The sequence below is a fragment of the Peromyscus leucopus genome, chromosome 16_21 (assembly GCF_004664715.2).
Source record: "Peromyscus leucopus breed LL Stock chromosome 16_21, UCI_PerLeu_2.1, whole genome shotgun sequence".
Taxonomy (NCBI): domain Eukaryota; kingdom Metazoa; phylum Chordata; class Mammalia; order Rodentia; family Cricetidae; genus Peromyscus; species Peromyscus leucopus.
In genome coordinates, this window is record NC_051084.1 from 11927749 (window position 1) to 12070136 (window position 142388).

Sequence of the window (142388 nt, forward strand, 5' to 3'; positions counted from 1 at the left end):
GCTGCGGATTAAAAAATAGAGACAAGAGACAGCGAGTCATTTGCCATGGCTGAATGCCAAATGCCGTTTATTGAAAGGGGGAAGAAACCTTAAATACAGGCTTACAGCACAAATGGAGGATCCCCTGAGGGCAGAAGTTCGATACCAGTGGTCTACAATCTAGACCCAAAGTTCTGCATTCTTGCATCTAAGTTGTTTACACCAAATACAGGATGCACCTAAGTTGTTTACACCACAAGCAGGATGTAGGAACAAAGAACCTCCGGTAAGCTCTCCGATGATCCTAAGGTGAGAAGGACACCGGCAGGGAATCTGAATAGGGAGGACACCTGGTCAGCAAGCGAGGCTGCAGCCACTCACAGTCGGGGGTCAGGGCCCATGGCGCCCACACGATGGCATTCTGTGCTTTGGATGGAGCCCAGGGCTTCCTGCGTGCTAAGCCAGGGTTCAACCAACTGAGTCACAGCAGCCCCTGGCCTGATGACTGCAGAGGGAGTCACCTGCCCCTTCCATTGTGGTAGCGAATGTCCGCTTGTGGCATGCGCTGACCCAGACAAGCTTACTAAAGAAAGAGAATGAATTAATTTTGTTTTGTTTTGGTTTTTTGTTTTGTTTTGTTTTTTTGTTTTTTTTTGAGACGGGGTTTCTCTGTGTAGCTTTGCGCCTTTCCTGGATCTCGCTCTGTAGACCAGGCTGGCCTCGAACTCACAGAGATCCACCTGCCTCTGCCTCCCGAGTGCTGGGATTAAAGGCATGCGCCACCACCACCAGGCAAAAGAGAATGAATTAAAAGGGCTCTTCCTTTGTCTAGTGAGGCAGGGAGCGCTTTGTTTTCCAATGGTGCCGTGGTACACACATACCCACAGACTCTTGCTGTTTTGAAACAGGGTGTCAAACTGGCAGCAATCCCCCTGCCTCAGCCTCCCGAGTGCTGGGATTCCAGGGATGAGCCATCACACCCACCTCTTAAACTCTTGATCTGTGGATCAGAGCTGAAACTAGATCCTCATTCAAATGCCAGGCCTTTAACCTCAGCCAGGAAGAAACTGCAATTATTCCCTGGGTGACCTGACTCCTCCCAGTTAAACCTGGGCTTCGGGGCAGCAAACCCCCTGTCTCATCCCAGGCAAAGGGCGCCTCTCTCCTTCCGGGAACTTCTGGTCACAGGACTGACAGGGAGAAACGGCCTGGGAGGGGACTTGAAGGGCACCAAACAATAACGGGACTAAGCACGTTACTTGGCCCTCCCCATCCTGTAGGAGAGGAACGCCAGCTCCAGCCAGCTTACATGAGAAGATGCGTCAGCTGGAATTGCAGGAAGTGCCATGGGATTGGCTCACGGCCTGGAAAAGGAGACCAGACCCCATCAGTACACTCCCTCCTGTCCCTGCAGAAGACAGCCACCATCAGCTCCTCTTAGAAAAACCCCCCAGGACTGCGGCTGGGGGAGCCCTGGCAGTTCTGGAACTCGCTCTGTAGACCAGGCTGGCCTCAGCCTCAGAGATCCACCTGCCTCTGCCTCCTGAGTGCTGGGGTTAAAGTTGTGTGCCACCACCGCCGGGCTAAGAGACGGCTCAAGGTTTAAAGAGCTTGCTGTACTTGGGGAAATTTGGGGGAACTGGTTCATTGCCACCCATCAAAACACCATATTAGGCTAATTTATTACAGAGAAGTCTCAAAGGGCCGAGCCCAGGATGAAGACAGTTGGATGGGAAATTGAGAAATGTGTTATCAGGCTGCAGACTACAGATCAGCTCTTTCCTGGGCCTGAAGGAAGAAGTCTGCTTTTGAGCCTACAGACAGACAGAAATCTCAGGGAAGCAGAGACACTGTTTGCCTCTGAGTCAATTAGAGAGATCCCCAGTGTGCAGACTGATCATACCACACGTGGGACCCGGAAACAGCTGGAAACCATGGCTCAGATTCACACGAGCAACCCACGCAGAAAGACCAGTAAAGCAAAGGGCAGGTGGACAGTGACATCAACTGCCACCAGAGTCGATGGCCTCCGTGTGGCAGGGGCTGCTCAGGCCCGTCCTGAATTCCCGACCCCTCTGTGCGGGTCACGGCAGGAAAGGGGTGGCCCTTCATGTAGGCCGTTGAGAGACTCCACTAACAAATGCACGTACGAGGAGGTGGGTGTGGGTGTGCAGAAGTGGCCAGTGATGTTGCTGGCCCTTAGGGCTGCGACGGCGGGAGTTGTCACATCCCCTAAATGGTCCAGGACAGGAGAAACTTGGAAAGACTGTGTGGATGGGGCAGTGGGCAGGAGAAACTGAGTCTTAACCAGAGGAATGTGGCCAACCTATGGGAGCCATTGAGGAGAAACCGGGGGCAATGGACACTTTGGCCAGGGTAGTGCCTATCAGAACCCACCAGAAGCCAGAGGGCACTTAAGACATTCCTCCCCGGAAGACCACCAAACAGGATGAGGAATGGCAGAGGGTGGTGGTCTCCATAGAGGCAGCAAGTCCACTCAGAAGGAAGGTATGTGGCGTGTCGCGTGCCGAATTCTGGCCACAAACACAGGTAGAGATGACGGAGCCCCTCAAGCCTCCCCGTCCTCACAGGTTCTCCTCTCCACCTGCTGGCTCCTGGTGACCCTGAATGAGCTTTACGTGGCTGAGAAACAAGCAGGGTGCCTGACTCCCGCCAACATGATCATCAGGTGACAGGTGAAGTGTGGAAGCGGGGTTTTGGCGTGGGCGTGTCTCCCTGCCTGCAGAGTGGGATGGATGAATGGGGATGTCAGAGATACCTCCCTGCTCAAAAGAAAGGCACAGCAGCCCAGGCTAGCCTAAAACTTGCCTTGTAACTGAGGATGACCCTGACCTTCTGCCTCCAACTCTCGAGTGCTGGGCTGACAGATTTGTGCCTCAACACTTGGTTTATAAGGACTGAACCGAGGGCCTCCTGAGTGATGGATGAGATCTCTACCAACTGGGCCACATATCCAGCTCTGTTTCTCCATTTCGCTGGAGACCTTCTGCCCCTGGCTCAGGTCGGACTTGCTGCCAAAGTCCCTTTCTCTCCTTTGTGACTGATAAGGCCTGAGTTGGTGAGTCACCATCTGTCAAGAAAACACAGCCTTTACCGCCAATCATTCTCAAGTTCAACTAGGGTAAGGTGGGCTGTTCTGAAGTTTGCAAGCGTCCTGGGTGACGGCAGGATGATGGACCCTTGAGCTCCAGTGGTGTCTCTGATCTTTGTTCTCCCTGGAGAGTCCCTGATGCTGGGGGATCGATGAGTTAGTCAGGTGCCTCAGAGGCCCTCTGGTGATTCACATGCCTTGAGCATCTACAACCCTCCACCCCAGAGCTCTGATGGGCATCCCCATCCCAGCCTCGAGCTGGGAACCTGAACTTGGCCTTAGGGCACGTAACCCGTGACTGAGGGGAATGGCGTCTTGCTCAGAACTGCTGGGATTTCAAGGGTCACAACAGTAGTGGGGGACTTTCCAGGTTCTCCCTTCCCCAGGCTCTGTATTTCCTTAATCGGGATGTCAATCAACTTATGGAAACTGGCTTTGTTTACTCATCCACTCATCTGCTGTGCAGGAGACAGAGCGAGGCTCTGTAGCAAGAATCTTAAAAGGTCTTATTAATTAAATCAAACCTGAGGCCAGTTATTGAGGTGAACACTGGAAGATCAGAGAAGCAGAACAAGCCACAGCTAACCTCACCTGGCCAACGTCTCAGCTGGTCCTGTTTCCTCAGACTGGACGCCTCTGTGTCCTCATATCCGAATGGTTCTCAGCTGAACTGTGCTGCTAGAAAGCCTGAAGCTTAACCAGCCAAATGCTTCTAGTTTCTGCTCCTTTCTGCTTTCTACCACCACTCCCTGGGATTAAAGGCTGGCTTTCTGGGATTAAAGGCGTGAGTCTTAATGAGAGGAATGTGGACAACTTATGGGAGCCATTGAGGAGAAACCAGGGGCAATGGACACTTTGGCCAGGGTAGTGCAGGTGGTGCTTGGCTGTATCCTTGAACACAAGGATTTCTGTCTCTGGAATGCTAGGATTAAAGGCGGTGTGCTACCACTGCCTATCCTAAGTATCTAGTGACTTTTCTGTCCTCTGACCCCAGATAAGTTTATTAGGGTACACAATATTTTGGGGAACACAAACCACCACAAGGCTCTGTGAGCTGCACCCCCTGCCCATGGTTTTTTCGAAAGTGATTCTGTATGCAGCCCAGGCTGGCTTCAAACTTACAATCCACCTGCCTGAAGTGTGGGCCCACAGAAATCTATTTAATAATTTATTAAGGGTGCAGGGAAATACAGACTACTAATACAGAGCAAGGAGATGTCGGTGCTGATCCTGCTGGTCCAGCTCCCACTGTCCTATCCAAGGAAGATGGGGACCAACCACAAGCTGCTCCATGCCGCTTGAGCCCCCAAAGAGAGAGCATGACCCCTATGCCTCTGCTTTTAAGTGGTCACATGTGCAGGTAAGGCCATGCCCTAGGGCTTTCTACCTCAAAGCCATTGGCTGAATGGAATAAATTCCACAGCACTTCTCCTTTTCTGTCTAAATAAAAGGGCTCTAATACTAACACAAAACTATATACAATAGGAATAATTGCCAAGTATTGTCCAGAAGAAAAGGTAATAACATAAACAAAAATGGAACTACAACCAACAAGAACAAGCAAGAAACACATACTAAATACCCAGAGATTTTAATATTACAGAGATTACTCCAATAGCTGTCCTAGCCTGAAGAATCTGAATCTCATACCTGATGTGCTCTTGGCTAAGATATGAGAGGATTGAAACTATAACTATCTAGTCTTGAACTCCATCAAAGACCTGAGAAGGAAAATAATTTTTTGTTTGTTTGTTTGTTTGTTTGTTTGTTTTTCAAGACAGGGTTTCTCTATGTAGCTTTGGAGCCTATCCTAGAACTTGCTCTGTAGACCAGGCTGGCCTTGAACTTACAGAGATCCACCTGCCTCTGCCTCTGGAGTGTGGGATTAAAGGCGTGCGCCGCCGCCGCCGCCGCCGCCGCCGCCGCCGCCGCCGCCACCACCACCACCCCCCGGCTGAAGGAAAATAATATTACCTGAGTGAGCAGGAAGTGCAGGCAGGCAGCTGCTGAAACTGTAAGAGATGACAGAAACACCTGAAGAGTCACCCAAAGTTTCTCTGCAATGTTCAGGCATCCACTTTTGGCTACAGGCCTTGAATATCTGATAGACCATTTTCAGAAGCAGAAAATTTTAAAAGACTGTCCTACCCTGTCTTGGCAAGGTTCAGCAGTTGCTTTTCCTTCTGTCCTGCTCACCCAGACTGGACAGCGTGCTTACTGTCAGCAGTCAAGGCAAGGGCAGTTCTCTGCCCAACAGGCCACTTTTGCCAAGAAGATGAACTCCATATGGAATGTCTTCCAAGCCCAACATCTTCTCGGGAATAGATTGGTGCTACCAGGAGCAATTGTGTCTCATGTCAACAGAATTCTAAGTTATTAAAACATTTAAATGCCATATTCTCTGGGTCTTTGAAGTGTTTGAAGATTACCTATCCATCTAAAATATATCTTGGTTTACCTAGAAAACCTAACTAACATGACTATAAGTTTGACAAACATGGGTGACTATTGACCTGTAATACTTATCAACGTATAAAGCTTAAAGTCTAAAGCTTCACACTATAAATAAACAATCTCTAAACAGATGTACAGCTTAAGGACAATGACCTTGAAGTTGTGACAATATACAAAAATATCATAATCAGAGGTAGAAATGTATAGAGCAATATGACAAAAATATCCTTAATTTGCATCAATATACAAAATAACCTAAACAGAAGTAGAACATACATTCAGTATGGCAATAATAACTTTATGTCTATATCAATATACAAAAATATTTTAAACATAAGTAGGAACATATATACAATATGACAAATATAATTTTGAATTTGTATCAGTATATAAGAATCCATACCAGTGCAAATTATCTAAAACTGATAGCTTCTATTTTAGTTTACAAGTAGATACAATAACCTGCCTTACTATCCTATCTTATCCATGCCCCTTTTTTCTATTCCAAAAGAGATTCCTGAGTCTAGACTTCATTGTTCTATGCCCAGTCCTATAATAATTTATAACCAACCCCTACAGATGACAATTACCCGAAACCCTGAGAAAACAAAGACTTGTTGGGAGAGGGGGCATTGTTTTCTTAGAATCACTTCCTGCTGTCGAGGTGGTAACAGTATCTCTGTGGGATCCAGTAAAAACTAAAATAATGGTTAAGTCTCATGAGGACTAGTTGTGACATTTATAGCCAGTCTCAGAGTAATGGGTAAAGCACATCTGATGTTCTGGCTAGAGCAGTGTGAGTTGGTGGACTGCTGTGGGATGTTCTGGATACTGTGAATGTGTTGCTCTGATTGGTTGATAAATAAAAAGCTGATTGGCCAGTAGCCAGGCAGGAAGTATAGGTGGGATAAACAAACAAAGAGAATTCTGGGAAGTGGAAGGTTGAGTAAGCAGACGCCAGTCCACTGTCCAGGGAGCAGCATGTAATGGCACACAGGTAAATCCACAGAACACTTGGTGACATATAGATTAACAGAAATGGGCTGAGTTTAAGTGTAAGAGCTAGTCAGTAATAAGCCTGAGCTAATGGCCAAGCAGTTTTAATTAATATAAGCCTCTGTGTGATTACTTGGGTCTGAGCTGCTGATGAGCAGGTCAGACAGAGGAAAAATTCAGCTACAGTGGACCATCCCAGCTAGCCACCTTGGAATTGTCTTGAGCACTTTGTAGTCTAAAGCCGATCTTTGAGTGTTATGGATTCAACAGCTTTATTATGAATGTGGCAGGATCATTGTTGTGGGGCCCCATCATCCTTCTGGAGACTTTAGAGATTGCTGTTAGGAAAATTTATTGTTCATTGTAGGAAACTTAAACACTATTAATATCAAAACAGAAAGTTTAAATTTTAAGATAGTTATATAAATATAAAGAAAGGTTCTAAAGAATAAAAAATAAGTAAGAGGTGAAAGAAATTTATGACAACAGTTAGTCCCTGGATTTTGGTTTTCTTCTGTCCCATACCAGGTGGCTCTTCTGATAGGAGACAGAAACTCTGAATTTTTCTTTTAACAGCATGCTTGAATTTAGAGAAGGAGGGAGCCACACTCCAACTCCAAAGTCAGCTTTAATTTTCAATTGAGTTGGGACTTCAACTTTTTTGAGAAGTAAAGAAATATTGATGTTTAGGTAGTGAGATTTCACCCCAAATAGAATATTGGTACCATTAGGTCTGATTTTTCTTTGCTTGGTAATTTTTTTAGATAGTTTTCCTTTCTTTCTTTCTTTCTTTCTTTCTTTCTTTTTTTTTTTTTTTTAAAGATTTATTTATTTATTATGTATACAGTGTTCTGCCTGCAAGCCAGAAGAGGGCACCGGATCTCATTATTGATGGTTGTGAGCCACCATGTGGTTGCTGGGAATTGAACTCAGGACCTCTGGAAGAACAGTCAGTGCTCTTAACCTCTGAGCCATCTCTCCAGCCCTCCTTTCTTCTTTAGATGTCTAGATGTCCAAGGTCTTTTGCCTTCTTGAAGATGGGTATTGTTATTTTACTGTAAAGACAGAACTCTGCCCTGACACTCATTTGGTGAGTTTTCCTTTCGACTTGTAGAATTGTCACATCAGTGGATGAGCATCCTTTCTCCTTATTAAGAGGTTTCTCCTGTTCAAAATGAATCTTTATCAATTTTGATGGTATCCATAGCTTTTCTTCTCCTGTGGAAACAAAAGTGAAAGCCCTCCCCCAACGTAACACATATCCTGGTTTCCATTCTGAGGTCAACACAACTTTAAAGTACACAGGCTGATTTAATTCAGTTGTTTTATCTATTATCCAATGTCTCTCTGCAGTTGGTGTTCCTTTCTCATTAGCATTAAGAAAATTTAGGGTAAATAAGGCATTATGCAATCTATCCTTGGGGGGTCTTAGTTCCCTCGTTCTATTTATTAAGCATGTCTTTTAAAGTGTGACTGGATCTTTCTACAACTGCTTGTCCTGTAGGATTGTGCGGTATGCTTGTAATATGCTTTATATTATAATATGCAAAATACTGTTTCATTTTACTGGAGGCACATGCTGGAGCATTGTCAGTCTTTTTTTTTTTTTTTTTTCTTTTTTCTTTTCTTTTTTAGTTTTTTCAAGACAGGGTTTCTCTGTGTAGTTTTGGTGCCTTTCCTGGAAGTCGCTTTGGAGACCAGGCTGGCCTCGAACTCACAGAGATCCCCCTGCCTCTGCCTCTGCCTCCCGAGTGCTGGGATTAAAGGTGTGCACCACCACCGCCCAGCCTGCACTGTCAGTCTTAATTTATATAGGTATTCCCATGATGGCCATAACTCCTAACAGGTGTGTAATCACAGAGTAGACTTTTCAGAACTCAACACAGTTGCCCATTGGAATCCTGAAAATGTGCCTACTGTATGGTGTACATATTTTAATTTTCCAAATTTTGCAAAATGAAACATATTTGTTTGCCAAATTTAATTTCTTTGTATATCATTAGGGTTACTTCCTGCAGGTAATGGAGTTTGGTTATAGAAGGAACAAGTAGAGCATTTTTTTTATAATCTCCATGGCTTGTTGCCAAGTGATGGAAAAATCCTTTCCAAGCTTTTGCTTTTAACATGGTGCTTTTTATGAAATTTTGAGGCATCCAGCATATTTCCTATTGATAACTGATCAATTTCATCATTACCTTGTGCTAGAGGACCTGGCAGACCTGTATGAGATCTAATGTGATATATATATATATATATATATATATATATATATATATATATATATATATATACATATATATATATATGTATATATATATATGATGATTCCTATTCCTGACTATTTCCTGTAATTGTATAAATAATGAAGTTAATTCTGTTTCATTAGGAATAATTTCAATGGTTTCAATATGTAAAACAATTGTTTCTGCATATTTAAAGTCAATAACTATATTGAGAGGCTCTGTAAAGTCCATTAGTACCATGAGAATGGCATACAATTCTGACTTTTGCACAGAATCATAAGGGCTTCGAACCACTTTGCTTAAGTTTCCTGATTTATTTGCATCAGTATAGAACACAGGGACTCCAGAGATTGGTTCCCTGTATGATGTGAGAAAGAGCCCAACTGGTTCTTTTGCAAATTTAAGTCTGTTGCTTTTGGGATAATTGTTGTTAATCTCTCCCAAAAAGTTACTGCAAGCTCTTTGCCAATATTCATTTCTTCCCATAAAGAGGAAATTTCCTCATTAGTTAAAGGTACTACAATTTCTGCTGGGTCCATTCCTGTCAATTGACGAAGTCTTAATTTTCCTTTTAAAATCAAATCAGAAATCTCTTCCATATATGTTTTTAATTTCTTACTCTGTTTATGTGGTAGAAATATCCATTCCAGGGGCTGGAGAGATGGCTCGGAGGTTAAGAGCACTAGCTGCTTTTCCAGAGGTCCTGAGTTCAATTCCCAGCAACTACATGGTGGCTCACAACCACCTGTAATGAGATCTGGTGCCCTCTTCTGGCATGCAGGCATACATGTAGACAGAACACTGTATGTATAATAAATAAATACATAAATAAATAAATAAATAAATATCCATTCTAATATAATATCTTCCCTCTGTATTAAAATCCATGTAGGAGAATCCATAGAGGGTAATATAACCAGAATGCAGTTCAGCTCTGGATCCATATGATCCACATGTGCAACCTGTAATTTCTTTTCTACCAAAGCCAATTCTCTCTCAGCTTCAACTGATGGAATGAATTCCCACAACACCTGCCTCAGCCTCTCAACTGCCATTTTTATAGGTCCAGATCTGCAGGACTGCTCAAGAAGACACTTGTGATCTCTACGCCCTGACTTGTGATTTCACACTGGGAAGGGGAGGGGAGACGTGGCTGTGGACGACGGTCTCCCTGCTCCCCACCTCTCTGACCCCACTCAGTAGGACCACATTTGACTGCTTGCTATGGAGATGAACAGCGGCGTCCGTCACTTGTTGGGGAGCTACAGGCCACGTGGACGGAGACAGAGGCTGCAAGAAGAGTATGGTGCTGGCGGAAATTCACGACTGCTTTTACAAAGCTTCGTGCCTTTGAGGACCAAGTAAGCACCCTGGCATTTCCTTCTCAGCTCCCACTGTGGCTCACATTGCAATCTGAAGTTGACTGTTTGCTCTTTCTTGGTTGCTTCTATGGCCCACGCTTTCTCTTTTCTCTTTTTTTTTCTTTCTGTGCTATTGTTTGGTTGCTGATGTTGTTTTAGGGACTCCACGTGTAGCCCAGGCTGGCCTGAAACTTTTGATCCTCAGCCTCCCAGTTCTGGGATCACAGGTGTATCTTGCCATACCTACTGTGTCCTCATTGTCTAGAACCATGCCGAGTAGACAACAGGTGCACAAGAAACATTCATTAAACCAATCAACACATCGTCACATCGTTTCTCTTGAAGTTTCTCTTCCCCTTCACATGGCAGCAGGCCAGAGGGTACACTCACTCCCTACACCCGGACAGAAGGCAGGCTTCACCACAGCCACTAGGAAGTAAGGGAAGACTGGGTCTCCTGGTGCCTGCGGACAGAGGGCAGAGAAGTTTCTGACATGCACGTGTCTCTTTCACCTTATCCTCTGAGCTTCCCATCACCGAGAGGTCCCTCCAAGGTCTGGAAGTCGTACAGAGCACGCCTGGATTGAAGAGTTCTGCTCAGTCCGCAGAAGGGAACTGCAGGACGCCATACCAGCACAAAAGCGGCTTTGCGCCTCCTGGTGGAGATGGCTTTGAACTGCAGGTCTTTCCTTGAGACGCTTGGGACCTTGACCGTCCCCAGAATCCCATTTGCCGGCATCCTCCTGCCACCCCCACCCCCGATTGGAGTCCTATGACTCTCCTAATGCCACCTCCCTAATGACACTGCCCTTGTACCTCCTGCAGCACCTGGTCGTTCCCGTGTCAGTGAGCCCTGGACCCGTCCCTGGGCCCACGACAGCTGCACTGTTTTTCTGACTTTCGTGATGCCCTCCAAGCCAGGGTGCCGGCCATTGTACGCTAGCCATCGCTCCCATGCACCCCGGTGTATGCGCAATTAACTTGTACACTTAGGAAATTTAAAACACAAAGATCATGATTAAAGGGCTGGAGAGATGGCTCAGAGGTTAAGAGCACTGGCTGCTCTTCCAGAGGTCCTGAGTTCAATTCCCAGCAACTACATGGTGGCTCACAACCATCTGTAATGAGATCTGGCGCCCTCTTCTGGCCTGCAGACATACATGCAGGCAGAACACCGTATACACAATAAACAAATCTTTTTTAAAAAAAAAAGATCATGATTGAAACATTTCTTTTTATTTTATTTTACAATACCATTCAGTTCTACATATCAGCCACGGGTTCCCCTATTCTCCCCCCTCCCACCCCCTCCCCTTACCCCCAGCCTACCCCCCATTCCCACCTCCTCCAGGGCAAATCCTCCCTGAGGACTGCGATCAACCTGGTAGACTCAGTCCAGGCAGGTCCAGTAAAACATTTCTTAAGGCCTGGAGAGACCCCCGGCAGTTAAGAGCACTTGCAATTACTCTTGCAGTGCAGTTCAGTTCCCAGCATCCTCTGCCTCTAACTCTAGCTCCAGGGGATCCAAAGCTTTCTTTGGGATTCATGGGGCACCTGCATAAGTGAACACACATGCATGAGTACACACACACACACACACACACACACACACACACACACACACACATACACACACACACACGAATAAATAATTAAATCTAAACGATGTTTCTTAAATCGCCAATACTTTGATTTCAGGACACACTTTGAACCACCACCTCACCCCACATCTAAATTTGGGTCCCCTCCCCACTGCCCCCCAAGGTCCCACCGAGTGAGTGAGCCAGGAGAGAGGGAACCTGACACTTGTACTTGAGTGGAAAGTCCTCTCCCATTCCCCCCCAGAGGTTTGGTGTGTTTCTGCTTCTCTCCAGGCCGGGCGTTGCCGGGTTCCAGCATCTCATTCAAAGTCTCTCATCCAATCACACAAGACCGCAAGGCAGTAAGGAAACATTCGAAGTGACAGCACAACCCAGAAATAATGCTGCCAAGAGAGACAGCGGCCACAAGAGTCCAAGAGAAAGGACTGTTCGAGGCTCCCTTTTAGGGGGAGCGGGAGGCAGAGTCCGTTACTAGGGGAGGAGTTTGGGTGGCCCTCCGTTTTGATTGACAGGTCAGGTTACGTGATCGGTTCTCTATTGCTCACATCTCTCCCCGGTGCATGCCGTTTTCACACGCACACCCAGGGTCTTGGTGACGGTTTCTATTGCTGTGATCAAACACCGTGACCAAAGCAAACTGGGGAGGAAAGGGTTTATCTGGCTGACACTTCCACATTGTAGTCCATCATTGCATAGTCAGGACAGGAACTCAAACAAGATAGGATCCTGGAGGCAGGAGCTGGTGCGGAGGCCATGGAGGGCAGCTGCTTACTGGCTCGATCCTCATGACTTGCTCAGCCTGCTTTCTTATAGAACCCAGGACCAGCCCAGAGATGGCACCACCCACAGTGGGCTGGGCCCTCCCTATTGATCACTACTTGAGAAAATGCCCTACATCTGGATCTTATGGGGGCATTTTCTCAGTTGAGATTCCCTCCTTTCAGATGACTCTAGCTTGTGTCAAGTTGACATAAAACCAGCCAATACACTCTGTTATGCATAGGAATATGAAGGTAAACATGGGATTTCCCCCCAAAAGTTCAGTTTGAGGACCCAGTTTGTCATATTGTGCATGTATCTAAAAATGAGTTTAGGCTGCAGCAGCCTGAACCTTATGTAGCCGGTCACAAATGGGAGTATGTCATCTGTCTAACGTCAATGGCCGTTACTCGGAAGGAAGGAGAAATTTCTCCACTGCTCAGAGAGGGTGTACATGAAGCTCAGTTCAGGTGCAGGGGGGTCCTGGGTTGGTTGCTCAGGGGTTGCCAGGTGCAGTGTTGGAGTGGGAGGTTCTGGCCTGCTTTCTGTTGCTGTGATAAAGACCATGACCAGAAGTAACTTGCGGAGGAAAGGGTTTATTTGGTTTACATCTTCCAGGTCACCCAGGGACACACACATGCAGGCGGAACCCTATACATAATAAATAAATAAATCTTAAAAAAAAAATAAAAAATAAACCGGGTGGTGGTGGCGGCGGCAGTGGCCCGCACCTTTAATCCCAGCACTCAGGAGGCAGAGGCAGGCGGATCTCTGTGAGTTCGAGGCCAGCCTGGTCTACAGAGCAAGATCCAGGACAGGCTCCAAAGCTACACAGAGAAACCCTGTGTCGAAAAACCAAACCAAAAAATAAAAAATAAAAATAAAGTTGGTGATAGCTCTGTTGTGTTTGGAAGGCTAAGGCCATGGGAGAAAGTTTCTCTCTTCTACCCGGCTGGAAATCGCTGACAACTTGCGGGAGTTGGTACTCTCCCGTCTTGTGGGTCCTGAGGATGGAACTCAGGTCGCCGGGCTTGTGGGCAAGTGCCTTTGCTCTCCGAGCCAGCTTGCCGGCCCCCGCCCCCACCCCCCTTTTTTTTTTTTTTTTTACAGTAAGTTCTTGCTTTGTAATCCAGGCTAGCCTTGGGCTGCAATCCTCCTGCCTCAGTTTCCTGGATACTGGGATTACAGGCCTGAGGAGCCATCACCAGCTCCTCTTTTAGCCGCTGTTAAGCCATAGTTTGAGCTCAGGCCGGTGCGCAGCTCTATGTGTACATCTGTGGAGTCACCCCTCTGCAGGGACCACTGTGGAAATTTCCAGAATCCAGGAAGTTCTCGTGTCTTTTCCTGTGTCACTACACACACACACACACACACACACACACACACACACACACACACACACAAATTTTAAAAATGTAAAAAAAATACAAAACAAAAAGAAAAGTTAAAACATGAAACACAGTGGGTAGGAACGTTCCTGGTCAGCTGTCAGTGATATGAACTAATTGTCTCTCGATTGCCTCATCTGTAAAATGAGGATGATAACGACAACCATGTATCGAGGTCACACAGGGTTGTCACGAGCTGCGGTGACACCATCAATTTAAAGATCCGTGGCCGGCATCAAGGTACTTTCTGAGATTAACAGACTAGACAATGCTTGTAAATGCCTGGCATGGGCCCAGTGCAGGAAGGACGCAGCCAACCGTGGCCAGCACCATGGCAGGTGTCTACGCCCCAGAACCTCCCGACTTAGCCACGGCAGGAGCCAAACACGGGCTCCCCTGACCCGTAGTTAGAAACTCCCCAGGGTTCCCCCGACACTGGCCCGGTGACAGACCTCTTCCCCGCTGTATTTCCATCCCTTCACATGACTTTTTCACCTTTCTATTTCTAAAGATAATTTTTATGCCAGGTGGTGGCTCACACCTTTAATCCCAGGACTCGGGAAGCAGAGGCGAGGATGTCTGAGTTCGAGGCCAGCCTGGGCTACAGAGCGAGTTCCAGGACAGCCAGAGCCACACAGAGAAACCGTGTCTCAAAAAACAAAATATATATATATAAATTTTTACCATTTTAATTTATATGTGCATGTACATGTGTGTGAGTGCACATGAGTACAGGAGCCTTTGAAGGCAGAGACGAGGGACCCCCACAGCTGGAGTCATAGGCAGTTTGAGCCCCCCTGTGTGAGCACTCGAAACTCAGGTCCTCTAGAGTAACACATGCATTCCACTACTGAGCCATCTCTCCAGTCCCCTTTTTTCTTTCTTTTTTTTTTTTTTTTGATTTTTCGAGACAGGGTTTCTCTGTGTAGCTTTGCGCCTTTCCTGGGACTCACTTGGTAGCCCAGGCTGGCCTCGAACTCACAGAGATCCACCTGCCTCTGCCTCTTGAGTGCTGGGATTAAAGGCATGAGCCACTACTGCCCGGCCCCTTTTTTCTTTTTGAGGCTGGATCTCCTGTAGCCCAGGTTAGCCTTGAACTTGCTGCCAAGAGCATATGTCTGAAACACGGATGAGCAAACAACATTGTGTCTTTCACTCAGAATCGACTGGAAACAACAAATCCACAAGGTTAGCAGTCTGTCAGCATCTATTTGCCAGGTAATCCCTCTTTCCTCGATGGCCTGGGCCAAAACAAACACGGGTTCTTTCATTCTGACCTTAAAATTGCCTTTACAGTTGTTTAGGTGTGTGTGTGTGTGTATGTGTGTGTGTCAGTGTCTGGAGGTCAGAAGGAGATGTTATGTGAGTCCTCTCATTCCTCTGCCCTGTGGGTTCCTGGGATTGAACTCAGGTCTTCAGCCTTGAGGACGAGGACAAGCACCCTTACCCCAGAGCCCTTATTACTTCTTTTTTTTTTTAAGATAGTGCTAGAACTCACCATGTAATGTAGCCCTGACTGGCCTAGAACTACTATGTAGACCAGGTTGGCCTTGAACTATGTAGACCAGGCTGGCCTTGAGGTCACAAAGATCTAACTGCCTCTGCCTCCTAAGTTCATGTGCCACCACATCCAACCCTTACTCTGATCTCACCAACTAATATGAACTCTCAGACCACACATTACCACCTTACAGAACATATGGATGTGTATATGTGGGTTACCGACGGGCTACAAAGGCTTAAGAAGGCCGCAGCAGGGACACCATCTTTGAGAAGCAGAAGCTGACAGACTGACAGATGCAGAGGGATGGAGAGCTGCTGAGCAGTGTGGTACTTACTGCTCTTGCAGAGGACCTGAGTTCGGTTCCCAGCACTGTAGGGTGGCTCACACTCGCCAGCTCCGGGGCACCCAGTGATCTCTTCTAACCCCACAAACACCTGCACACACAAGGCGCACACTCACACAGACACAAACGCAGAAGGAAGTGTGCTCACTCTAAACAGAAGTGTCAGAGGAGGGAGGATCGGAGATGTGAGAGGCAAGGACCAGAACAAGCTTCCCAGGCCGGCAGTGGCTGGCAGCCGGGCCAGGCCACGGCGACAAGTGGGGAGCGAGATAACCAGCCCAAGCCCCTGGGACCCTGGGGAATTCTCTGTCTGTTGGGGTCCCCTGACCCACACACACCGGTGTACAGTGTTAGCTGCCCTCCCCCACGGCGTTCAGGGGCAGTCTCCAGACCTGGTTTCTCTGACATGACTGTGACACACCCATGTTTCTATAGACCTGATTTGCTTTGATAAATTTATAGGGTGGGACCCTTTCTATTTTTAGAATTAAGCTATCAGTCTGCTCCCGGTGGGTGGCACCAGCCAGGTGGTGGTGTTTACAGTCTGCCCAGGTGCTGAGTCATTCTGCCTCTGTTTACACTCCAAGTGGATCACATGCTGCTTGGGAGATGGACTCACCCCGGCCCTGGAGAACCCTGGGCATGCTCTGTAGCTCCGGGTGATCGTGAACTCACCCCGCCTCCAGACAAGCACTCTACCACCTGAGCTACATGCCCAGGCTTCCCCCGCTTTGCCATGTCCCAAGGATTCCCGGTGGCCTGCTAGCTGGGGATTTCCAGGTGGCCGGCTTCCAGCTCTTGAGAGGCATCTGGGCAGAGGCCAGACCCAGTGAAATCAGAAGAGCTGGGGAGCTCAGGGCTGTCCCCCAGGAATCCCCTTTGCCTAGCCCCCTGAGCAGCACTGGATGGGGGCTACCTCCCTCTTCTCTGCGATGTCCCTCAGCGGCTTCTCTGTCCCTGACTCCGGTGACCCTTGTTTCCAGTTACCACGATCCTTAGTGTCTTGTGTGTCTCTGTGACCTGAGACCCTGATGGCCGGTCCCTGGGGCTTCCGTGATGGTCCTCTGCCTGTCAGTCATATTTAGCCTACCGACATCCACAAACATGTCCCCTGTGTGGGAAGTGGGGTGTTCATGGTGCTTCTCTGAGGATGGTGCTCCAGGGAGAGGTTTGGAACACACACACACACACACACACACACACACACACACACACTAAACATATATATTCCATAAAATATTAGCTGTTATTAATATTACTTAGACACGGGCTGGAGAGGTGGCTCAGAGGTTAAGAGCACCGACTGCTCTTCCAGAGGTCCTGAGTTCAATTCCCAGCAACCACATGGTGGCTCACAACCATCTGTAATGAGATCTGGTGCCCTCTTCTGTATACATAATAAATAAATCAATCTAAAAAAAAAATATTACTTAGACACACTGCTTCAATGACAGACACTTCAATCCTTTGTCAGTCTGGAAGGATGGACTCTAGCGCCATATTTTACTATGATGAATATTTCTGTTCCCAAGATGCCAAGGACGACACACGAGTATAGGAATTCTTGGATCGGGCACCAGAGAGAGGGCTCAGCTTAGGAGCCCATACGGCTCTTGCAGAGGATCTGAGTTCAGTTCCCAGCACCCACCCTGGGCAGCTGCAGCTCCAGCTCCAGGGACCAGACGCCCTCTTCTGGCCCCTGCCTGCTCCTGCACCCACATTTACAAACCCACACAATGGGAGCTGGGGATGCAGGAGAGGATAGGGTGGCCAGAAGTGTGGGGAGTCAGCCGGGCGGGTGGTGGTGGCGGGGCACGCCTGTAATCCCAGCACTCGGGAGGCAGAGCCAGGCGGATCTTGTGAGTTTGAGACCAGCCCGGTCTACAGAGCGAGATCCAGGACAGCCAAGGCTACACAGAGAGCTGACGGTACTGCCCTAGCCATCCACAGAATGTCCAGCCTCTGTCGGGCCAGCCGTTTGCTTGTTTAGATGTGAATGAGAGTGAGTCAGTCAGTGTGACCCAGTTTCTAAAATGGTTACATGTTACTGAAGGGTCACAAGTGTGGCCTGAGTGTTCTCAGAAGTTTCAATAAACATGAGTCACAGACTCCGAGGCCAGGTTCAGCTTTAACTGAAGCCCCACCTACAGACTGGGCTCTAGCTACGGATGCTGCGAGGCTCAGTTTCAGCTACAGTAGCTCCTTCCACCCTGTGCACGAGGTGACAAGGACACACACACACACACACACACACACCCTTGGACACAACCGTGCAGGGATGGCCCATGAGTGCGTACAGCCCCAAGGAGTGTTGTCAGACCTGGGAAAACGGAGCCACTAAGTGAGGTGGACTAAAGTCTCCTGCAGGAGCCATGTTCAGAGCCTCAGACATTTCACACTCTGAGGGTTAAGAGGAGTCACAGGAATAAAGGTCACATGAGTTCACGCTGCATACAATCACAAGAACAAGCCACACACGGCAAACACCTGTCCTTCCATGGAGACGTATAAAGGATAGTTTAAACGATTAACCGAATAACAGCAGCACGCAGAAATGGGTAATCTGAAGTAGATTCCCTCCTACCCACTACACCTGGGGGTGGGGGACGACACAGAAACATTCCAAGAACAATTCCAGGTTTTAAAGAAACAAAAGTCACAAGGCTCTTTTCTCAGCATGTTCTCACAAGCCCTCGGAATTCTCTTCACGCTGCTCCATTCCTGGACCGTGCTCTGACAGAGCGTCGCCCAGGGTGTGCCCTCCACTGTCCACACAGAGTTTGAACATCAGTTGCCCAGTCCCTGATGGCCTGAGAACATTTTCCCGACTGCCCCCTGGGCTCCACCTTTCTTCTCCAGCCTCAGTGGTGATTCCAGGCCTGCTTCTAGGACATCCATCCCAGGCCACCCAAGAGAAGAAATCCATGTCTCCAGAGAGACGCAAGAGGCCTGGTGATCCTCTCTCAAGGGCTCGCTGCTTCTGGTGAACTCCAGGAAAGCCCAGGCTACACATCCATTTCTTCCAACCAAGACTATTGTGCCTCTAAGCCTGGGAAGTTTGGTCTTACAGAAACATGGTGTCCTGGGCTCCTGAGAGACATAAAGGTCTTAAACTTGAATTTGACTTGTTTTGTTTTTTTTCGAGACAGGGTTTCTCTGTGTAGCTTTGCGCCTTTCCTGGAACTCACTCTGTAGCCCAGGCTGGCCTCGAACTCACAGAGATCCACCTGGCTCTGCCTCCCGAGTGCTGGGGTTAAAGGCGTGCGCCACCACCGCCCGGCCGAATTCGACTATATTATTCTTAGATGTCATATTAAGTTTTCTATGGGGCTCAGTGTTATGAGCGCTTGCTGTTCTTGCAGAGGCCCCGGGTCAGCTCCCAGGACTCTGTCAGGTGGCTCACAGCTCCAGGACATCCAATGGGCACTGAAATCACACATGCACATGAACATACATACACAGACACACAATTAAAAATACAAATAGAATCTTTTTTAAAAAAAGATTTATCTATTTATTATTATGTATAGTGTTCTGTGCACACCAGAAGAGGGCGCCAGATCTCATTATGGATGGCTGTGAGCCACCATGTGGTTGCCAGAAATTGAAATCAGGACCTCTGGAAGAGCAGCCAGTGCTCTTAACCATTGAGCCATCTTTCTGGCCCAAACATAGAATCTTAAGAAAAAAAATTGGATCCTTATGTCTTTAGTTAATAATCAAGATTTGTAGCTGGGTGGTAGTTGTGTATGCCTTTAATTCCAGCACTGTGGAGGCAGAGGCAGGTGGATCTCTGAGCTCGAGGCCAGCCTGGTTAACAGAGTGAATTGCAGGACAGCCAGGGATACACAGAGAGATTCTGTCTCAAAAAAACAAAAAATAAAAATAAAATCATGATTTGTTGTTGTTATTGGATTTCTGTTGTTTTGACATACTACATGGCTCTGGCTGACCTGTAGCCCAGGCTGGCCTCGAACTCCCAGATATCCACCTGCCTTTGCCTCTCAAGTGCTAGGACTAAAGGTGTGTGCCACCATGCCCAGGGTGTTGTTTTAACCGAGGTTCAGAAAATTCGAGCATTTCAGAGGTCTTTACTGAGGGCATCTGAAAGGGGGATCTTGGTGGAGGGGCAGTTAGCAACTTCCACAATCTTCCCCAGCCCTGCCCCAGGTCTGCCTGGAAACAGACTACACTCACCTCCCACCCCCACCCCAATAGCACACAGCCGGTCCCAAGACAAGCTCTTGAACTTCAAAGCACCAGAAGGCTGTGTGTTTGCATTTACCAAGGCAACTAATCATTCATTTTACACCCTCACTCGGCCCTCTGTGCCGCCCTCTCTCCAGAAAGACCGGGACTGGAGTGAGTATGCCTTAGGCAGAAACTTGGATTTCTTTTTTGGAATACAAGAGTCACCAGAGATGACGTTCGGTGCCCCCACCAGTGCGGACCTCCTAGGACTTAGCCAATGGACCGGGCAAGCAACAGAGGGTGGCTGTGAAGTCCCTGTCCCCTGCGGCCACTGCAGCTTCCTTTCCTGCTGCATCTCTCCAGGCTAGCCTTCCCCCTGAGCCTGCTCCAAGCAAGGCTGCTGTGGAATATTACTAGAGCTATGTAAAGATGTGCTGCATTCATTTATGCTGCATTTGTTCAACTATGTAAAGATGTGTTGCTGTTTCCCCTGCCTGCCTAAGGCACCTGACTGGTCTAACAAACAGCTGAACGACCGATTAGCAAGGCAGGGCTGGCGGACAGAGAGAAGCGAGTGAGGGAGAAAGGGAGACGCCTGGGGCCTGTCAGCCACCAGCCGGCCAGACACGGAATAGGACATGCAGAATGACAGAAAGGTAAAAAGCCCCGATGCAAAACATGGATGAAGAGAAACACGTTAAACTAAGCTATAAGAGCGAGTGGGACAAGCCTAAGGTAAGGCCGAGCACTCATAACTAATAACAAGTCTCTGTCTCATGATTTGGGAGCTGGTTGGTGGTCCAAGAGAAAGCCTGTTACATAAGGCTGCTATAGCCACCCCGCCCCCCAACTGTGGAAAGATGCCTTTCTGTCCCTCGGTCAGCAGAGGCAAGCGGAACAGCTCAGGCCTGTGGGGGTGGCGGGGGCTCCCCAAGGCCTGTTAGTCACGCCTCTCACTCTTTTTGTTTGTTTTTGTTATTTTTGAGACAGGGTTTCTCTGTGTAGTTTTGGTGCCTGTCCTGGATCTCACTCTGTAGACCGGGCTGGCCTGGAACTCAGAGATCCGCCTGCCTCTGCCTCCCAGGTGCTGGGACTAAAGGCGTGCGCCACCGCCGCCGCCGCCGCCATCACCTCCAGGTCACACCTCACTTTCTTGTCAGCAGCTCAAAGAGCACACAGTGGTGAACCACACTGTCAGTTCATTGCCAAGCTGGGCTATATCAAACTTTGCCCAAAAAAAGGCAATTTAGGCTCAAGAGATGACTCGGAGGTAAGGAGCAGAGGCTGAGAAGGGAGACTCCATCCCACTGGAGCACGTGGCTCTGGCAGGCCTCGCCCTTCTCCCAGATACTCTCGGCCTTGGTGAAAACCGTTAGATTACAGTCCTAAAGCTAGTCACCAAGGTCTAGTCCCTTATTTGGCCACTTCCTCCTCCTGAGGCTGACTACCAAGGTCCAGCTGTCAAAGTATTGAAGTCCAGCATCAAAAGCCCCTAATTTAATTTGGCTCCCCTAATTAACATGCCCAATTAAAATGAAGCACTCATCCTAACATGGGTTTTTTCCCCTTGTACCTTCATAAACCGTCATTTGCCTATGGGCCATGTCTGTCTCCTCTCTATCCAGAGGCCGTCCTCTGTCCCTCCGGGACAAATACCCTGCCCTTTCCTCGCTCCCTTCCCTTCTCCCTCGTCCTCTATCTCCTGTCTTTGTCCCTTATTTCTGTCCTTTGTCCCTCTGTCCCTCTGTGAAAATAAATCCCCTTTATGGTGTGAACTTGGCTTTGGGGGTCCCGAGCCAATACTCTTTTGGGCTACTCTTCTAGAGGACCCAGGTTCAATTCCCAGCACCCACATGACAGCTCATAACTGTCTGTAACTCCAGTTCCAGGGGATCCAATGCCCTCGTCTGACCTCCATGACACCTGCACACACTCGATGCACAGATATACACTCAGGTACAAAATGAATGAAATGAATTTTAAAAACATGCTCTGCCCTGGGTGGTTTGCTTGGTCCGAATCGGAATGAGTGAAAAGGACAAGAGGCAAGACGCAGAGCAGAGACCTCTGGGCTCTCGACAGCCCTGGCTGCTTTCCGGTAGGAAAGGAACCATCACAGCGGTTGGTTCCAGCCAAGGCCAGGCTTTCACTCCCCGTCCGTCCGAGAGCAGCGTCTTGGGGGCCTGAGTCAGCAGAGCAAACTCCACAAGCCATGGCTGCTGTGCTGGGACTCAACACCTTGAGCTGGATCCCCCTGGGGTCGGGCTGCAGGTGGGTGCTATTCCAAGGCCACCAGACCTGAGGGAAGCTTGTCTTGTTGAAGAACGGCCTAAGGCCTGGGACCTGTGGCAGTCTAACTCCTCTACCCTTTGGTAAGCAAGAGGAGCCAACACACACACACACACACACACACACACACACACACACACACACAACTAAAAACCAAAAGGAACCGGGCGGTGGTGGCGCACGCCTTTAATCCCAGCACTCGGGAGGCAGAGGCAGGCGGATTTTTGTGAGTTTGAGGCCAGCCTGGGCTACCAAGTGAGTTCCAGGAAAGGCGCAAAGCTACACAGAGAAACCCTGTCTCGAAAAAACAAACAAACAAACAAAAAAAGGAAACTTCCGAAAAAGAAATTGCTTGTGTAGTGAATTGCCCTGCCATTATTCCCTAAACCACATAATATAACAGCTTAGTGGCACAGCATTTATGTTGTAATAGGTATTTAAGTAATCCAGAGTCTTTTAAAGTATACAGGAGGACCCAGACATTCTTTGTAACTAATTCCCCATTTTGTTTTGTTTTTTTAATACATATTTTTGTTTTGTTTTCAAGATAGGGTTTCTCTGTGTAGCTTTGGAGCCTATCCTGGAAATCACTCTATAGCCCAGGCTGGCCTCAAATTCACAGAAATCGGCCTGCTTCTTTTGCCTCCTGTGTGCTGGGATTAAAGGTGTGGGCCACCAGCACCTGGCTCTCTCTCTCTTTTTTTTTTTTTTTGAGAGGAGCATTATGAATTTGAGAAGGGCATTAAAACAGCCAATTCCTCTCAGCTACCACTGGAGGAATACATGGTGTACAGTATAGTGTATGTATATACATATATGTATATATAGTATGTATATATATTTCTTTGTATAATTAGGGGCCACACAAGGGCATAAAAAGGATTTTCATTTTAATTCTTTTCCTATTGCTTTGATTTTGAAATCACAGGAATATCTACTCAAAGGATTTCAAAATATGTTTATTAACTGTATTTTATTCTGTGTGCCTATGTGTGTGTGCAAATAGGACAACTTTCTGGAGTCAGGCCCCTGTTGCTGGAAGGCTTCTCTCCAGGTTCCACCAAACCCTGCAGTCCCATAATCTGCGTATAAAATAATCACTCAGACACTTATATCACTTATAAACTGTATGGCCATGGCAGGCTTCTTGCTAACTGTTCTTATATCTTAAATTAACCCATTTCTATAAATCTATACCTTGCCACGTGGCTGGTGGCTTACCAGCATCTTTACATGCTGCTTGTCCTGGCAGTGACTGCAGTGTCTCTCCTCCTTCTTCCTGTTTCCCCAATTCTCCTCTCTCTTTGTCCCACCTATACTTCCTGCCTGGTCACTGGCCATCAGTGTTTTATTTATATAGAGTGATATCCACAGCAGGCCCCTCCTTCTCATGTGGGTCCCTTGGATTGAACTTAGGCCATCAGACTTGTTGGCAAGCCCCTTTACTGGCTAAGCCATATAGTCAACCCCAAAGATTAACAAAGCTGGGAAACATTTCCCTTTGGAAGGACAGAGATGAGTATATGTGCGGCAAGCCGCAGAAACATGAAGTGGGAATTCAGCTGGCACTACAAGGCTGGAAACTTGGCACAGCCAAGGGATCTGCCAGAGGGAAACCAAAACTCAAGGAGTTTGGGTGATGTCGGCTTTTGAATGTATCAGCTGTCTCCTGCAGGGAATTTCCTGTGTGCTGTTGTAGATTTCCCATCCGATTCTTTTCCCAAGAACTTCTTTTTTTTTTTTTTAATATTTATTTAATTTATTTATTTTATGTATATGAGTGATCTGTCTTCATGCACACTGGAAGAGGGAATCAGATCCCATAACAGATGGTTGGGAGCCACCATGTGGATGCTGGGAATTGAACTCAGGTCCTCTCGAACAGCAGCCAGTGCTCTTAACCACTGAGCCATCTCTCCAGCCCTTTCCCAAAAACTTCTAACAGTGCGGTTGATCGCTTATTGAATGTAATTTCCCCTATAAGTTTGGGACCTATGGATGACATCCCTTTGACTATGTATGTGTGAAAACAGTCACACAAACACTCTTTTCTCACACTCAGGCCTTTGTTCCGTTTGCTTCAGTGTAGACTTAGAGTCTGCCTTTCTGTAATTATCTCCATTAGCAGACATCTGGCCAGGGCCCTCTCTGGACAAAAGTATTTCATCTGAGACACTTCTCAGATATCCGAGGACAGACCACAGATAGATAAGCATTAGCGTGCCCTGAGCTCATCTTGCCTACTGATAGAAGCCAACCTCACTAACCTTAAATCCTTAACTCTTCACCTTCGCCCTGGTTTACTAACACAAGACCCTAATGTAAGAGATTTACTGCTCACTATTACCAGGATGGTGGATGGCCATCTGCTAGTTACTGAGACAAGGTAAACATTCCCACTGACCCAATGAGACAACACCAGCCAGAGGAGGATGGGCGCCAAGCTTCGATTCTTGTGCAAATTAAGCTTAAGTCCTCCTCTTTCATCCATAGCCCAGGTGTTACCCTTAGTTCTAAAGAGTCCTCCCTTTAGCAATTAACTCAGAGCAAAAGTGCTTTTACGAACCTGATGCTACATGTTGTGGCACAGGTTGCCTAGCAACCGAGAACCCTTCCCCTGCCCCGCCAGAAAGTGGCGCTGCGGGGATAAGCTGAGCCAGAGGTGGCGCTGAAGGCAAAGCAGGCAGTTTTATTTTGCTCCTGACTTATAGCGACATACGGACTCCTAGCCTTTTACCTAGCCACTTCTAAGAGTATAGTCTGAGCACATAAATCCCTCTTTAAATCCCCTAATCGATTTTAGCCCTTAGTTGACCCGACCAGAGAACTTCCATTAGTCACCCCCCTTTGGGGTTGTAAATGAAGGCTGACAACCACTGCTCTTTGTGTGGATCTCATCACCTCTCTCCATGACCCTGAAAACTTCAAACCTCGAGCTGCATTGCCGAAGAATTACTGCTGGTAAGTACATATAACTAGCACCCCCACGCCACTTGTGGAACTGACTTAGAAGAATAAAGTGGCCAGGCAGTGGTGGCGCACGCCTGTAATCCCAGCACTCGGGAGGCAGAGGCAGGTGGAGCTCTGTGAGTTCAAGGCCAGCCTGGGCTACCAAGTGAGTTTCAGGAAAGGCGCAAAGCTACACAGAGAAACCCTGTCTCGAAAAACCAAAAAAAAAAAAAAGAATAAAGTGAATGGACTGAAAGAGCTCAGTGTGCATACATTCATTCGATATTCTTGAGATTAGATCCTCAGCTGGTTGTAGATTCTTGCCCGGACCCTAGGAAAGGGTTATCTGGGGCTGGACCCCAATAGCTCCTGATACAGATGTCTACCATTACAAGTGGAAACACATGGAATCCCTCCTCTGCAAAGCAGACACACAGAGGTTCTGTGCTCAATAAAATCATGTTTATTTCACTTTTTAAAAAAGATCTATTTATTTATTATGTACACAGAAGAGGGCGCCAGATCTCATTACAGATGGTTGTGAGCCACCACATGGGTGCTGGGAATTGAACTCAGGGCCTTTGGAAGAGCAGTCAGTGCTCTTAACCTCTGAGTCATCTCTCCAGCCCTCACTTTTTTTTTTTTTTTAAAAAGTAACACCTACTAAGAACTCAAAATGTGCACACCCAGAACTTGTAACTACTAACTAACTTTCTTAGGACTGGACGTTGTTTTAGGGGGTGGGAGGGGCCCTGAGACAGACTAAACCTCCAAAGAACAAAAGAGGATGAAAGAGACAAGAGAATGAGGAAAACAAATCCAACAGGCTGAGCCACGGGCAACAAGAAACAGCAGTAAGGTGGGGCCTCGGCCCTAACCGACTCGGCCCCCAGCTCCCTAGAAGGGGGGCTTGCTGGGCACACAGGAGGGGATGGGGCTGGAGAGATGTCTGTGGGAGGCAGGGCTGAGGGATGGGGGCAGGAAAGGCCTGGGGGAACCTCAGAGGCAAGAGGGGCTCCATATACCTGAGAAAGCAGGAGACCTGGCCGGGTCGGAGCAGGAGATAGGCCTCGAACAGGTGATGGGGTCTGGCATGGAGGAAAGGGTGGCTGGGCCAGAACTCAGTTCTGAGTACTAGAGACCCGAATCCTTCCTGCTTTGCACAGAACATCGGAGGGGGGGCCCAGGGGGTCCAGGGGGCCCAGGGGGGGTCGGTCCTGAAGCTCTCGATAAGGGTGACAATTGCAGGGTCAGAGGGTCAGAGGGCATGACCCAGGGAGAGGCCCCAGAGGTCTGTTGGAAGGTTCGCAGGGGGTCACTGGTGATGTTCTCTGTGTGGTCAGGCCTCCCAGGCTCCTGACTTCTCGGGCTTCAGCGGGAGGCCCGGGAGGCCGCCATCTGTCCACTCTGGACATCAACAGACCTGCCCTTGAGCAAAAGCATCACAGACGCCGACCCTCAGCAGTGGGGAAGGAGAGCTGGAGAGAGCTTGATACTGCAGCAGGACTCCTGCCCCTTGGGAAGCAGCCCGAGGGCGGGGCTTGTCTGTCTGTCTGTCCTTCACAGCAAATGGTTGTTCCAGAAAAATCGCAGCAGCGCCTGACCTCTCAGGAACATCAGCTCCACAAAAGGACCCAGCGCATCCGCGGCTTCCTGTGGAAGATGCTGTGTAAACAGACGGTTGTGTCGCGTTTAGCGTTGCTAGTTCCGGGCTGGCGAGATGTCTCGGCAGGTAAAGGCACTTGCCATCAGCCTAATGACCCCCTCCCAGCCCTCCACCCCCACCCCCACCCTCCCGCAGCATAACTCCAGGACGGCCAGTGCTACACACAGAAACCCTGTCTCGAAAGACCAAAAAGGAAAGAAAAAAGAAAGAAAGAAAAGAAAAGAAAAGAAAAGAAAAGAAAAGAAAAGAAAAGAAAAGAAAAGAAAAGAGCTAGGAATATAGCCTGGTCATAGAGCACCTGCCTGGCATTTGTGAGACCCTGGGTTCGATCCCCAGTGTGTATGGGGGAGGGGACAAGCCCTTCAGGTGACATCAAGGACCCTTATGATCTGCTGTCACTCACCTCTCTCTGGCCACATGCTTTTATTTGAGGTTGGCTTTTGAGACAGGGTCTCGCTATGTCTCCATGGCTACCCTGTAGCTCAATCTCCACTAGATCATGTGATCTCCCTGCCCCTGCTTCCCGAGGGCTGTGGCTGTCTGTGTACACCACCAGCTTCTACTGTTTTCTCGTCCCTCAAGGCCAGACTCACTGGCCTCCTGGCCGTTCTTCAGAGATGGACCACTCCTGCCTCAGGGGCTCAGTGGCCTGCACAGCCCCCACCCTAAACTCTTGGAAAGTCTTACAGCTTAGCAGTGAATCTGCCCTGCATTCTTCTCGAAGTCTTGCTCTTTCTTTTTAAGATTTATTTTTTAGCCAGGCGGTGGTGGCGCACGCCTTTGACCCCAGTACTTGGGAGGCAGAGGCAGGCGGATCTCTGTGAGTTCAAGGCCAGCCTGGTCTACAGAGCAAGTGTCAGCCATGATGGCCAGGTCTCAAAATAAATAAGTATATGTGTGTGTGTGTATACCCACCCATATATACACATATCTATCTATCTATCTATTTATTTATTGCTTATATGTGTATGCATGGTTTTATTTGTATGCATGGCTATATTTGTTATTGTTACTATGTCTATGTGTGAGGGGGTGTGCATGTGAGTGCAGGTACCACAGAGGCCAAAGGTTATTGAATGCCCCTGGAGCTGAAGTTACAGGTGGTTGTGAGCACCTCGTGTAGCTTCTGAGTATTGAATTCAGGTCCTCTGGAAGAGCAGTACGCTCTCTTAATCGCCCGCTCTCCAGAGCCTGTGTGAGTGTTTTGCCTGCTCTTGAGGGTATTCTGTCCACATGGACCTCTGCGCAGCACTTGCATGCAATTCCCACGGAGGCCAGAAGAGGGCGGCAGATCACCTGAAACTAACTGCACCGGTGAGCTGATCGTGGGTGATGGGAATGGAACCCCGGGTCCTCTGGAAGAGCAAGCAGTGTTAACCACTGAGCCATCCCTCCAGCCTCCAGCAGGTGTCACTCCTAAAGCTCTGTCTTTTGCTCCTCGACACTTTCTACTATCTAATTACACACTTCATTTACTCTTCGGCTCCTTCAGAAACTCGGTGAGGTCACACTTTTGTCCCTTTTGATCAAGGCTGTAACTCCGTGTTTAAGTAGCGCGTAGCACACCACAGGAGCGCCTGCATGATAGGAGACTGGATATTCGAGTGACCAGCTCAGTTAATGGACAGCCACGGGCCACAGGATAAGGAATGTGGACTCCGTTCTGTCAGTAACTGAAAAACAGGGAATTCTGACCTTTTCTGTAGCTGACATCACTTAGAAAAATTGAATGCCTGTCCCTCTGGTGTGGCCGCGAGGAAAACCATGGGGCACTGTAAACGGTCTATAAATCGCCGTTTCAGCACTCGTACGCAGCTGGCGGCCCTGGCCAGGCTGTGCCGTGTCTCTGGCACTGTCCTGCCTTGACAAGGACGCTGCGGTAACTCACCTGCTGCTGGGAAATCTCTCCGAGAGGAGCTCATGGAATTGAATAAACTCTAAATTCTCTGGTGCATTACTACATAACTCAGGTCCCAGGGAACAATGCAATGTCCCAATCGGGCTAATTTGGTTAAATAAAGAGCCTGTGTTCCCGGAGGGACAGTTTCCAGCACCCAGGAAGGACCTACAGAGGTCCAAAGATCCCCATTAAGTTAAGAAGCGGAAGTGTGCTGCTACTGGGTTGTTTTGTTTTGTTTGAGACAGGATCTCAAGTAGCCCAGGCTAGCCTCAAACTCCGTGTGTAGCTGAGGATGGCCTTAGATTTCCGATCTTCCTGCCTCTGCCTCCGAGTGCTGGGCTGGCAGGTCTGAGCCACCACTCCTGGCTTCCAAGTGTGGCATCTTTTTTTTTTTTTTTCATTCTTTTTGGTTTTTCGAGACAGGGTTTCTCTGTGTAGCTTTGTGTCTTTCCTGGAACTCATTCATAGAGAAACCCTGTCTTAAAACACAAGGGGGGCGGATTTAAAAAAAAAAGAAAATGATGTTCAAAAAGACGAGGCAGCTAGAGAACAGTGGAGTCCAACACTCTGCAGGAGCTTCTAGAAGAACACTACGCTTGGTCACCCCCAAGGTTCCAAACAGGCTGGCTCTGCCCAGGGTCATAGCTCGTAGGTATAGTGTTTGGTGACCTACACACCATTAATCCGTGAGTTCAGATCATTCCTGGGCACCCTGGCTGCCTGGCAGCCATTGTTCTGTCTCTCCCTCTCCCCCTCCACCCTGACAGCCCCCTACCCCCACCCACTGGGTAGACTGTGGTCTACCTCTTGAATCATCCTGCGATGGACACTGTCCCCAATTTGTCTCAGCTGCATGGTCACTGGCTGGATTTCTTCTGGCTGGTTCTGGTCAGTGTTGGTCTCCTCGGGCCGAGAAAGCCGACTGTGACCTGTGAGAACAGAAGGGAGCCATGGACTTTGTAAAGGCGCCTCCATGTCGTGTGTGTGTGTGTGTGTGTGTGTGTGTGTGTGTGTGTGTGTGTGTGATGCAACTGTTTTTTTCTCTTCCCTTCCTATGAAATAGGATATATATAGGTCAAGCCATGTAAGTGTCTAGATTGGTTTTAAGCAACACAGCATGTCAACCATTCATGGGTACTTTGGGGACCTTGTAAAGAATCAATGTCGATAAAGAACTCCCAAACGCTTCAGGAATAGGGAAAAGGGATATAAATTGTGGCTGTAGAGGCTGGAGGGATGTCTCAGCGGTTAAGAGAACCGACTGCTCTTTCAGAAGATCCAGGTTCAATTCCCAGCCCCCAGATGCAGCTCACAGCCATCTATAACTCCAGTTCCAGGGGATCAGACATCATCTTCTGGCCTCCACAGACACCAGGCACACATAGTAGGTGCACAGACAGACAGACATGCGGCAAAGTTTTGTTTTAAAAATGGCTACTGGCTGGAGGGGGCCTCGGCCCCAGGCTCCCAAGGCCAGAGCTCCTCTGAGAAGCAACTTGGGATTTTACACCGCTCAGCGGGGCTCTCAACGCCTCCTCACCTTGGCCTTGGCTCGGCTGCAGCCCGGGGCTCCAGCCCTAACTGCTCAGAAGCATGAGCTCCAACAAGCTGTTGGCAGAGGTCATGTGCCCTCCCCCAACCAATGGGAAGCGCCGAGGTGGAGTTCCGGGATAACAGGCAGTTCCTCCCCTCCCCATCCCTCCCATCCTCTCCCCTCCCCATCCTTCCTCCCCTTCTCTCCCCTCCCCATCCTCCCTCCCATCCTTTTATTCTTAATTTTTCAGTCTTCCACTTTTTCTTCTCATTTTTTAACTTTCTCTTCTCTCTCTCTCTCTCTCTCTCTCTCTCTCTCTCTCTCTCTAAGATTTATTTATTATGTATACAATATTCTGCCTACGTGCCAGAAGTGGGGACCAGATCGAATTATAGATGGTTATTGCTGGGAATTGAACTCAGGACCTCTGGAAGAGCAGCCAGTGCTCTTAACCACTGAGCTATCCTTCCAGGCCCCCTCTTTCTTTTTTTAAAGATTTATTTTCTTTGCAAGATATGCGTGTGAGTTACAGGTGGTTGTGAGTCACCCGGTTGGATGCTGGGCACCATCTCCAGTCCTAACCACTGAGCCATCTCTCAGGTCTCCTTGAAGTCGAAGTTTTAAGGAGAGATGAATGTGGCCTGTCATCTTATGCACACCTTTAATCCCAGCACTTGGGAGGCAGAGACAGGTGGATTTTTGTGAGTTCCAGGCCAGCCTGGTTTACAGAGCGAGTTCCAGGACAGGCACCAAAACTACACAGAGAAACCCTGTCTCGAAAAACAAAAACAAAAAACAAAAAAAAAAAAAGGAATTTGTGTTTTATATATGGGGGGGAGGGGGGTGGGAGTGCCCTTGGAGGTCAGATGAAAGGGTGCCTGGAGCACAGACAACTGAGAGCCCCCATGTGGGTGCGGGGATCAAACCCAGATCCTCTGCCAGGGCAGAGGTGTTCTCCCCCCTCCCCCAGCCACCACGCCAGAGCCTGAATTTTTAAACAATACACTGAATGTCCAAGCTTATGTTCCCAACAGGAGAAACAGCACCACTAAGTGAACTATTTCTCTTAGCCTGAGGCTAACCGCTTACCTGTGTTCCTCGGCATAGCTGAACTGGCGGCCGCCGCCGAGCTGGGTCATGTACTTCTCAGGAGGAGTGTGTTTTCCCATTGGTGATTGGTAACAATTGGTTACTTTGACAGTGGATTCAGAAGTTCTTTAGGTTGGTAAACAATGCTATGGGGTTTGTTGCTGTTTTCCTGTTGAAAAATACATCCTTGAGCCGGCAGTGGTGGTGAGATAGATGCCTTTAATCCCCGCAGGCAGATCTCTATGAGTTCGAGGCCAGCCTTGTCTACAGAGTAAGATCCAGGACAGCCAGGGCTACACAGAGAAGCCCTGTCTCGAAGGAAAAAAAAAAAAATCCTCAGACAGTGTTCCCAGTATTTTGGTGTGTTAAATGAACAGTAATGTTTTAATATAAATAACTTTTCCACAAACATAGGGGTCCTGTTCGTGGGTGGGAAGTGGGAGAGATGTTATTCTTTTCTCTTAAATTGTATTTTCTCTTAAATTTTGTACATATGGATGCTTTGCCCACGTGTGTATGAGGCGAACCACACACATTCAGTGACCTCCCCTAGGATTGGAATTACAGACCTTTGTGAGCTGCCCTGTAGGTGCTGGGATCCAAACCCGGGTCCTCTGTGAGAGCGGCCAGTGTTCTTAACTGCTGAGCGGTCTCTCCAGCCCCTTAAAGTGGTTTTTGTTTGTTTTCTGTGGGGTTTGTTGTTGTTGTTTTGCTTTGGTTTTGTTTTTTGAGACAGGGCTCTCTGTGTGTGTAGCCTTGGCTGTCCTGGAACTCACTCTGTACACCAGGCTGTTCTCGAACTCACAGCGATCCGCCTGTCTCTGCCTCCCAAGTGCTGGAATTGAAGGGATGCGCCACCACTGCTCGGCTCCTTTTTTTAAAAAAAATAATTTATTCTTATTTTATGTGCATTGGTGTTTTGCCTACATAGATGCCTGTGTGAGGATGTCAGGTCTCCTGGAACTGGAGTTACAGACAGTTGTGAACCTCCATGTGGGTGCTGGGAATTGAACCAGGGTCCTCTGGAAGAGCAGTCAGTGCTCTTAACTGCTGAGCCATCTCTCCAGCCCCTCCTTTTTTTCTTAAAGGGAATTTATTTTGATTTGTGACTTCAGAGGGCACAGAGGACCTGGTGGAGTCCATAGCAGAAAGAGCACACGGTGGGACTTTCGCAGCTCTCGGCGTCCAGAGGCAGGGGGTAAAGAAAAAAATAAAAACAAAACCAAACAAAATAAGAATGCTGGAACTAGCAGGGTGGTGGTGGCACATGCCTTTAATCTCAGCACCTGGGAGGCAGAGCCAGGCAGGCACCAAAACTGCACAGAAAAACCCTGTCTTGAAAAACCATACACACACACACACACACACACACACACACACACATACAAAGAAGGAAAGAAGGAATACTGGAACGCTTCAGGCTTCTCGCCCTAATTCAGCCTGGGTCCCCCATTCTATGGACGGTTCCACCCAATTCAAGGCAGGTCTTCCTTCCCACTTGGTGGGAAGCCCTTACAGACACAGGCAGGCTCCAGGGAGAGTCCAGCGTGGTAACATAGCTTTAACCCTCAGGATTATATAGCCGGGCCTGGGAGGTCACATGAGAGACTCCGTCTTCCTCTTGCTCATCATGACAGTAGTCACAGCTCCAGCGACTCAAACTCCAAAGAGAACCAGGCCAACAGTGATGCCCAGGGTGGGGATGGGAGCCGAAGCGTGGGCTTCCACCTCAGGCTGAGGAGCTCAGACAGACCCTGTGCTTCAAATGACATGTCTATCTCTGCTGTTCTCCAGAAGGCATCGCCACAGCTGCCCGCTTCTGGAAGGCTCCACCCCCGGCAGGCTTGGTCTCCACAAGCTCCCACGTCCTGAGTTCGGTCCTCCCCATCCCTCAGGTCACAGTGATCTCCGAGGGGTAGAAACCCAGGGCCTAGCCCCTCAGGATGACTTCTGCTCCCGGTCTGGGGTGTGGGGTCACACTTTGGGGCGATCTGCACACAGCAGCGTCTCCTCTTGAAAAGCCACTTCCCTGCGAGAAGGCCCTGCACGCCTTGGCATTGCCAGCCCCCTCCCACTTGGGCAGGGTGAGCCCATGCACCTTGCCGGCAGTGGCCCAGGAGCGCAGGTCCTGGGTCGGGGAGGTATAATCTCGGTCCCCGGAGGTGGAATGCTTGTAAACAGGGAGGAGGCGCCGTCCGTAGGGCGACATCGCAGCGGATCAGCCCCTGCTGGCTGTGAGCCACCCAGGGCATCCGCAGCTCCACGCCTCGCGGTCACCGCTCATGATCTGTGCGCGGCCCAGGTCTATGAAGCGGGCCTTCCTTCGGGTGGCCCTGCAGGTAAGTGGTGGCGCCCGGACACCAGGACACCGCAGGATGTAGGGCCGGGACAAGGGCTTGGTCAAGGCCAAGGCGGCTGAGAGCAGCTGGGCAGACCTTAGAATGGCAGTGTCTGTTTCTCTCCGGGGACTTTCTAGCGCTGTGGGTGTGCAGCAAAGAACACCGTGGCCCTGGGTGGCTTTCTGCAGAACTGAGTGGGAGTGAGCACGTTGTTGGGAATTCTTAGGTTTTCCTTTTGTGAATTCTTAGGTCTCCAGAAAGTGGCTCCAGGACCGTCTTGTTAGCGTTGGAGAGAAAAATAACAGGGCGGGCAATCTATGACTCTTAATAACTGCGGGGAAGGAAATCACTGTGGCTTTGGAGTTAGGGTCAGCAATGGAGGTCTAGAGGCAGCTGTGGAAAGGAAGGGAGCAGGGTTCTTCACCAAACCAGTGAGGTAGCCCGGAGTGTCAGGGCCGGAAATGGGAGAGGAAAGTTACCCTCCTCCTCCTCCCTTCCCCTCCTCTCCCTCCTCCTCCCTTCCCCTTCCTACATCCTCATCTCCATCCTCCTCTCCATCCTCCTCTCCATCCTCCTCCTCCCTCTCCCCTCCTCCATCCTCCTCTCCATCCTCCTCTCCCTCTCCCCTCCTCCATCCTCCTCCTCCATCACCCTCTCCATCCTCCTCCTCCATCCTCCTCTCCATCCTCCTCTCCATCCTTCTCCTCCCTCTCCCCTCCTCCATCCTCCTCTCCATCCTCCTCTCCATCATTCTCTCCATCATCCTCCTCCATCATCCTCTCCATCATCCTCCATCCTCCTCTCCTCCCCGCTCCCCTTCCACAAGGTCTCACCATGCTGCTCTGGCTGTCCTGGAACTCACTCTGTAGACCAGGATGGCTTGGAACTCACAGAGATCCACCTGCCTTCACCTTCCAAATGCTGGGATTAAAGGGTGGCCTGGGAAAGTTACTCTTCTGAGTTAAAAAACAAAACAAAACAAAACAGGCAGGCTTAGCAATGGAAAAATTGTGTTTGGTGTTGGTGGATTTTTTTTTTTTTTTTTTTTGAGACAGGGTCTCAAGTAGCCTAGACTGGTTTTGAACTTGCTGTGTTTTAGGATCTGGTCTTGAACTCCTGATTCACCTGCCCTCTACCTCCTCAGTCCTGGGATTACAGGTGTAGCCACCTCCACCTCCCAAGTGCTGGGATTATAGGCATGGACCATCACACCTAGTGTATGCAGTTTCCAGGGATCAAACCCAGGATTCCTGTGTGCTAGCTAGTATTCGATTGGTGAGTCCAGCTTGCCCCTGCACAAGCTGGGAAACCCCATCTGCCCTCCTTCCCCCAGCCCCGCCTGCACTAAAAGTCTCTGAACAGGAATGGCACCCGAAGCCCAGTTCCTCGTTTCTGGCAGCCAGTGCAACCCACCTTCCTGACATGACCAGCCCACCCAAGTGCCTGCCCTGGGCTTAGCCTTCGGCCATAGCTGGGGACAGTCCCAGCTCCTGGCTGGCATGTCATCACCCCTCACCCGAGATCTATAAAACCTCCCTGCCTTAGCTCCAGGGCATGACTTCTCTGGCCTGTTTTCTGAGTTCAGTGAACCCACCGGGGAGTTGCTTTGTTTTCAATAAGCAACTGTAGTTTGACTTGATCCAGCTTCCTGCACCAGTGGGAAACATCTGGAGAAAAAAAAAGTGTCAGCTGACTCGCTACCAACTGAGCGCATCCTCAGCCCCTCTAGTCCTTTTGTGCCTATATTCTCAACTTCAAAAGCATTAAGATTTATATTATTTTTAACTGTGTGTGTGAGGGTAAGTGTGGGTGCTTGAGGAAGCCAGAGGCATCGAACCCCTTGGTACTGCTGTTATGGTATGGGCCTACATGCCTAGCTTTTGAAATATCTAACATTTAGTAAACGTCTCTTCTGTGTCATGGTAGACCAGATCTTTTGAGTATTTTTTCCATGATCCTCTAGAGCAGCAAGGGGAGGGCTTTAAAGCCACAATGTAAATGAACCACAGGGAAGCCAAGGTCTCTTAGGATGCCGATCCTTCCTATAGTGCATGTGTGGGGAAAATGTCTTGGCACCTGAGTTTTTGACAGAGTGAAGCAGATGACCTACAGCCTCAAGGATGCTTAACTGCAGAGCGGCACATTGCCAAGACTGAGCTGCAGCCTCCTTGGGCTCATTTCTAGCTTCTTTTTGAGACTGCCCAAGTCCCCATGACTGTCTGATGGTCATTTTGTTATTCCAGTCCTGAGGCTTATTTATTTAGGGACAGGGTCTTGTGTATCCCGTGGTGACCTCAAGCTCAGTCTGTAACCAAGAATTTTACGGCTTCCTACAGCAGTTTCGAAATCACAGAGAGCCTGAAGTTCCCTGCTTCTAATCCTAGTTTGACAAATGATAAATCCTAGCTTAAGGCTCGCAAATTCGTTTTTCTTTTCAAATGAAGTCTGTTTAAAACTCATGTGAGGCAGGAGCTGGAGAGATGGCTCAGCAGTTAAGAGCACGTGCTGCTCTTCCAGAGAACCTGAGTCCAATGCACAGCATCCACTTGATTCACAACTGTCTGTAACGCCAGTTCCAGGGGATCCAACGCCCTCTTCTGGCCTCTACAGGCACTGCAGGTAGTAGGCAAAACACCCATACACATAAAATAAAAAAAAATTAAATCTTTTAAAAGTCAAAATAAATTTTAAATAAATAAATCTTTTAAAAATCATATAAAAATACAATTGACTGGGCTACATTTAAAAAAAGCCCTTATATAAACAAAAACCTTCCCAGTATCCAATATTGGGTTTGAGAATAAAAACTGTTTATTCACAAACATGAGCCATCATGGCTGGCTCGTGGCCTGGGACGCAAGTGTGTTTGTGAACTAGTAACCAGAGTAAGGTGAGATAAACACTTACCATCTTACAGCAGACACTGAAGCCTGGGGTAACCCATTCCACATGTCCTAGTTCCTCTTTCAACGCCCCGAAGGACTTCGGCTTGCAGAGTTGAGCTTGCTTCTGGATGCTCCAACTGAGCACTCTGTGGGTTTCCAACAGTCAACTCTCTGAGATGAGCGCCTGCCCTCTTCTGAGGTTTAACTTGCAGTGTTTATAGATTGCGCTCTGGGCTACTGTTCATCACTGGTGACTCATCTTTTACTATTTATATGTTTATATTCATTTGTTTAATTTTACGTGTGTCTTTGGCCTGTGTCTATTCAGGATCCCATGAGACCCCCTGGAACTAGAGCAACAAGTGAGCTGCCATGTGGATGCTAGGACTTGAACCTGGGTCTTTTGCAAGAGCAGCCAGTGCTCATAACTACTGAACCATCTCTCCAGCACCATTTTTTTGGTGGGGGAGGGAGGTTTTACTGTGTAGCCATGAACTTGCCATATAGACCAGGCTGGCCTTGAATTCATAGAGATCCGCCTGCCTCTGATCCCTGAGTGATGGGATTAAAGGTGTGCGCCGCCACAGCTGGCTTTACCTTTTCAGACAGAATTTCGCTATGTAGGCTGGCCCCGGCCTGGTGATCATTCCTGCCTCAGCCTGTTGCATGCCGGGACTACAGGTGACACCAATCTGACTATACCTGGCCATTCCATCCTCCCTGCCATCTAATACGCAAAGTAAACCTAAGTGTCCATGCACTTTTCTAAAAGGACAGAATATCCAAATAAAATAACAAAGTTCGCAGCCAGGGCCAGTGGGATGGTTCAGTGGTTAAAAGCGCTTCCTGAGCAAGCCCGATGATGTGAGTTGGTCCTTGCAGCCCGCGGAGGAAGGAAAGAACCAACTACTGCAAGTTGTCACCTGACACCCACAGCCAAGCCGTGACTCGTATCGTCCCCATCATACGCAATACACCCGCACGTGGCAATAATGAATAAAGTATTAAGGTTTTTTTAAAGCACTTTCTTTTCTTCTTCTTTTTTTTTTTTTTTTTTAAGATTTATTTATTTATTATGTATCAGTGTTCTGCCTGCATGTGTGCCTGCAGGCCAGAAGAGGGCACCAGATCTCATTACAGATGGTTGTGAGCCACCATGTGGTTGCTGGGAATTGAACTCAGGACCTCTTGGAAAAGCAACCAGTGCTCTTAACCACGGAGCCATCTCTCCAGCCCTAAGGTTTTTTTACACTTTTTTTTTTTTTTAAGTTTCTCCAGACAAGGTTTCTCTTTGCACCTGCTGTGGCTGTCCTGGAACTTGCTCTGTAGACCAGGCTGTCCTTGAACTCAGAGATCCTCCTGCCTCTGCCTCCCAAGTGCTGGGATTACAAGCTTACGCCACCACCATCCGGCAAGTATTAAGTTTTTAAAATTTGTACGGCATTATGTAGTATCTTTTGAATAAAGTATTTTTCTTTCAATTTTTAAAGTTACATTTCCTAGTAGGAAGTACTCTTGAACGCACTGGCACCAGAGATCACTTCCTAAATACAACACCAGCAGCACAGACACTGAGCACAACAATTAATAAATGGGACCTCTTGAAACTGAGAAGCTTTTGTAGGGCAAAAGACATGGTCAATAAGACAAAAAGACAGCCTACAGAATGGGAAACGACCTTCACCAACCCCACATCTGACAGAGGATTGATCTCCAAAGTATATAAAGAACTCAAGAAACTAGACATCAAAATGCTGAACAATCCAGTTAAAAAATGGGCTAAAGAACTAAACAGAATTCTCAAAAGAAGAATCACAAATGGCGGAAAGACTTTTAAAGAAATGCTCAACATCCTTAATCATCAGAGAAATGCAAATCAAAACGACTCTGAGATACCACCTTACACCTGTCAGAATGGCTACGATCAAAAACACCAATGACAGTCAATGTTGGAGAGGATGTGGAGCAAGGGGAACACTCCTCCACTGTTGGTGGGAATGCAAGCTTGTACAACCACTGTGGAAATCAGTATGGCGGTTTCTCAGAAAATTGGGAATCGATCTACCTCAAGACCCAGCCATACCACTCTTGGGCATATACCCAAGGAATACTCAATCATACCACAAAGATACATGCTCAACTATGTTCATAACAGCATTATTCGTAATAGCCAGAACCTGGAAACAACCTAGATGCCCATCAACTGAAGAATGGATTAAGAAAATGTAGTACATATACACAATGGAGTACTACTCAGCAGAGAAAAACAATGACAGCATGAAATTTGCAGGCAAATGGATGGAACTAGAAAATATCATCCTGAGTGATGTGACCCAAATCCAGAAGGACAAACATGGTATGTACTCACTCGTAAGTGGATACTAGATATAAAGCAAAGGACTATCAGACTGCAACCCACAGAACCAGGGAGGCTACCTAGCAGGGGGACCCTAGGATGACTGTGGCTTATAATAAGTTTTAGTTTTTTTACTCAATTACTGGGCAAGCTTCAGTGAAACATTTTACTATTAGGATAAGAATTTATACTGTTTCAGGCTGACAATAGAAAAATAAATAAATAAATAAATAAATAAATAAATAAATAAATAAATAAAATGGGGGAAGAAGTTACATTTCTTTTTTTTTTTTTTTTAACTTTATTTATTATGTATACAGTGTTCTGCCTGCATACCAGAAGAGGGCACCAGATCTCATTACAGACAGCTGTGAGCCACCATGTGGTTTCTGGGAATTGAACTCAGGTCCTCTGGAAGAGCAGTCAGTGCTCTTAACCTCTGAGCCATCTCTCCAGCTCCTACATTTCTTTATTATTTACTTTGTTTATTGTGTGTGAGTGTGTTTATTGTGTGGAGGCCAAGAACAGCTCTCCATTGTGCAGAAGGCAGGGTTCTCCAGCCCTGAGTCTCTCCTTCCATCGTGTGGGTTCCGAGGATTGAACTCTGGGTCTCAGGCTCAGTAGCAAGTGCCTTTGCCAGCTGAGGCATCTCACTGGCCTTAACTTGTTTTTTGCTTTTTCAAGACAGGGTTTCTCTTTGTAGCCCCAGCTGCCTTGGCACTCACTCTGTGACCAGGCTGGCCTCGAACTCAAAAATCTGCCTGCCTCTGACTCTGAGTGTTGGGATTAAATAGATGGCAGCCAGGGAGCAGTTCGTCTATAAATGGTTTAGTACCAGGTTCCACAGCCAGGTTCCACGTGAAGGGCAAGGGGGCGGCCCCTTTCTGGCCGCACCCCAGCTTGTTTTTTCTTAATGCATTTATTTTTCTCTTTAAGTAACCTACTAGACGGTCTGGCCCACAAGCCCCAGGGATCTTCTTTCTGTCTCTAGAGCTGGGATACAAGCACAGGCTGCCGCTGTATGCTGGACCTGGCTTTTTCCAGATCCACCCTCAGGTCCTCATGCTGGCACAGACAGCTCTTCCCAGCTGAGGATGGTGGCAAATATCTGTAATTTTAGTAGGCAGAGAGGTTTGAGGCAGGAGGATTGCCACAAGTATGAGCCCAGCCCGTGCTACAAAGTGAGTTCCAGGCTAGCCTGGGTTATAGTGTGAGACTCTGCCTCTACATACATAAATAAATAACAAGAAAAGTAAAGTATCTTCAGGAGTGTGGAGGAGTGCTTCCTGGGGACAGGAAGCAACGAGGTGGAACTGTCTCCTTGTATGGCGATGGAGGAGTGAGGTCCGCTGACCTGGGTTATCATCCTATAAACACTCCGCAGTTAATAACCTTGAACACTACTTGTTGATGTCTTATTTTTCTTATGAAAATCTGGATGATAAAACTTCCCTCCCTTGGTTGTTTAGGACTCTTTGGATGTTTGTTTGTTTTGTTGTTTTTTTTTTCAAGACAGGGTTTTTGTGTAGTTTTTGGTTCCTGTCCTGGAACTCACTCTGTAGACCAGGCTGGCCTCGAACTCACAAAGATCCGCCCGCCTCTGCCTCCCAAGTGCTGGGGTTAAAGGCAGGCGTCACCACTGCCCGGCTGTTTAGAAGTTTAAGGGTTGTAAAACATCATGAAGAATGTTCTATAGGATTTACTGGCAGCAGATGCAATATATTTAGGAAATGTAATAAACTCATTAGTTGAATGAACCTATATTACCTTTGGAATCAGCCATTATGAACAATGAAAGTTCCAGCCCTGCCAATTTGGCTTTCTGAGAGTTACAGTTTCGGGCGATAAATATAGCTCAGAGGCTTGATATTTGGGGATACACTAAATTAAAGTCATAAAAACCAACATATGCGTTTCTAACATGCCGCTTATAATTTGATGTCTATCAGTGCCATGTCCAATATGCTGAATTTAATATTTAATAAAGAAGGAACCCTTTTGATCTTAACTATTAATTAAAATGTATGTTATCGAATGTCCCCTCTAGGTAACAGGTATTAAGTGTTAGCTCAGGACTGATTCGGAAATAAGAGAAAGATGAAGCCAACTGTCTTTGAACAAGGAAGGCAGCAGTCTCTCCATGTGGAGACTGCCCTGGGGCTCAGGGGAGAAGAGGGAACTTTGGGAGGAAAGTTTTATCTGTGGGTTGTTCCCGTAGTTCCCCGGCCCAGTGACACCGACGGATGTTCACATCACTATGGCAGATTTCTTGGTAGGCAAGTGGCTTTTTTGTTTGTGTTTGTGTTTTGGAGACAGGGTCTCTCTGTGTAGCCCTGGCTGTCCTGGAACTTGCTCTGTAGCCCAGGCTAGCCTGGAACTCAGATCCACCTGCCTCTGCCTACAGAGTGCTGGGATTAAAGAGGTGCGCCCCCACCACCCAGCAGGTGTTTTTATCAGAATGCTGAGGTGGGAGTTTTTTTTCTTTTCTTTTTTTTAAATTTATTTATTTATTTATTTATTTTGTATGCAGTGTTCTGCCTGCGGGTATCCCTGCAAGCCAGAAGAGGGCACCAGCTCTTATTACAGATGGTTGTGAGCCACCATGTGGTTGCTGGGAATTGAACTCAGGACCTCTGGAAGAGCAGCCAGTGCTCCTAACTGCTGAGCCATTCTCCAGCCCCGAGGTGGGAGTTTTTCAGCTCATTTGAAGTTCATTTTTTTGGGTCATGAATCTGTCATTACGTCTTCTGTTGTGTGAGCTAGGGTCTCAAGTAGCCCAAGCTGGCCTCAGACTTCTTCTATAGCTGTGCTGGTTGTTTTTTGTCAACTGGACACAAACCAGAGTCACCTTGGAAGAGGTCCCTCAGTTGAGGCATTGCCTCCATCAGAGTGGCTGTGTGTACAACTGGGGGGTATTTTGTTGTTCTTCTTTTGGCTCCCCCTCCCCACCCCCAACCCCAGCTGAGGGCAGAACCCAGGGCCTTGGGCTTAGGCAAGCGCTCTACCATTGAGCTAAATCCCCAACCCCTATTTTTTTTTAAATGAACTTTGTGCAATCCTTGTGATTGCGTAATCAGCCGGTCTGATAACTTTCTGAAGTACAAACGCCACCAGATCCCGTGACAGTGAGAGACGAGGCCACTTTCAGGTTTTCCCCAGGGCTGACGTGTTTGACTCAGAACCAACTTTCTAATACTTCGCTCCGGGTACCGTGAGACCTACAGAACTTGGCTTGCTAGGGCAACACCCAAGGGTTGAGCAAAAAAATTGGTCTTCCTTCTCATGCATCTTTTGTTTTGTTCTCTCCGTTGTTTTCCTTCCCTGGGTCTGCAAGTCATCTCCATCCGCCGCACCGACGTTCGGGGAGGCGAGGCTCATCATCTCCCTGAAATGAGCATCAGCCGTCCGTCCGGGGGAGGGGGGTCAGCCCAGCTTCTCTCACCGCCTGGGGCGCCTCGCTTTTCCGTCTTAGCCCTTCAATAAAGGCACGCCCGCGTCGCTGGCGCGCACTCCGGGGCGGCCGGGGCAGAGGGCCGGGGCACGGGGCAGACGCAGCAGGCGAGGCCGGGGCTTACGGCCTGGGACGCGGCGGCGGCGGCGGGGGCGGGGCGGGGCGTCCCGCGGCCTTCCCGGCGTGCCCCGCGCGGAGGGAGGGGGGACTCTTATCTTGAAGGGCCGGGTGACTCAGCCGCGTGGCCGGGGCGGGGGGCGGGACGCGCGGTGGCCGGAGCTCAGCGGGTCCCGGCAGCGGCGGCGGCGGCGGCGGCGGCGGTTCGCTCGCTCGCTCGCATCCCGGCGGCTTCGGGGCTCCGGGGCCGAGAGCTCGGCGGCGGCGGCGGCCGGTGAGTGACGGGCCGGGCCGGGCGGGCGGGCGGCGCGGGCTGATGATGGCGGCGGGCGCGGAGCGGCGGCCTCGGGGCCCTGCGCGGGCTCCTCCCCGGCCTGGGAGAAAGAACCCGGGCGGGCGGGCGAGCGGGCGAGCGGGCGAGCGATCGGGGAAGGTTGGCCGCGCTCCCCACGAGACCCTGGAACCCTCCGTCCGGGCCTGCCGCCCCTCCGTCGTCCTCCCGGGGCTGGGGCAGAACCGGCCGTTCCCCTGCAAAGGAGAACTTTTTCTAGCTGACCGCGTCTCGGGCTGGCGCCGTCCGAAGAGCTCCCCTCCGTGGGGATTTGTCATTCTCCTGAGCATTCCTCGCCTGGGCCGATTTCCTGTTTTGAAGTGAATTTTTTGAACTTTCAGATGAGAATTCAGCCAACGAACAAGGCACTCGTTTAGAAAACGAAGATGCGTTTCTAAAAAGCACCCTTTTCTACGGTGTCCGTTTGCTGATAAGCCATTATTTACTTGGAAGTTTGATACATGTTTTTATTTTTCCAGTGGTCTCCCCCAAGTGTTGGAGTAATATTAGCGGTGAATCTTGAATTAGAACGTCAACCCCACTCCTAAAGAACAAAAACAAAGTCCTAACCAGCAGTTCTCAAACGTGCCTGCCTCTTTAATAGGTTGCGGGACCCTAGCACGGCTCCCAGAAATCGATTGTAGACATTTGGGCTGGGGTGGGCCCCTGAGTGGGCAGTGTGAGCAGGCACCCACCCCGTCACTCGGGCCGCAGTCAGCCGGGGACCAGACCTTGGGAAACCCGCATTAGCTTGGCTTGAGAATAGTAAAAAAAACTGTCCAATGCCTTTCTCTTTTTGTTGACTTATTCCTCTCCGTTCATAACCAGACAGGAATCAAGAAGTCCCGACTCCGGAAGGCAGTGTGAGCAAGGATAGTGTTTTCTGGAACCCTGACATCAGTGTAGGAAATGGCTTTCGTACATATCCTGTTATTGCCTTGGTAGAAGAAAGATCGCTTGTGTCTGGCTGGCTGACTTACCCTTCTTTCCGGAGCCTGCTGCTGGGAGCATCAGAGCTCAAGCTGGGCCATTAGGTGAAACCTTCCTCCCCAGCTCGCTGTCTTCCTCCCCAAAGCTCAGCCAGTGCCCTAAAATTCCCATAGCCTGGAGGTCTCGGGTTCCCTGGGATGGACCAGCATCAGTATTATTTATCTGGGCTTTTCGTTCTGGGCATCGTCACTAACCGAGTATCTGAGTCATGCCTATCTTATGCAGCGCACTGAAGTCATTTTATAAGCAGTATCCCAAATATGGCCCAGAACTCCCTTGCTCTCTAGCAGAAATGAGGGTCGGATGACCTCCACATCCGCCGAAGGTGTTTTCTACTTCGGTCTCTTCAAATAGACTCCACAGGTGACCTTAGAGTTACCCATTTGTTTTTGACAGTTCTCTTGGCTTTGGTGTCTTTTTAGATGTCTGGCTTCGCTGGTTTGTTGTTGATGATTTACAAAACGTTGTGTCTTTCTTTCTGTAGTCTTGAGGTTCTTGATTTTTTGTTTTGTTTTTTGTTTTTTGTGCCTTCCACCTGCCCCACATCTGACCTCCCCAAGCTTCCACAGCTAATTGGAGTGAGAAATTGAAGGGAACTGTTGGATGGGAAACTCAGTCATTGAAATATGAAACTTAAAGGAGTGAGGGACCCTATTATAAATTTACCTAGTACAGGCATCTCATCTTTCAGGTGAAGAATCCGAGATGGGCTACGGATGTAGCTCAGAGGCAGAGTGCCTACTTGGCGCGCGTAAGAAACTTGCCTGTGACCACAAAGCCAGTGCTATCTGGAACATTGGAGGAAAATGTGTTCTAAACATAAATCATGAAGAATGAAAGTACTAGACTAAGTCTCAGTCAGGAGCTTGGTGTAAGGAGGAAAAGGATAAGTGAGCAAGAGGGCTGTCTTACAAAACCCAAGAGTGGTTGGTTATAAGCTCACTCTTTAAAAGATTCACTTTAGAAAAGATTCCATGAAGACTGGTTTTTAGCAGTTACATGTATGTGCAGTGTCTAGACATTTGCATCGATCTTGAGCAACTCTTGTCCTGACCAGGTTTATTAGGTACTAGGTTGGGGTTTGGGGGAGGTGTTGATGTTTTGCCGGCATGTATGTCTACCAGGTGTGGCACTAAAGGTCTTTACCACACGCATGCTATGGCCTTGAGATTAGGTTGTCAGATCCTTTAGGACTGGAGCTGCCATGGCTGTGAGCTGCCATGTGGGTGCTGGGAACGGAACCCAGGTCTGCAAGAGCCTCTTGGCCACTGGGACAACTATCTCTTCAGCCCTTTTTGTTTTCTGAGATACTCTTAGGTAGCTCACACTAGCTTTAAAAAAAGGATGGAGACTGGAGACTGGCGGTGGTGGCGCACGCTTTTAATCACAGCTCTTGGGAGGCAGAGACAGGTGCATCTCCGTGAGTTCGAGGCCAGCCTGGTCTACAGATCGAGATTCAGGACAGCCACAGCAGTTACACAGAGAAACAAAAAAAAGGAAGGAGAATTCTGCCAATCATACATTCGTTGGGATTTTCTTTGTGATAGTCGTGATTAAGTTACTAGGACCCAAGCCGAGCATGGTACCTTTAATCCTAAGCATTTGGGAGGCAGAGGCAGGGTCACACAGAGAAACCCTGTCTCAAAAAAACAACAAAAAAAAAAAGTCCCTAGGACTTATAAGACTATTTTTTGTTTTTATTTTGAATTGTAGGTTCATCCAAAAACTTAATTTTTTTTTTTTTAAAGATTTACTTATTTATTTATTATGTATACAGTGTTCTGCCTGTATGTATGCCTACAGGCCAGAAGAGGGCACCGGATCTCATTACAGATGGTTGTGAGCCACCATGCGATTGCTAGGAATTGAACTCAGGACCTCTGGAAGAGCAGCCAGTGCTCTTAACTGCTGAGCTATCTCTCCCAAAAACTTAATTTTTGCCATAACCACTCATCTTCAGGCTTTGTGATGCTAGTCATATTCACGTTCCCGACACAGGCTCAGTACCGTGCCTGCTGTACAAGCCTGAGGACCTGAGTTCGACCCCTGGCACCACATGCCAGCCTGTAGTCCAGCACGGAGAGGTGGAGACGGCAAGACCGGGGCACATTAACCAGCCAGGCTAGTCAGTGGGTGATCTCCGGTTAGCGAGAGGCAGTCTCCAGTGTAAGGTGACACCAGATGCCAACCTCTGGCCCCACAAACACACGTGGACGTGTACACCCCTGCACACACAACACACTCAACATGCCGTGCAGTAGAGTTCAGAGGTCTTTGGATTTGGAAGTATTTGCATATTGGGGGTAGGACTTAAGTCATGAAATTCATTTGTGTTTATAGACACATGGTCTGAAGGTACTGTATGTGATATTTTAAATACTTCTGTGTGTGAAACAAAATTTCATAGTGTGGGATTTTCGCTTTGGCCTCATATCTAAAATGAAAATTTGGGGATTTTGAAGCATTTCAGATTTCAGAGTTTTAGAATTTACCAATTTCAGACATGTAATTTTATTATGTACTTTCATTTTTATCTGTGTGTGTGTCTGTGTATGTGCAGGCACAGGTGTGTGTTCATGTGTACACATGCATGGGGAGGCCCTGTGACAGCCTTGGGTGTTGACTAAGTGACTCGCCTTGTTCTGTTCTGTGTTGTTGTTGTTGTTGTTGTTGTTGTGTGTGTGTGTGTGTGTGTGTAGAATGGCTGTCCATTGAGCCCCAGTGGTCTGCCCTGCCACCGCACTGGGGTTACAGGCACACGCTGACAGGCCCCCCCCCCTTTCTTCTTTTGTTTTTGTTTTTGGAGACAAGGTTGATGGCTGTCCCAGAACTCATTATGTAGACCAGGCTGGCCTTGAACTCAGGGATCTGCCTGCCTCTGCCTAGTACGGGGATTAAGGGAGTGCAGCATCACTGCCCAGCATGTGCCCGCTTTCTTAGCGTGGGGTCTGGGAATCAAACTCAAACCCTCATGCTTGAAAGACTAGCGCTTTTCTGATGAGCCTTTAGGAAATTTTTCGCTGAGGTAATTTCCATGTTGTCCCTCATCCTTATGAAGTACAGTTTTGTGGTTGCTACTGAGTAATCACAGATTGTGTAACCATTGCCACTGTTTTTCTTGAGGAGTTTTAGAGAGCTTATAGATGTTCATCTTCTGTTAAAAGCTAACTTCTGGTTTCACTATCTTGTTCTTTTTTTTTTTTTTTAATCTTTTTTTTTTTTAAGATTTATTTATTTATTATGTGTACAGAAGAGGGCGCCAGATCTCATTACAGATGGTTGTGAGCCATCATGTGGGTGCTGGGAATTGAACTCAGGACCTCTGGAAGAGCAGTCGGTGCTCTTAACCTCTGAGCCATCCCTCCAGCCCCTCACTCTCTTGTTCTTAGTGAAGTTGTTTATTCCATTACTGTGTGGGACGTGTGCATGCCTGTGCCGTAGTCTGCATGTGGTCAGGGCCGTGTGCATGCCGGTGCCGTAGTCTGCATGCGGTCAGGGACAACTTGCAGGGTCAGTCTTTCCCTTCCTCCCTGGTTCTGGGGTCAAACTCAGCTGTTAGCTGGGAGGTGCCTTCACCTGCTGCGTGTGCCCCATGATTTAGTCATTTACCAGTTGGCACAGGAAGCGCTCTAGGCCTCCGATGTTAAGTCCGCTCTTACCACCACAGCACGGCCCCATCCCACCTGCCTGGTTTTGTTCTCGCTGTGTCCCAGGCTTGCCTGGAGCACGCACGGGCTGCTCCTGCTCCACAGTGCTGGGGTTGCTGGGGTGGGATAGCACCCCGGCACGTTTTCTTTTTCTCTAATGTCTAGCCTTACTTCTTTTCTTATATATTTTGGGGGGTTGAGAAGGTATTTGTTGAGAAGGAGATTTTGGCTTTTTTCCCGTGTGTATGTTAAAGCTGTCGATCTTATCCTGACTTAAGCGCGTCTGTGTTGTGTCTGTGTTGCCCACATCCTCTGCAGGAGTGGAATGCGTTCTTAACTGTATTTTGTCATTCAGTTGAAAATAGTTCCTCTTTTTTTTTGTTGTTTTTCAGGACAGGGTTTCTCTGTGTGGCCCTGGCTGTCCTGTAGCTCCCTCTGTAGACCAGGTTGACCTGGAACTCAGAGATCCATCCACCTGCCTCTGCCTCCCAAACGCTGGGATTAAAGGAGTGCACCACCACTCTGAGAAAATTTCCTGCATCTTACTGTGATTTCCTTTTTTTTTTTTTTACCCAGATTATCTGAAGGATGCTGCTTGATTTTTCAACACTTGCAGACATTTGTTTTTGTCGCTGGTCACTGTCACACTGGCCCCAGCACAGCTACAGAGTGTCGGTCTGTTGAAATGTAGGAGGCTGTGTTGCCTGGCTATGTTCAGCTCTAACCAAGTGTCCAAGAATGCGTGAAAACGGTGCTCTGCAGTCTTGGGGTCAGTTAGGTCAGATCCGTGGATCACGTTATTCAGATCTTCTCGATCCAGAGCTCACGTGTGTCCATGTTTATAAGCAGCTTTCTGGAACACAGCCGTGTTTACTCATTTGTGAATTGCTGGTCGCTGCTTTTGCACTGTAGTAGTGTGGCCTGCGACACCTCGAATGTTTACTGTCTGCTCCTTACCAGACGAGCTTACCATTCCTGTTGGAATTCTTACCCTGCTCAAAATGGACCCTATAAAATACTTGTCTCTAGAGTGTCTGCCTGCTCTCTGGGAGAGGAAAGTGGTGGGAATCAGGCTGGCTTTAGTTTTCCTCATCAGTCTAGAGCTTATGGGGAGAAGTGACATGGAGCCAGTGTGATTGATTTAAGGGTGGGCATAAAAATTAGAAGGTGGAGGGGCTGGAGAGATGACTCAGAGGTTAAGAGCACTGGCTGCTGCTCTTCCAGAGGACCCAGGTTCAATTCCCAGCACCCACATGGCAGCTCACACCTGTCTGTAACCCCAGTTCCAGAGGATAAGACACCCTCACACAAAGTGTATACAGGCAAGACACCAGTGCAGTTAAGTAAATAATAAATCAATAAATCTGAAAAAAAGAAGGTAAAAGGGAGACCTTAAGCAGCACAAGTCAAAATGTGGTTGTTTTATTAACTTATGTGTCCTTGTTGTGTGTGTGTGGCTATGTGCATGTAAGTGCAGGAGCTCTGAAGAGGGCATTGGATCCGCGGAGCTGGAGTTAACAAGTGAGCCGCTCAGTGTGGGTGCCGCAGACCACACTCAGGTCCTCTGCAGGGGTTGTATGCATTCCTGACTGTGCACCTATCTGTCCGGCTCCTTGTGTGATGTTATTTTTATATGGTCTTTGAAACATTCAGCTGTGTGGACAATGTATCTTGGTCTTAATCGCTCAGTTCTTTCCCTCCAACTCCCCCCAGCTCCTCCCCAACACATCTCCCTCCCAACTTCATGCCTTTGAGCTTAGAGTGCTGACCCATGGTGCATGGTGGGCATATAGGATCATCCACTGGGGGCATGGGCCACCTCCTGCTCCATGCTGGAATTTGTAACTGGCTTGATCTTATGCAGGTAACCACAGCTGCTGTGAGTTCAGGTGTACCGCAGTCATGTCTGCTGAGGACATGTGTGTCTCACAATGACCCTCAGCTCCAGCTCTTACATTCTCTCCACTCTTCCTTAGATGTTCCCGGAGCCTTAGGGTGGAGGTTGATGTAGAGGTGTCTCTACAGTCCAGCACTTGACCTTGCTTCTTCTTAGTGCTTTGAGCAGTTCCGAGCATCTGTGCTAGCCACCACTCACTTCAGTATGGCTTTATGGTTGTGATTTTTGGATGCTCACTAGCTGGAGACATGCATATGCCATTTTTAAAAAAACATTGGCGGAGCCGGGCAGTGGTGACAAATGCCTTTAATCCCAGCACTTGGGAGGCAGAGGCAGGCAGGTCTTGGGGTTTGAAGCCAGGTAAGTTTCAGGATAGCCAGGGGTAGGATACACAGAAACCCCATCCACAAACAGAAGCCATAGGTAGACTGAGCTCTTGAACAACCCCCCACCCCTTGATCTGTGGCCTGAGTGACACCAGATTATGTCCCCCCACGTAATAAGTAGAAATCATAGTGCGTAGCACGGCATGGTGGCACAGGATTTTAATCTCAGCACTCAGGAGGCAGATCTCTGAGTTCGAGGACAGCCTGGGCTAGAAAGAGAGACCTTGTCTCAAAACAGAACCAAAAGTGTGCCCTGTAATAACTGCACCAATTCGTAGTATTGGTAAAAGCCATCTAGATCCTCTGATGTTGCAGATCTTTTACCAACCATTACAAACCGTGGAAGTCCTTGGGAACCAGTTTTCAGATTTCTAAATCATACACATTCCTTGTCTTCCAGGCTTCCTCTCTGACTAAGAATGAATGTTCACCAGGGCAGTGATGGCGACAGGTTATTGCAGCCAGAGCTCAGCTGCCTAGGAGATGAGACCTTAGCTGCCACTCCCGAGAAAGAAAGCATCAGCGTGGTGTCCTCTGGACCTCACATTCTCACTTACCCCCTAGCTACCAGGAATGAAGGTACAGCAGTTTGGGGGGGGGCTGTCTCACACCCAGACATCTTCTGCCCCCTTCCTGAGGAAGGCAGATTCCTAAGCTGAGCATATAGTCAGTTAATTGCCTTAGCAAACATACGTTCACCGTGTATGCAGCCGACCTCCATAGAAAACCTCCATTCAGCCTGGCCCATCCACCTGGTGGAAGAGTGCAAGACAAACAGCTACAGCTTGGAGTCAGGAGACAGCTTGACCTTGCTGTGGTCTCTGTCAACTGTAATGTGGTGAGACGCTCACTCCCTGAGTTTTCTGCTTGTAAATAGAGTGAAGAGAATTGTTCATGGCCGCCCTTCCTCCGAGGGCGGCTGGACCCGTGTGAATGGTGGGGCAGTTCCTGATGAGCTCTGGGGCAGGCTTACATGGAGTCCTAACTGTGGCTAGCTAGCCTGTGTTCACTGCCGACCAGGCTCGGCTTGCCTCTGCCTCCTGAGGACTTCAGTGACAGGCATGAGCTGTCATACCTCACTCTCAGTAACCTCAGTTAACTTTTTGTCTTTTAAACTGAAACTCAGTTTATTTGTTTTGTTGGTTGTTTTGTTTGTTTGTTTGTTTGGATGTGAAAGGGTTTTGGTTTGTTTTTGTTTGTTTTTTTTTTCTAGACAGGATTTTTTTTTCTGTGTAGCCCTGGCTATCCTGGAACTCGAAATGTGGACCAGGCTGGCCTTGAACTCACACAGAGATCCGCCTGTCTCTGCATCCTGAATGCTGGGATTAAAGGCCTGCACCACCACCGCGCCCGGCTCACTTGGCTAATTCTTAACTGGCTGGACTTTTTATCATATTTTTTAGTCTATAACTTTAAAAAGGTATCCACCATTTATTGAATGCAGATGTGTAAAAATTTTTACATATATTTTAATTTTTTGTATGTATGAGTGCTTTTGCTTGGATGCATGTCTGGTGCCCATGGAGGCCAGAAAAGGGCATGAGGTCCCTTAGAACTGAAGTTTCAGATAGTTGGGAACCACCACGTGGGTGCTGGGAATTGAACCTAGGTCCTCTGGAAGAGGAGGCAGTGGTCTTAACCTCTGAGTCATCTCTACAGCCCGTTTTTGTTAGGATTTCAGGGTTCTGTTTTTGTTGGGGGGGGGTGCTGTTGTGCTTTTGTTTTTTGAGACAGGGTCTCAGGTAGCCCAGGCTGGCCTCACTCACTAGGTCGCTGACCTTGAACTTCAGATTCTCCTGCCTCCAGTTCCCATGCTGAAGTGGGGCTGGGGTCACACACAGGGCTTTAGGCCTGCTGAGCAAATACTCGGCTGAGTGAGCAACAGATCCTTGTTAATAAAGTTTTATGTGTGTTGTGGCCTGCACAGGCCATCAGAGGGCAACTTTATGGAGTTAGTTCCCTCCTCCCACCTTACGGGGTTCTGGGACTGAGACTGAGGTGGTCAGGTGTGTGTGAGGAGCACTTTACTCACTGGCACCTCGGTGGCTTCCCATACATGCACTTCCTAAAAAATTTAAGGGGTTGGGGACTTAGCTCAGTGGTAGAGCACTTGCCTAGCAAGCACAAGGCCCTGGGTTCGGTCCTCAGCTGGGGGGGGGGGATATTAAATAAATTTATTTTAAAGCAAGTCTTTAGTCTACATTTATTAAAGATAGAAAGCAAATGTACACACTGAGGAGGTGGATGCCCTGTCTGTCTAACAGTGATGTATCGTTAGGGCCCACAGAGATGACCTGTCCTGCTCTGTCACCATGCTCTTGATATTTGACATGCTGGTCCTCGGTGCCGTGAAAACCTCATGCCGAGTCACCTGCTGTAATCCCAGCCCTGGGAAGGGGAGACAAGGACCAGAAGTTCAATGTCATCTTCAGCTTACAGCTTTAGTTCAAGGGCAGCCCAGGCTACACGAGATCCTGTCTAAGCGGTGAAGGGTTTTTAAATACATATTTAAAGAAGATAGCCTTTTGGTAATAAGACAAAAAATGAGATCCCAAGAGGACATCCTAAGGCCTTTTGCACTGGGACTTTGCTGCTGAACCAGGCCTGGGAGCTCAGAAGCTGATGTGGGTGGGCACCGTCGGGGCTCCAGCACGAAGTGAGGGAGTGTTCTGGGAATTTCTGGGAAGAGTAATGGGTTTGAGGTAAAGACTTCCATTCTTTCTGGCAAATTAAAAAACAAAAACAAAAAGCAGCTTTGAAGACTGAACATTGAGTTTTAGCCCACAGTAGTAGTAAGTTCCTAAGATAGAGGCAGCATGTTGCCTAGCAGGCAGGAGATCCTGTGTGACCGAGTGAGGGCACTCAGCGGGTGCGGAGGAAGACTAGAAATCAGGCTACCCTCGGCTACACAGAGTTTAAGGCTAACTCAGACGGAGATCCTGTTTCAGAAACAGTGAAGTATGGGGCTAGAGAGAATTCTCAGCTAAGAAAGCCTCCTGCTCTTCCCGAGGCTGGAGTTGAGTTCCCAGCTCTCTCGCTGATGTCTCCAGTGGAGGATCTGACTTCCTCTTCTGGCCTCTTGGGCCCTTGCACACATTCACATTCACGGTCCACAAACATAAAAAGGGGATGGAAGTGTTACTTAGATGTGGAAACGACATGGAAATACGCACCAGGCCTTGGGGGCCACCAACCAGCTTCCCAGTCAAGACGCCGAGACTTAATGTTAGTTATGAATGCTCGAGGCCTTGTTTTAGCTCGAACTTTAATGTGTTTATCTGTGTGTAAAACCTTTCCCTCTGTGAATCCTTCACTGCTTCTCAGATCTGGCTGCCGGCAGCTGCCTGCCTTCTGGCCCTGGGCATGTCCTGTTTTTCCCTGGTTCTCTTCTCTGCTCTCTGCTGCCAGCCCCGCCTGTCCCTCTCCTGCCTAGCTACTGGCTCTTCAGCTTTTGATCAGACCGATCAGGTGCCTTAGGCAGGCCAGGCGAAACAGCAACACATCTTTACATAGTTGAACAAATGCAGCCCGAACAGTTGAAACACATCTTTGCCTCGTTAAAGTAATCCTCCACAACACAAGTAGGAATTGATTGCTCTGAACACCAGCTTTGGGGACCGGCAGGACACTGCCAGGCCACCACACACGCGAGCCCTGCTCTTTGGTCGGGTCTCACACTCACCGCACTTTGCTGACTCTAGAATTGCAATCACTTCAGAGTGTGGGCGCTTCAGCCTTTAATCCCTGCCAGCCCCATATCACACGGGAAGGAGTTTCCCAGAGCCAGTGTGAGGCTCCAGTTTCCTGAGGGGTTGGTTTTGGTTTTGGTTTTTCAAGAGAGGGTTTCTCTGTAGCCCTGGCTGTCCTGGAACTCACTCTGTAGACCAGGCTGGCCTTGAACTCAGAGATCTGCCTGGGTCTGACTTTAGAGTGTCTAGTTTTGTTTTTAATTTTCCCTAGGCTAGCACGTTAGCTGTGAACACCTGTGGCTTTCGGGTTTTGTTTATTGTATTAGAACAGACATGGCTTCAGTTCTCTCCAGACGTTCGCTCCTCAGTTACTTGGTTGTTTATCTGGTCTTTCAGACTTTGCATTTGACTATGCCCTTCAGCCAGCAAGCCTCCAGTGTCCTCACATAATGCCACTCCCTGAAGACAGCAAGGGCTCCTGCTTCCAGAGTGGAAGCAAGCGGATCCACGAGCCCTTCACCGTGTCAGAGAGATTTGGAAACAGCGGCCTAGGCTTTGGAGGTGGCTCTCACCCCCAGGCCCCAGAGAAGGTGACTCTTCTTGTAGATGGCACACGTTTTGTGGTGAATCCTCAGATTTTCACTGCTCATCCGGACACCATGCTGGGAAGGTAAGGAGAGTTTTCTTTGTGTGCTCTTTTCTCTGAGCGGAAGGGGGTGGCCTTGCAGGGGATGCGAAGCTGCACTGAACTCAGTCCGTGGCTGGCCTTCCTCCCTTCACGCTCCTGTGGGGAAGGCGAGGAGAGTGGGTGGGAGCCTTGGTGCTGGGAGGGTTGCATTTGTACAGCCAGATGAGGAGGATCCACTCGGGAGCCGGAAGAGCTGCTGCAGGTCGGCCCCCCCCCCCAACACACTGCCTCACACTCAGGTGCACAGTCAGAGATGCTGAGTTCAAAGCCATGTTGTTTTCCTTCTGCAAGAAACAGTCTTAGAAATGACCCACATGGCACAAGAAAGGGATGCCATTCTAGAAAAACAGTGGCCTGTCACCCATTTCCAGCTGGGGTCTGGTTTTTCTTTTCGGCTAGCAGTACTGGAGATTGAACTGGGAACCTAGGCTGTCAGGCATGGGAGATGAGCACTTTCCTGAGCTAAAGCCCTGGCTATTGCCAGTTTATTATCTCTTAACACGTGGGGGTTTTGCCTGCTGGTATGTTTGTGCTGGGATATTCAGTGCCTGCAAGGGCCAGGAGAGGTGTCGGTCCCTGGGACAGAGGTACAGATGGTTGTGAGCTGCTGTGTGGGTGCTGGGAATCAAACCTGAATCCTGAGTTCATCGTGTGAGCAGGCCTCCTCACGGAAACACGTCAAGGTACAGGAGCGCCTCAAAGCTGTGAAATCCACGGCTGGAGTCAAGGTACAGGAGCGCCTCACAGCTGTCTGGAATCCACGGCGGGAGCCGTCTGTTGGAGAGGGTCATTCCAGAAGTGAAGACGAGCCAGGAGGGAGTGTACCCAGAGCTGCTCCTCCCTCTGCAAATCACCTCGCAGATGAATGGGGAAGGAGGAGGGAGAGGCCCAGGCAGCCGGCAGAGCGGTTTACACGGGCAGTTCTTGGGCAGTAGGGAGGGCATGCAGGGCACCGCTGCACACCGCAGAGACCCCTGCAGTTGCCACTGGACTGTGCCTGCTGCCACGGACCGATGCTTCCTTCCCTCCCTTCTTTTGTCTGAGGAGTTCCCTGAGGCATGCGTTCACCTGAGGGGCATCAGGTGCCAGGGCTGGGCTGTTAATTATGCTGCAGGAGAGTCAGTAATATTCAGGGAGGGGTGGGGGGAAGCGGCCTCTGCGGGTCCTGCTGGAGAAGGTGATGCTGTTGCTGCTGTCTTTCAGAATGTTTGGACCGGGAAGAGAGTACAACTTCACAAGGCCCAATGAGAAGGGCGAGTATGAGATTGCAGAGGGCATCAGTGCCACCGTGTTCCGCACAGTGCTGGTACGTAGTTTTCTGCCCACCGCCCTGGCAGGCGTGCCTACATGCTGCACCCTCGGGTGCTCCACAGCTATAGGACTGACTCTCGGGTCGCAGGTGTCCGGCTGGTGCGGTTCCTTCTTTATTTTTCCTGCCTGTAACTTCTCCGTCCTTCCTTACGTGAGCTCCGTCAGTTGTCAGGCTCTGGTTAAACATGGTAGACGGGAGCCACTTGGTTGTCTAATGCACCGAGCAGCTGACTCCAAGGCCCCTCCACCTCAGGAGTCAGGAGCGCCTCGGGTTAGAGGAGTCAGCTCCATGCATTTCTTTCCTACATTTCTCCTTCGCGATCTGTTCACAGGACTATTACAAAACTGGCATCATCAACTGTCCCGACGGCATCTCTATCCCAGACCTGAGGGACACGTGCGACTACCTCTGCATTAACTTTGACTTCAACACTGTCCGCTGTCAAGACCTGAGTGAGTATGGAGCCGCTGCCGGCCACACTCAGCCTGTGCACTTTGACCGTGCTGGGAAGGGAAGGAGTGTGGGGTGGAGGTTGAGGACCACCACAGAGGTAGACGTCCTCTAACTGTCTATCCCCTGCTTCTCCTGCATGAAGGAATTGTGGGAAGTGGAGGAGAGGAAAGGAAGCCGCTGGGGGGTGTGGCTCACAGCCATCATTCCAGCACTCAGAAGCCTGAGGCAAGACGATGACCATAAGGCCAGGGCCAACACAGGCTACAGAGTGACTCTGTCTCAAAAGAGCAGGCTGGAGATGTCGCTCAGTTGATGGAATGCTCCCCTAGCACTATGAGACCAGGGCTCCATTCTCAGCACCACGTAAACCAGGCATGGTGAGACGTGCCTGTGATTCCACTGTTCGGGAAGTGGAGGCTGGAAATCAAAGGAATCTAATTTGGCCAACTAGTCACTGGGATACTGCTTCCCTCTCGGGTAGGACCATGGCGTCAGCTCTGACAAGCAGGAGTACTGAGTGTCATGGTAAAGCCAAACAGTGTAAGAATAAAGCTACTTATCACCTTGTAATGCCTCTCTCTGTCCTCTGTGATGGCGGCAGGCTTAGTCTCCCCTCAGCAGCATGTGTGTGGACAGGAAACGGATTCTTCCGCCTTTCTCTCCTCAGGTGCTTTACTTCACGAGCTGTCCAATGATGGTGCCCACAAGCAGTTTGATCACTACCTCGAGGAACTGATTCTGCCCATCATGGTGGGCTGTGCCAAGAAAGGGGAGCGAGAGTGCCACATTGTTGTGCTGACGGATGAGGATTCTGTGGACTGGGACGAAGACCACCCCCCACCCATGGGAGAAGAGTATTCCCAAAGTAGGAACCCCTGCAGGGTGTGGATGTTCTCAGCTAGAGAAACAGACCCTAGAGCCCATTCAGGTCCCACCGATAGCAGTGACGGGGTCCAGCCTAACCTCTGCTGGGGTCTCCCCTGAGGATGGCATTGTCAGATACTGAAGTTGGGGGTTCACTTCTCCTTTCATTTAAATCTCGTGGACTTGGTAATCATTCACAAGGTAAAAAGTGGGATGAGAATTGACTTAATGAGAAATGCACTTGGTGTGCAATTGTGAGGACCCAAGTTCAGATCCCAAGAGCCACAGAAAAGCTGGATGTGGTAGCATCTGTCTGCGGTCCCAGAGCTCCTCTAGTGAGATGCGGGGAGAGACAGAATCCCTGGAGTGCGCAGCAGTGAACAGCAAAGCAGAGACCCTGCCTCAAACAAGGTGGCGGGCAAAGGCTGACGGCCCAGGGGATCCTCTGGCCTCCACACACGTGCAGACGCAGATGCACTGACCCCTGCATCATGCACGCACACACCCTTTATGGAAGGATGTGCAGTTAGAGCTTTTTTAACCCTGCTCCACCTCAGTGTCCTTTTGCTTGTATTCTCTTTATGTAAAAAGCTTTACATTCTTCTTAGGGCTACTTAATAGTCCAGTCATGAATGACCTTGTAGGACATTGACGCTATCTATATACATAAATGATGCATGATCACTTTTTTTTTTTCCCCAAGACAGGGTCTCTCTGTGTAGTTTTGGAGCCTGTCCTGGATCTCACTCTGTAGCCCAGGCTGGCCTTGAACTCACAGAGATCCACCTGTCTCTGCCTCCAGTACTGGGACTAAAGGCGTGCGCCACCACCGCCCGGCTGCATGGTCACTTTGAAGCAGTATTTTTGCACATGCATCACTGTAGGATATTCCTAAACATGGAATGTCAAAAGCTTGGTGCTTTTATAATTTTGACATGTTGCCAAATTATCCTTTCTAAAGGTTACACCAACTTGCACTCATAAAACAGTATGGTAGAGCCTAGTATGGTAGACAGACCTGTAGTCTCAACATTTAGGGAGTGGAACAGAAGGATCAACCTTGGCTATCATGGTGTGTTTCAGACCAGCTTGGCTACATGAGACCCTGCCCCCCGTGCCCCCCCCCCAAAAAAAAAAAAATAGGGCATGTTTTTAGCCCGGTGGTGGTGGTGGTGCTTGCCTTTAACCCCAGCACTTGGGAGGCAGAGGCAAGCAGATCTCTGTGAGTTTGAGGCCAGCCTGGTCTATGAAGTGCGTTCCAGGACAGTCAGGGATCCATGGTGAAACTCCGTCTGGAAAAACAAAACAGAAGGCCGTGTGTGAGCAGGCAGCTGCTCCCCGCCTCTCAGAAGCAGGGCGCTAAAGCTCACCAGCAGGTTTCCTGCAAGCGGGGATCCTGTGTTAGGGATGCAGGGGCTGGGGAGGGTGTGACAGGTCGACGTCATCATGGTTGTCACCTCACTCCTCCGCCTCTGTGACTAACTCCAGGTTTGGGGGGCTTTGTTTTGTTCCAGTTCTTTACAGCTCCAAGCTCTACAGGTTCTTCAAGTACATCGAGAACCGAGATGTCGCTAAAGCAGTGTTAAAGGGGCGGGGCCTGAAGAACATCCGCATCGGCATTGAAGGTATCACAGAGTGGGGGGGGGCAGAGCCAGGTGGGGCTCACCTACACACTTTGTACATGGAGAAAACCAAAGTCTCAGCCAGGGATGGGGTGGGTCCTTGGGCGATGCTTGTGCCTTTGACTTGGCGCGCAGGAGCTTGGAACATGTACATCCACTCCACGCACTGAAGGGTCCTGCTTCATTGCTGTTCGTCCTGAGGCTTGCACTTGCCTTTCCTCCAGTTGAAGCAATGGGGTCTAATCCTGAGTGCCCCTAGGACACTAGGACCCTGGGGTGAAGTCAGAAGGTCCTGGCGCACCTGAGCAAGATTGTGTTTCTGGGATCTACAATTATCCTTTTGAAAAACAGCTTAAGAACTTCAGACTTGCCAGCTGTGGTGGTACAATCCTAGCACTCAGGAGGCAGAGGCAGGAGGATTTCCGTGAGCTTTAGGCCAGCCTGGTCTGCATAGCCATTTTCAAGCCAGCCAAGGCTATACAGTAAGACTTGATCTTTTCTTAAATAAGATAAAAATTGAGCCGGGCGGTGGTGGCGCACGCCTTTAATCCCAGTACTCAGGAGGCAGAGGCAGGCGGATCTCTGTGAGTTCAAGGCCAGCCTGGGCTACAGAGTGAGATCCAGGACAGGCACCAAAACAACACGGAGAAACCCTGTCTCGAAAAACCAAAAAAAAAAAAAAAAAAAAACGAGAAACAACCAGATAGAAATTGAGGTTCTGTTTTCCCTCGCGGGATGTGTAGGCGGCTGCCATGTCTTGAGCTGGTGTGGCTGCGGCCTGGCCCCTGTACCCTGTTAATCTCCCTGTCTTACTCTGCCCCCAGAGATCCTCACCGCATTCATTCGTCTCCTCAGGATTTTAGAGTTCATTAGCCTCTCCTTTCATTGTCTGCCTGGCGTCTGAGAAGACTGGGGACAGGGGGACAGGGGGACAGGAACTTCCCTTCTCCCCGGGTGTCTGCCAAGCCATTGTAGTAGACGCACTCCAAACTGGTGCCCCCCCCCCCTCCTGCTAGGTGGAGCCCCTGGGTCTCCAGAGCCCCTGGGTACCCGCCAGCGTTGTTTTCTCTCCGGTGAACATCCGCACTTCTTACTTCCCCTTACCCGTGCTTTCTGCACAAGAGCATTCATAAGACGGCGGGGTGCCCTGGTGGGGGCTGTCCTGTGGGATTGCTTCCCACAGCTGAAGGCGCTTGAAGTTAGTAAGTGCTTTCTTTTCCTTCCCTTTCAACCCCCACAGACTGCTCCCTTCTAGGAGCAGAGGGGCCTTGGGAAGGCGCTCACCACCTGCCACAGAGCTTTTCTTGCTGCCTGTGGATTTGGAAGTAGATGCCAGAGCGAGCAGTCTGCCAGGATTGTGAGCGGTGTTTTCCCGTTGCAGGCTACCCCACCTGTAAAGAAAAGATCAAGAGGAGACCTGGCGGGAGGTCTGAAGTGATCTACAATTACGTGCAGCGCCCCTTTATCCAGATGTCATGGGAAAAAGAGGAAGGGAAGAGTCGCCATGTGGATTTCCAGTGTGTTCGCAGCAAATCCCTCACTAACTTGGTGGCTGCTGGAGAGGATGTCTTAGAAGACCAGGAGATAATAATGCACCACCCACCGCAAGTGGACGAACTTGACCGCTTAAACGCTCCACTCTCTCAGATGGCTCCTAATGACTTCCAAGATTAGGGACAAAAGGGATCTGCCCTTCGTCAGAGCTCTTCTCTCTGTGGGTACCCCCAACCTGGCTTCCCTGTCCTCTTGTGGGTCCTCACCCCACGGAGATGCTTCCTCCTATTTCCATCCCTCTCAGTTATTACCCTGCCCTTTTCTGAGTCTGCCTCTGGCCGGGTGGAGAAGCTCTCTGGTAAATAGGTGACCAGCTTAGCCAGCCCTGGTAATCAACCATTTGGAGTCTGGTGCTGTTGGTGGAGTCTTATACAACTGCAGGAGAGGAAGTGGATTCCTGTCGCCTCACGGTTGGCACAGTGGCCCACACCCTTTACGGCTGGCGGGTGGGTTTTGCATCAGACAAATTGCTTAATGATAGCAAAAGGACCAAATGTCAAAGCAAACAGTCTGTGTGCTGGGGCAGGTGTGCCCCGCTGAGGAGGTGTGCCGGGTGGATGAAAGGCAGTTCCTGGGTGCTGCACCCAGATGTCATCTGGATAGAATGGCTTTAAGGAACCCCGAGAGCTGAGGTTCCTCAGCTCTCTTTTCATTAGCACGGGAACAATCCGACACATGAGACAGGCTGCAGCGAGAAGAGAGAGCAGTGACCCTGGCCTCAGGATTCAGAGCCCAAACTGACGCTTCATGTGGAAGAAAACTTGGAAATGAGGTGGCAGAAAGACTCCAGATCAGGCCAGCGGGACCTGTACCCTGGGACAGCGAGGTGCTGTGGGTGTGGTGGGAAACCCGGTACCTTCCTGTGAGCTCCAGGGAGGAGGGTTGTGGTGAGCTGGACGGGAATCTTTACCTGGGCAGGTGCTGCCCCAGAGTTCTCACCGACACATTCACATTTTTGCTTTTTTTTTAAGGTAGCACATGAGCTGCTCGAACATGGTAAGAAAATGATACTACTGTTCTCCCCAGGGTCAGGTCTAGGCCTTGTTATTTGGTTTGATCTGTTCACTCTTACATGTGTGGTAGATGGCAATCCAGATCAGTCCTCAGCCCCTTCCTCTGACATTTCCATGGCTGTTTGCAGAGTCAAGAGCCAGACAGCAGTGTCTGGGATTATCTTACTTCCTGGTAGAAGTTGACCTTTGAGTCTGTCCTTGCCCTGGACATTTTCCCATCATAGGTGGTGCATGTAGCTGTCTCCTTCAAGTTCCTTAAAGAACACGGTTGGTTGTTGAAGTCGGCTCCCATTAGGAACCGTAGACTAGACTACTCGATGTCAGTAAAGTCAGGCGCGGGAGGCCTCTCCAGGACGGACAGCAAGAATGTTCTTGAAAGGTCTTTTCTGTGTCGTGTAGCACCACAGTGGGAGGTGGTGAGAGATCTTCCTTGCTCAGAAAGGAACTGAAGGGTAACTAAGCAGCCCCGGTCTTTGGGGATCCTTGGTGTCTCGGGGAGGCTGAAGGCAGCATCCAGAATATGGGTTAAGGATGTCTGCGTCCAGAAGTTACTTCTGGGAAGTTGATTGCCTCGTGTTGGAGGTCAGGTTCGGCCTTGACTCTGTTGGTGCTACATGGTTGCCCGCTAGCAGCTGACTGGCCCAGGCACTGGTTCCGTGGTGCTTCCTCTGTGCTAATCAGTGGCCACTGGAGTGTGATTGTGTGTGTGTGTGATGTGTGCAGTGTTGAGGTGTGAGCACAGTCCTTGTCCTTTGGAGTTGGTCACTGCCTTCGGCCTTTGATGGACTAGGTCTTACCCTGCACCCCAAATAAGTTAATGTGCTGTGGCTCCAGCCACAGGGGGGTTTGAGTAGGAGGCAGGTCTAGGCTGATGGGGACTGGGTGACAGTGACTAGAGGCTGGGACTCAGGCTTGTGGACAGGAGACTTCTTTACATCCTCAGCCCCCCACCCACCCCCTTACCTGAATTCCACTGTCACTGTAGTTGGGTGCCTCCCCCAGTGTCCCCCGCTCTTCCCAGAGGGGACATTCTTGAGTGGTCCTTGCAGGATCAAGGGCTGGGGCGCAGTCGTCATTGTCTCTGGAGTTGGTTACTGGCTGTATGAGTGAGAGGACTTCTCTAAGAAAAGGATGGATTGGGGGCTCATGTGTCTTTTCTAAGTGCCTGAGTAAGTAAGCTGGGCTGTGCACAGAAAGTCACATGAGAAAGTGACTTTAGCGGAGACTCCGAGCATCTTAGCAAGATAAAAGATAACCTGAACTTGAGGCTTGACTGTTCAGCGTGTCCTTGTAGCCTGTGTAGTTGTCGAGAAACACCTGCCAGTGAGGAGTTGGAGAAGAGGGACAGACACAGTGTTAGAATGTCAAAAGTGACATGGCTCTCCCTGGTGGGAAAAGTGACGCAGAAGTCAAAGAAGACAAGGGACTGGGTGCAGTCGCCAGAGTCACTTTACCCGCCCCTCAGGAGAGGGCAGGGGGGGCATGTGTCAGGATGTGTCTTAGGGAGAAGAGTCTAGAGCACAGGCTTCAACCCAAACTGTGCTTCAGGGTGGTTTCTGAGTTTAGTGCCGTATTCGCTGCCACCGATGGCTTCCGAGGCGGGTGCAGGGGGCACAGCAGGACGTGCCACCTTCCCAGGAGGCAGAGCCCCATTTGTGTCTGGATGGGATCAGTTCTGGAAACTTACATTTTCTCCTAACGGCAAACTGCCTGAGGTTTTGCCTCTCACTCTGTATTGACTTGGATGTTGCACTTGTCCACCCACCAGTGTTTACGGATCCTGTGTATGGGATGCTTTTTCTATAATAAAGTATTTGTATTTGTGTCCGTTGGTGTTTATTAGAACAGACAGTCACAGAACGCACTTTCCGCCAAGCCTGACCCCTGGATTCGGTTCTCTGGCTCCACAGTCCTCTGACCTCCACACAGTGCTGAGGCGTGTTTGCGCCCACTGCCCAGGATAAAATCACTCTTATTCCATTTATTATTTGTGTACGTGTATGAGCACTTTAACCCATAGGACCATCTTGATGGGCCTTTTGTTGTTGTTGAAAGAGTCTTGGTAGCCTGAAAGTCACTATGTAGATAAGGCTATCTTCAAATTCAGAGAGATCAGAAGCAGGGACGCCTTTAATCCCAGTACTGGGGGAAGGATCTGTCTCTGTGGGACGCGACCAGAACGGACCGAACATTCTGCCTGAGGCCAGCCTGGGGCCCATCTGCCAATCCTGCGAAGCCCAACAGCTTGGAGGAGTTGGTAAGATTGCCCTACTGATCAACCTGCTCAGCTGAGACCCATTCGGGAGAGGTTTCAGAAGCTACAGCCTGCAGTCTGAGGAAACAAGATCAGCTGAGGAGTTGACAAGTGAGCAAAACAGGACCTGAGGACGCAAGCGAAGGAGCTGTCCAGCCACCGAACCAGATCACCAGAATTATAAACCTACCCTACACCAACTGGGAACAAGTTAGGCACCATTTCCGGAGAAAATGGTCCCGGCAGACCAGGTCTCTAGGCCCCAGCCATCGGAGCCCCAGGGACCAGACAGTTTTCCCTGCTGTCTCACCAAAAAAACAAAAAACAAAAAAGCCATCCCCTGCGAACCCAACAACCACTGGAGCCAAAGCCCACCCTGCACCAGTTGGGAACAGCTGCTCCCTGCGACAGAACCCACTAACACTGATTGGACTAAGCTGCTCCCGGAGAAACAGAGCCCAACAGCACCGATTCGACCAAGAACTCCTAGTGGATCAAGACTTATTAGAACAAGAGAGGCACCTCCAGACACAGACACCACCTGCACTGAGCAGAGGAAGAGATGAGTAGACGCCAGTGCAAAAATACAGGCAACAACATAAAGACCTATATGACAACATCAGAACCTAGCGATTCTACACCTGCAAGACCTGAACATACCAAGACAGAAGAAACAGAAGAAATCAACCCTAAAAACAACTTTAAGAAGATGATAGAGGCCCTTAAAGAGGAAATGAAAAACTCCCTTAAAGAGGAAATAAAAAATTCCCTTAAAGAAATGGAAGAAAAAAACAAAAAAATTGGAAGAAATCAAAGGAAGCCAAGAAAAAGAAATTAAACAGAAGAAGGAAACAGGTTCAAGATTTGAAAAATGAAACCGAGACAATAAAGAAGTCACAAACTGAGGAAATGCTGGAAATAGAAATCCTGACTAAACTACAGAAACAAGCATAACCAACAGAATGCAAGAGATGGAACAGAGAAACTCTGACACTGAAAACACAATAGAGAAAATAGATTCATCAGTCAAAGAAAACGCTAAAGCCAAAAAAGTCGTAACAGAAAAGAAAATCACAAAACAAACCTCTGACAGATTTAAAGGGTGGTGCCTACTGGCCAGGCCAGTAGTTCCTACTGTGGGATGGTCTGTATGTTAAATTGCTCTGATTGGTCAATAAATAAAACACTGATTGGCCAGTGACCAGGCAGGAAGTATAGGCGGGGATAACAGGAGAATTGGAACAGGAAGGCAGGGAGAGACACTGCCAGCTGCCGCCATGACAAGCAGCATGTGAAGATGCTGGTAAGGCACGAGCCACGTGGCAAGGTATAGATTTATGGAAATGGATTAATTTAAGCTATAAGAACAGTTAGCAAGAAGCCTGCCACAGCCATACAGTTTGTAAGCAATATAAGTGTCTGTGTTTACTTGGTTGAGTCTGAGCGGCTGTGGGACTGGTGGGTGACAGAGATTTGTCCTGACTGTGGGCCAGGCAGGAAAACTAGCTACAAGTTCCTTTCCGTAGGACACAGGTTTGCCTGTTCTCTTCCTCTCTGCTGTCCTAGGTCGTCTTCTTGAGTTCACAGTTAGTTACCACTGGAGACCCTACACTCCAATCCAACTAACCCTGACCCTCAACCAAATGTAAGCTCAAAAGCTTAGATCACAGACCTGTGTTAGTGTTAGTTCAGATCAGGTGAGAAACAATGGCAGGGTCTGCAGGGCTCTGGCTCTCACTCCTGTCTTGGCCCCGTTCCAATCAAGTTTCTCCTTGGCTTCTTGTTAGTAACTTCTCTGTTAGTAATAAGGACCCCATAGGTGTCCAGGGCTGACACCCTGAGGACAGATGGCCTGGTGGGTGGTATTTTTTCCCAGGCATTGCTTGCCCTCAGCTAATGCTCCTTAGGACTGGTCCTTCCCTCCAAAAGCTTTTATAAGTCCCATGGAGCCGGGCGTTGGTGGCGCACGCCTTTAATAATCCCAGCACTGGGGAGGCAGAGTCAGGCGGATCTCTGTGAGTTCCAGGCCAGCCTGGTCTACAGAGCGAGATACAGGACACAGAGAAACCCTGTCTCAAAAAAACAAAACAAAACAAAAAGTCCTGTAGAGCCAGTCAGGAACGACTTCATGCAAGGAGGAGCTGTTCCTAGTAAACTCCAATCTATGGGCCACAGTAAAAGTGACTGTCAGCAGGGAAGAGGAGGCGATGGATGGGGCAGGGGTTAGGACTTAAGAGTTCCAGGGTGTCTGGACTGTATTACTGGATCTTATGCAAAACAGTGGAGCAGACTTGGAATTTGGCAGCAAGGGAGACAAGCTCAAAAAGGGAAGGACAAGACACAGTAAGGTTGTCCAAAATCCCTACAGTGGCCTGAGGAATTAAGAGGCAGGCACTGGTAGAATCGTAGTCCGCTTCCGTCAGCACTGATGAAGCCCTTCCAGATTTCCAGCAGCACAGGCTGGCTCTGAGTTCTAGCTTCACTTGAGTCAAGGGACCTTGAACTTTGATGCAGAAGTGATAGCTGAAGCCTCGGCAAGGGAAAGACAGGTGTTACACCAATAGTTAGATTGGGGCCAGAGGATGAGCCGAGAAGGGAGGCAAAGCTCAGCAGTGCCAAGGGAGGCTGACCAAATGGACACAAATGGTGGTGACACCGAGAATGACCATAAAATTTAATATTGATAGCTAGGCACAGCAGAATGTCCTTACAATCTCAGCAGAGGCAGGAAGGTTACAAGTTCTTGTCTAATATTAGAGGGACCAGCCTTAATATTATACATCCCAGGGACTAGGAGAGAGAACTACTAACGGCAAGGACTATTTTCAGGAAATAGAATCTCAGCACACCGAGTTCTATAGTCCACTTGCTTTAATTCCTCTGTCATAACATCCTTTATACACAGCTTCAGTTCTGTTCTCATGTCTAGCTCCTTTCTTGCCTGATTTCTCTCTATACTTATCTATTGCTCGCTCTAAGTTCTATCTTAATTCTCTCATCTAAATCCTGCCTCATCTAGATCCTTTTCAGCTTGTTCTTACCCAGCTAGTACTTCCCCATCTGGCTCTTCCTCATCTTCCATCTCATTCCTCTAGTACTCTCTTCTAGCCCTTCAATCTAGTTCTTCCCCACCTCAGTTTGTTCCTCTCAAGTTCTTGTCCATCTAGTTCTTCCATTCTCTTTTCTCTTATCTGACTCTCCATGCCCTGGAAGTCCTGGTATATAAAGCCAGGCTTCCAGGGTCAAACGAAGGGGTGATAAGAATCACATTGAGAGGCAATAACTGTTAATTATCATTTGCAACCCCAAAGGGAAGTGACCAATGTAGATGTAACCAATCGTCTTATTAAAATAAGAAACACAGAGCCAATGTAAAAGAGAAAGCTGAGAGGTCAGAGCTCAGAGCTAAAAATCTTACCTCCTGCAGTGCTCCTAGCTTCCCCAAGAGAGAGCTACTTCCTGTTTGTCTTTAAATAGTCTTTCTGTTCTGCCTTCTCATTGGTTGTAAACCCAAACACATGACTGCCTCGTCACTGCCTGTAAGTACCGCCCTCCAGGTCTTAAAGGCGTGTGTCTCCAATACTGGCTGTATCCCTGAACACACAGAAATCTACCTAGCTCTTCTAACCACCACGCTCTTGCTATGGCTCTAATAGCTCTGACCCCAGGGCAACTTTATTTATTTATTAACGTACAATTAAAATCATTTCAGGGGGCTGGAGAGATGGCATGAATCTGAGAGATGGGCGACTTCACTGATGTGGGGGGAGTCAGGGTTAGGGTACGGTATTGAGTAACAAGCCACAAGCAGGATGCAGACTGATGTAAATAGGGTAAGTTTTTTAAAAAGCTAGCTGGGAACAAGCCTAAGCTAAGCCCAAGCTTTCATAATAAGAAGTTTCTGTGTCATTATTTGGGAGCTGAAGGTACAAAGAAAACCCTTTATAGAGCTCCTGCAGGCAGGCTACTGGCCTGTGGCTTGGCCTGCTCTATGTGCGCTGGCATGACTATATCCTAGCCTGCAATGATCTAGGCTCTTGAGCATGCAGCACTGACCTCTGTAGGAGGGATGCTTCAATGCTGTGGGCAAGTGTTCTCTGAAATCGAGTGAAAAAGCACCGGGGAGCCTGCTTTCAGCTGGCATTAGTTTTCATAGTTGGACATTTTAGGGAAACAGCCACCAGCAGAATTGAGCTCAACTGAAACTACCACATAGGTTACACGTAAGTCCATGGGAGGGACATGGACAAGGGGATCTGGAAGATGTGCTTTCCAGGGAGGTGATTCTGAGAAGAACCCTTGGTGACGAAAGGCAGAGGTCACCTAATGTATCACACAGGTGCAGCTAAAACTAGTAACCTGAGGCTGGAGAGGGCTCAGCACTGAGCACTGGCTGCTTTTGCAGAGGGCCTGGGTTCAGGTCTCAGCACCCAACACCGCAGGACATAACTGTGTGAACTCCAGTTTCAGGGATCTGGTGTCCTTCCAGGCTCCTTGAGCATTGCGTGCACATGGTGCACACATACATGCAAACAAAACTGATAAACATGAAAATCTTTTTTTTTAAAGTAGAGTTTTGATGAGATGCACAGCCAGGAGCAAGTCTGAGGACCTGAGTTGATCCCCTGGGCCCTTAGAGCTGACAGAACTGACCGCTCCAAGTTGTCCTGTGACCACCACACACACAAGATGTGACACACAATACATAAAATGTAATGAATTTACATATACATATACACGTATATGAGAATGACTGGGACGTCCCACACTGTAAACCCTTAGGCTCCTGTATGACCCAGTGACAACACCTGTCTAGCAAGAGTTTTGTCCCCACTGAGACAGAGTAGGAGGGGCCTCAATAGTCTCTATGAATACCAATTCAGAAGACCAGCTCCGAGACAGCATTTTGTATCAAGAGAACAGTGCAGTGATCCAGTATCTCTGGACAAAGACTGAAAGGGGCCACTTGATTGTAGTTCAAACTACAGATACTTTAAATACATCACATTAAATGAAACCACCAGGGGCTGGAGAGATAGCTCAGAGGTTAAGAGCACTGGCTGCTCTTCCAGAGGTCCTGAGTTCAATTCCCAGCAACCACATGGTGGCTCACAACCATCTGTAATGAGATCTGGTGCCCTCTTCAGGCCTGCAGACATAATGCAGGCAAAATACTGTCTACATAATAAATAAATCCTAAATAAATAAATAAATGAATGAATAAAACCACCAAGTCCCATTACTGTTTTCACAGTTTATTCAAAGGTTGAGTAGTTAAAATGTGGGCATTTCCCCAGAACGAAGCATTCCCCACCACACAGGCTCCACACTACTCTATATCACCTCTTCACCCATGCTCACACACTCCTGCAACACACAGGGATCAGGACCCCAACTGTTTGGTAGTGGAGAGCTCAGAGCCGCACAGGCCCTTCTGTCTCCTTTGTCCCGGCAGGCTCTGCATGAAAGATGAAGGAGCTAAGACATCCAGCACCCTTCCCCAGAGTGAAGACTTCCCTAACATTCCTTTTTCTTCATCTAAGACATGGAAACAAAGCAGTTTTGCTTACAACTTTAAGTCTTCTATTCTACTCTCTGAATAGCTGAGCTAGGACAGAGCTGACCTTCACAACGTCAAGCCTGGCAGAGAGCGCATCCCAGCTGTAGCCTGGCCAGGACACTGCAAGTCACCACACAGGAGCAACTAATGCCTTAACAGTTGTCAGCACTTGAAACCAAACTAATAATGCATTCATTCATATGGACCTCCACATTTTTCTGACGCAGCAAAGTCTTCCAAGGTGGCAGCAGCTGTGACAGAGAAGGCACTTTGTGCTAAATTCAGTGTTTCTCATGAGAGAACGCCACAGCGGAGAGGCCAGGTCAGCCCAAGCTGCAGGCAACCCTTTTGGGTGCAGGGGCAAGTATCCCCCAGGAAGGCATCTGCAAAGGAAAAATTTGTAATCATGATTCCAAGGCAAAATGGCTACTTGAAGCTGGGATAGGGAAACACCAAGACAAACACAGTTGCACCATGAGTTGAGGAATGAGCCCGAGGACTCCTCTGGGCTGCGTCGGCCTTGGCTTCCAAGGAGGCTGTGAGATCTTGCATGGCAGCACCGGAGCCTCCCTCCACCGGGTCCTCTGCTGTGTTCTCAGGAACAAGCCGTCCTGGGAGCACTTCCAGGTATTGCTCGTAGGCAGCACGTGTCTCCAGATCTTCTCAAATAGCCGTGAAGAGAAAGTGAGGGTTGAACATGGTCCAGAACTCCTTGGCAGTGTCCAGTGGCTTGTGGGCCAGCAGCCACAAAGGATCACACTAGTGCCTCCCCATCAACACTCAGAAGAGCAGCACGAGTCTTTTGGATGGGAGATAGGTCAGTGGATCCGGGTCTTTGCCCTAGTACCATAAGTAAAGTGCACCATGAATGAAGGCTAGGGAAAGCTCCTCGCCCAGGCCGAGGTATGGGGAGAAAACACCCACACCCACAGGACGGAGATCGTTCCTTCAGCCACACTGTTGGCTGTTCACACAGATTTTCATTATTGCGTCATTTCTTTAACTGTAGGATTTTCAGCTATAAAGAGAAAAATACTTGGTGGGCTTGGCAGGTGGCATATCACCACAACACAGGCATTGGCTGGTACTCAGTGTCTATAATCTCAGTAATGGTGGATGATGGCTCTTTTTCCCCTTCATTCTGATGAACTTCGGGAATTCAAATTCTCTTTGAAACACCTAGCAAACTGGCTCACAGAGCTTCTAGAGAAGCAAGACAGCTGCTTGTGGCTGCTGGAGAAATGCTTGTCTTCGTCCTATCCGTTCCCTGGGGCACTGTGGGGGAACAGCCACTTACAATCACATTTCAGAGACTTGACTATGACGTGTTAATGGGGTCTACAAACTTCTTGGAAGTTCTTTCAAGAGCGTGAGAGGCAAACCACAATGTTGTACGGAGAACTCTGGCCAGTCTAGGGTTCCCAGCACAGGCCTTACTTGGGTGCCTTCATGTAGGAAGGTATGGCCCCCCTGGCTGTCAGGCCCTCAAAGCGCTTGTATGTGTAGTTGATGAAGACCCAGTCTTTGTTCTTGTAGTCAGTCTCGGGGTGATTACTTGTGGTCACTGTGATCAAAGACATGGAAAAGACTGAGTCACTGCCCTACCCCACGGACAGCTCAGTCCAAGAGACATGACACCCTCAAGAACACAGCACAGCTCCCATTTGGAAAGCATTATTTTTCACTGTGCAAATTTTCTATTTTGCTCACCTACGTTCCCTGAACTTCCCATTTCTGCATAAATATTTAAAAGTTTTATTTTGGATAAATTATATTTGGATTTTATTTTATTTTGGGCTGGAGAGATGGCTCAGTGGTTAAGAGCACTAGCTGCTCTTCCAGAGGTCCTGAGTTCAATTCCCACCACCCACATGGTGATTCACAACCATCTCTAGTGGGATCTGATGCCCTCTTCTGGCGTGCAGGCATGCATGCAGACAGAGCAGCCATATGCATAAATAAATCTTGAACACCAAAGCTTTATTTTCCTGCTCCAGTCACTTCCGTTCCCCTAACCTTTAACCCAGTGAGTAACATAAGACAGAGTGCTGTGACCAGCTCGGTCAGCGCCGAGTCGACACAGGTACGTACTCACATCCCATTCAGTGGTCTCACCGCTACCCAACAGTACTAACTACTTACACGGGGTCAGAAGTTCCCCTCCACATTCTGAGGAGAATCTGTAAACATCACCCCAAAACCACAGGGGATGATGCAACTCTGAGGCCTCAATGTCAGCCAGTGGGATTACCTGTGGGTTTAAGAATATCAGACTCTGGAAATTCATCGAAGTTTGAGGTATCATCGATGCTCTTGATTTCAATAGATATGGCAGCTGGTCTCTCCCTGCCAAGAACAGACACACCAGATCACCAGTCAGTATTCACATGGAGGACGCTGACCAAGTCTTTCTCAGGAGAACTCTGTCTGACACGGAAGGACTATTCACTGGTAGGCAGCATTTTTTCTCTAAATGCTAAAGAAGCCAACTGACGGCATCTGAACAAAATTATCATTAAAAACTGGTAATTCAGCCAGGCGTGATAGTGCACGCCTTTAATCACAACACTCAGAAAGCAAAGGCAGGTGGATCTCTTGTGAGTTCAAGGCCAGCCTACTATACCTAGTGAGTTTCAGGACAACCAGGGCTACATAGAGACCTCGTCTCTTTGTTGTTGTTGGTGGTGGTGTTTGGTTGGTTGGTTTTTTGAGACAGAGTTTCTCTGTGTAGCCCTGGCTGTCCTGGAATTTGATCTGTAGACCAGGCTGGTATCAAATTCAGAGATCCGCATGCCTCTGCCTCCCAAGTGCTGGGTTTAAAGGGGTGTTGCCACCACCGCCTGGCTGAGATGCTGTCTCAAAAAAACAGCAAAACCAAGCAAACAAAAAAACATTCCATTAGAAAGACAGGAGAATAGAGCCTCTAAGCGGCCTGCATTGGGCTTTTCCCTGATTCCACTGGAAAGATAAAATCACAGGGATGCTGGCCACAGTGGAGCCAAGAAAAGCAGACTGTGAGTCCCAAGCTAGCTTCACAAATCCACTCATCCACTGTTGGTGGGAATGCAAACTTGTACAACCACTATGGAAATCAGTCTGGTGGTTTCTCAGAAAACTGGGAATCGATCTACCTCAAGACCCAGCGATACCACTCTTGGGCATATACCCAAGGAATGCTCAATCATACTACAAAGATACATGCTCAACTATGTTCATAGCAGCACTATTTGTAATAGCCAAAACCTGGAAAAAACCTAGATGCCCGTCAACTGAAGAATGGATTAAGAAAATGTAGTACATATACACAATGGAGTACTACTCAGCAGAGAAAAACAATGACAGCATGAAATTTGCAGGCAAATGGATGGAACTAGAAAAAATCATCCTGAGTGAGGTAACCCAAACCCAGAAGGACAAACATAGTATGTACTCACTCATAAGTGGATACGAGATATAAAGCAAAGGACAATTAGACTGCAACCCACAGAACCAGGGAGGCTATATGGTGGGGGGATCCTAGGATGACTGTGGCTCATAAGTTTTGGTTTTACTCAATTACTGGGCAAGCCTCAATGAAACATTTCACTATCACTATTAGGATAAGAATTTATACTGTATCAAGCTGATAATAGAAAAATAAATAAATAAGTAGACAGATAGATAAATAAATAAATACAAATGGGGGAATAATGGAGTTCTAGGACAGCCAGAGCTGTTAAACAGAAAAACCCTGTCTCAAAAACCAACCAACCAACAAAATTCGAGGATCTAAATCAAAACACAATTATAATATAATATATGGCAGACCCTTTCTGCTTAGTAATCCTTGAGTGCTAAGGACAGCAGGTGCTTGCTTCAGCGGGTAGTCCAGGAGTCCAGGACACACCTCTCAAAAGGCGCTTTCCTCCCCTCTTTCCTGCCCTCTATACTGACCCCCTCACCTTCTTCTCACTGGTCTTCTATCTCCCAGAAACAGCCTCTACGTGGTGTGCATGAACAGCCTCTGCTGAAGGCCCTCAACCATGGAGGATGGGTATGAGAAAGACAGCATGCTTCCTAGACACCCTTCACTTTATTCTGTCAGTCACTGCTGGGTCTCCTGCATCCTGTGGCACATAGCGGACAAGCCTGACTCCATTTTCACCGCAAACGAAAGACTCTAAATGTCTAAAGGCTCTCTTCCTTTATGGAGCTTGCCAATCATGATTCTCCCAAACTAGACTAAGGAAACACAATCTGTGGATGGCGGCACATTCCTGTATCCAAGCACTTGGGAGGAAGAGAGGCAGGAGAATCAAGAGTTCACAATCATCTTCTGTAACATACCTACGGTGCTTGCTCCGCAAACCTGCTGACCTATTTGATCCCAGAGCCAATGCCAAGGTTAAAGGGTAGAGTGAACTTCACTCAAGCACTGGGGGATGAACACCTCCCCCTCCAATACGAAGTTATGTTAAATCCTGGATAATGTAATATGGTGCATACCTGATATGTTCCCAGTCAACACCTTCAAAAAAAGGATTACTTTTTATTTCCTCAACTCCAGAGGCTCCGATTCTATGTTCCCATTCACAGCAGAACCTGGAAAAAACAGGCTTTTCAACACACTCCAACAGTTTCTTCAGAAAAATGAATAGCCAGGCTCCTGCATGCTCTTCCCCCAAACCCCACCCCTGGAGGAAGCAGGAGCACCCAGGATTCATTCCTGTCACAAGGCTGAGCATGGGACATGTTCTGCTACCTCAGAATCAGGCCCTTGGCTTTCTCGGAGACAGGAACTTCTGGGGGAAAGGTCAAAGTTTCCTTCCAGTTCATCACCTTCTTATATGTCTCTTGTGGGGTCTCGGAGCAGAAGGGTGGGTAGCCTGTAATGAGCAGAAGTGTGGAGCTTCACTGCCCAGGACCCGGACTCCGCACGTTCATTTCTCCACCACACTGGCAGGATTTTCATTCTCCCCAGAAAATATCTAAAGCCTCTTTTTTTTTGTTTTGTTTTTGAGACAGGGTTCCCCTGTGTAGCTCTGGCTGTCCTAGAACTCACTCTGTAGACCAGGCTGGACTCGAACTCACAGAGATCCGCCTGCCTCTGCCTCCCGAGTGCTGGGATTAAAGGTGTGGCCACCACCGCCCGGCTATCTACCACCATTTTTCATTTCTGCCAACTCAAAGTGAAGAGTTGTACCTCTGATACCCTAGGAAGCCAACTGGAAAGCCAGCTAACAGCTGATGCTGAGAAAGGAAAGGACAAGCAGAGTCGCAGTGTGGGCATCGGCATGCCAGCAGAAGACAGACAGACACCGTAAATGACCCTTTCCCGGGAACTTGTCACATGGCACAGTGTCAAGCAATGGAGAAGGGAAAGTGCAGGTTCCAAAAAGACCATCATGGCCTCTTGGTTGTTGTTTTCTGGAAGTCCAAGCAAGAGGATAGACTTGCACTCCCTATGGCCAGCCTGTCCTCCACATGGAGTTCATCCATATCCAGTGTTCCCACCCTGTTATCCAGACTCATCCGTCAGTGCTCCACGGCACATAGACATGCCGTCAATGTGACACTCCATCCAATCAAGGGAGAACCAAGGTTCCATGCTGTCAAGGCTTCGAGAGAAGAAGCAAGTCACAACTGACAAACCAAGAGAGAGGCACAGCCGTGGTGAAGCTCTGTCCACAATGGTGCTTGGTAAGTGAGAGTGGCTAGGGGCCAGATGGGGAGAGGGAAGGACAGAGGACATGTAAGTAATGCAGGACCAGCACAGGCGACCCGAGGTCAGGGAACCTGTGACGACAGTGGGACTCGTCTGAAAGAGCTGGCCGTCAAGGAAACCTCACTCTGAAGGCCAGTAAACACAGCACCTAGCTGGCCTCCACGTGACCCAGAGTAAGAGTGGAAGTCTTTCCTGGGCGCACAGAAACCCCTCAGGAAGCATGCCGCAACTTACCGATGAGCATCTCGTACATGATCACCCCAAGGGACCACCAATCACAGAGCTTGTTGTAGCCGGTCTGCATGAACACCTCAGGAGCGATGTAATCAGGAGTGCCCACCGTAGAGAAGGCCTACAATACGGACACACATTAGGCAGGCCTGGCCAGGAGGGTATACCTAAGCTCCGAATGTCATTCCAGAGACCAAAGGCCTTGAGCTCCACCAGGGGCACCCCAAACTACGTAAGTAGGACAGCCCAAGCCTACTACAGACTCATCAGCTACAGCACTTTCCAAAATAAACTATAGAGCTTTGTTAATAAGACAAAAGACCCCTCCTAAACATACCCAGAGCCCACACCATAAACCACCTATTAAGAACCAGGCTCTATACCTCAATGAGCCTTCCTAATTCTGCCAAGATGTCTGCAAGGAAGAACTAGCTAGCCCAATGATGCAGATAAAACCTGACATCCAAAATCATTACTCAAGGCCTAAGAACTAGTGAAGGAAGGGACAGCCCAGTGTGGAGATGAAATGCCTTGCTCCAAATCATCCCACTTCCAACTCGCACTACGTGGCCTGAGAGCATCCCCAAAGGGAAGCCCCGCTAGTGAGAACGAAAGCCTAGTGGCCAACGCCTGCAGATGGTCTCTACATCGCAGGCTTTCTGTGATGAACAACAACAGTCTCCAAACGCCGGTGCTTTACTCTCGTGTATCCCCGAGGCTACAAACCCTAGGAGGCCGTGCAGCCAAAGCTGGCCATTGGGGGATTGTTACGTGTAAGGCACCTCTGAGATCAGCTCTGCTCTCATCTGCTAACCTTAATAACCTGTCCTGTTTGGGTGGGAGGCGGCTCAGCAGGCAGCTGATTTCCACAGTGGCTGTATGATCTTCACCACACCGACGAGTACAGGCACCTCCTCTCCACACCCTCTCCAAGACTCCTTGTCAGATCTGCTGATGGTCGCCATTAGGACTGGGCTGAGGTGTTACCTCAAAGTATTTGCATTCCCCTGATGGCGAGGTCTACTGGACATTTGTTTTGGGGTCTCACAATACAGCCCTGCCTAGCCCAGGTCTCACAATGTAGATCAGGCTAGCTTCGAACTCAAAGATTCTCTTTCTCTGTCCCCCAAGGGCTGGGATTAAAAGGGTGCACTAGCAAGCCCAGCTGAACACTTCTAAAAAGAGTTATTGACCACCTGTGTTTCTTTTCTGAAAACTATTCTGGTCACTTGCTCATTTGTTGACTGACAGTTTTACTCCCTTGGTATTTAATTTCTGCACTTCTTTGCAAGTTCTACATTTAGTCACTTGTCTGAAAAGTATCTGGTAAAGCTCTTCTCCACTCTGGGCTGTCTGCACTGATGACTTTCCTTTGCTGTAGAGACTTTTTATTGTCAAGTGGTCCCATCTGTTGACTGACATGTGGATTAGTCCCTGTGCTACCGAAGCTCTATTCAAAAAGGTCCAGCCTACCCCAATATCTTAAAGGGCATGTCCTGTATTTTCTTCTAGAAGTTTCAAGGGGTTTTTGTTGTTGTTTGAGAAAGATTTCTCCATGTATCCCTGGCTATCCCAGAACTTGCTTTGTAGAGCACCTAGCCTTGAACTCAGAGATCTACCTGCCTCTGCCTCCTGAGTGCTGGAATTAAAGGCATTTTGAAACATACCCACCCTTGTTTCAGGTTTTAAATAAAGGCCTTTGATCCATTTTGAATTGATTTTTGTACAAGGCAAAAGGTAAGAATCTAATATCATTTCAAAGTACAGTACAGTACTGCAGGTAAAAATCCTACATCACCTGTTGAACAGACTTTAAATAAATACTTATTTTTATGTGCATTGGTATTTTGTCTGTGTGTATGCCTATGTAAGGATATCAGGTCCCCTGGAATTGTAGTTACAGACAGTTGTGAGCCACCATGTGGGTGCTGGGAATGGAACCCGTGTCCTCTGGAAGAGTAGCAGTGCTCTTAACCACTGAGCCGTCTCTCCAGCCCCAGGCTACTTTCCCCAATGCATGTTTTTCCTCCTTTGTCCAAAGTTCAGTGAGTGCAGCTCTGTCCCTTTGAGCGCGCTGTCCCACTGGCGACCTGTCACCTGCTTCCTCTTGAGGCAAGTCAGTAAAAGCACAGCAAGAAAGTCTAAGCCAGCACTTCAGAGGTCTGCCAAGTTATCACTGCACGTGGGCACCATCACAGCGCCACCCTTTCTACACATGCACATGTAACCACTGCTGCTGCAAAGTACAGCACCTGTTTAGTTTTCAGACATGAACAAATCAAGAAATCATCCACCAGGAATAAATGTTGGGGGACAAGTGATGGTGTCACGTGTCTTTAATTCTAGCACTTAGGAGGCAGAGATGGATCTCTGTGAGTTCTAGGCCACCCTGGTCTACAGAGTGAGTTCCAGGCCAGCCAAAGGTACACAGAAAAACCCTGTCTTGAAAAACAAAAAAAGGCTAGGCAGTGGTGCACCACGCCTTTAATCCCAGCACTCAAGAGGCAGAGGCAGGTGGATCTCTGTGAGTTCGAGGCCAGCCTGGTCTACAGAGCGAGTTCCAGGAAAGATGCAAAGCTACACAGAGAAACCCTGTCTTGAAAAACCAAAAAAAAAAGAAAGAAAGAAAAAGAAAAAAGAAAGAAAAAACAACAACAAAAAGAATAAATGTTGGTGCGACTGGAGGATGGCCCAGTGGTTAAGGGTACTGCTGCTCTTGCAAAGGAGCTGGTTTTAAATTCTAAAACCCACACAGTGGAATCACAACCATCTGTAACTCCTTCAAGGGGATCCTATGATCTCTTCAGGCCTCTGAGGATACCAGGCACACACATGGTATGCAGACATACATACAGGCAAAACAACCACACACATAAAATAAAAATGAAAGGTTAAAACACACACACACACACACACACACAAAGTTTTGGTTAGCAAGATGGCTCAATTGGTAAAAGCACTTGCCACCAAGACTGATGAACTGAGTTTGAGTCCCAGGACCCACACAGTGGAATAAGATCCCTACAAGTTGTCCTCTGACCTACATACACAGAAGCATTCATGCACACACAAATGAAATAAGTAAGACTGAAGTTTTCCTAGACAGTAATATTTCAGTGGTGAATGCATATTATTTAAATTGCCTTCAACATACTATCAAGGTAAATGCAGTAAAATGACTTATTTACTTTGAAGCTTATGGGGCACAATTTTATTTATGTATGTATTTAGGGCTTTGTTTGTATGCATGTCTGCACACCAGAAGAAGGCATCAGATCCCATTATAAATGTTTGTGCACAGCCTTGTGGATACTGGGAATTGAACTTAGAACCTCTGAAAGAACAGCCAGTGCTCTTAACCACTGAGCCATTTCTCAGCTCCAATGGGGCACAATTTTAAATGTGGACCTAGTCAAACACTTATAAAATTAAAAACTCTCTAATTCTGATTACCACAATGTAAGAAAAGGTAAGGCAGATGAACAGGAGTGCTCACTTGCCTAACGGGATCAGCATCTTAACAAGTTTGAGAGATACTTCCTGAAAATACATCCATAATCCTACTATGTTGGTGGAATCAAGACGACTGGGGGGGGGGGGGGGTCCAAGGTCAGCCTTAGCTAAATAATGAATCCTAAGCCAGCCTAGACTATAGGAGACTTTATATCAAAATAAATTAATAATGCCGGGTGGCGGCGGCGGCGGCGGCGGCGGCGGCGGCGGCGGCGGCGCACGCCTTTAATCCCAGCACTCAGGAAGCAGAGCCAGGCGGATCTCTGTGAGTTCGAGGCCAGCCTGGGCTACCAAGTGAGTTCCAGGAAAGGCGCAAAGCTACACAGAGAAACCCTGTCTCGAAAAACCAAAAAATAAATAAATAAAAAAATAAATAAATTAATTAGTAAATAGACAATGCCTTAAATACTCAAAGCAGAGGTTTACACTTGCCTTACCTTGAGGTCCCCAGCTTAACTGAACCCTTTCTACCTTAGAAGGGAGGACAGGAAGAAAGGAACTGTACCTATTGGAAGGCCGGGATGAAGTCCCCTCCCGAAAACTCACTAACTGCAGCCTAATGTTACCTGCCCCTCACAGAACTCCTTTGGAGGCCACCAGGCCAGTGACAGTGCCGCTGCTGAAGGATTACACTCAAGGGAGATGCTCAGACGTTTATTAACTGGACATAGACGTGCCTTCTGGTTTTTGTTTTTGTTCACTTGGTGATAGCTGGTACTGGGGACAGGACCCAGGGCCTTGTGCACGCCAGGCAAGCACTGTTACTGAGCTACATCTCCAGCCCATTTGTATTCATTGTCAAAATTAGTCAGACTGGTTTGTCATATTTTTAGAAGCCTCCAATATTACTTACTAGCTGGCGTCTGTTTCTTTTCCAGGTCTCCGCTTTCCTTTTGGAATTCATGTTCTGGAAAGCTAAAAGTAGAAAAATCAAGTCCTAATCAAAATTCAGAAAAGAATGCTTAGTACTTTGGGAGCCTGGTACTAGTCATACCACACACTCACTAAACTCCCTGAGTGAAGTCAGGCGCGGCAATGGGAGGCAGAGGAAGGGAGATCTCTGTGAGTTCCAGGCCAGCCTGGGATACATAGAGACCCCCATCTCAAAGCACCAAAATAAGGGAAACAAACAAAGCCAATTCAACTCTGGTGACTCATTTTCCATTCATTTCTACACCCCAAACACAAAGCTCTAGACACAGCACTCCCAGAGTCACAGTGGGAGTTGTCAACCGTTTCATGTGACTCATGTGGCCAGAGAGAAGAGCCAGGCCTTCACAGAACTGCAGAGAAAGAAACTCGAGTGTGTACCCACTGTGATGTATGCGCTTTTTTGTCTGTCTGGGGTTTTGGTGGTGGTACTGTTGAAGGAATGCAGGCTGTCTGCAGGCCAGGCAAGCAGTGTACTACTGAGTCACAACAACGCTCTCTCTGCTCACTTTGTTTTGTGGTCCCCTCCCATATACACGTAGTACACTCAGATGATTCTCCTCATCTCTCACAGCTCTATATGTTATGTTCAGTTTTCACACTTATTCAGATCCAGTTTGTAGCATTCCAGAAAATCCACATCAACTCACTCTGAATCTGCAGATGGGTTTGACCCACGCATGCTGACCTCCAACACTCACAATTTCTAAAACTTACAATCAAAGTTGCAAGAGCAGCAAGTAGACTCCTGGGGTTAGGGTGCACTCTGTGTTTTCTAGGATGAACTAGGATTTGTGTGTTTGAGTCTGTGCATGTGCAGGTGTGTCCCGTACCCATCTATGTTTGAGGCCCGAGGAACACAGGTATCATTCCTTAGATGCCATCCATCTTTCTTTTCTTCTTTTACTTTTTTTTCTCTTACTTCTGTTTCTGAGGCAGGGTCTCTCACTGGCCCCAGGGAGTCCTCCTGTCCTCACCCCTCAGTGCTGAGTTACAGCCAGGTACCTTTGCGCTTAGCTTTTTCTATGCATTTTAGGAGTCAAACTTGGGTCTTCCTGGACGCAGGGCAAGCACTACACCCCCAGAGCCGTCTCCCCAGGCCTCAACTGTGATTTTACTACACACTCTTCCTTCCATGCCCTGCTGCTGCTCAGGTGGAAAAGAACACCTGGTGTGGGGGTTGGAAAGAAAATGGCCCCCCAAAAGGAATGGCACTATTAGGAGGTGTGGCTTTGTTGGAGTGGGTGTGGGCTTGTTGGAGGAAGTGTGTCACTGTGGGGAGGGCTTTGAGGTCTCCTATATGCTCAAGCCATGTCCACTGAGGCAGTCAACTTCCTGTTGCCTGCATATCAACACGCAGCAGCTCCTTCTCCAGCACCATGTCTGCCTGCATGGCTCCATGCTCCCCACCGTGATGACTGTTGTAGGATATTATTTTAAGGTGTGTTGCTTTTGTGTATGTTGTATTTGTTTAACTCTGTGAAGCTGTGGTACTGTGCCTGTCTAAAACACCTAATGCTCTAATAAAGAGCTGAACAGCCAAGGCAGGAGAAAGGATAGGCGAGGCTGGCAGGCAGAGAGGATATATAGAAGGAGAAATCTGGGAGGAGAGATCGAAGATCTAGGAGCCAGAGGAGGAGGATTCCAGGGGCCAGCTACCTAGCTACATAGCAAGCCACAAAGAGTGAGATTTACAGAAGTCAGAGAACGGGAAAAGCCCAGAGGTAAAAGGTAGTCGGGATAATTTAAGATAAGGAAAGCTGGCTAGAAACTAAACCAAGCTAAGGCTGGGCATTCATAAATAATAAGCCTCTGTGTGTGATTTATTTGGGAGCTGGGTGACGGCCCCCCAAAAGAGTAAAGAAGAGCAAATCCCTCCAACAATAATGATAATGGACTACACCTGTGCACTGTAAGCCACCCCTCAGTGAATGTTTTCCTATACAAGAGTTGCCGTGGCCCTGGTGTCTCCTCACTAGACTCCTGCAATAATCCCAGTCTGCAGCTGTCCTGAGAGCTCTCATGCCATCACTCCTGGCTGTGCCGAGGTCACACCAGCACCTTCCTAGCAGAGTTCTCCAGAAGTCCTTCCAACATCTGCCGTAGCACAACTGGAAGCGCTCATCTCGCCTAGTCAGGCAGCACAGAAAATATAGGAAGGTCTACATTTCTTCTCTAGAACTCATGGTGCTCTAGAGGATCTTCCATGTTCCCTGCACAGTTTAGTTACCAGGGCAATCACTCTTACACACTGGGTTAAGGAACAGGGCACTTACTGAAGTCACTGGGCAGGCTGTGGTTCAGGTTCCTATAAAATTCTGTCCTATGTGCTTTCTTCAGGCCTGTGCAAAGGCCAAAGTCAGAAAGTTTCACATGGCCCTGTGAGGAAAGAAGAAACACGGTGATGGATGGGCAAATACTCTTGGATAGGGAGAAAATTATCTTCTGGTCCTTCCTGCATCCATTACACCTCTAGTCAACATACTGCTCCCCACCCATCTTACTACAATGAAAAACACAGAACAACAAACTACTCAAACAGCTGGGTATGGTGGCGCATGTCTTTAATCCCAGCATTTGGGAGGCAGAGCGGGTGGATCTCTAAGTCTGAGGCCAGCCTGGTCAACAGAGCAAATTCCAATATGGCCAGGGCTACACGGAGAAACTCTGTCTCACCCCCCCACCCACCCCCCACCCCCGCGTCCTATAAAAAGGAGAAAACCACACAAGGTGGATCGATCGCTGTCCCCTATCAGCACTGCATGTACACAGACACTGCAGCCAGGCTGCCGAGCTCAGCAGACACACTGGTCAGGGTGCTACGCCCCCACATACCTTGCTGTCCAAGAGAAGGTTGTCTGGTTTGATGTCTCTATGGATGAATCCCAGCTGGTGAATGGAGTCTATGGCTAATACTGTTTCTGCTATGTAAAACTGAGTCTCCTCTTCTGTCAGAGTATCCTTTTTCATCAATAAGGTCATCATGTCGCCTGGAAGCAGAAAGATACAAAGCCACCAGCATACACACACAATGCATGTACACACACACACACACACACACACACACACACACACACACAACATAAAATGTGAGTAAGAACCAATTTCAGATACAAGACAACTAAACCCAACTGTGCTGTGTCCCAGAGACTGACCCGCAGTGCTGACATGGGAAGAAACAGCAAGAGGTTTCTAATACTTAAGGGTAAAAATCACAGTCACAGAGAAAAATACCATCTTGTACCTAAGCTAGGTAATGATGACTACTATGCTATGATTTAATTTTCCTCTTCAGAGAAGTGAGAATTTCTCCCATGATTAACAGTGTATTTGCTTACAACAGTATTTTGGACTTGAGGGAAAATCCTACTTTACTGTTTCTTTTTTTTGTTTTTTTGTTTTTTTTTTTTCCGAGACAGGGTTTCTCTGTGTGTAGCCCTGGCTGTCCTAGAACTCACTCTGTAGCCCAGGCTGGCCTTGAACTCACAGAGATCCACCTGCCTCTGCCTCCTGAGTGCTAGGACTAAAGACGTGCCCACCACTGCCCAGTGAGTGACCTACTTTACTTTTATGTTTGCTCCAGTATCTGTAAAGTTGTCTGTATCTAGAGGCAATGGCAATTCCATACAGGCTGAATTGCTGTCATTAAATTGAAATGCCAAATAAAATATAAATCTTTAGGGAGACTGAAAACAAGGTTTTCCACTAACACAGAGAGGCAAACTAAGAGGAAGGGGCCTGTGAGGCAGCTGAGCATCAGTCAGCAAATGCTGAACCCACTACTCTCCACTGGAGACTAACTGCCTGACAGGCGAGCACACTGGCCATTCTCAAGACCACCAGGGCCTTCTCCTAACATCTTATTAGAGTACTTAAATGGACGCCACTATCCATTGCAGAACTGTTAATCTAATGATAAGCTCCTTAGTTTCCTGCAAGGTAAAAGCAAGAGAAAAAAGATTCATACCCTAAAATCCAGCAATTAAACAAAAGCAAAGAAAGTATGTCAAGTAGCTAAAAAGCTAAGAGAGACAGGAAGGTTCAGTGTCTACCTCATGTAGAGCTACTTACAGCAGGGAACAAGGAAAAGAGACCTCCAACCTCGGAGTCTCATGCTGCCTTCTGAGGGGCATTTCATTCATAATTCTTTTTTTTTCTTCTTGTATTCTTGGCAAGAATTTTTCCCTTGGACAAAAATTAAACAAAGGCCCAAGACTTGAAAACTGTGAGTCCTCAGCATTCCTGGGAACACTATGAGACCAGGAACAGTGGCTGAATCCACCCTAAGGTCACCATGCACTGTCACTCACTACCAAGCAGAGCAGGAAGCAGATGACCTGACTCGTGTGAGTTTGCCCAGATGGTGGGAGAGCTCAGGCCAGCTCAGGCTGTGCAGGCCAGCATCACCAAGTTCAAAGGGCAGGGTCCAAGGGACATGAAAAGCTAAGGAATTAGTGCAGTAGTAGCTAGGGAGACACATGGTAAGGAGCTGGTGGCCAGGCTGTTTCTTACTACCTAAGAGCTGGCACATAAATGCTTAAGACAAAGGGGGAGGGGCATTCTACCAGCCAACTCTATTGTAATCTTGATCTGTTGTCAGGAAAAATTACTGGTGACCCTGGGAATAAACTAAGGGGTGTCACAAGATCAATACACTTTGTCCCAATAAATTACATTTGCTTTGTTAAAAAACAAAACAGAGGTACAGGGACTGGAAGGAGAGGAGGGAGGGGAAACTGAGGTTGGGATGTAAAAACAAACAAACACATAAATAAATAAACAAATGCAAAGAAAAGAGAGAGAAAAAAAAAACAACACTTGTCTTCTGTTTGTTTAGAGTTCACTGGTTCGCCAGGAGAGACTGTCTCCAAAATAGATGGTATGCTCTGCTCTGGCTTACTCTGTAGCTGTCTAAGCTTGAAATCTCAGGAAGGAGAAGTGGACTCTAGATATTAATATAGGTGAAGAGAACATCACTCTTTACTAATAAATCACAGAGAAAGAAAGCAAACGGTTGAAGCAAGAGTCTCTGGCCTCATTGTGATCGGCTAACAGCACTCAGGGTGCCCGTCAGCAGGAAAGCAGACAGCGCCCTACTTTGTCTGCACATGTTTAGAGGAAAAAGAAACAGGAAGACTTATCCATCTGAAATGGGGAGTGAAGGAAGGCTAAGACCTCAGAGTCACCAGCACAGGCGGGCACTGACCTCCTTCACAGATCTAGACTAGACACAGACTCTGTGAGCAGTTACAAGTAGAGAAAGGGTTAATTGTTGATGGGAGAGAAAAACCACAGAACAAAAGGGAAATCGACCTTTCATTGTGAAGTAATTACCTCCAGGCAGGAACTCCATGATTAGGTAGAGGTTTAGCTTATCCTGAAAACTATAGAACATTTTCACAACCCACAAACTGTCTGCCTCCACTAGAATGTCACGCTCCGCACGAATGTGGCCAACCTGGAGGTATACGCATTTGATTAATGACAAGCCTTGCTCTGCTGTAAACTGTATATCTGTTTAAACAATTTAAATACTGTTCTGAGTATTTAGCTGTGATGAGCAAAAGTTCTGCTATCACAAACTGACCAACTTGAAACTGACATTTGACTTGAAGGAATTCAATAATAGAAACCTGGTAAGAAACATTTTTAAAACTGCCAACATGAATGAACGGTTTCAATGCAAAGCAATTGTAGCAATGTCAGGAAGTAAACCTCTGATTAGTTAAAATTATCATTCATATATGTAATATATATTATATATATAGCTATATATTATATATATGTGTGTATATATATATATATATATATAATTTTTCCTAATAATCTTTTTTTTTTTTTTAAGACAGAGTCTCACATCTTCCATGTTGGCTTTGAACTCACTATGCAGCCAAGGTTTACCTTGGACTCAGATCCTCCTGCCTTCATCTCCACAACTGAAGATTATAGGCATGTACTGCCACATTGATTTGTGTAGTGAGAACACTGAACAAGCCCTCTCCCAGCATCCCCAGCCCCCAGTTCTAATAATCCCATAGGATAAATAGCCCCACCTCAGTCGACATTACCCAGGTGAACTTGTTTTTGTCTGGGTCTGGTTTCATTCTGCCTGAGATGGAACCCAGGACCTTGCCCATGCTACAAAAGCACTCTACACAAGTGTTCAAGTTCCCTAAGTACTCCGCTACGTGCCCCTCACAGTGATATCAAAGTAACAGAGCCCTGAGTGACAATTCGAGGATACCATGGTGCCACAGCACTTAAGCCCACTCTGTGCACTACACCGCAACATGAAAAAAAATAAAGTTTTTACTGGGTTATAGATTCAAAATCATGGCATTTCTAGTTTCCTACATTTGCTGCACATCTAGCTAAAAAGAGACTGAGCTACAGGCAGTTTCGGGAAACTGGTAACATCATTCTGTTCAAATGCAATGCTTTCTGAGCAGGGGTGTGGCTCAGCTGGTAAATGGCTTGTCTAGCATGCATGAAGCCCTGGGTTTGATCCCAGCACCATGTGAAGCTGGAGAGGAGGTGTATGTGCTATAAATCCAGCACTTGAGAGACAGAGGAGGAGGATCAGGAGTTCAAGTGACCATCCTCCTCCACTACATAACAAATTTGAGGCCAGCCACGACTACATGAAACCCTCCAAAATGATGATGACTATATCAAATTTATATTATTTATATTATTTAAAATATGTAAGAGTAACAAAAACCATTATTACATATTCTCAAATTCATCCCTCCTTTCTCTTTTAAGTGTCACAAGATCCAAAGATGGGCTGAATCAAATCTAAGTTCATCACAGTCAGTCCAAGCCTGTGATAAAAGTTTGATCTTAAGTTTTTACAATATGTTCCAAAGTCAAAGATGCCTGAAGATTCACAAACTGGCAGTTCTGTGGTTCTATCTAATACAATGCTTACACACTGCTCGTTTTGGTAGGATATCTTCAGTAGGACCACATGCTCTTCCATTTCTCACTGGGAGACACATCCTATCATCTCCTGACTTTTCTCTAACCTGCCTATTCTCCCAAGCCCCGTGGGGCTTGAGGGCATAATAATTGGCATATCTGAATTTCCAGTCTACAGGAACATGGCTCTTTGGGGAACTCTAGCTTCAATGTGTGAAAATCCTTAGGTTTGTGTTAAGTGTTGTTTCTGGCACATGGAAGTAAGAACAGTGCTATGAAACCACAAAACCAGCCCAACCTCTACCTTGCCTTGCTGAAACAGGAAAAGCTTGTGAAAGTTTACTGCTGCTTGCTGACCTTCGATCTACCAATAATGGCCTTGTCACTATGAGGCCAGCAGAGCATGACCTCTGCTCTCTTGGGTCCCTACCTACTACAAAGATTCAAGGAAAACAGAAGGCATTAGTATTAGCACTTGTCGCTCATCTTGGGGGACAGAATGATGACTGTGACGTTTCCTGTTTGTTAAGAGGAAAGCTAACCACTAGGAGTCCCCCTTATCCCTCTTTCCTGAGGCTGACATGAACCGGAAGCCACGAGCTCTAGAAATGGAGTCAGCTGAACACAGAGGCAGAGGTGCAGCTCACACTCGAAGGTTCTCTCCTGGCCGTAACAGCTGAGGCACTAAAGAAGCTGACATGCCAGCCAGCCTTGTCCTTCCACAGCAGTGCAACCGCATCGACCCCACTGAAGGGACCTGACGAGCCTAGCTAATGCTCCTGTCTTCTCTTTCTAAATGTTTCCAGGTAACAGAAGCATCCCCTGTGTGGGGCAGAATAATAACCTGAGCTCAACAGGTAGTGATCAACCCTGCTCAGTTCAGAAATGGAAACCAACAGTACCTACAACATGACAACTTAGATTCTCAGTCGAAAACAGTATCAGCGCTACCCAAAATTGAGGACAGAGCTGTGCTGGCCTACCTCTCACACTTACCTAGCATAAGCACTGAGTGCTTTCAGGACTTAGCTGGCCACACACTGAGATCAAAGGACAGAACTGAGTCCATCAACTAAGGTGACCTGAATAATTAAGTTAATGTTCCAATTAATGCATTATTTTAAAATTCTAATTAATATTTACTTTCATTAAGAAAATTATAGATATTAACCTTGAAGAAAAGGTAATATTTGAGAAAAGATTTTATAACTTCTGTTTACATCACCTGCTATGTGGAGCTTCCAGTCATGATGTACGTACTTAGTAACGTTCCCTTTTTCTAACTGGTTTTTTTTTTTTGAAGACAAGATCTCTCTACATAGCTCTGGCTGTCCTAGAACCCACTATGTAGCCCAGGCTGGCCTCGAACTCATAGAGATCCTCCTGCCTCTGCCTCCCGAGTGCTGGAACTAAAGGGGTGTGCCACCATGCTCCTTTTCCTAATTGTTAATCAAGTATTTTGTTTTGTATCCATGTGTGTCTTGTGTATGAGTGGAGGTCAGAGGACAGTGTCCAGGAATCAGTTCTCGTCCCCACTCTGGACCCACCTGACAACTGTCGGGTCCCCAGACTTAGTTATCAGCAAGCACCCCCACTCCGCACCTCTCCCCAGCCCCACTGTGACTCTCTGACTGCTGACCAACTGACACAAGCTTTGAGTGCTGGCTACGGTTCCAGGAAATACACACTGTAGAACTTACTCATGGTTACAGAGGTCCTGACTAATTAACAGTTAACTGTTTCCGTCACTGAGATTAACTGGTGCTCCCTCCCGTCAGTACCTGCACTGTCCTCTAGGTAACATGGAAACAGGGCTCTAACGGACTTTCATGAAGTTGGTGTTTGTTTAAACTGCAATAATATCTGAAGAGCCGCTAACGACCTGCTTTCAACTGGAATCAAGATTCCACGGCTTCCGAGGAGAATGTGAAAAATAAAATAAGATGACTAACTAATCATTATGTGTATGGCTGTTTGGTCTACATGGATAGTCTGAGTACCATGTGCATGCAGTGCCCCAAAAGGCCAGTAGAGGGTGTCCGACTCCCCGAGACTAGAATTATAGACTTGTGAGCAACCCATGAGGGTATTAGGAATTGAATCCAGATCCTCGGAAAAGCAGCCAGCGCTTTTAACCACTGAACCATCTCTCCAGCCCCCAAACTCCTCAATTTTGAGGTGGCACTCAAAATATAGGCAGGAAAGACTCTATGATTCTACTCCTTCAGTGGCAGACAGACTAGATGAGGGCCAGTCTCTGTCCTTGCTGCTGGGCTCCAAACGGAGAGTTTGGCCTGGCACAAGACCTCTGACCTTACACTGGAATTCTACAGCATCACCCACTGCTACCTGTTTCTGGGCAGCCAGCTAAGCTATACCAGAGCCACAGAAGGTCTACACTCCTACTTTTAAAAGGATAAGCTATCAAATATTTAAATCTTATGGAATATTCAACCTTACTTATTTGCATTAAGTATGTATCTCACATCTATTTTATTTTCAATGTGAGCTCCAGTCCTTATTTGGTAGGGTGGTGTGTTAGTAGGGAGGGAACCCAGGGCTGTGCACACCACAGGCAAGCACTCACCACTAAGCTTCACTACAGGGTCCAAGAGAGTGTTCCTAACCATTAAAGGAAACTTTCCATTGCTCTGCCATTTATATTTCCCAAGTTAATTCAGAAACTGGCAAGGTGGCCTCTCTTAGCACAGGGGAGCCACACAGAAGGCCCATCTTCAGTTTAGGTATAAAGAGCACAGCAAATTCTGACAATCTGAGTTCTACCTCTCCACCCAATGAGTACAAAAATCTTGTTCTTTCTCAGGATTCGTAAGAAACGCCCATCATACGAAGTGTGACCTCAAAAGAGTGCAGCTGTGACAGCTGGGAGCGCCAAAGCTTCCTCTACAGCCTCCACTGTAGAGTATTATTCACTGCTCACGGGCATTATTTGTATTTTTAAACGTGTAAGTGCATCTTTTGGGGAGAAAAAGTAGGATCACATGTCTAATATACATAAGAGAACTAACTAGAGAAAACTATAATAAAGTAAACAGAACTAAGCAAAAAGAATAACTTGGGCAACAAATCCGCAAGCTGAAAGACGGCAGCTCCCGCTGAACATTACCTGCTCCTTCTCGAGCATGTCTGCTTTGCGCAGGATTTTCATCGCATACACATGCCCCGTGTCTTTCTTCTGAACGAGCCGCACCTGGAAGGTCACAAAAGTACTGCTAGGTCGAGTTCACACTACCAAGCTGAGGATTTGTATTTCCAGCACTGGGGATCTGACCCGGGACTTCACAACTACTATTTACACTAGAAAAACATTATAATTTGAATTTAAGCAATGTTCAATAACTAGCAAAAAAACAGACAATACTTTTAATGTTATAAATGATGCAAATGCTGGAAAGACCTTCAACTACCTCTGCAACTGAATGCTTTGGCTCCTAGTTGACCAAACTAATTTCAAAGCCTTCAGTTGTAAATTGAAGGCCTAGTTATACCCATGACAAAAATCAGCCGGTCGTCTTGGAAAGTCTAAGTAATAATCATAACATTTAAAATGAAAACAACACATCAGGTCTACTTGTACTTGAGTACAGTAATCTTAGTGCTCAAGAGGCCGAGACAGAGCTGCCATCAGTTTGCAGGTAGTCTGGACGATGGTGTGACCCTTTGTCAAAAAACAAAACAACAAACCATGAAAGTAAAAGCTTATTTATGGAGAAAATGTCTAAAAGTTAAAAAACAAACAAGAACAATAGCCAGGTGGTGGTAGCACACGTCTTTAACATCAGCACTCAGGAGGCAGAGGCAGGAGGATCTCTGTGAGTTCGAGGCCAGCCTGGTCTACAAAGTGAGCTCCAGGACAGCCAGGGCTACACAAAAAAAAACCCTGTCTCAGGGAAAAAAAAAGAGAGAGAGAGAGAAACAGGGTCTCTCTGCAGCAGCACTGTGGTACTGGGAAAGCAACAGCTTTAAAGCAGCAGGCTCTGCTCAGTCTGTCTCGGTGCTCAGCAGCCACGTGACAGTGAGCTTCTTCAGGGTCTTCATTTACAGACACCATCTATAAAATGGCTACTGTCATGATTACAGGAGAACTGTTGATATACTGATATCCTTCAAAGGATCCTAACATCATGATCTAACTAAGCACAGTGGTACATGCCTGTAACCCCAACACTCTGGGGCCCAAGGCAGGGGGATCATATAGTTGATGCTAACTTTGGCTACATACTGTGACTCAGTTCAAAAAAAGAAAATAAAGTACCAGCTAGGTGTTGGTGGCACATGCCTTCTCAAGAAGCAAAGCCAGGCAGAGCTCTGTGAGTTCCAGGCCAGCCTGGTCTACAGAGTGAGTTCCAGGACAGAAACCCTGCCTCAAAAAAAATCTAAAAATAAAAAACCAAAGAGCCAATGTCACCTCTGACAAGACAGAGAAGTGGTCTGAGACAATGAATGGGGTGTGTGTGTGTGTGTGTGTGTGTGTGTGTGTGTGCGCGCGCGCGCGCGTGTGCCCTGCACGCCTGCACACTGAACCCCACATATTTGTGTATTTCAAGCTGTGTCCACAAGTGGGAGCTCCTACGAAGTCGGCAGCTGTGATGCTCTGGGATTTTTTTACCTCACCAAATGCTCCTCGGCCTATGACTTTTAAAGACTCAAAATCTTCCAATCCAAGCCTTGTTCTCTTTAATCGAAGAAACTCTGTTTCCTTCCGAGCATGTGCTGATCTCCTGAGTCGTTTCTAATGTTTAAACAAAGGAAAGGAAGGAAATTGAAATTCTGGAACTCTGAAACCAAGTCCTATCTGACTTCTGCAGCTGGGAGCAGGGCCACACTCGTCTATGCATAATCTTCTCACACACAACCCCATCACACAAGCCTCCTTTCATGGGTCCTCCTCCCTTCACTGGCCATCAGATACAAGCCACACTGAAGGGGGTCTGAGAACTTCAACTCAACCATTGAACAGTCCACTGTTATAGTTCTAATGAAGAGAGACAACTTATTTTCCTTGGGCCCTTTCTCAGGTTAAATGTGTTTTTCTGGCTCCTCAGGGACCTGTGCATACCACTATTTGTCATCTGCTTTTCCTGTATGTGTTGGGCATTTGCTATCACTGTTCTGGATTGTGTCACTCGGATCTCTGAAGGCATTTCCAGTGCTGTTTGGTTACCTACATCATCCCTGTTTGTTTTTTTTTTTTTTTTTGTTTTGTTTTGTTTTGTTTTAAGGTTCTTTTTTGTTTTTTAATTTATTATGTATACAGTGTTCTGCCTGCATGTCGGCCTGCAGGCCAGAAGAGGGCACCAGACCTCATTACAGATGGTGGCGAGCCACGAAGTAGTTACTGGGAATTGAACTCAGGACCTGGAAGAACAGTCAGTGCTTTTTTTTTTTTTTTTTTTTTTTTTTTTTTAGATTTATTTATTTATTTATGCCAGAGTTCTGGGATACCTGTCCAGGGGAGCTGCTAACCATGAGTGGCACCAGCCCAAGAGAAAGAAGTGAGTTGCAGTCAACAAAGCTGAACAGCATTGGAGACCTAAAGAGCATTCTGACATCAGACAAAGAGATGCAGAGTTTAGAGTTTGCCCAGATGGTTTCAGTCTTGCTTTGGTGCAATATTTCCTCACTATGCTCCCTTCCCTACGTTTTGAAATGGTAATGTATATCCTATGACATTATATGTTGGATGTATGGGAAAAAAAATATTTATTTATTTATTATGTATACAGAAGAGGGTGCCAGATCTCATTATAGATGGTTGTGAGCCACCATGTGGGTGCTGGGAATTGAACTCAGGACCTCTGGAAGAGCAGTCGGTGCTCTTAACCTCTGAGCCATCTCCCCAACCCCGCATCATTACTTATTGGGTGTATTTTTGCCTCATGTATGTGGGCAGTGTACAGACAGGCTGATTTGAGATAATATTTTGCTTTGATAATGACATCAGAAATGGACCTTACTGCTATGGAGCCTTTTCAGTAAATTCATTCATTCATTCACTCATTCATTTACGGAACTTACTTAGTGCAGGTTGGCCTGTCTTTCAGTGATCCTCCTGCCTCAATTTCCAAGTTCTGGGATTACAGATATGAAACACCATGAACTTTGTAAGAATGCTCACCTTGTTCTTTTAAATTTTAATTTAGTTTTGCTAATTTCATCTTTTCTTAGAATTCTAAGGCTAATTAATTATCGTAACTGTGAGTAGAGATACCTCCCTCCCCTGAGTAATTAACTTCTTCCTCTGCATAATAACTAAGTCCAAAAGCATGCCATCTCTCAAATTCCTGTCACTGAGCCAAACGCTTCTCTGGCACCAAAGCTAACTGGATGGAGAAAGCACAACCTTTCACACTGGAGCCCAAGACAGACTCCCATGTAAATTACCTCTTCATCCTTTAGACCTTCTTCTTCCATCACTTTTTCTAACTTCTTTTGTCTGAAAGAAACAATACATATATATAAAAACTACTATTTTATTCTGACAAGCCTATATGAACATGATTGTTAGCCACTTGTAAGTATTCATTTAGGAAAAGAAAAGAAAGTATTCATTTAGGTAAAAAGGTCATGAAACACAATTTTCCTTTTTTTTGTTTTGTTTTGGATTGGTTTGGTTTTTTGAGAGAAGGTCTCTCTGTGTAGCCCTGGCTGTCCTGGATCTCACTCTGTAGCCCAGGCTGGCCTCGAACTCCCAGAGATCCATCTGCCTCTGCCTTCCGAGTGCTGGGATTAAAGGCGTGTGCCCCTACTGCCCTGCAATCTACATTTTTAAAAAGACTATATAAGATACTAAAGAAGTCAGGCAGGGTAGCACCCACCTGTAACACCAGCACTTAGGAGGTGAGAGGAGGAGGATCAGGAGTTCAGAGCCAGTCGCAGCTCACAGTAAGTTCAAGACCAGCCTGAGCTTAAAGACTGTTATCTCAAATTTAAGAAACACACACAGAGAGAGAGAGACAGAGACAGAGAGAGAATATGCATCTAAGAATTAAGAATTATTTTCTTCTTCTTTAGAACATCTTGTTCTACCCCAGGATCCACCCAAAGATTTTTTTCAACTACAGCCTCATAGTGAGTTGATAAAACTGAACTAGTCAAGTAAAATTTCCCTATAACCAACTCTACAGAGCCCCCATTTATCAGCGAGAGAAAGGAAAGTACACAGGCTGGACCCTCCACCATCCCAGTAATTCAGACAAGCAGGCGACGTGCACAGAACAGAAGCAGAGAGCAGGGCTGGGGTAGGGCTCAGCGGTTAAGAGCACTGACTGCTCTTCTAGAAGACCCAGGTTCAGTTCCCAGCACTGCAGTTCACAACTGTCTGTCAGTCCAGTTCCTGGGGATATGACGTCCTCCTCTGACCTCGCAGGCAGCACCAGACATCCAATGGCAAGTGGTACACAGACATGCATGCAAACAAAACAGCCATCTGCATTAAATTTATTTTTTTTAAATGTACGTGAGAGCATACAGTCTACAGTAGCTGATGCGGCACATCAGACATTACATGAAGACTAGATGTTTTTCTGAAAACAACTGAGAGTTCAGAGAGGTTATAGGCAAAGGTCTAACATGTGGCAGTGCCAGGTTAGTGAGTTTCCTCACCCTTCATGTGAGTCATTCTTCCCTCAAGCGCAGTGTTCCAGCCAGAACTCCGGAAGAGTCCAGACCACTTTCCCGGGCAGAGACCAGCTCAACTACATCCCGGACACGTCGCCCATGCACTCCAGGTATTCACATGTGTGCTCACTCCTGTAGGAGACTGCACACTTCTTGAAGGGAGGGAGCACATATCTCCAATACAAATAGTGCTTTATACACAGATAATCTCTTTAAGGTATTATGAAAATTTTTAGATTTATTTTATGTGTATGAGTGTTAAGTGTTTGGCTTGCATGTATGTTTGTGCACCACATACGTGCCTGGTGCCCACAGAGATCAAAAGAAAATGCCAGATCCCTGGAAGATAACAGATGGTTATGAACCACCGTGTGGATGCTAGGATCCACACCCAGGTCCTCTATAAGAGCAGTCAGTGCTCTTAACCACTTAACTCTCCAACACCTCTCCGGTACTTCTTAAAGAGCTCAAACACACAACAGTGTGCGGATACATTCATGACGACTACTTGTAACTTGCTCCCTTTATACCTAACTAGGCTCCCTTCCTGGCATAGCCCCATTCAAAGGTAACTGAGATACAAGAGGGCTGGTTAACTCTACAAGAGCTGAACAAATACATTTGAGATTTCTGTGGATGAGACAGATAAAAACAAGACAAATAATATAAAAATAACACAATTATATCTCTGTGATCATCAATGAGAAATGCCTAAGAAAAACCCTAAAAGTTAATAGTACACATTGTTGAAAAATTCACCCTATTAGTCCTTTGGTCCTCTACTCTAGTTTGACTGACACGTAGTTAGTGGAGACCATTAGAAGGGCTGGACTCCCCATCCTGGGATTTAAATAAAACTGACCCTGGGTCACTAATCATCATCCATGTTCTACCGAATTTCAGATCACACGAACACTGCAGAGTTAAGAAAACCTAAGAGAAGCCAGGCAGTGGTGGCACACGCCTTTAACTCCAGCACTCGGGAGGCAGAGGTCTACATGCAAGTTCCAGGACAACCAAGTCTACACAGAGAAACCCTGTCTTTTGAGACAAAACAAAAAAACCTAAAAGAACAGTTGCTGCTCTTCTCTCCACTTTTCCTCTTCCTTTTGTTCTTCCTCCTCTTCTCTTTCAGTCCTGGGGGTTGAACTGCAAGCCTTGCACACACTGAACAAGTGCTGTACCACTGACCTACACTGCCAGGTCCTGGGTGAGACGACCTGTGAAAGTCATCGTGGGATGTGTGCACTCTTAGTGAAGTACACACCTTCACTTCAGGGAAAGGACAACCATTATTATGCAGTAAGTTAGGTCTGTGGTTTTAGTTAATCCACAACAGTCTTCAGGAAGAAAAAAATACACAATATTTTGTCAGAGGAAATGTCTGTTTCCTTGGTTTTAATTTGACGGCTATAAATTACCCAAGCCATTCTTTTTCATGACTAGGTAATTACCAATACTTACTGAGTACTCTGGGTGTACACCGGAGAGGCCACTGTTCTAGAGACGCAGACTAGAGGCTAAGGGCTAAAGAAGGCAAACACCCTGCAGGGTCTACAGAACGCGCTCGGTCTGCCGGGGCACCCAGGAAACTAGGAAGCACACTGGAGCACGGTGTGACACACTACACTTGAGGGCTAGCTCTTGCGTTGTTGGTATCTTAAGACAGGGTGGCGTACAGCCCAGACAGCCTCAGCATTTAGGCGAGGCTGTCCTTGAGTTCCTGATCCTCTTACCTCAATCTCCCAAGTGGCCACTATGCCCAGAAAATGAACTGTTCTCAAGCTACCTTGCCATAGTATTTCCATGAATTGGCTCAAATTTCTCCTATTTTACTTGTATACAAGAAGCAATTCCCAAATAAGTTTTTTCGTTCTTTTATCTCCAGAGTTTCGACATATCTCTCCATGCAGTAAGTCTTTTGTTTAAAGCAAAACCTTAGCCGGATGTGATAGCTCATTCCTATAATATCAGCACTCTGGAAGCTGAGACAGGGTTGGCAAGAGGCAAGCCAAGGCTAAAAAAAATAAAATAAACCGGATACTGGTGCAAACCTTTAATCCCAGCACTTAGGAGGCAGAGGTAGGCGAATTGTGAGTTCAAGACCAGCCTGGTCTACAGAGAGAGTTCCAGGACAGCCAGGACTACATAGAGAGCTTGTCTTAAAATGAATGAATGAATGAATGAATGAATGAATGAATGAATGGATGGATGGATAAATAAATAAATAAATAAGATTTATTTTATGTGATGTTCATGGGTGTTTTGCCTGCACAAATGTCTGTGCACTGTGTGCATGCAGTGCCCATGAAGACCTGAAAAGGGAGCTGGATCCTTTAAAACTGAAGTTTTAGATGGTTAGCCCCCATATTGGTGCTGAGAACTGAACACCGGTCTTCTGCAAGAGCAACAAGTGCTCTTAAACCCTTAGCCATCTGTCTAGCCTCTAAGGGAGACTTATAAAGTGAAGAAACATGTGATGTCAGTATACCGGAAGTTTCAGCATTGTTACAACGTTAATCATCCCAAACTGACCTACAGATTCAATATAATTCCAATTTTAACCACTGCATTTTCTAGATATGCTGACAAGCTGACTACATTTATAAGAAACTGTGAAGAACTTACAGTGTCCAAAACAATCTTATAGAGGAAATAACTGTAAATCCAAAAGAAAAAAGTGACACCTCACATTTCACCTAATAAAATGCACTCTGAGGGGAGGACAAGATAGCTCAGTGGGTAGGGTGTCTGCTGTAAAAGATGGACAACCTGAACTTGAGCCCAGAGTCCATGTGAAGATGAAAAGAAAGCACTGAGTCCCGAAAGCTGTCCTTGGATTTCCACTACGTGCCACAGCATGTACAAACCCCTAGTCACACATTAATTTATTATGGGTCACGGAACTAAATCGGAGAGGCTAAGCCTACAAAAGTCCCAGAACAGAGAATGTCTATATGACTCAAAAACAGGCTCCAGGCAGTGAAGGCGCACACCTTTACTCCCAGCACTCAGAAAGCAGGTGGATCTCTGAGTTCAAGGTCAGCCTGGTCTACAGAGTGAGTTCCAGGAAAGCTAGGGCTACTCAGAGAAACCCAGTCTCAAAAAATTAAATTAAATTAAAATGAACTCCTGAAGTCAAGACAATATTTTAAATTGGGAGGCAAAGCTGAGGGTGGTGGTGCATGCCTTTAATCCCAGCACTCAGGAGGCAGAGGCAGAGGCAGAGGCAGAGGCAGAGGCAGAGGCAGGTGGATCTCTGTGAGTTCGAGCCCAACCTAGTCTACATAGTAAGTTCCAGGACAGCCAGGGCTACATAGTAACACCTAATAGGTTTTGGGGTATTTGTTTTTTACAATAAAACAAAACAGCTATCACCATCACTATTAACTAAGTCTTTAGAATGGCAAGTGCTCACATGTTAGACTAATCCTTCAAGACAAACAGCATCATCCCCACCTTGCTAGTGAGTGAGCTGTCAAGCAGAAAGACCTTAGGAACTAGTTCCAGCCTTATACAGCTGCTACTCCTAAGGCAGGATTCAACTCCCAAGGAGTTTACTAAATCACCCTGCTTTAATGATGAATCTAAGTGATATGACCAAATTATTTCTTTTTATAATGCAACAGACTTCTGAGTTATTGACCAGTAGATGATACAGCTTTATTTTTTTAAGACTGACTGATTGACTGATTGATTATGTACATAGTATTCTGCCTGCATGCCAGAAGAGGGCACTAGATCTCATTACAGATGGTTGGAAGCCACCATGTGGTTGCTGGGAATTGAACTCAGGACCTCCGGAAGAGCAGTCAATGTTCTTAACCTCTGAGCCATCTCTAGAAAGGATCTGGAAATCTGTCACACTGCCACTCCACTGCAGTAGATGGGCAATATAACATGGCTGCTGCTACCCTGACCTCCTTTTGTGTACAACAACACATGCTATAACATGTAACCACCAGCTCTTCATCTTTGTTTTGTTTTTGCCTTGTATACAACAGGTAGGCACTCTACCACTGAGAAACATCCACAGCCCCAAATACCATGTTTTCCAACAGAATTCTTTACCTCATTTCTCGTTCTTCATGTTGAGCAATCAGGTTGCTATAAAAATTCTCCAGTGTCACTTTGGTCATTGTCACCCTTTCCTTCGTATGATTACTCATGGATGAGCAAGGTGTTGAACCTGTCATTGCCATGGCTGCGAGAAGAAAAGAGAGGTATTACTATGCATCTTCCAGTTAGAATCCAGCGATGAAGCACTCCCCTGTCCCTGGTCAAAATATAAACTGGTATAATCTTTCTGGAGAACAAACATAATATGAAACAAGTCAGGCAAACAATCAGGCGTGGTTAATACCTAACACAGAGTCATCTGGAGAGGGAATCTCAGTGAGACTGTCTCGATTAGGCTGGCCTAAGAACATGTCTGTGGGAATTTTCTTGATTGTGCTGATGTGGAACCAACTCCCCAGGGTGAGCGGCAGCAGACAGCTGGAGAACTCAGCAGCTGGAGAACTGGTTCACACAGAGGACCAGAGTTCAGTTCCCAGCCTGACTCATGTCAGACAGCTCAGAACCACCTGTTACTCCAGCTCTAGGGACTCTAACCCCCTCTTCAGGTCTATACCCCGGTACATGTACACATGTCCACTCCACATACAAACACGTAATTTTTTAAGATTGACAAAGGAGCTGAGCACTAGCAGACAGCATTAGTTCACTGCTCTCCGGCCTTGACTGTGGGTGTGACGTGAACAGCTGCTTCCCAGACTTCCACAGTGATGGACTGTAACCCTGAACTGTGAGCCAAACGAACCCTTTCTCCCTCACGTTGTTCCTGTCCGGGTGTTCTATCACAGTAACCAGAAACAAAACTAAGTCACCAGGCATGGTGTGATATTCCTGTAACCCAGTACTCAGGAGGCACTGGCACAACACCCTGTCTTAAGTTATCTCTATTGCTCTGATAAAGACCATGAACAAAAGCAACTTGGAGAACAGAGGGTTTGTTTGGCTTACATAGTCCAGGTCACAGTCCATTGAGTGAAGCTATGGCAAGACTCAAGGCAGAACTTGGAGGCAAGAACTGAAGCAGAAGCCATGAATGAATGCTGCTTACTGGCTTGCTCTCTTACTTACTGACTTACTTAGCCTGCTTTCTTATAAACCCCAGAACCACTGCCCAGGGATGGCACTGCCTACAGTGAACTGGGCCTTTCCACATCAATCATCATTCAAGAATGTCCCACGGGTTTGCCCATAGACCACTCTTAATAGGAGCATTTTCTCAACTCAAGTTCCCTCTTCTTAGATGATTTTTGCTTGTATCAAAACAAAACAAAACAAATTAACAGACATTCTATCTCAAAGCAAATGAAGAGTGTAAGTACGTGTACACACACACAATTATACAAGGTTCCATTCTTTGCCAACTAGGAAACTATATTAAAATAATTCATAAAGATTCATACATTTTAGAAAAAGAAGAAAAAAGATTCCTACATAAGTTGGTTCAATGAATTTTTTTTTCTTAGACAGGGTTATCTGTGTGGAGCACTAGCTCTCCTAGTACTCACTCTGTAGACCAGGCTGGCTTCAACCTACCTCTGCCTCCCAAGTGCTGGGACTAAAGGCATGTGCCATCAATACCCAGCTTCAATAAAACTTTTGTTTTGTTTTTTAAGACAGGGTTTCTCTGTGTACCTCTGGCTGTCCTGGAACAGGCTAGCCTCAAACTCAGAGATCCACCTGCTTCTGCCTCCCAAGTGCTGGGATTAAAGGCATGCGCCACCACCTAGCCAATGAAACATTTTAATAACAAAAGAAAACTAGAAATACCATGAATAAATATATAATAGAACTGACTGAAAGTATGAAAAGCCCCTGGCGGGACAGTGGTAGTGCATACATTTAATCCCAGCACTCAGGAGGCAGAGGCTGGAAGATCTCTGTGAGTTGGAGGCCAGCCTGGTCTACAGATCAAGTTCCAGGACAGCCAGAGTAACACAGAGAAAACCCGTCTCAAAGGGGGAAAAAAAAAAAAACAGAACCCTCTGGTTTCTGAAGCTTGGGTGTGGTTTCTTATTTGTCAGCCTGTACACTCTCCACCCTCAATGAAAACCACATGCACTCCCGAAAGTATGTTTGGAGACAATACTTAAAACCAGACATTTAAACAAAAAACAAAAAACAGGGTAGTAAAATGGCATCAGGTCAAAGTGCTTGCTACCAAGTATGAAGATATGAGTTTAATGCCTGCGATCCACATGGTTGCCACAGAGAACCAACTCCCACAAGTTGTCCTCTGACCTCCACACACTTGCCACAGGAAACCACCTCAAGTCTCTATCCACCCCACCCCACATATACACAAAATAAATAAAATTTAAAAATAAGGTGAGAGTTGTCTAAAATTTTCTAGAGAGTCTACATAGACAGTTACTGGGTGGGTGGGTGGGTGTGTCCGCGCCCGCATACAGGAAGGAGACAGTTACATTTGGTAAACCAGGCTGGCCTTGAACTCATGGCAATCCTCCTGCTTCAGTTTCTCAAGTGCTAGAATTCCAAGCATGAACTACCACACTCAGCTCTACAGGCAGTTACATTTTTCTTGTTTTGTTTTTGTTTTTTCCAGACAGGGTCTCTCTGTGTTAGTCCTGGCTGTCCTGGAACTCTCGGTGTAGACCAGAACTCACAGAGATCAGCCTGCCTCTGCCTCCCAAGTGCTGGGATTATAGGCATGGACCACACTACCTCTGAGCCCTCAGGCAGTTACATTTTAACAACTAAAATACAGCTGAATGTTAGAAAAGAAAGCAGACAGACTTGCAGGCAGACAATGCCTTCCACACAATGAGTAATTAGTAAGTCTAAGTTGAGCAACCTAATGATTTGTAGTTGTCAACACAGTTGCAGGAAGAGAACATTTACAGATTGGTATATAAGAACGGGGCAACAGGCAGTGGTGGCGCACGCCTTTAATCCCAGCACTCGAGAAAGGCAGAGCCAGGTGGATCTCTGAGCTCCATGGCAGCCTGGTCTACAGAGCGAGTTCCAGGACAGTCAGGGCTACACAGAGAAACCCTGTCTCAAAAAAAAACAAAAAACAAATAAATAAAATGCTCCACAGGAAGCTGAGTGTAATGACACAAGCCTTTAATCCCAGCACTTGGGGGGCCAAGGAAGGCAGATCTCTGTGAGTTCTAGGCCAACCTGGTCTACATAGTGAGTTCCATGATAGCAGAGCTACACAGTGAAACCCTATCTCAAAAAAGGGGGGAGAAAAGGAGAACAAGTCAATTGGCTATTATGTGCACTCAAAGACCACAAATGTATTAGGCCAACAAAAATCTTTTTATTTTCCACCCAGTATCTAATGCAATGCTAAGGTCTCCCCTCCCCTCCCCTTTGAGTTCACTATGTAGACCAAGGTGGCTGCGAGCTCAGAGATCAGCCTTTCTCCCCAGTGATGTACCCACCCATCTGGCCCTTTTGACCTTTGCTCAAACCCTTCTCCTCCTCCACTTAGAAAAGGTTTAGCCTAATTCTAATAACCTTCAATCAAAAGATATGATTAATATCGCTCACTATCCGTTCACGGGTTTACTGGTCAGCCAAGTGCTTCTTAGGAGGCAGGGCCTTCCCCTCCTGCTTGCCGTAATTCTACCTTCTGCCCTGACCCACAAGCCACTGCGGTCCCTGTCCTGTTCACTCCATGCTTCTTCAACTCTGCAAAATTAGGGAAAGGTGGGCAAGGAGTCTGAGAAGGTTATTGTTTTCTAATTAACAGAGCACACACTCCCCATAAAACTCAGGACTCAGGACTGTGAACTCAATGAGGTCAAATGAGAACCACTCTTTTATTATGAACTATGGAGTTAGTTATGCCCGCCTAGTTGACTCTACAACGGTACTGCCATCTCTACAAATACCATTTCAGCGACATTTTCTTTCTTTGTGACTGGAAGATCTATCTTTCATTGGAGATCCAAGCAGGCGCCAAGACTGCTCCTTAAGAGTCACAAATGCAATCTCTTCTGAACGATACGAAAGCAAACACCAGGTATACGAGTTTTACTCTGTCCCTCAAACTGTGCAACTGTGCACCTAGAACCTTCGGAGTTTGCCTGGGGAGCAGGGTGTGGTGGCGCACGCCTTTAATCCCAGCTCTCAGGACCAAAGCCAGGTGGATCTCTATGAATTCGGGTCCACCTTGGTCGACACAGCAAACTCCAAGCCAGCCAGAGCGACCGACCGTGAGACCCTGTCTCCAAACAAACAAAGGCCTCCATCTGTGGAGTCCACTCCTGGTGATGGAGTGCTGGATGGGGCAGATGTGGCAGGCAGGCTCGGAGGGCAGAGCTGTCCTGTTATGAGGAAGCTGGTGTCTGATGTTTGGGGTGGGGCCCCGAGAGCGGCTCTTGCAGCGATGGTGGTTTTTTGTTTAGGGAAACCGCATGTCCTGGCTAACTCCCAGCCAAGGTGAGCTGAGGGAAGAGGAAGCAGAGGTCTACCTCACCCTGACCTTCCTATTCCTTCTGAAAAAGACCAAGAGTCTTCTGTGTCCTGGGGTCCTTTGCAGGGCGCCGCTGGCCGCCGTTAGCTTGGCGCTTCCCGGCACTCTTTTTCCTCCGGCTCCTCGGCCACCTTTTCCTGTCCTCCAGCTCCGTTCCTCTCCACGGTCCTTCTCAACAGCCCTCAGGCCATCGGCGGTGATCTCAGGGTGACGGGGAAGCCCGGCACCCCCAGTACTGACCGCGAACTCGGGGGGCAGCCTCCGAGGTCCCACACCTACCTACTACCCAGGGGCGCTCTCCAACTTCAGACACCCTCGGGATCTGGCATCCCAGCGGGGAGGCTAAGGTGAAGAGCGGTGCGGACCGAGGTCCCAGAGGGGACGGGCCGGGGGCAGCCGGCCCACAAGGCTGGCGACGAGGGAGGGAGGGAGCGGGGGAGCGGCTGCCGGTCCGGGCTGCACGCCGAGTGGGGACCGAAGAGGGGACAGACAAGGGGTGGGGGCTCCGGGGACGGCAGAGAGAACGCCGCCGACCAGAGGCTGAGGAGGCCGGGAGGACGCGCCGGCGGGAAGGGGAGCCCCGGAGCGCACCGAAGCGGACGGCCCAGGCGGCGCGCCGCGGAGGGAGACGGGGGCGCCCGCCGCGAGACACTCACCCGACCCGGGAGGAGCGGGGCGCGGGGCCGGCGGCGGCGGCGACGGCGCAGACGCGACGTGCAGGCGGCCCCGAGAGCGACGGCAACGCGCCGGGGACTCCGAGGGAGCGCGGCCGCCGAGCCGCGACGGGAGAGGACAACAGGAAGAAGCCCAACTGCCGGAAAAGACGGCGGCGCGGAGGGGCCAAGGCTCCCCGGTACCCCTCAGTCTGTGGCCAGGGGCCGCCGCGGCCGGGACTGCGCATGCGCCACCCGCCCGTGGCGCTCCCCGGGCGGCGGGACTGCGCGTGCGCGGCGGCGCCCCGCCCACATCTTCACCCCTCCACCCGGCTGCGCCCAGTCGGGGAGGCTTAGGGAGACCTGATGAGTGCAATGTGGGGCGTGCTCCGAGGTGGCTTGGGCTGGGCTAGTTCGCCTTTGTTTTGTTTCTTACTTTTTCTTTTGAAATAATTATAGACTCACCAGAAGTTACCAAATGAAAACACTAAAGTTCCGTAAAGGCCAGCCCCCACCCAGCTTCCCTCTACGTCTTACATAAGACACCCGTCTCAACACCCGGAAATTGACTTTGGCCCTTTATCAACTAAACCAATGCAATCAACTAGCGTGACTGGGATTTAACGTTTGGCATGCACTCCCGTGAGGGTGTCTGTAGTTCTCTGAAATTTAATCAGAGTTTTCCCCACCCTCCCTGACTTCCGATCATTGTAGCCATGGTCTGTTGGAACCCTTGGCCTTACCTATTTTTCATTATTGTAAAGGATTAACGTGCTTTGCCTGGGGTCAGATGAGCTCTCACACGTTAGACCTCTCCGTTGTGCACAAAACTTACCTTAAAGGCACTAGTTCATTCCCAGAGAACTGAGCACGACGCCCTTGATTGGAAACTTTTAAACTCCTGGAAACAATGACTGACCCGAGGTCCCAGCCTCCCGGCAAAGGGGTCCTCTGGGAGCAAGAGAAGAATGTTCCTTGTGTTACTCATTCCCTGAACGTTTTTGTGCTAAGTGTTCCTCTTCACCCTTTCCTAACTGGTGAGACCATAGGATTTGGTTTTCTTCAAGCATGAAATCCCAGACTTTGTTTCCTTCATGGTCTGAAAAAGGCTTGACTGTGTCATCTTCAAAGCCAAGTTTCCATTAGTCTGAAAACAAAAACAGGTCAGGAGAGAAGAGATGGATGGCTCCATAAGAGCACTGGCAGCTCTTCCAGGGACCTAGAACCCATGTAGCAGCTCACAATGATCTGTGACTTCCATAACTTCAGTCCCAGGGGACCCATGGCCCTCTTCTGGCCTCTGAGGGCACCAGGCACACACGTGACTCCTAGACATACATGCCGGCAAAACACCCACACACATAAATAAATATAACTATTGGCATGGCAGTGCACCTCTTTAATAACCATGCTTTGGAGGCAGAGACAGGTGGATCTCTGTGGGTTTGGCCAGCCTGGGCTACACAGTAAGACCTTGCTTCAAAATAATAATAATAATAATAATAATAATAATAATAATAATAATAATAATAGGCCAGCCTGGTCTACAGAGCAAGTTCCAGGACAGCCAAGGTCACACATAGAAATCCTGTCTTGAAAAACCAAAATAATAATAATAATAATAATAATAATAATAATAATAATAATAAAACAAGGGCCTTCAAGATGGCTCAACAAATAAATAAGTTGCCTGGTGCCAAGCAAGATGCCCAAAACAATCCTGTAAGGAATCTTTCTCTGTCCTGTCAATTCCAAAATAATAACGCAGAGACGGAGACTTCTTACTAATTATGAAAGCTCAGCCTATAGGTTAGGCTTGTTTCTAACTAGCTCTTATACGTTACATTAACTCATTTCCATTCATCTACGTGCTGTCACATGGCTCGTGGCTGTCAGCTCTCCTGCACATCCTGCTTGTTCTGTCTCCTTGAGTCTTCGCCTTTCTTCTTCCCAGAATCCTCTCTGTCCCCTGGAAGGCCCACCTAACCTCTTCCTGACTAGCTATTGGTCGTTCAGCTCTTTATTAAACCAATCAGAAGACACCTTGGCAAAGACACCCCTTCACAGTGTAAACAAATATTCTGCAACACGATCCCCATAACCCACATGGTGAAACAGGAAAGCCAACTCTGTGACTTGTCCCCTGACTTGCAGGTATGTGTTTCAGGTCCCAAAGAAACCTGGGACAATGGGTAACGTGTTGTTGCAGCTCCGTTGGTTTTCATTTTATGAGTGTGGGTGTTTTGCCTGTATGACCGTCTATGTGTACACCACGCACATGCAGTGCCGTCAGAGGGCAAGAGGGTGTCCGATCCTCTGGAAATGGAGTTACAGAAAGTTCATTAGCTGCCATGTGGGTGCTGGGGACTGGACCAGGGTCCTCTGCACTTTTAACAGCTGAGTGATCTTTCCAGCTCCCTTTTTGATTTTTTAAGTTGTATTGAAATATTACTTATCTTCCTACTTCATTTTTTGGCCTCTTAATTTTTTTTTTTTTTTGAGACAGTCTTATATAGCTCAGGCTAACACCAAATTCAATGTGATGCTGAGGATGAACCTTGAATTCTTGAAATCCTCCTGCCTCAGCCTGCCAAGTCCTGAGATTACTGGTGTGGGTTACCACAAATGACTCGTTTGTATCTTTTGAAAATGAATTTCCGGGCTGGAGAGATGGCTCAGAGGTTAAGAGCACTGCTTGTTCTTCCAAAGGTCCTGAGTTCAATTCCCAGCAACCACATGGTGGCTCACAACCATCTGTAATGAGATCTGGTGCCCTCTTCTGGCTTGCAGGGTTATGTGCAGGCAGAACACTGTATACATAATAAATAAATAAATCTTAAAAAAAAAAAAAAAAAAAAAAAAAGAAAAAAGAACATGAATTTCCAAAGCAGGGAGAGGTGGTGCAGGCGTTTACTTCCATCATTCCTCACCCCTAATGAAGGAACTCACTCCTCATCCCCTAGAGTAGGAACACGCTCCTCATCCCCTAGAGTAGGAACATGCTCCTCATCCCCTAAGAAGGAACTCACTCCTCATCCCCTAAGAAGGAACACACTCCTCATGCCCATGGGCCTCGGGGTTCTTGGGTATCACTTTTCCTCCCCTCAGTTTCTAACCCCGTGGCCTGCTTTCTCGCTTTCTCGTCATCTTTCAATGTTGTCCTAAGTCATTCTTTGTCCTGCGGCCGTCCCCTGCTTCCTTGTCAGGCTGACTTATGATTGCCTCACCCACTCATAAGGACAGACTCCATAGCCCCTGGCCCTGGGGCCCCGCCCACAGAGGCAACTCTATCAGCTGACTCTGAATGTCCTTCCCATAACAGACCAGGAACGGAGCTAGGTGTGGGATGGTCTAGTGTCTCTCTGACTCTCGTGTGCATGCAAATAATTCCCTAAGACTGGTTCAAGAACGCAAACGGGGCTGGATAGAGGGCTCAGCAGTTAAGAGCGTACCCTGCTCTTGCAAGAGGACCCAAGTTCAGTTCCTAGCACACACACGATGGCTCCCAACCATCTGTAACTCCAGTCTGCAGGAGATCTGATCCAGTGTTCTCCCTTTGCCTCCTCTGGCACTGCACATACGTAGTGCACAAGCAGAACACAAGCAGAACACATAAATTAAAATAAGTGTGCAAAAAATTAAAAAAAAAAAACGGCTGGATAAGAGCTTAGTGGTTAAGAGTACACATTGCTTGTGCAAGAGACCCAACTTTGGTCCCCAGCATCTATATTGGATATCTCATAACTGCCTGTAACCTCAGCAGATTGTCCACAGGCACCTACATTCACATGCACATACCCTTTCTCACACACACACACACACACACACACACACACACACACACATAATTAAATAAAATTAGAGATAAAATAATTTTTTTCTAAAAAAAAAAAAAGGAAGAAGCACATTCTAGGCCTTGGGTTATGTAGTTCAGAGGTAGACTGCTTGACCAGCGTGGGTTGGATTGCCAGTTCCAGGGTCTGGTAGAACCCAGGTCCTGCATCTCCCTGGGAGATGCTGACCATGCTGATGCAAGCCTCACCTTGGAGCAGCAAGAAGGGTCAGCGGCCCTAGTCCTTACCAAGGCCACAGTTAAGGAGGTGCATATGTGGGTATGATGCATGTATGTGTGTGTGTGGGTATGTGCATGTACGTGTACATATGTGTGATCCCACCCCCCCAACCTCCCTGCTCTCTCCCTCGTGAGAGGAGAGAACAGATGGTGATGGCAGGCATGTCTTCCTCTGTCACTGTCCACCTAAGTTTTTGAGCCAGGTCTCTTCACTACCTGGAGCTCACTGATGGGCTAGGCTGGCTGGCCAGCAGCCTGCAGCCATTTGTCTGTCTCCACCAGTGCTGGGCTTGCAGACTTGTGCTAGCATGCCTGGCTTTTATGTGGGTACTGGGGATTTGAACTCAGGTTCTCATGCGTGCACAGGGGCTTAGGGGTTTTTGTTGCTATGAAGAGACGCCATGACCTCAGCAACTCATAAAGGAAACATTTAACTGGGGCTCGCTTATAGAGGGTCAGTCCATTATCGTCCGTGGGGAGCATGGCGGCGTGCAGGCAGACGTGGCGCCGGAGCTGAGAGTGCTACATCTTGCAGGCAACAGGAAGTCGACTGACACACTGGGCAGGATCCGGAGCATAGGAAACCTCAAAGCCCGCCCCCACAGTGACACGCTTCCTCTAACAAGGCCACACCCACTCCAACAAAGCCACACCTCCTAAAAGTGCCACTCCCCATGAGCTTAGTGGGGGCCAGTTGCATTCAAACTACCCCAGGCCCGTATAACATTTTCATTTAGTTTTTTTTTTTTTTTTTTTTTTTTTTTGTTTTTCGAGACAGGGTTTCTTTGTGTAGCTTTGCGCCTTTCCTGGAACTCACTTGGTAGACCAGGCTGGCCTCGAACTCACAGAGATCCGCCTGCCTCTGACTCCCGAGTGCTGGGATTAAAGGCGTGCGCCACCACCGCCCGGCAATTTAGTTTTTAATTCTTAGCAAATACTACATGTAGAGTCTTGCAAAAGAGATTGTGTGACCTAGAAGAACTGTAATAGTAACAGCCCTTCCCTGCCCTGTCCCCTTCCCCCTGCGCCACTGCAGACAGACGCAGCCTCTCAACACTTCGGTTGTTTTTAACCCCTTATGGGGGGTAGCATTGCTTTTCTTTTTTGTTGTTGTTTTGTTCTTTGTTTTTGTTTTTTTTTTGGAGCCAGTGTTATTCATTAAGAGGCACTGTTTACCATACGGGAAAAGCCACTGGGTACAACAAGCCCACTATAAGAGTTTATTAGGGGGAGGGGAACAGAGGGGGTGCTTAGGCCTATGGAAAGGTCGTAACGTAACTTACGTGACAACTTCCACACAACGCTCCCGCCACTGCCGCGCCTGGTACACTAATGTCAGTGCCTGCTCTCGAATCGGCTTGAATGACATGTATGGCTAACACTGAGACCAGCCACGTCGACACCCCTCCCCCACCTGGAGGAGCCCACGCCCGCATGAGGGCTTGTCTCACACTTTCCTCCAGTGTCTCTTTTTCTCTTAACCCTCACGCTTAAATTCTATTAAAAGTGTTTTTCAAGGGTGCCGGGCGGTGGTGGTGCATGTGCCCTTAATCTCAGCACTTGGGAGACAGAGGCAGGAGGATCTCTGTGAGTTCGAGGCCAGCCTGGTCCACAGAGTGAGTTTCAGGACAGCCAAGGCTACACAGAGAGAGAGAGACCCTGTCTCAAAAAAACTAAATTAAATAAATAAATAATGTGAATTGCAAGTCTTCTTGAGAAACCAACACATCCATGCTTTCAGGTATACTTCGTTGAGTTTCTATTTTAGATTTATTTTGATCTATGTGTATATATGTGTCTCTGTGAGTGCACATGTGTATACCACCTGTGTGCAGGTGCCCATGTAGGATAGACAACAGAGGGCATTAGACCTACTGGAGCAGGAGTCCAGGCATCTGTGAGCCACCAGACATGGGTGCTGGAAATTGAACTCGGGTCCTCTGACAGAACTCACTGTGTAGACCACCAGGCTAGCCTTGAACTCACAGAGATCTACCTGCCTCAGCCTCTGGAGGACTGAGATTAAAGTCATGCACCACCATCGCCTGGCACTTTTTCTATTATTCAACGTCAACTGCTCTATACAATCTAGCCCTGAAATTCTTTTCAAGGTCAAAGCCATGAATCCTGGATTTTCCTGAATTGAGGTCCCCAAAAGGCTAAGGGAACACGAAACCAGACAGGGTGGCTCCTGCCTAGAACCCCAGAACTGAGGACGTAGAGTTAGTTCAGGGCCAGTATGGTCATGTCACTGGTAGTTGAGGTCAGAATTGAGGGTTTCCAAGTTCTTGGTGTCGTACGTGGATTTGCTAGAGCGGCAAGAAGGGAGCCCCTTAAAGCAAAGGGACAGAACAGACCATCCACACTACAGCAGCAGGGGCCACAGTTCCTGTCAGGCTTCTCTTTTATGAGGTTCACTGAGGCAGAGCCTGATTATGGGGGTGTAGTGAGGGCGGGTCTCTGTTTTGACTGATAACTTTGGTCATATAATCATCTTTCTATTGCACAAGCCCCTTCCCAATAATCATCTTTCTATTGCACAAGCCCCTTCCCATAATGCAGCTCACTTGGATCCTATGCACCCCAGTTGTGTTAGACATTACAAGGTAAATAGAGAGTTCTCCCTATAGTCACTTGATGAGATAATTTTGCCTTACTGGGCATGAATCCAAAACCAGTTCCGACTAGATTACATACACACACCCTGAACCAGGATGTGTTTGGAAAACATTTGAATAGAAACTGAATTTGACAGTCATTAAAAGGAGGGAAGCTTATCCCACTGTTCAAAGAGGGGTGTACTGCAGCCTGATGCAGGTGGGTGGGGATCTGGGGTGTTGGGAGGGTGTGTGTGTGATGCACAGGTGAAGCTCTTAGGCTGCTGGGTGAATTTTTCAAAGAGTGGTAAGAGTGATGTACATAACCCAAACCAAGTAGACTGCCAGGTTTCTAAACTACCCCCCAGGCCTGATGAAGCCTGCCCAGTGAGATCTAGCCAGCCAGGGCTACATCTCAAAATAAGGGAGGGAGAGTGCTGGAGAGATGTCTCAGCAGTTAAGAGCACTGGCTTCTCCTCCAGAGGACCTGGTTCAGTTCCCAGCACCCACGCCGAGGCCCACAACCATCTGTAACTCCAGTTCCAGGGGATTCTGGCCTCTGGCTTTAGATGGCAATGCACACTTGTTGTGCACAAGCATACATGCAAGCAAAAACACTCATGCACGTGTATGTGAGATATATATATATATATATTTTTTTTTTTTTCAAAGAAATCCTCAAAAGGCTGAGGGTGACATGGAGCTGTGCCTCTGTCCCCTCACTGCTAACAAAACTCGAAACTTGAAAAACCTCAAAGAGAGTAAGAAAGACAAAAATAGCTTTTTATGTTATTTCTTGGTTTCAGACTTATAGCTCTGCTGCAAAGACAGCTTCCTCGGCTCCTGCGTTCCTTCCTGCTCGGAGATTTTATTTATTTATTTATTTATTTATTTATTTATTTATTTATTTATTTATGGTTTTTTCAAGACAAGGTTTCTCTGTGTAGCTTTGCACCTTTCCTGGAACTCACTCTGTGGCACAGGCTGGCCTCAAACTCACAGAGATCTGTCTGGCTCTGCCTCCCAAGTGCTGGGATTAAAGGCGTGCATCACCACCGCCGCCCTGCTGAGATTTTCTTTTCTTTAAGCTGCGTGACTAATGATGAGGTGAGGAGGACTGGAAAAATCTTAAGAGATACAGTTCTTAAGTAATTATTTCCAGGTGACCACTCTTTACAATGAGTCAGTGTTTCCCTGGGGAACGAGGGTGAGAATGTCAGGAAGTAACAAAAGTGTGGCTGGTCCAAGGGACATCACCACCCAGGTGACATCTGCTATCCCAGTCCAGCCGTTGTAAATCAAGATACCAGGCCCAGGTAGGGTGGCACACCAGACAGATATACCCTTTAATCCCAGCACCCAGAGACAGAGGCAGGTGGATCTCTGTGAGTTCAAAGCCAGGCTGGTCTACACAGTGAGTTCCAGGCTAATCAGGGCTGCACAGTGAAACCTGGTCTCTAAAATAAATAAATTTGCTGAGTGGTGGTGGTACACGCCTTTTTTTTTTTTTTTAAACTGGAGCTGAGGATCGAACCCAGGGCCTTGAGCTTTAGCAAGCGCCCTACCACTGAGCTAAATCCCCAACCCGGTACACGCCTTTTATCCCAGCACTCAGGAGGCAGAAGCAGGCGGACCTCTGAGTTCAAGGCCATTCTAGTCTGTAGAGCAAGTTCCAGGACAGCCAGGGCTACACAGAGAAAGCCTTTCTTAAAAACAAACAAACAAATAAATAGTCAGGAAGGCGGAACTATGCCAGCATAGGTAGCCTGCAAGGCTCAGAGTGAAGAGAGAAAAAGAACTCTAGTTTCTGAACAAAAAAGAGGGAGAAAACATGTTCCCAGGAACAAAAGAAAAAAAAGAAAAAAAAAAGTCTGGAAGCCAGAAACAAAAGGGGTAGGATGTCCACTGACCTCACTGTTTGGTTGGGAACCTCCCAGGGAGACAAGGGGTGGGCAGAGACTTTCAATGGAGCGGGGTGGAGAGCTGTGTGAATCATGAGCCTCTCCAGCTCCTTGGGGGTTACTTCCAAATCTTCCCAGATTTTTAGAGACCCAAGAACTATTTTAACTGCCAACTGACAAATAATTCGTACATTCCCTATAAACGGAGTTGTTTGGGTCCATGCAATCCACGTCTATAAGTGAAGCAAAGCCGTGGGCTGAGGAAAGTCATGTGAGTTTCATTATCACAGGACACCTCAGAACCGATAATGGTCCTATGACTGTCCATCAGGGTTCACATAGTGCACAGGACTTTCCAAAATTCATTTGAGAGGGTGTGTGGAGCACCAGTTAACACTTTCCTGAAAGAGGGAGCCCAGCGGGCGAGAGCAAGTACTGCTCTGACAGAGGACCCAAGTTTGGTTCCCAGCATCCACAGTGCAGCAGCTTACCACCACCTTCGGTAACTTCAGCTCCAGGGCATCCAACGCCATCTTCTGGCCTCTGTGGGCACCTGCCCTTGTGTGCCCATACCTACACATAGACAAACACACTTATACATAATTTAAAAATAAAACAAGATATTTTAAAAAATGTCCCTAAATGTGTGCTCCAGCAAGCATGACCATGGTCAGGATGTGGGCTGTGGAGACAGATCAGGGCCAACAGGTCAGCTACTCGACCTCGTGTGGCTTCGAGAGCCCGATCTTTGAGGAACTGTAAGTGCACCTCACACTGAAATGAGCCAGAGAGTCACCGTAAGCTGGAGGCTCTAGGCCTCTCTCTTCCCCCAGTTGGCAGCTGACACCTGCTCATCTCAGAGCTCTCAAAGTTGGAAAGTCGCAGGTAGTCGGCTATGGGACTGAGCTCATAGTCAGAAAAGGAGGGGATCTCATGCCCTGAGATATTCCATAAATGAAGCTCTGGGTCCTGAACCAATATATGTAATTGGAGGTGGGAGGTTATGCTAAAAAGTGCAAAAATTGGAGCCCTCTGTGGTACCAGCCTATGGGGAAAGAGGAATTTCTTACCACTGAGGACTTTTAAAACCACCTTCTTGAGGCAGGAGGGATGGCTAACAGGTAGGAGCACATACTGCTCTTGCAGAGACTCTCCATTCCATTCCCAGCACTACCTGGGCAGCTCACAGCCATCTGCTGCCAGTTTCAAGGGATCCAACACCACCTGCTGGCCTCTGCAGGAACTGCACACATGTGGTGCACATAAATACCTTTGGAGACACTCCTATACATAAAAGTAAATAAATAAAAATAATAAAGCTTGCACCAAAATGCCATGCCAACTATTTTTGCCTTTTTCTGTGGAATTGAACTTGTTATTGCAGAGTGAAGATCTGTTTCTCACAAGGTGAACAAGAAAAAGCCCATCTGCCCATCATCGTCTCCTGAATTTGAAAAATGAACTGAAGAATCACCTTCCATTCTGTTTGTATATTTGTTCCTTTAGATGGGGGCCTCACTAGGCATATAGCACTAGCTGGCCTAGAACTCACAGAGATCCGCCCGTCTCTGCCTCTCAATTCTGGGGTTAAAGACAAGTGCTACACCGCTGGCCAATGGTGGCGCACTCCTTTAATCTCAGCACTAGGGAGGCAGAAGTAGACAGATCTGTGAGTTTGAGACCAGCCTGGTCTACAGAGTGAGTTCCAGAGTAGACAAGGCTACACAGAGAAACCCTGTCTCGAAAAACAAAAGAAAAAAAATTAAGTTATATAGATGGCTTTTGGGCGCTCTCTCTCTCTCTCTCTCTCTCTCTCTCTCTCTCTCTCTCTCTCTTTCTGCTCATCTCTGTTTCTATCTCTCTTCAGTGCTAGGCTAGGACACAGATCCATTGCCCATGTCAGGCAGGAACTGTACAGCTGAACCCCAGGCTAGTCCCCATCTCTCCTCTTAAAGCTTTTGTTCTGTTTAAATAATAGATCAATGATTATTAAAGTTTCAAAGTAAAATTAATACTCCTACTTCTTTTGCCCAATGTGCCCCCACCCCACTATTTTGTTGTTCGTTGTTATTTTGTTTTATTTCAGTAGCCCGACTTCATGTAGCCGGGGCTGGCCTCCAGCTCACTATGTATGGAGGTTGGCTTTGGACTCCTGATGGTCCTGCCTTCACCGCCTAGGTGCTGGGATAAGAAGCATGTGACCAAGCCCAGGCTCATCCCTACCCCTTTCCTCCCCTTCCATGGGGTTAGCAATTGGATTAGTACTTTGTGCATCTGTATTCAAACAGAAGCAAAACTGGATAAAGAGACTTATGTCCTTTTTTAAATTGATTTTTGTATGTAGTCGTGTGTACTTGCAATAGTTTATGTGTTTCCTGTTCGTGCAAGCGCCTGGGGAGGAGGCCAGAGAGCACTGGATCCCCTGGAACTGGAGTAACGGGTTTGTGAACCACCTGATGTGGGTTCAGGGTATTGATTGGGGTCCTCTTCACACAGTAAGCGCTCCAAACCCCTGAGTCAAGTCTCCAGCCCCTAATCTCCCCCTTTAAAAAAATGGCATAATCTTTTCTTAGGGAGGGTCCAGTTTTGGGTGCTAGGTTCCTGGTTTATGAAGAAAGGAGATAATGCATTCTCCATGGTCCCTTCCCTGCAGGTAGGGGCGCCTGGTGTCACACACACACACACACACACACACACACACACACACACACACACACACACACACACACCCGCCGGGCGGCTCAGCCTCTCTGGACTACCTTTGTGGTTTTATTTTATAACATCACACTCGCTTGGCTGGTTTTGTCAGTGACAAACTTAAACGTTCAGGGTGTGGTTTGCAGCTGTTGGTCTTTCAGGGTTTAAGCAAATCCAGGACGAAAATGTCAACATTTCCAAAGCAAACGAGGGAGCGGCTGCTTGCATTACAAATGAACCTTGCAAAATGATTCATTTAAAGCTTTTAAAAAATGTATTTACACACAGGCGACGTGTTTTTTGTTTTTTTTTTTTTTTTAATCCACTCAAAAGCCCGAGTTGGTCTGGAACTCATGGGTGATGCTTTGCCTCTGCTGGGGGGTTTATTTATTAAATAGCACTTTGATGCGGTACAAAATTCAAAATAGTAAACAATGCAAGTGTTTAGGAGTACCCTAGGCAGACATGCTGGTACAAGACTGTAACTCCAGCTCTTGAGAGGAAGAAGATTAGGAGTTCAAGGTCATCCTTGGATAGTTCAAGGCCAGCCTGGGCTCCATGGGTCCCTATTTAAAAAAAAAAAAAAAAAAAAAAAGGTTGGCAAGATGATTCAGCCTGTAAAGGTGTCTGCATCCAAGCCTGAGGACCTAAACTCAATCCCTCGGACCCACATAGTAAAATGAGAGACCTGAGCCCCTTTGGCCTCCACAGACGTGCATGCGAGCGAGCACACACACACACACACACACACACACACACACACACACACACACACACACACAATTTAAAAAGCTAAAATAGGGCTGGTGAAATGGCTCAGTGGATATGGGTGCTTGCTGTGAAACTCAGTGACCTGAGTTCAATCCCTGGGTTTCACATGGTGAAGGAGAAAACTGCAAGTTTTCTTGAAGGGCTCCTGCGAGTTGGTCTTCAGCTCTGTGTGTACCTGTACAAACACACACACACACAAAATTTATAAATAACTGTAACATTTTAAACTAGTGTGTGAATGTGAGTGTGCGTGCGTGTGTGCGTGTGCGTGCGTGCGTGCGTGCGTGCGTGCGTGTGTGTGTGTGTGTGTGTGTGTGTGTGTGTGTGTGTATGTAGGGATGGTTCATTGGTCAGAAGCACTGGCCCCCCTTCCAGAGCTCACACTTTCTCTCTCCCTCCCCTCCCCCTCTGTTTTTGGAGTGAGGTCTTGCTGTGTTCTTATTCTGGTCTGGACCTCATTATGTAGCTCAGGCTGACCTCACTCTTGGAAATTCTGCTTCAGCCTCCCAAATGGGGTCTGAGTGGTCAGCTGGTCTTTTTCTTTTTAACTTTTAAGGTGCTGTTTTCAACAGGAGATTATTGTTGGGTTTGTTGGCATAAGCAAAGAATATGGAATGGCGCACAAGGAACCAGCGATAGAAGAGACTCACGGGAGAAAGGCTCTGTGGCTGGGGATCAAGGTGGATGCTCTTGCATACAGTTAATCTTTATTTTACTTTATGCATATGGCTGTTTTGTCTGCATTTATGTCCGTGTACCAAGCGCATGCAGTGCCTTCAGTGACCAGATGAGGGCGCCAGATCCTTGAACTGGAGTTACAGGCAATTGGGAGCCACCATACGGATGCTGGAAACTGAACCCAGGTTCTCTGCAAGAGCAAGCACACACTCTCTCTCTCTCTCTCTCTCTCTCTCACACACACACACACACACACACACACACACACACACACACACACTTAAAAAAAATTTTTAGATAGGTTCTCATGGGGTCCAGGCTGGTGTCAATACACTGTGTACTTAAGGATAACCTCTAACTTCTGTTCCCAGCCTTCACCTTCCGAGTGCTGGGATTACAGGCGTCGGCCCTGGCCAGCTCTCCATCCTTGATATAATGTTCTCCTGCTCTGCTTCCTACCTTCCGACTCTCCATCATGGGGTCTTCTTCCCAAATTGGTGTTCAGCCAGCATCTCCTCTGCACTCTAGACCCTGTCCCCATCTGTCACTCTTCATGAACTGGCTGCGATGAAACACCCGATGGACAAATGTCCTCCTGGGACCTGTCACTTGGAGCCACTCTCGGGACTGCGCCTCAGTTTACCTTCTTCGGTTTTCGCCAGCCTTCCTTACCCATCCAGCTCCTCTGCATCTTACCCAATAGTTATCCTCTCACCTCCCACTCTGAATACAATTGGAGCCAGAGAGCATCCCCTCACCTCCCGCCATCTGTGTGCAGACGCCCGCCTGCATCCACTTACTCGTCCCTCCCCCACTGAGGCCAACTTCCCATCCCCCGCTTGGCTTCGGTTTCTTGTCTCCTGGGTCTTCAGAGGCTCCGTCCTCTCTGGATTTCCCACAGTCCCTCCTTTCTTGTGTCAGTGTTTATGAGCCTTCAGGGGCTCCAGGCTTAAGAGACTCTTTCCCCAGCTGCCTCCCCACCCTTCACAGCCACTTCCCGTCTTTAGTCCTACAGCTCTCCCTTTTTCTTTTTAGTTTCTTCAGACAAGATCTCTCTGGCTGGCCTGGAAATCTCTCTGTAGACCACAGATCTGCCTGCCTCTGCCTCCCCAGTGCTGGGATTAAAAGCCCAATGGCCCAGCCTCCAGCTGTTCTAGACCGAGTCAGAAACAAAACCTCCGTGTTAACTAATGGAGTCCTCTTCTATTTGCTCACCCAGGTGAGTGTGTGTGGTCACTGACTGACCCCTTGCCCTTCAAGTACTTTGTTTCCTCATCGTCCTTGTGACCATGTTTTGTAAAAGGCTCTGGATGGCTCAGCTGGTAATTGCTAGCCCAGGGACTGGATTTTCTTCCTACCTGACAAACACCTAGTTATCTTTAATTTACCCTTCTCCACCCAGCAGTTCAGACTGCACAGGCCAGAGGTCTCTGCTTGCCCAGGTAGCAATTATCACAGATTGCAATTAGCTGCGATGGGGTCATTCTATACCTCCAGGCTATCCCCTGGGTTGTACCGAATGCCTCGGGACGTCTATGGTGGCAAGACACAGGGGAGGTGGCTTTCTGCTCCAGAATGTCACCTGCTCTGCAGGTCAGGCTGCAGTGTGCTGAGAGCTCCCGGGATGCAAATGTCAGAGGGACCCAGACTGCTCCCTTCCCTTCCATCATGGGTCATCATTGTCTGGATAGCCTTCCAGACGCTGCCAGATGTGGTCTTTGGAAATGACAAATGCAGCAAGACCTCCGCTGCAGGTGACTGAGGCCCTGGGTCCGATCCCACACACCAGGGCCTCCAAAAATAGGCAGCCGTTTCCGAGTGTCCAGCCCCCTCTACTGGAGATTGAACCTGGGGACTCGTACATGATAGGCAAAGACTCTACCATGAAGCCATTTTCCTGACCCTGGTTTTAAGGTATGTATGTATGGGGGCTGGAGAGATGGCTCAGCGGTTAAGAGCATGTGCTGCTCCTCCAGAGGACGCCGGTTCAATTCTCAGCGCCCACATCAGGTACCTCACAACCACCAGTAACTCCAGCTCATGGGGGAACCAACTCCTCTGGCCTCTTCAGGTACATGCACTCACGTGCACATATCTATCCACAGATATATCATCCACACAATTCAAACTGCAGGCCTAAATCTGAAAAACAACTAAGATATATTTATTTGTGTGTGCGTATGTGTCTCCTGTGTGTGTCAGTGGAGCCAGAAGAGAGCATTGGGTGTCCTCCTCCATCTCTGCCTGTTCCTGAGGCAGGGTCTCTCCCTGATGCTAGGGCCTGAATTCAGCCAGCCTGTGATCCTCTTGCTCCAGGGACACCAAGAAGCTTGGGAAAGTGGGTTTGGCGACAACAGAAAAACCTAAAACTACACGGTTGCCCTGAGAAGGCAGACAAATAGGGGTAATAGAAAAAAAAAGTAATTTTCCTTTTGCCAGAAGGCAGAAGCAGAGGCCCGTGTTCTCTTCAGCCTTACAAAGAGGAATGTCTGAGTGAAACATGGAAATTCTAGAGCTATTGGAGTGGGAAGCATGTGAGTCACCTGCAATATTAACAAAATAAGACACACACTTCTGCCTAAATGTGGCTAGCAACCCATGGATAACCGCCCACTCGGGCCCCTGAACTAATTAGCCCAATTACCTCCTGCTGTCTTGTCTTCCGACCTTTCTTGTCCCTCAGATTCCCATTTCTTATTTCCTGTGTAAATAAAGCAGCAAAAATCTTCCCCAGCAAAAGCCCATGGATAACTGGGAGGGAGGAAGTCACAGGTTTGAGAAAGATTACCTTGTTCACTTGTAAATTAAGATACTTCTTAATTAAGGCTCACTCTAATTTCAGCACAAAGGCAGAGGCAGGTGGTTCTCTGTGAGTTCAGGACAGCCAGGGATACACAGTGAGACACCTCTAAAAGAAGAAAGAGAGAAAGAAGAAAAGAAAGAAAGGAAGGAAGGAAGGAAGGAAGGAAGGAAGGAAGGAAGGAAGGAAGGAAGGAAGAAAGGAAGAGATACCTCCTTGCTGGATGGATTGGTGACGCAGGCCTATAGCCCAGCACTCAGGAGACTGAGGCAGGAGGATGACAAGTTCAAGGTTGTTCTCAGCTACCTACTGAGTTTGAGGCCAACCTGGGATACTTAGGCCCTTGTTTTTTGTTTAAAATGCTACCTCCCTTTTCAGTCTCAATCCCCAGGAGGAGGTGAGCGGGTGTGAGAGCTGAGGAGAGAAGTGCTTCCTGCCGCAGATGCTGCTGCTGCCTCCCAGTGGCCTGCGGCTTTCACACCAGCCCTCAGGACCAGGCAGAACAAGGAGAACCAGAGGGACGACAGAGAACTTGACCCTGCCAGGGTGGAGCGCCTTGGAAACCTGCCTGTCCTTGTCTTGAGAAAGCCGCCAGGAAGACTTCCAAGTGGTTAACCGCCTTCTCCGGACTGCGCCCGCCGGCATCGCAGAGCTGGCTCTGGAGGTCCCTGCGGAGGGCGCTCTCCAGCGCGGCACCTTCCAGCTGCTGCCTTGGAGTCTCTGCTTATTCTTGCTTATTCTTGCACATCTGCTCTCTGGAGAGAGAGCTTCAGGGAAACCAAAATAATTGGACTCTAGGGAGAGCTGCTGAGGGATGTCATAAACAAACTGACGAAAAACCTTTTCTACATACTGACTTCCTCTTCTCTGTCTTTCAAGACAGGGTCTCTCTACATAGCCCCGGCTGCCCTGGAACTCACTATGTAGACCAGGCTGGCCTCGAACTCACAGAGATCCATCTGCCTCTGCTTCCCGAGTGCTGGGATTCAAGGCATGTGCCACTGCTGCTGGCCTCGTATCAACGTCTAATTATAACACCTTAATTTAAAAAATGGATTGTAATGGGGAGTGGAGAAATGACTTTTTACAAAGATTATTAACCACAGCAATCATGTATTGAATGACCACTCAGTGGACCTTGTGCTTGGCCCTCATGTTCTTAAGTTTCTTCCTCTTCCCCTCTCTCCTTCGGTCTCCCCTCCCTTCCCCCCCTTCCTTCCTTTTTTAAAGTCATGTCTCACTATGTGGCCCAGGTTAGAACTCTTCTCTCAAAAAACAAAAACAAATTCCCTCCACATGTTACTTTTCTTTTAAAGTGTCAAGGGCCCAACACTTTAAAAAATACTTTTTTCCTCCCAAAGATTCATTTGTTATGTATACGGCGTTCTGCCTGCAGGCCAGAAGAGGGCGCCAGACCTCATTACAGATGATTGTGAGCCACCACGTGGTTGCTGGGAATTGAACTCAGGACCTCTGTAAGAATAGCCAATGCTTTTAACCACTGGGCCATCTCTCCAGCCCCTAAAGAATACTTTTATGGTTGAGTGCGGTGGTGCACACCTTGAATCCCAGTACTCCGGAGGCAGAGACAGGCAGATCTCTGTGAGTTCCAGGCCAGCCTGGTCCGGATAGTGGGTTCCAGGACCGCCAGGGAGGGCTATGTACTGAGACCATCTCAAAAAACAAAATAAAACAAAGCAAAAACCCACCAAACTTTGTATTTTTATTCTTGTGTATGCATGGTGGTATTTTGTGTATGATCTAACAAACAAAGCTTGCCTGAAGATCACAGGGCAGAGCCAGCCACTAGTTAGCCATAGAGGCCAGGCAGTGGTGGCACACACCTTTAATCCCAGCATTTGGGATCTCATGCCTTTAATCCCAGTACTAGGGATCACACACCTTGAATCCCAGGACTAGGAAGGTTGAGACAGGAAGAGATATGGCTGGCAGGAGGAGACAAGAGATCAGCCTTCTTGGCTGAGGAGCTGGTGAGATGAGAGGTGGGTGTGGCTTGATCCTTTGTCTCTCTGATCTTTTAGCATTTACCTGGATATCTGGCTCTGGGTTTTTACTATTAAGACCACTTAGAATTCGTGCTACATGCATGGGTCTGCCCCATGTGCCCAGAGAAGCCAGAAAGGACATTGGATGCCCAGACCTTAGAGTTACAGGTGATTGTGAGCCACCTGATGTGGGTGCTGGGAACCAAATTCAGGTCCACTGAGTCATCTCTCCAGCCCACCAACACTGTTTGTTTACTGGTTTGATTTTGAGGTAGGGTCTCATGTAGCCCAGGCTGTCCTGAAAGTTAGTTTGTAGCTGATGCTGGCCTTGCCCTCCTGGTCCTCCGGCCTCACTTCCCCAAGTGCTGAGATTACAGGTGTGTCGCTAGCCTAGCTTCCTCTCTGTTCTCTAAGGCGTGGTGTCCAACCCCCTTGAGCCATATGACCCTTTCCTTTCTCCCTCTCTGTGAGTAGAGCCCCAAGGCTGAGGGAATAAGATGTTTTGACTTACATCTTATTCCCCCAACCCATCTCAGTGTCTGGAGAAAGTACCTAATAAATACATCCTCAATCAATGATTGTCCAGTCTGTAAATTGGTTCCAAAACCACTGCTTAAGAAAACTCAGTGGTGGCGCACGCCTTTAATCCCGGCACTCAGGAGGCAGAGCCAAGCGGATCTCTGTGAGTTCGAGGCCAGCCTGGGCTACCAAATGAGCTCCAGGAAAGGCGAAAAGCTACTCAGAGAAACCCTGTCTCGAAAAAACCAAAAAGAAAAAAAAGAAAGAAAAAGAAAAAGAAAACCATGTAGCCGGGCAGTGGTGGCCCAAGCGTTTAATCCCAGCACTCAGGAGGCAGAGCCAGGTGGATCTCTGTGAGTGAATCTCTGTGAGTTTGAGGCCATCCTGGTCTACAGAGCGAGATCCAGGACAGGCACCAAAACAACACAGAGAAACCCTGTCTTGAAAAAAACAAACAAACAAAACAACAAAAAATGTATACAGTGTGTGTGCTACAGCATAGATGGACTATCAGACTCTATACTACACTAAATGAGGTGGTCACATAAAGACAGACATTGAAGGACTCCACGAATATGAGGTACTTTACGTAGTCAAAATCACAGAGACCGCTCGTCTAGGACTGCAGGGGGGGGCGGGGGGGGGGGGCGGGAGCGGCTGCGTAATGCTCGTGGAGTTTTAGTTCCATGAGATGAAATGTCCTGAAGGTGGACTGTAGTGATGGGTAGACTTTTGGTTTGGTTGGGTTTTTGTTTGTTTCGAGACAGGGTCTCCTGTGAGACAGGCTCCCACATGACCATCTCAGACTCCTGCGTGGACAGCAGGAGCTTAAACTTTTTTTTTTTTTTTTATTAAGATTTATTTATTTATTATGTATACAGAAGAGGGCGCCAGATCTCATTGCAGATGGTTGTGAGCCTCCATGTGGGTGCTGGGAATTGAACTCAGGACCTCTGGAAGAACAGCCAGTGCTCTTAACCTCTGAGCCATCTCTCCAGCCCTGATTTTTTTTTTTTTAATGAATTTGTTTTTTTCCTGTTGGATGTTTTACTTATATGTCTGTGCCACACACATGTGCTTGATGGCAACCCTGGACCTTGCAATGTTAGACCAGGCGACCAGGCTGACCTCAGACTCACAGATATCTTCCTGCCCTTGATGGGATCAAAGACGTGTACCACCATGCCTGCCAAAAAAAAAAAAAAAAAAACCTTTTTTCTTGTATAGTCCTGGCTGTCCTGGAACTTGCTCTGTAGACCAGGCTGGCTTTAAACTCAGAGATCTGCCTGTCTCTGCCTCCCAGGTGCTAGGATCAAAAGTGTATGCAATCACCTACCTCCCAGTGAAAAGAATATATATTTTTAAATAAGATTGAATCTTAGCTGACAAACTCTCACCACGCTTTTGAGTGTATATTGTTTTTTCACCTGATCACTTCTTTCTCACCAATGCCTAATCCACACTTAAGTATTTCAATAAATTTCAACTTTTTTCACACACACACACACACACATAAACAATACAAAGAAAGGGCCGGAAAGATGGCTCAGTAGTTAAGAGCACTGGCTGCTTTTATAGAGGACCTGGGTTCAGTTCCAAGTACCCAGGTGGTGGTTCACAGCTTTCTGTAACCCCAGTTCCAGGGGATCTGATGCCGCCTGGCCTCAGCAGGCACCAGGCCCACACCTGGTGCACAGCCATAAATGTAGGCAAAACACCTTTGCACATAAAATAAAGATTGGAAGCCGGGCGGTGGTGGCGCACGCCTTTAATCCCAGCACTCGGGAGGCAGAGCCAGGCGGATCTCTGTGAGTTCGAGGCCAGCCTGGTCTACCAAGTGAGTTCCAGGAAAGGCGCAAAGCTACACAGAGAAACCCTGTCTCGAAAAACCAAAAAAAAAAAAAAAAAAAAAAAAAAGATTGGAAATTAAAAAGTAATTTAAAAAATACAAATGAAAAAGACTGGCTAGCCCGGAACCTGGAAGCACCTAGGGCGGGTGTTTCCGTTATATCACTTCCGCTTCCTGTTTCCGCTTCCTGTTTCTAGCCTTAAATTGATCCAGGGCTCGTGTTTGAGCTAGAAGTTGTGTCGTCGTTGATAAGTTCGAGGGGATTAGAGCTCCAGCCACAACGATTGAGGCGGTTTGCAACGACCGTCTAGGAAAGAAAGTCCGCGTCAAGTGCAACACGGATGACACTCTCTGGGACTTGAAGAAACTGAGAGCAGCCCAAACTGGCACCCGCTGGAATAAGATCGTTCTTAAAAAGTGGTACACGATTTTTAAGGACCACGTGTCTCTGGGAGATTATGAAATCCATAATGGGATGAACCTGGAGCTTTATTACCAATAGACAGGAATTCCTTCTCCTTGTCTACCCTGCCTTCCTCTCCCACCCTCGTTTGACACTGGTATAGATGCCCATTTTTAATGATTCACATGAATAAAGACTTCAGTGCTGAAAAAAAAGAAAAAGACTGAGCTGTGCGTGGTGGTTCACATCTGTAACCTTGGCCTTTCTGGGCTGAGGCAAGAGGGTTGTTTCAAGTTCTAGCCAGCCTGGCTGTGCAGCAGGACCTCATCTAAATCCTCCCACAAAGATATGGAAGGAAAAAAAAAGATCAGGTGCTGGAGAGATGGCTCAGTGGTTAAGAGCACTGGCTGCTCTCAAGTTCAATTTCCAGCACCCAGAAGGCAGCTGTAACTTCCAGGAGCTCCAGTTCCTTCTTCTGGCTTCAACAGGTGTCAAGTACATGTGTGTTGCACAGACATATAAGCAAAATATCCACACACAAAAAGCAAACTCATTAAAAAAAAAACAGTCCCAACAAATGCAGGAAATTGCAAGCTGGTGGCTGGCTGGCTGGGAGCCGTTGTTCAGGCTTCTGCTGTCCATGTAGGGTCATGTGAGAGCCTCTGTCGCTGGACTGCCCGCTGCTGCTGGTGTGGAAAGATCCTCAGGAGGATGTCAAGATACCTTGGAAGCTAGGGAGAGGGTGAATCCATGTCCTTAGCATAGGCTCTCCTGCTCTGTGAACCCACTCCGTGGAGAACTCATGGAGAGGACAAAGAAAGACCCAGAAGCTGGGTGTCATGTAGCCCAGACAGGCTATATGAAAAGACCCTATTTCCAAAAACAAGAAATAAAACCAAACCAAACCCAGGCATAGGGGCGCACACCTTTTAATCCCAGTACTGGAGGCAGAGGCAGGTGGATCTTTGTGCCTTTGAGATCAGCCTGGTCTACACAGTGAGTTCTAAGACAACCTGAGCTACATAGTGAAACCCTGTTCAGAGGGAAAAATAAATAAGTAAAATTAAATTGAAACCCCTCAAACCACAACAGTAACAACAAAACATCCCCCCTGAAACCCTTTTACTCAAATGAGGAGTCAATGTAATTAATAAGACATCTTGCATTCTTTTTTTATTCTTCCTGCCTTCAAAAATCCAATGCTCTCCCCCCCCCCTTCTCTTTACATTTACAGCACACCTCAATGGAGACCAAACAGCTATCAGCTACAGGTGCTTAATGGCTATTGCATAAGACAGTACAGCCCTAGATCAATTCCCCAGTCTGCTCCGCTGTGTTTTTTGTCCTGGGAGGCTGACTTTAGGCTTGATTGCATCACCCAGCTCTCACGCCCTCAGGCTTCTATGGTGTAGTGAGAAGAAGTCACCATGTAGAGATGGGACTAGGAAGAGCTGGGCATGGAGTTCATGGGGAGAGCCCTGGGTCTCGCTTGGGTGTGAGCACTGCAGAAAGAATGTAGTCTGGTTCCTCTACTCAGAAACCCAGGCTGCCAGTGAGTTCCTCTTCCGGTTCGTCTGGGTAGCCCTGCTGCCTGCCGCCTTTGTGCCAGAGGGCCCAGAGCTGTCTCTGGGGGTGCCCTGGTGCTCGGTCCTTAGTTCCCTTAACTCAGCCCTACACTTTTGTAAATAGTTCCTTCTAGAGCTAACCCTCAGGGTAGATACTCTGATTGAATCAAGTAGCCAAGGAAGCAGTAGTATGGTTCATAAAGTGAACTATTAGGTTTTGCTTTACTGAAACTTGAAGTCAATCACAATTTTAAAATATTAAATCTTAGCCGGGGCGGTGGTGGCACACGCCTTTAATCCTAGCACATGGGAGGCAGAGCCAGGCAGATCTCTGTGAGTTCCGGGCCAGCCTGATCTACAGAGCAAGTCCCAGGACAGGATCCAAAGCTACACAGAGAATCTGTCTCGAAAAAACAAACAAAACAAAACTTAAATCTTGTTGGGCATGGTGGCACCTGACTTTAATCTCCGTGTTGGGGAGGAAAAGGCAGGTGAATCCCTGAGTTGGAGGCCATTCTGGTCTACAGGGCAAGTTCCAAGACAGCCAGGGCTACACAGAGAAACCCTGTCTTGAAAAAAAAAAAAAAAAAAACAATAAATTAAATCTGTGTATAATAACTAGCGCCTGGCCATCATTCTTGGGGCTTATCTTACTTTTGGCAATGCTGGAGATAGAATCCAGCACCCTGCACATGCTAGAGTCAAGCCCCTGCTACTGAATGACATCCCCAGCACTGGCGTTTTTTTTTAGGAGTGGATGAGATAGGGTCAAGGTGGAGCTGAGCTGGCTCCTGTCCCGAATCCCTGCGGGAAGCACAGTTTTGCCTTGAACTTGATCCTGGACTGTAGTCAGGTGTGTCAAACCTGCATCCCAAAGTCTGCATGGGTCTAGGAGAGCTATGAATGCCACCCAGGACATTTGTAAAGGAAGTCATGGGACAGTTTCAACACATTTGACACCTTGGATAGAGTGAGTGCTGGGCCAGGGTGCGCTTCAGAGAGAGACCCTGTCTCAGACACCAAGAGAACAATACGCGTGCTTGCTGGGCATGGTGGTGCACACCTTTAATCCCAGCACTTGAGAGGCAGGTGGATCTCCAGGTTTGAGGCCAGACTGATCCACATAGTGAGTTCCAGGATAGCATGGGAAAACTCTTTCTCAAAATACCAAAAAAAAAAAAAATCCCACAAAAACCAAAACAAAAACCAAAAAACCTCAAAACAACAACAAAACCAATATTTGGACCAGGGAGATGTCGCAGATGGTTTTTTTAAAAAAAAAAAGCTAGTCTGTTGGGAGCTGGGGCTGCATTAGAGGTGGCCATTACCTACCTCGCTTGGTTTATGAATAAAAATGTTCGGCCGGGCGGTGGTGGCGCACGCCTTTAATCCCAGCACTCGGGAGGCAGAGCCAGGTGGATCTCTGTGAGTTTGAGGCCAGCCTGGGCTACCAAGTGAGTTCCAGGAGAGGCGCAAAGCTACACAGAGAAACCCTTTGTAGCTCTACAGCTAAAGGTCCCGACACATAACGCGTTTAACAACTTGTATCCCGCACGGCACCGCACCGCACCGCCTTCCTTGTGGTGTATATGACTCCACCTCTTTACCAGTGCGGGGAACTGAGGAGGAGAGCTATGTGTCTGGAATTTTTATTTTTCGGGGAAGCAGAAATAACTAAATTTCTGCAATAAACCAGACTATTCCTGAGCGGAGCTGGGCCGAGGATCCGTTTGGGGGCTGGAGACAGACTCTGCCGCTGGTCAAGGCAGGTGATGGATGGTAATTCAGGAGCTATTCCTGGGGCAGTGTGCAGAGGCCCAGGGAGATGCAGGGGGCCTGCCCGCGAGAGCAAAGCCGTCCCAAAGGCTGCAGGCGCCCCGGCGGCCATCAGCATGGCGGGAGCAGTGTGCTCAGAGCTTCAAGTCACCCTATACCATCATCTTTCCTTTCCACGTGTGAAAGTGATCCTGGTGACCGTTGCTGTCTCCTCCCCCCTCGCCCTTCCAGGCGGCCTCCCCAAGTCTCATTTGCCGCGCGCGGTTTGGGCGAGGCGGGAAAACAAAGAAGAGTTGGGCAAACTTTGCAGACTGGTCCCTGTGTAGGGGCCGGGTGCGGCCACCCCGGGGTACCAGGTAGGTCGCCCACCGCTCGGTGACCTTGAGAACGTTACTCTCAAGGCTCCTTAAGTCAATGCATCAACGAGGAGGGGCCAAGCATGCACACTTGACTCTGACCCGCGCCTGCAAGCTGCAAACGCCGTCGCTTGGGAATAATGGCGGCGGTGCCCAGGTTGTTTCTAATCCAGCCGCAGCCTAGGCGGAAGTGAGGAAGTGAGGAAGTAAGGGTCTGGGGGTAGAGTGGGGGGTTGGGGGGGCGGGAGAAGGGGGAGAGAATGGCCGAGGCCGAGCGCGGCACCTACAAGGGCCGGCGGGCGCGCGGCGGCGGCGGCGACGAGCCCGCGCCGCCGCGCGGCTCCGCCCACCCGGCGGCACGGGCCGGCGCGCGCTACCAGTAACCGCGGTTTCTCGCCGCCTTGCGTCACGGCCTCCACCGCCTCTGATTGGTCGGGAGGGCGGGGTCACGTGCCGCAGACGGGAGCTATAAATAGGGCCGAGGGGAAGGCGGTGGTCCGCCATTTCGTGGACGCCAGGGGACGGAGCGCATCTGCGGAAGCAGGTTCCCGAAGGGCGCGGGTGGGCCTGTCGGAGTGTTGGGATTTGAGCTTCGGCTGTGTGAACCCAGGATCTCGGTAAGAGGCCGGCGACCGGAAGGAAGGGGGAGCGGGAGTTTGTCACGGAGCCGAGGTGGGGCCGGGCGCAATGGCGGCGCCAGGTTGAGACAAAGGGGCGCCGCCGCCATTTTGTGACGTTCGGTCCCGGGCGGCGGCGGCGGCGGGGACACCCGGCCGGGTCGGAGGGGCTCCCAGGCCTCTGAGTCCCGCAGCTTTCTCATTTCCATGGCGGGGAGCCGAGGGGAGCGGCCACTCCGGACTGGGGTCCCGACGCGAGGGGTCTCTGGCCACATTGTGCACGTCGCGGCCTTGAGCCTGATGGCGCCTTTTTTTTCCTCCTGGTTTTCTTGGGATTGGGTCTCGGATTTTTTTTAATTTTCTAAGTCACGAATCAAGACCAGGCCTTTAGGTACTGAAGCCCTCTTCAGTCTCATTTACTTAGTGATGATTTAGTCTTTGCTTTAAAACTTGGATGTGGTTAGATCTTATTTCTTCCCTAATGGAAGTCCCCGTTCAAGTTGAGTTGGCTTTTGTTCTTTGACCTGCTTTGGCTGCTAACAGGTGTGAAAACCTTTCTTAATTTTCGCAGAATGGCTTGGCCTCTCAGCTGAGTCTTGGGCGCAGGGTGGGGTCACGACAAAATAGGATGTGCCTGGACTGGAATTTTTAGTTAGATAATCGTCACCTTTACAGTAGGAGAGACATTGGAAATGAATTAATTTCGGGAGTGAAATTGAAGGCTTACTGAAAGCGTGTCCTAAGGTTTGCTGTACATTCTTGTATAATCAGTGTCTTTTTCGGATTTTTTTTTTTTTAAAGACACAATTTTGGGGGTATGCCGGGGATTGAACTTGGGGCATTGTGTGTGCTGATATGCAAGCACCCGGCAGGTGTGTTATCCTCGCAGACCTCAAGATTTATTTTTGAACGTGGCTTCTCTTATTCTATAAAGATGGGTCTCTCTCTACCAGTCTGACCTCATAACACATTCTCCTGGCCTAGTGAGTCACAGGTATGCGCGCCTGGCTGTGGTAGCTTTTAAAACATTCACGGCGTTGTGGTATCTTCATGGTTCCAAGATGTTTTGCTTGTATGTTTTGTTTTTCCCTGAGACAGTTCTCTGTAGCCCTGGCTCTCCTGGAACTCGAACCCTTTGCCTCTTCTGCTCCTCCTGAGTGCTGGGATTAAAGGCGTGCGCCACCACCGCCCGGATAATTTTGCTTGCTTTTTTTTTTTTTTTTTTTTTTTTTTTTGAGACAGGGTCTCATGCAGCCCAGGCTCGCTCTGTATGCTTCAGCTCCTGGTTTTCTTTTTTATGTGGCCCCGACTGTCCTGGAATTCTCCCAGTCTCTCGGGAGTCTTCAGCCTTATTGTTGGACATGCATGATCTCAAACTACACTTGTCTTTCAACACTTAAACTATAAAATACTATTTTTCAGTTTCAACAACTAGCTTCCTGGCAGTCACTCATAATCTGGATTTTCCACTTTGGGTGTTTCACATTCTGAGAATTGTAATGTCCTTTTCCGGTTTTAGAATATTTTCAAGATTTTTACACTTAATAGTAATTGTCAGTATTTCTGACTGCTGTATTATATTTTCCGTGTCTATTTCGGGTAACTTTGGATTGGCACAACTGTCACTATTGTGACTAGTGCAGCAGTGAGCTGTACAGGCTGTGTGTGCAGTGCTAGGGGTTAAGTTTTAGATGCATTCTAGGCAGGCTCCCTACCACTGAACTATATCCAGACTTGGGAATGTTTGGGGGTGGGGTGGGAACCACATGGAGCCAGGTGTGGTCGTGCACACCTTTAAATCCTCTTGAGTTAAAAGTCTAGTGTGGTGGCGTCTTTAATCCCAGCACTCAGGAGGCAGACAGGCAGATCTCTGAGTTCCAGGCCAGAATCTTTTGAGGTGATAATAGTATTGTTCTGGTAGTAAAGGAAGTTTAGTGGCAATATATCTTGGAAGCTTTTGGTTGTGACCGGATCTTCAGCTGTAGCCCTGCCTAACCTCAAAACTGGTGATCTTAATGACTACTTTTAAGACTAGGATTACAAGTGCCATGTAAAGGAAGCCTTTTAAAAAAACATTTTAGGGCTGGAGAGATGGCTAAGAGGTTAAGAGCACTGGCTGCTCTTTCAGAGGTCCTGAGTTCAATTCCCAGCATCCACGTGGTGGCTCACAACCATCTATAATGAGATCTGGCGCCCTCTTCTGGCCTGCAGGCATATATGCTGGCAGAACACTGCAAGCACAAATAAATAAATAAATCTTTTTTTAAATAAATTTATTATGTATACACCATGTATGACTGCAGGCCAGAAGAGGGCACCAGATCTGATTGTAGATGGTTGTGAGCCACCATGTGGTTGCTGGGAATTGAACTCAGGACCTCTGGAAGAGCAGTCAGTGCTCTTAACCTCTGAGCCATCTCTCCAGCCCCAATAAATCTTTTTTTAAAATAAAAATAAAAATCATTTTAGTGCTGGACATTGACGGCACACATCTTTTATCCCAGTACAAGGAAGTAAAGACAGTTGGATCTCTGAGTTGGAGGCCAGCATGTTCTACAAAGCCAGTTCCAGGGCAGCAAGGGCTGTTACACAGAGAAACCCTGTCTATTTTGTGGAGGTAGTATATATGTACCACAGTGAAGGTCAGAAAGATGATTTCCCAGTTTTCCCACAGTGTCCTGTAGCTCAACTTAGTGCAGATATTGTAGTTTATCTAAACTTAATGGAATGGCTGTGGTTGAATAATGAGGTATATCCATCTTTCTATTTTCTGCTGTAATTTCCTGGTTAACCATTGTGTGATGACGAGAGGAAACAATGGAAAATGGCTAAGATGGTTGCCTTGCTTTAGAGGGGAGAGACTGAAATCTGACATGTGTGGATTATGTTTTATTTTTTGAGACAAGGTTTCTCTCTGTAGCCCTGGATGTCCTGGGACTCTGTAGAGGATGCTTGGCCTCAAGCTCACAGATGGCCTGACTAAAGACAGACACCATTTCTTTTTTTAATATTTTAAAATGGTTTTCTGTGTCAGTGGAAGCTGATCTTGAATGCCTAGCTCCATCTGTGAGCACTGTCACCCCACATTCTATTGGTTGTTGAATTTAATTTGAAGTTAATCAGGCCTCCCTCATTCTGTATATTATATGCAGGGCTGATGGAGTCTGGCACAGGAGTTCAAGGCCAGCCTGGGTTACTTGAGAGAGATAGATACCCTGTCTTTAAAAACTAACAGTTGTAGAATTAACAGTTGTTAGATCCTAATTCACAGTCCATATTGTGTTAATTGATCCTTCAGTGTTTTCTCAGTTCCAAGGTGGCCTTTAAAAAAAAAAAGGCTAATATCTGATTCAGATCCACCTTCCTTCCTAGGACTAGAATATATATTTATTATGTAGCCCTGTCTGGCTTGACCCTCCCATGTGTAGACCAGGTTAACCTCAAGCTTAGATCCACCTACACTACACTCTGCTTGAGTATTGGGATTAAAAGCATGTCGCCACACATGGATTGGTCTGGGATTTATATGTAGGCTGCCCCTGCCCCTCCCCGCTTTTTTATTTTATATTTTTTAAGTAGAAGTTATGTGTGCTAGGCTTGAATCCAGAAGCTTGAACAAGCTAGACAATATACCAATAATCTATACTTTGAGGCTCTTTTTAAATTACCTAGGATTTGTTTTTAACTGCATTGCTTGGATAAATAAATATTGGTATTTTTCTGTTGTTACAGAAATGCATCGTGATTCCTGTCCATTAGATTGTAAGGTGTATGTAGGTAATCTTGGAAACAATGGGAACAAGACTGAATTAGAACGGGCTTTTGGCTATTATGGACCACTCCGAAGTGTGTGGGTTGCTCGAAACCCTCCTGGCTTTGCGTTCGTTGAATTTGAGGATCCCCGAGATGCCGCTGATGCTGTCCGAGAGCTTGATGGAAGGTAATGTTCACGACAATTAGTTCACCTGGTTTTTAGTGTTTCAGTTTCCTAGGACACGTGGCTGTTTTGTGTTTTAGATGCAGCTGTACGCTGGTAATTGCAGCCCTGCTAGCTGGCTGTCCAAACGGTTGTGCCCCAACATTCCTGCTTTGAGCCAGATGTGGCGTATTATACCCAAAAGAGATCCCAGCACTTGGCAGTTAGACAGGAGCTCAAAGCTTCACTTGCTTACATAGCAAGTGAAGGCAAGGATACTTTTCTGTCTTGATAGGCCCAGGGCCTGAGAAAAAGAGGGACTCACGGTAGCTCTGAAGTTATAGATTGTTTGTTCCTACAAGTACAGTGAAAGTTTGGTAGGGTCACGCTGGCTTCATTCCTTGTGATGGCTCTGGAAAAATGAAGGGAAAGGTTAAGATTAGTGTATAGGAAAATGAAAAATTCAAGGGAACAAGTCACAGTAGAAATACATGAGAAATACACAAACAGTTACAGCTAACAGTTATTACTGAGCTCAATCAAGAGTGGTTCAGGGACTGTAGATAGAGATAGCCCAGTGGTAAGGAGCAGAGGACCTGGGCTCAGTTTCCAGCAGCCATGTGATGGTTTGTAACCGTTTGTAACTCCAGTATCCGATGTCTTCCGACCTCCTTGGGCACCAGGCATATGGGTGGTGCAGGCCCTTATTTTTTGTGAAACAGGGTTCCATAGCTTAGTATAATTTTTAAAAGATTTATAATTTAAGACCAAGGTCTCATTTTGTAATCTAGGCTCACAGAGATCCACCTCCCTGGTACTGGAATTAAAGATGTCTATATGCCTACATACCCAGCCAGACTAATTCATAAGTAATAAAATTGTTTTCTTGCTTTTAAAAAAATCCATTTGGTAAATTATTTTTTTAGAAAATTTAAGAACTTAGACCCAACAGGGCCAGGGAACTCATGAAAGTGTCAAATTAGGTTCCATTTGACTTAAGTGGTTTGGGTGAAATGGGGAGTGGTCGAGATGGACTCCCTGGGCCACTGCCTGCCATGAGCAGTTTTGTGATTAGTGACCCTTCTCTCCTTAGAACACTATGTGGCTGCCGTGTAAGAGTGGAACTTTCGAATGGTGAAAAAAGAAGTCGGAATCGTGGCCCACCTCCCTCCTGGGGTCGTCGCCCTCGAGATGATTACCGCAGGAGGAGTCCTCCACCTCGGCGAAGGTACTTGAGAGAGCACGTTTTAGAGAGGCATTGGTGTAATGGAGTAGCTTAGTAGGAGCAGGTATTTCTGCCTAAGTTTGTTGGTGGGTTTTAACTTACTGTGAACATCAAGGTTTCTACGAAACAATTGCTGGGTGTAGCTTGGGGTATGTGAGTTGTGCTGAGTGTTGGCTTTTGTCTGTAGGTGTATATTCATGTTGGTAGTTAGTAACTTCTATCTTGGATCTGTCTTCTAGTTCATCTTCTAGTTGCATCTTTTTCCAAGTCTTCCCTTTACTTCAATTTAGGCCTTTTTCCATTTCTTGACTCCATATTGATCAACATTACATTCAACTAGCTCTTCACAAATGTGTTTTCTACTAGCACAATTGTAATATTTATCAAAACAGGCAGCTGTTTTAATGTTACAACTGGTAAAGTAGAAATCTTTCTGAAACAAACTTAAGTCACTAACCAATAAAGGGGGCTAAAAAGTATTCCCAGTCATCCGTTCTTGAATCCCCAATAGGAGAGAATTCAGTTTTTTTTTTAATGATTGAAATGGCATCATTCTTGGACCAGGCAGTATTGCCTGGATGCAAACTCCTCATCTCCTCAAATCAAGCCTCCAAAATAGTTTCTGTAGGACTGAATTTACCTCTCACAGGTGAGTGAGGTCCTAGGAGATAGGAGTGCAAAATCTTGCCCCTTTTGCTGTTTTGAAAAACAACACACTGTTGCCCATCATAATAAAGAGTATTTGTTAGCTAATAGATGGTTGTACTGATGGCTTGTTTTTCATTTTTTTTGTGCTTTTTGGTCCATCTATTAATAAAAATGAACCCCGTTACAGAGTCACCATCATGTCTCTTCTCACCACCCTCTGAATCTGCATTAGCCAGTCAACTAGCCCTTTCAGCGTCATGTGACCAGCGCGCCCCATTCAGCTTGGCTGGTGTCGTTTCACATGACCCAGGCTGGCCAGTCGTCAGGTTGCACCGCCCTTTGGTTCCCGAGCATGCTGTTTTCTCTCAGCCTTCTCTCCAACCTTAACCAAATCGGCAGCAGCCACCTCGACCGCCCACACATTCCTGGCCAATCAGCTCAGCTGTTTATTTACCAAATGTCTTCACAACAACTACAGCAGCAGCCTTCGGCTAACAAAAAAGCAGGAAAAATCCACAACACCCCCTTCGCCAACCAACTAAATCCAACGCAACATCTGGCAAAACCTTTTCAGCAAATTCTTCCTGGCCGTCAGTCCGGCAGCCTCACCTCACCATTTCTAGCTTGTTGAAACCCAAAACTAGTAAGTTTTTCCTGCTTATACAGTTTACTGCTGGTTAAAAATAAGGAGTAAGCGGCTTAAAGTAATTCTTTTTTCTGGATCAAAGGCTGGCTGTGCATAATTGAATGGTAACGTACAATATATTGCTTGAAACAACTTTTAAGGGTGATAGGGAACTCATAATGTGACTAGACCTTCAAGTGAACTTATGTGCATGTGTGAGATGCCAAACTAAAATTTTAATATCTCTAACAGATTTTAGCTTTTCTTCCTAGCAAAAATTTGTTAAATCCTATCACCTTTAAATGGTTTTACTAACAGTTTTCAAAATTTAAAAATTTTGGGGGTGAAGTGTGGGCCAAGCTATGGTAATTTTGATGAGCCTAAACACACTCTTAAATGTGACGTCACAAATGCAGTTCTAATGTAGCACTAAATGGCATCGATGTTACACCTACCGCGTTTTCACAAAAATGACACTATCCACCTGGTACTTAAGTCTTGTTATGGACTTAAAGGTTTGCATGGGTTCCAAATACTGGTTTACGGTACTATTTTTTGGAACTACTTGTGGGACTACATTTGGTGTGGTGTTTGGGTAGTTAGTTTGACATGAAGTTTTGCATTGGACAGATCTGCTGTGAAGCATTCTTTGTTAAATCCATGGTTGGAATACCTGCTTTCACTTGCTTTTTGTTCCTTAATCCTTCTATGCCTTTTTTTTCTTTTCTTTTTTTATTTTTGGACGATGAGTGCCAGTTCTTCGGCACATTCACTGGGCCCAACAGTGAGATTGAAAAGTTGGGAAATGCCTCACGCCATATATACTAATTGACAATTAGCCTAATTTTGCTGTTTCTGCTTTTAGATCTCCAAGAAGGAGAAGCTTCTCTCGAAGCCGGAGCAGGTAAATGTCGTGCCTCGTTCTCAGAAACGGCAGCTTCTGATACCTCTTAGTTCTTTCCCAAAGTACTTGTTTAATGAAATTTAGGTAACTTTTTAATAACAGCCGTGTTTTGGGTAGCTTATATAGTCAATGTTAAGTTAGAATGAGCCGACCTTTATTTTATAAGGCAAATGTCTAACATCATTGGCTAATGTGCTTTCTGTTGGCTTTAGGTCACTTTCTAGAGATAGGAGAAGAGAAAGGTCTCTGTCTCGCGAGAGAAATCACAAGCCGTCTCGATCCTTCTCTAGGTCTCGTAGGTAAGTTCACTAATGGCTATTGAAGATATGCATATATAATCTTTTTTGTACTATGAACTACCAAGATATTAATGTTTAAAATTTTGCATTTCTATTTTTTAGCCGATCTAGGTCAAATGAAAGGAAGTAGAAGACCAGTTTGCAAAAGAAGTGATGTACAGGAAAGAACTTCATTTGACAGGAGTATGTACAGGAAATTCAAGTTTGTTTGAGACTTCATAAGCTTGGTGCATTTTTAAGATGTTTTAGCTGTTCAAATTTGTTTTGTCTCTTGGAACGGTGACACACAACGATGTAATTCTCTGTGGTTCCAAATGGATCCTAGGAGGCATGTAATATCAAAAAGTGTTACTTTACAATGTTCCCTTAAGCAAGATTGAATTTGCTTTGAACTTTAGTTTTTCATAGACTGAAATAAACCTAGATAATGCCCAGTTAAAGTGTGATGTGCTAATGATATAGAAAGAGCTGGCAGAAATGGAAAAAGCTGTAGTTTCTCTAGTAGCTGGGATACGAGTGGAGCTGTGGGGGAATGATAAGCAGTCTTTAAAAAGCTGCTGTGAACACAAGCCAACAGGTAAAGGGTGGGAACTGCACTCCAAAGGTTTGCAAAGAGGTTCCTCACCGATTGCTATAGATGGACAAAAAGCTGTTTGTAACATTTTATTTGAAATGGAAGGCTTTAAGTTAGCAGTGTCCTAACAGTTTAAGGGTACATTGTAGAGCTGAACTTTTGAGTTACTGTGCAAGATATCTTTTTCATGCTGTCATTTGTAATATGTTTGTGAGAATCCTTGGGATTAAAGTTTTGGTTACAAATTGTTGTTTAACTTGAAAGCCTGTTTTTCCTTGCACACTCAGATCTGTGAGCTTGGTATCAAGTCCAAGTATAACATTCCTATTGGAAGCCATACTTATATTTTCTTGTAAAGTGCTTTTGGATTAATAAAATACTAGCATAATTGTGTAGTGGTCAGTTGAACCCACTGTTAACATTGTTCTTATCCCTGGGGAAGCAGTTTGGTTACCCAGTTCTTTCTTTGTAAGAAACTTAACTGAGAGGCACTGGATTAGTGAATAAAAATTTTTTCCCCTTTGGTTGTTATCTAAGAGTTAGACATTCTTTAGGAGTTGAAGCCAGTTCAGGATCATGACACTGACTGACATTTTAAAATAGCACCAGTGTGGTGTGTTGTAACTCTTTAAGTTGCCCGTAAAAAGTGGCTTTGATCTTCAGCATGAAAACATTTCAACAAAGTTTTAAACGTGGATTTCATTTTATAACTTGAGGTCTTGCATGGGATTCCAAACTGATCCATCATGATGTAAAATCCACCATATGGTTCAATGTAACGATGCACAGTTGAATATGGAGGCATGCATCCCCTTTCTCTTAGAAGTCTGGAGGAGTTGTGGTTTCAGATTTGTGTGTGTGCAATTAGATTAAATCATAATGCAACAGTCTTGTGGCTTAAGTTCTCTTAAATGTGCTCTTTTGAGATAGTTTTTGGATTTACTGTACTGACTTTGTTTTTATCTCTAAGTCCTCCCTCAAAAAAAACCCCACAAAAACAAAAAACTGTTAGCTTTCAACAATAAATCTTAGTAAGAAACAGTAAGAAATGAGAGAATTGTGTCCAGAAAGTTCCAATATGAGCCTTTGAAAGAAGTGTCCATGTTCAGAGAAGATACTTTTAAATTCAGACTTCTGTGAACATGTTAGGAAATTGGACCCTTGGTCCTTCATGGTAGAGTGAGTAGTTTACTCCTCATTGGCATTAGCCTAACTGGTTATTGATCATTAATTAGATAGATCACTGAACTGGAAGCCCTGGCACAAGTTTGGTTTATAGAAAATACAGAATGTGGAGATTTAAAACTGAACTAACATTTACATTGTGGCTATTTGGAAATGCTCTTGTAAGTTCTGTAATAGTAGGTCACATTAGCCAATCTTGATCACACTCGAGTGTAATACTAAGTTATGGCTATAGGTGGTCACTAGAGTTTATTATTAGTACTTAGTGAGAATTGGGACTTGTGGGTTTCTCACTTCATTGTGGGATACCTCCGATGTACATACTTAAGTGTGATGTAGGTGACCTTGGTGTACCATTTTGGTACCAGATTTTTTTTTCTAGAGTGGCCTAGCACTGTTAATGGAAGAGTTACAGGTAATAAACATCAGCGTTCTCTACAAATCATGGGTTTAGTGCCTTGTCTAAATGCTTTTCTTTTCAGAATCCCAGGTAGAATTTAGTTGTTGGATCTCTTCCAGTTGTCTATTTTTATACTGCCAGACTGTTGCCTCCTGGTTTTTCTTTGGGGAAGGGGCATAAAAGATTTTTTTTATGATTAAAGGCACTGACAAAAAACTGGGTTGGAGTATATTTTTATCTAAACAGTCCGGTTAACATTGAATCTTATTTTACATTATTACACCAGTACTTGCCCTGTCTTATACAGTGTTTATTGCATACCTGATACACTGTGACCTTGATCCTGAGAAGGGGCTCTTGAACCATGCTGTGATAGTCTACTTGGGTTTTGTATATGCAGTATTTCCTTGGTTGGATTCTAAGTTCGTAGTGTTTAGGTTTATCATTTAATATCAGCAAAGGCCCATTGCAGCTGAGCCATCCTGCTTCTAAGCCCATACCTTTACTAAAAGGAGGCTGGGTGCTGAACCCAGGATTCACACAGGTAGAGACAGGTACTGTGCTACTTAACCATGCACCCATTGAGTAAGCCTTCTCATTGGCTCCCCAAAAGGCTTGTAACTCAAGAGGAATGTGATTGGGAGGTTGTTTTGATGTGGCCTTCAACTTGGAGACCAAGACTTCATATTTCTTTGTGTGGAAATACGGGTTGGTAAGATTTCTTTCCTAGTGTACACAGAGCCTGGCTCCATCTACAGCGCTGTACAAACAAGTTGTGAGGCCCCAGAACCTCAACACTGGTGGGAGGGAGGAAGAAGAGCACAGGCCCAAGACTGAACGGAGAGATGGCTTCAATTCCTAGCACCCACATGGCAGTTTACAACTAGTAATGCCAGTTCCAAGGGATCTGATTCCCTCAGAGACACGTGCAAGCGAAACACCAATTCACGCTCAGGAAATTGAAGGAAAAGCATTGGCTGCTCTCACACTGGACTGAAGCTTGATTTCTAGCACCGACAGCTCCTTGCTGTCCATTTCAAGGGATCAGATTCCCTGTTCTTTACCAGACATGAACAAGGTGCACACATATGTGGGAGGAAGCAAACACTTCTGCAAATGTTTTTTTTTTATTTTTTTATTTTTTTATTTTACAACACCATTCAGTTCCACATAATAGCCACAGATTCCCCTGTTCTCTCCCTCTCGCCCCCTCTCCCACTGCAAATGTTTTTAATGTCCAGGAACTGGAGCTCAGTTGGGTGGATTTTTAATGACCAGTGTTGGGTAGAATGGAGCATACAGAGACATCCCTAGTCTCCAGAACATTTGGTTTGGGTCTTGCTAGCATCCTTGGCAACAGCTATAGTCTCTAATGACAGTAATGGTTTTTTTGTCCGGCTTTCCTGGGAAAGCCAGGAAAGTGAATATGCTGTGAATTGTTGCCCGAGTTGGAAACGTCACTTAACTAAGCTGGCATTTCTGATTGAAATGGGCTAGAAATAATGAAGTCACTCCATATGATGTCATTTGTAATAGGTGAACACTGGCTGCAAGCTTGGAGCAGCTTCCTGGCAGATTGGATGGATCTCTGGTGGTAACTGTCAGGAGGGAGAAGTCCTGAACCTTGGCAGCCCTGGTTACAAAGCCATTCCACTACATCTTAGTAGTTTGGACAAGTCTTTTTTGTGAAGTAACACACGTCAGGAAAAGAAGCACCTGTGTTCTTAAGTAATATCACAGTTTGAGTTAATAGAAGGGCTGGAGAGATGGCTTAGGCGTAAGAGTAGTGCCTTCCCAGCACCCACGTTTCCAGCTGCAGAGGATCCAGTGTTCCCCATGGGTGCTGCATGTCATTCACATGCAGGTGGTTACCAGTTTTGTGGATATGATCAAATATCTTGGATTTGGGGTTTTTTTTGTTTGCTTTTTGGAAAGTTTATCTCTGCCTCCCAAGTCCTGGGATTTAGGGCGTGTGCCACCCCCTCCTAGCAGATTTCCATTTTTTTTTTTTTGAGACAGGGTTTCTCTGTGTAGCCTTGTACCTTTCCTGGAACTCTTTGTAGACCAGGCTGGCCTTGAACTCACAGAGATCCACCTGCCTCTGCCTCCTGAGTGCTGGGCTTAAAGGTGTGCGCCACCACTGCCCGCAGATTTTCATTTTTTACACTTAATTGTATGAAGAGAAACCAGGCCAGCCCTGAACTTGAGTCTCTTGCAAATAAAAACTTTTTTTTGTTTTTTGCTTTTGGTTTTTTTTTTTTTTTTTTTTTTTTTTGAGACAGGGGTTCTCTGTGTAGCCCTGGCTGTCCTGGAACTCACTCTGTAGACCAGGCTGGCCTCTTGAGATTAGCTGCACCACCACCACCAAGCTGCAAATAAAATCTTACCATGCCAGCACCCTACTTGGACCTCCACAGTGGAAGTTAGCACGCCACATAAACCGACACTTGCTTAGTACACAGTTGCTTGTGCTCTTGTGAAGCTGGCTGTCAGGGCATCAGAATCCTAGTTATGTAGGAGGTGCACAAGGTTGCCCAGAATCAAATCAGTTCAAGGTCAGGAGAGATTATTTTTGGCCTGAGAGAATGTTAGGTTTTTTAAGAGGATCTTCCCAAGTTGCAGAGATTGGCAGTTGGGAAATACACGTGAAGGACAGTTAGCTGGCTCTTTGAAATGGATTTGGGGGGCCTAGCAAATGTAGCCAGTGGTAGCAAGCCTGAGCCCTCCCCTTCCATCACTTGGGGGGGCAGTTGGCTATCAAGTGAAGCTACCAGGAATCCAAAGGGCTGCAGTTTGGCTTTGTGCCAGGGGCAGGGCACACTTCATCCTTTCTATAGTATCTTTAATGGGTGTTTTCATGTATGAGTGCAGGTGCCCATCGAGGCCAGAAGGGGGCACCTGACTCCTTAGAGCAGAATTACAGGCATCTGTGATCTGGTGGAGCAGCAGGTGTAGTTTGTCAGCCCCTGTATTTCTGAGGGTGTCACTGTAGCCCATGCTGGCCCGGCCTGGGCAGTCCTGTGTGAACATCACTGCTGGGTTACAGGTGTGAACCACCACGATGCCCAGCTCTTTGCTTGCTCCTGGACCTTTCCCTGGTGGTTTTTCTAGAGCCCGTGTGTGACTCCCAAGGGTTCTAGCAGTCAATAGAAAAGGCTGCCATGCCTTCCACACTGGTAGTTCCCTTGCTGGTGCTGGGGACCCCTGGCAGGGTTTCCAGGAGAAATGGCCAACAGCCAGAAGGGCAGGAAACTGAAATACTGAGATAGATCCTGTGTGTGCTTTTTCTCATAAAGGACTCTGACCTTGGGGAGGTAGGGGGGTTAGTGCAAGCTACTTGGGAAACAGAGTAAATGGTATCCACTATAAGATTCACTCCCCCACCCCAGTTTATTTAAAGAGTGTCATGTATCCCAGATTGGCCTAAACTGGCTACAGAAACGACTTTATGACAAAATAGTAAAGAATTAATATTTACAAAAAAAAAAGGTCCAAGGGGATGAGGCTGGACTTCAATTGGTAGAGTACTTTGCAAGTCTATACTTTTGATATTATCAATCCTTCACTGTTCTGTGATAAAGTCATGTTTGGAATTGGAACCCAAGGGCCTTGTGAGGGTAACATAAACCACTACATTACTGAAAGGGCATCAGTCCAGGGCCTTGAGTGCCAAGCCATACTCACTTGGAGCTCTTGCACTAGCCCCAGGTGTTTGTACACCCAGCACTGAATTGTGGGTGTGAAATGTAGGTGTGTGTGTAGCTCAGCGACCGCATGGCCTAGCATGCTCTAGAGCCTCGCTAGGTTTGATCCTCAGCACTTGGGAGGGAGGGGCACGAGAATCAGTATGTGAAGCCTTAACTTAATAAATAATCAGTTTATAAAATTAATGATAAGAGGGCATAGATGCTCAAAGCATTCCATACAGGGAAGTTGCAGTGGAGATGCAGACTGATGTTAATTGTGGCTAGGGAGGGGACCGGAGCTCCAGGAAGTAAGACATGGCAGGGCACACGTGCTGCACTGTAAGATGGTACAGCCAGTGTTTTCTCGAGCACACACAGGTCCTCACAGCTAACATGCAAATAAGTCCCATACTAGAGCACGCAACAGGGTGGCCCACCTGCTCCTCCCCTGACGGGATAGCTGCGATCCCGTCCAAGCTTTTCCAAGCCTTAATATTTCATGCTCAATGGATTCAGTGCCACGGAGGGCAGTCATTCCCACCATGGCGGGCAGTTAACATGGGCACCCTTTCCCCAAAGCTAGCTCTGCCCCAGAGCCTATTGACAGGTTCACAAACCGCTGAAGAGTCAGTGCCCAGCTGCCCACTAGGAGGCAGTACTGCCCTGCCGAGAATCCTGGGGCCAAATCCTTTGCCTGAGGCCGTGCATCTGTGGCGCAGAGCTGAGTCAACATTGACAGCAATGGCATTGGCAGGAGTCACTGGAGTGGGCATTCCTTGGAATCCAGCATTTTACCGTTGTTCCCATCAGGACTCTGGAGCCTCCCTGACGGACTGAGGTGGGTCCATGTCAGATGCTGACCCTAAGGCTCCGGGCTGAGACTCTGTGTGTGGAAGAGTGTGACTTCCGTGTCTCTGCTCCAGAACCTAAAACCGAGTTCAGAAGCACACAGAAGAGCTTGGTGGAAACCGACGAATTGACAGCCCCGTGGCTTTGCTCAGGGTATAGTGAGTGAAGAGACCTTAGGGATGGATAGAGACCTTGATTTCCAACTTTCAAAGTAGAGAGACAAACTGGGTGTGGTGGTGCTCTCCTTTCACCCCAGCCCTCAGAAGGCAGAGGCAGGAGGATCTCTGTGAGTTTGAGGCCAGCCTGATCTACAGAGTGAGTTCCAGGGCAGCCAGGGCTACACAGAGAAACCCTGTCTCAAAAAAAAAAAAAAAAAAAAAAAAAAAGATAAAAATAAAGAATAAATGAATAAGTAAACAATAGAAATAAAAAGGTTATTTGTGTGTGTGTGCAGCCCGGCTGGGGCCCCCTCTCTCTGCTTGTACAGTTTCCTGGCCAACCAACCCTTCCCGGTGAGAGGGAGCTGGCGACCTGCCAGCCACCCTGGCCGATAAAGCTTCAGACGGATGGTAAACAATGCTCTCTCCAGGA

General features: G+C 47.4%; 3 protein-coding genes across 7 annotated transcripts; 2 read left to right on the forward strand and 1 right to left on the reverse strand.

Annotated features, from left to right (window-relative positions):
* Positions 1 to 42676: 42676 nt before the first annotated feature.
* Positions 42677 to 62776, forward strand: Kctd20 (potassium channel tetramerization domain containing 20). 4 transcript variants are annotated; one of them, XM_028888369.2, is made up of 9 exons: positions 42704 to 42779; positions 43665 to 43738; positions 50157 to 50335; positions 53842 to 54115; positions 55337 to 55439; positions 55777 to 55897; positions 56566 to 56763; positions 58277 to 58387; positions 59766 to 62776. In XM_028888369.2, exons 3-9 carry the CDS (start codon positions 50176 to 50178, stop codon positions 60056 to 60058), a joined length of 1260 nt encoding a protein of 419 aa, XP_028744202.1. In that variant the 5' UTR covers positions 42704 to 42779; positions 43665 to 43738; positions 50157 to 50175; the 3' UTR covers positions 60059 to 62776. The 4 variants fall into 4 exon arrangements, with proteins under 4 accessions (XP_028744204.1, XP_028744203.1, XP_028744202.1 ...); XM_028888370.2 differs by lacking the exon at positions 43665 to 43738 and having other exon boundaries at positions 42696 to 42779; XM_028888372.2 differs by lacking the exon at positions 50157 to 50335 and having other exon boundaries at positions 42708 to 42779.
* Positions 62777 to 68439: 5663 nt separating this feature from the next.
* On the reverse strand, positions 68440 to 102968 carry Stk38 (serine/threonine kinase 38). The gene is made up of 14 exons (XM_028888353.2): positions 102883 to 102968; positions 97777 to 97909; positions 92470 to 92521; positions 90695 to 90817; positions 89192 to 89275; positions 84478 to 84601; positions 81979 to 82133; positions 81420 to 81522; positions 79067 to 79128; positions 74704 to 74821; positions 73507 to 73630; positions 73251 to 73346; positions 71017 to 71111; positions 68440 to 70329 (listed from the first exon to the last, which is right to left on the reverse strand). The coding sequence occupies exons 2-14, from the start codon at positions 97905 to 97907 to the stop codon at positions 70199 to 70201; spliced, it is 1398 nt and encodes a 465-aa protein (XP_028744186.1). The 5' UTR covers positions 97908 to 97909; positions 102883 to 102968; the 3' UTR covers positions 68440 to 70198.
* A 24386-nt stretch (positions 102969 to 127354) lies between these two features.
* Positions 127355 to 136566, forward strand: Srsf3 (serine and arginine rich splicing factor 3). 2 transcript variants are annotated; one of them, XR_003736491.2, is made up of 7 exons: positions 127355 to 127486; positions 131219 to 131426; positions 132496 to 132630; positions 133463 to 133918; positions 134766 to 134804; positions 135017 to 135103; positions 135206 to 136566. XR_003736491.2 is itself a non-coding variant. In XM_028888354.2 (6 exons), exons 2-6 carry the CDS (start codon positions 131221 to 131223, stop codon positions 135231 to 135233), a joined length of 495 nt encoding a protein of 164 aa, XP_028744187.1. In that variant the 5' UTR covers positions 127356 to 127486; positions 131219 to 131220; the 3' UTR covers positions 135234 to 136566. The 2 variants fall into 2 exon arrangements, 1 of the variants encoding a protein (XP_028744187.1); XM_028888354.2 differs by lacking the exon at positions 133463 to 133918 and having other exon boundaries at positions 127356 to 127486.
* Positions 136567 to 142388: the final 5822 nt, after the last annotated feature.

Excerpts from the sequence above, each read along its gene's own strand:
- Kctd20 (XM_028888370.2), top strand. The coding sequence starts at position 50,176 with ATGAATGTTCACCAGGGCAGTGATGGCGACAGGTTATTGCAGCCAGAG. Across the intron at positions 50,336-53,841 it reads CCTAGCTACCAGGAATGAAG|ACTTTGCATTTGACTATGCC; the intron begins GTACAGCAGTTT and ends CTGGTCTTTCAG. Across the intron at positions 56,764-58,276 it reads GGGAGAAGAGTATTCCCAAA|TTCTTTACAGCTCCAAGCTC; the intron begins GTAGGAACCCCT and ends GTTTTGTTCCAG.
- Stk38 (XM_028888353.2), bottom strand. The coding sequence starts at position 97,907 with ATGGCAATGACAGGTTCAACACCTTGCTCATCCATGAGTAATCATACG. Across the intron at positions 82,134-84,477 it reads CATGGAGTTCCTGCCTGGAG|GCGACATGATGACCTTATTG; the intron begins GTAATTACTTCA and ends TTCTGCTTCCAG. Across the intron at positions 73,631-74,703 it reads CATGTACGAGATGCTCATCG|GCTACCCACCCTTCTGCTCC; the intron begins GTAAGTTGCGGC and ends TGCTCATTACAG.
- Srsf3 (XM_028888354.2), top strand. The coding sequence starts at position 131,221 with ATGCATCGTGATTCCTGTCCATTAGATTGTAAGGTGTATGTAGGTAAT. Across the intron at positions 131,427-132,495 it reads GTCCGAGAGCTTGATGGAAG|AACACTATGTGGCTGCCGTG; the intron begins GTAATGTTCACG and ends TTCTCTCCTTAG. Across the intron at positions 132,631-134,765 it reads AGTCCTCCACCTCGGCGAAG|ATCTCCAAGAAGGAGAAGCT; the intron begins GTACTTGAGAGA and ends TTCTGCTTTTAG.